General features: G+C 35.9%; 1 protein-coding gene across 2 annotated transcripts; it reads left to right on the top strand.

The window, feature by feature from the left end:
* Positions 1-36,328: 36,328 nt before the first annotated feature.
* CHD1 (chromodomain helicase DNA binding protein 1) lies at positions 36,329-117,320 on the top strand. Of its 2 annotated transcripts, XM_037032406.1 has the most exons (37): positions 36,329-36,862; positions 38,904-39,099; positions 59,268-59,469; positions 60,426-60,551; positions 62,302-62,363; positions 64,177-64,326; positions 64,469-64,737; positions 66,346-66,571; positions 68,998-69,098; positions 69,306-69,484; positions 70,579-70,706; positions 71,454-71,670; positions 72,314-72,403; positions 73,670-73,860; positions 74,468-74,656; positions 76,550-76,712; positions 77,958-78,110; positions 80,704-80,775; positions 81,144-81,293; positions 83,429-83,577; positions 83,943-84,039; positions 84,170-84,265; positions 86,195-86,371; positions 89,866-90,026; positions 91,338-91,379; positions 92,485-92,615; positions 95,522-95,660; positions 95,874-96,024; positions 96,931-97,053; positions 98,086-98,211; positions 98,679-98,951; positions 99,310-99,450; positions 105,972-106,150; positions 111,101-111,197; positions 112,080-112,131; positions 112,678-112,888; positions 114,754-117,320. In XM_037032406.1, exons 2-37 carry the CDS (start codon positions 39,047-39,049, stop codon positions 115,097-115,099), a joined length of 5,412 nt encoding a protein of 1,803 aa, XP_036888301.1. In that variant the 5' UTR covers positions 36,329-36,862; positions 38,904-39,046; the 3' UTR covers positions 115,100-117,320. The 2 variants fall into 2 exon arrangements, with proteins under 2 accessions (XP_036888301.1, XP_036888300.1); XM_037032405.1 differs by lacking the exon at positions 98,679-98,951 and having other exon boundaries at positions 36,330-36,862.
* The last annotated feature ends 26,859 nt before the right edge of the window (positions 117,321-144,179 follow it).

Below are 144,179 nucleotides of genomic sequence, written 5' to 3'. Positions count from 1 at the left end.
TCCACTTGCTGTTTCTGCCTAATTGTCTCAGTTATTGTCAACTGTGGCCAAACAGGGGACTCATAGCCTGGGCAAGCTTCCTAGTCAGTGCTCTCTTGAGGTCCTCCTCATCTAAGCTGTAAGTGCAGGCCAGTTGCTGATACAAGAACCTAAATTCTGCTTTCATATTTTCCAAGACAGATGTGTAAATTATTCTGTTAGGGTAAGTTGGATACTTCAAACATAGGCATGGCCAGAAACTCACACATGATCCCACAATGAAAAACAGGTTATATAAATAAAATTACTAATATATCTGTGCTTAATTAGTAACAGACTTTAAAATGTCACTTTTTAGATTCTATATTCTATATTCTATTCTATATATTCATTCATTCAAAAATATTTGTTGAGCACTAATGTACCAGAAAAAATTTTAAGGTGCAGGGAATGTCTCTTGAATATAGCAGATAGAAATTGTTGCCCTAATCCAATTCATATTCTATCTAGGAAGGTAAGACAGACATTAAACAAACTAAGTAAAGTCAACAGTATGGAAGGAAATGCATAATGTCTGATATTTGCATTAAAATATAATAGAAATAAAAGTAGTGGGAGTGTAGGTTAAATGAGATTGATAAAATATTGATAATTGTTGAAGCTTAGTCATGAAACATGGCAGTTTGTTATACCATTTACACACCCAGACACAATTGCTTATTTATGATAAATGCTATATAGAAAAGTAAAGTAAAATAGAAAAATAAAGATTAGTTAGTGTAAATTATAAACAGAGTAGTCAGGATAGGCCTGCTGAAAGGTGAAATCTAAGCAAAAATCATATGGATAAGGTCACAGATTTACTCACTATACTCTAATTTATATAATGACAATGAGGTCCTTTCATTTTCTGTAACCTATCTCACCTTCCATGTGAGCTCCTATGCTTTTGAGAAGCAGGAAAGAAAAGAATAAATTTAAATCAACCTAGGAAAACCTCTGCTTAATCTACTTGTTGTCTCAAAGGTGTAGGATGGGACATGTTCATGAGGCAATGTGGAGACACAAACATCCATAGTGAACACAATATTTTCAGTTAATTATAATAGACCTAAGGCACTCAGATACATTTTTATGCCTAGTTCAAGTTTATCATTTTTATGTTCTCATCTTTCATGTACAACTTCCCTCTCCCACACCCCTACAATTGCTTCCTGGCTTTTCCTCAAAGTAATACTAACTGACCCCAGATGGCTCTAGCACTCTTTAACAATTCCTTCATTTTCTTACCTTTTTTCTTATTAAAATATAATTGCCAATAGAAGGAATTCCAGTGCCCAGACCATCAGGAGGGGGGCCTCTACAGTGTATCCCCATAACCACCCTTCTTTTGGTTAAACTCCAATTGTGGTTTTAGCTCATCCTATGCTTATCATTATAAGAAAATAAACATGCGAGGACTTCCGGCCAAGATGGAGGCAGAGGTGGAAACACGGTGCCTCCTTGCACAAACAAAATTAAGGACAACAAAGATTTAAAACCAGAAATACAACCAGAACAGACAGAAAATTGAACTGTATGAAATTCTGACAACCATTCAACCAGACTGGTAAAAGGGGCAGAGTCAGCAGCTGGCAGAGAGGGGTCCTGGCAGGAAAATGTGGTGGCTGCCACAGCCAGGAGTGCAGGCAGTGCAGGGCAGACCAAGGTCACACATTCGCACTCAGATAAACTAGGCAAAAACAGGCAGCAAGACAGACCATGCAATCCAGGGCTCCTGTGCCAGGAAATAAAGCCTAAAAGCACTGATTGAAAAGGTGCCAGAAGAGACTCCTAGCTTCACAGGAGAATTCATTGAAGAGACCCACAGGGTCCTAAAATGTACACAAGCCCACCCCCCACCCCGGAACCAGCATCAGAAGGGCCCAATTTGCTTGTGGGAAGTGGCAGAGTGGACTGAAATCCGAGAGAGAGTGGAACAAACACCATTGTTCCCTCTCTGACCCCGCCCCCACATATAGTGTCACAACCCAGGGACTGGGTTGCCCCGCCCTGGTGAACACCTAAGGCTCAGCCCCTTACTATGTAATAGGCATGACCTGACCAAAAAATCATGGCTCAAACAGAAGAACAAATCAAAGCCCCAGAGCCAATACTTTTAAGCCACCAAGAGATAGCCAACCTATCAGATGCACAGGTCAAATCACTGGTGATCAGGATGCTCACAGAACTGGTTGATTTTGGTCGCAAATTAGATGAAAAAATGAAGGCTACACTAAGTGAAATGAAGGGAAATGCACAGGGAACCAGTAGTGATGGAAAGGAAATCTGGGACTCAAATCAATGGAGTGGACCAGAAGGAAGAAAGAAACAACCAAACAGAAAAGAAGGAAGAAACAAGAATTCAAACAAACAAGGAGAGCCTTATGAACCTCCAGGACATCTTTAAATGTTCCAACCTCCGAATTATAGGGGTACCAGAAGGGGAAGAGGAATAGCAACAAATGGAAAACTTATTTGACCAAATAATAAAGGAGAATTTCCCCAATCTGTTGAAGGCAATAGACTTCCAGGAAGTTCAGGAAGCTCAGAGGGTCCCAAAGAAGGTGGACCCAAAGAGGAACACACCAAGGCACATCATAATTACATTACCAAGATTAAAATGAAGGAGAGAATTCTGGAAGCAGCAAGAGATAAGGCATTAGTCACCTACCAAGGAGTTCCTATCAAACTTCCAGCTGATTTCTCAAAAGAAATATTACAGGCAAGAAGGGGCTGGAAACAAGTATTCAAAGTCATGAAAAGCAAGGACCTGCATCCAAGATTAGTCTATCTAGCAAAGCTTTCACTTATTTTTTAAATATATTTTATTGATTATACCATTACAGTTGTTGTTCTATTCCCCCCTTCATTCTCCTCCACTCTGCACACCCCCTCCCCCCCATTCCCCCCTTTAGTTTATGACCACGTGTCTCAAGTTCATTAGATTCTATATTTCTCCCACTATTCTTGCCCTCCCCCCTATCTATTTTCTATCTACTGTGTATGCTATTTTCTGTACCTTCTTCCCCCTTCTCCTCCTCCCACTCCCCTGTTGCTAACCCTCCATGTGTTCTTCATTTCTATGGTTCTGCTCCTGATCTAGCTGTCCTCTTGGTTTGCTTTTGTTTTAAGTGTGGTTGCTAATAACTGTGAGTTTACTGTCCTTTCACTGTTCATATTTTTCATCTTCTTTTTCTTATATAAGTCCCTTTACCATTTCATATAATAAGGGCTTGGTGATGATGAACTCCTTGAATTTGATCTTATCTGAGAAGCACTTTATCTGTTCTTCCATTCTAAATGAAAGCTTTGCTAGATAAAGCAATCTTGGATGTAGGTTATTGGATTTCATGACTTGGAATACTTCTTTCCAGCCCCTTCTTGCCTGGAAGGTCTCTTTTGAGAAATCTGCTGACAGTCTGATGGGAACTCCTTTGTAGGTGACTGTCCCTTTATCTCTTGCTGCTTCTAGGAATCTCTCCTTCATTTTATTCTTGGCTAATGTAATTATGATGTGCCTTGGTGTGTTCCTTCTTGTGTCCAACTTCTTTGGGACTCTCTGAGCTCCCTGGATTTCCTGGAAGTATATTTCCTTTGTCAGATTGGGGAAGTTCTTCTTTATTATTTGTTCAAATATGTTTTCCACTTGTGGCTGTTTCTTTTCCCCTTCTTGTACCCTTATAATTCAGATGTTGGAACATTTAAAGATGTCCTAGAGGTTCCTAAGCCTCTCCTCATTTTTTTGAATTCTTGTTTCTTTATTCTTTTCTGGTTGGATGTTTTGTTCTTCCTTCTGGTCCACTCCATTGATTTGAGTGCCAGTTTCCTTTCCATCACTATTGGTTTCCTGTGCATTTCCCTTCATTTCAATTAGTTTAGCCTTCATATGTTCCTCTAATTTGTGACTATAATCAACCAGTTCTGTGAGCATCCTGATCACCAGTATTTTGAACTGTGCATCTGAGAGGTTCGCTATTTCCTGGTCGCTTAGAGTTATCAGCTCTGGGGCTTTGAGTTCTTCTTGAGCCATAATGTTTTGGTCTGTATGTGCCTGTTACGTATGAGGAGTGGAGCCTTAGGTGTTCACTGGGGCAGGGTAACCTAGGTCACTGGGTTGTGACACTGTATGTGGGGGAGGGGTCAAAGGAAATCAATGGCGGTTCCCTCTGTCTCCTCCTGCTGCTGCGGCCAGCGAGGTCCATCTCACTGCTCACTCCTTTGCTGGTTTATCTGCTCGCGAGAATGTGCAGCCTTGGTCAGCCTGCCCCGCACCCTCACTGGGTCCAAGATGCTACCCCGGCTGCCTGCATGCCTGGGTTGCCTGGGTCGCCTGGGTCGGGGGATCCTTCCTGCCAGACCCTGCTCCAGTGCTGGCTCCACCCCTCTTACCGGTCCCAGTTGAAGGGTTCCTTATTGTTCGACTTCCGTATAGTTCAATTTTCTGTTCTTTGGCTGCGTCTTTGTTCTCCAAACCTTTGTTGTATTCAAACTTGGTTGCAGGAGAAGGCACAGTGTTTCCACCTACGCCTCCATCTTGGCAGAAGTCCACAAAGCTTTCATTTAGAATGGAAGGGCAGATAAAGTGCTTCTCAGATAAGGTCAAGTTCAAGAAGTTCATCATCACCAAGCCCCTATATATGAAATGTTAAAGGGACTTATCTAAGAAAAAGAAGATAAAAAAGATGAACAGTGAAAGGAGAGCAAACTCACAATTATTAACAACCACACCTAAAATAAAAGCAAACTAAGTAGACAGCTAAAACAGGGGCAGAGCCACAGAAATGGAGATCATGTGGAGGGTTAGCAACAGGGGAGTTGGAGGAGGAGAGAGGGGGGAAGGTACAGAGAATAAATAGCATAGACGGTGGGGAGAAAATAGACAGGGGGAGGGCAAGAATAGTATGGGAAATGTAGAAGCTAAAGAACTTATGACACATGGACATGAACTAAAGGGGGGGATGTGGATGGGAGGGGGTGTGCAGGGTGGATGGGAATGAAGGGAGGGAAAGAGGACAACTGTAATGGCATAATCTATAAAATACATTATAAAAAAATAAAATAAACATTCTGTACTTGCCTCAACCATATCTATTTTCACCATGTCTTGGTGACCTTAATTCAGTGACTTGATACATTCTGCTTTTTGTAACTTGCATTAATATAATTTCATCCTCCAAAACAGATATTTTCCCCCTCATCAGTTCTACTCAACATCAAGAATTTTAACACTGATCCTTCAGATTCTCTCCCTAAGCGTTGCCTTCAACTCCTTATTCCCTCCAGAAGCTGAGTTAACCTCCTCTTCTTTTTCTGTTTCATTGAATCCTCTCTTTTGAAAAACCCTAAGCTAGTTTTTCTTAGCTTTGATCACAGTTCACTGTTGTGAATAGTGCATTAAAAATAAATAAAATTGTAGTGGATAGAGTATATCAAAATTCATTGCAAGTAATGAGTAAGGTTTTTATGTGAAACTTTTGTTTCAGCTTTAACATATATACTGAATATTACACACACATGTGAACTGGGTCATAACACATTTCCTATTATGGTAACTGGTGCTTTGAAAGGCTAGTTATCTGGCTTAGCTTTTGATATGTTAAATGCAAGTAAAAAGAGTTTGAGAAACCTTTCACTCTCTAGGTTTTGCAAGACAATTATCTTCTTAGAGAGGTCAGGAAAGTCAGCTTTTGAGTCTAAAGCTCATCTGGTGTAGCTTCTTTTGTTCAATAGCCTCTGGCTCCTTTTGTGCAATAAGCCTCAAATCCAGGGGGAGGAAAACTGCAAAGAAGCACTAGGTTGCATCAATATAATACTGTAAACTATTACCCTATTAAACATGCCAATTATGAGTCTTGGGTTCCATATAGATTTTCAGTTGCTTAAACAATAAAGGCAGTTTTTCCTATTGACCCCAGAACATTTGAGGAGATGATGCAGTGATGGTTTGGAAATCCCTGAGACAGCTTTTTAAGGAAATGATGGTACTTGCAGGACAGTTTATTTTCAACAAACTCATTCAGCCAGGTGTTTATGTCTAAGTATAGTGGTCATTATTCCACTTCCTTATTTCTGGGCTTCAACAGATGCACTTTTTCCCACTAGAGTGTAAGAATTTTTGTTGACTGCTATATAATTAGTAGCCAGAACAGCATCTAGCATACAGCATGTACTCAAAAATATTTGTTGAAAAAATTGCTGATTTAAAGTGTATTTTTGCATGTATCTTTATGAAAAGTATATTTCTATGTTACTCTCAGTATTTAACTAGATATTGGTAAAGAAAAGAGAGCAAAGGGAACTAGATAGACATTGAGCTCAATAAAATAGGAACAAGCCTGTTTGCTTCCCCAGGAAGCTACAGTTTACCACTGCAGAGGACCAGAGCATTGTGCACTGCCAAGAGGATTAACACTCCTCCCTTCCCCCCTCCAGTACCAGATTATCAGGGGCAGCAGGGGAAGGCATGCACATACACAATAGAAGTGAAAATGGTGCAGAGGGAGGTGCTGGACCAATGAGGCCTGTCAGTGTGGCATGGGACAAGAAGAGATTGGTTAGGAGGTGAGCCCCTCCAAAGCCCACAGAAGCCCGGGAAGTTGATTGGTTCTTTTGAAAGAGCACCTGGTTCATCCCAAATTCAAACTAATGTAATACCAGGGGAACAAAGAAGCACTCTCTCTCTTTCTCTCTCTTTTGCTCGTGACATGCACTTGCACAATAATCTTGTTCTCCATGCCTATGTGGCCCTAAGAGCCACATGGCCTTTGGATGTGCAACTCTACATGCTGGGTCCAGGACGGGGCTTGAAATAGACTGCAGCTGAAAACATGATAAACTAGCTGGATACTGGACTGGACTATAATCTGGAGAATAAAGTCTGGGCAGGGTCTTCATCCTGGCCCTACTGAAGACAAGACTGGACTTTTTCCATGGTGAAATGGACGAAGATGGAACATTGAGAAGTCAGGAGGGGAGTCTCCTTAATTATACACCATCAATAAGCCATACCACAGAGTCACATCCTCCTGTGTGAGTCGCAAGAAATTCTTTGCTTTAAACACCAAAAAAGCCCCACTTGCACTGTGTGTCTGATGTAGGTCAGTAACACCTATGTTGGTGGCAAAATGACATCAGGTATTATGGGCAATTGAGCTTCAGTTCAGCAACCTCAGTACTAGAGTTCTGGACAGAAAAGAATTCAGAACCAAGACTCAAATATAAGAAAAACTATTTAGGAAATCACATGGATAGAAGAAGTGAGTTGTAGAAGAAACAGGCTGAGTAAACAAGTTACAGAGGCAAGAGGACCCTTGGAGCTTAGGGGAATGTGAGAGACAAGGAAAACAAGCCTGGGGAAAGGGGATGGTGTAGGGTAGACACTGGTGAGCTCCATACAGAGAGCCACACTGGGTCCTCCAGCTTGAGCTTATTTATCTGGAAGTCTCAGGGGAGGATCCCAATAGAATATTCATCAACTTTCCAGGTGTCTTTTCAGAGTCATGGTCTCTACTGATTGGTCAGCATCAGAACAGGGGTTCATTAGTCAATGCAGCTGGTACTGATGTCAGCCATGGTATCACTTGTCTGGTTTTGCTACTTTTCTGGACCTGGAGCTGAAATACAACTGAGGCCTAGATGTATTTGGTGTGGGTCAGAACCTCATTGTCCTGGGGGCTTAATGCTTAAGGGCTATTCTCTGGCTTCCTTGTTCTTCCCCCATCCTAAGGGTATCTAACCCAAATGACTAGCAACATGTCAGGGGATGAAAGGTCAGGGGAGGGTCTGAACCCCACAATCAGTAATATGAAAGGTCACTGGGGTAGGGGGTGTATAACTGCTTGACCAGAGATATGAAAGGTCAGGGGGTCTAAACTGCATGACCAGCAATATGCTGGGGGGGGAAGGTCACCCTGGGGGTAACTCCTTGTTTTCCCAGTTTTGCCCATTACTAGGCACCCAGGGCTTTCCACCCTGTTGACCTCCTCCTGTACCTGGCATGTCCTTGCTCTGCTCATCTCTGTCTAATTGCCTACCACACCTAGAATCAACAGTTAGCAACAAAATGTTCATTACTCCCACATAGTCATTGGTTTTTAAGGTGCTCGTGCTGTAGACTATTGGGCATGACAATGGTGATGGTGCCTACATTACCTACAGAGGTCCAGAATATAGAAATACAAGTCGAAATACCAAGAAGATTCAAGACTTAAAAGCCAGAACTTAAATATAAATGCAAAGTTTAGGAAGTAGAGGAGATGGAATGAGAACTCAGGATATGTGTAATAAATAGGCCCATAATTGTTTCTGAAGATTCAATTGAGTAGTTTCTTAGACATATTTCTGTTAAGAATTTTCAAGACTTGGTGGCTGTTAATTTGGTATGGAGGAAGAATAACAATGATGAAGGTCATTCATTTGGGGGAACTGGGAATATAGTGATTGTATTAAAAAGAGACAGAGACTAGGTGGGGGGACAGTTTTGTTACCACTTGGACTCATTATCTTCATGAATTAGTTTGAATACAATGAATTTGAAGTCTGTGTGGAAAATTCAAGTTGAGAGGTCAAAAAGGTCTCTGGAAATTCTCATCTAGATCTCAGAAAGGAGGTAAGAATAGACTTAAGATTTAGGAATCCATTTGTGCATAAGTGCTAATTAATTTCAAGGACTAATTTGAATGCAATGGAATAATACAAAGAAAAGAGAGTGAAGGATGGAAAGAAGAGGTAGTCTAAAATTTAGGGGTAAATGGCAGAAGATAATCCAGTAAAAGGAATGTATATAAAATAAGACCAGTGATATTTAAGAAAATGAATTTGATATCCAGGCCTTGTTTTCTTGTCCTTGACACATGTGATAGCCAAAATGAATCAGCTTATTCAAATTTCTTTCGTTCTCTTTATTTTCACATATACATATGTTTACTGTTGTAGGTTTAAATCCTGGGAAACAAAATCTGAGATTCTGAGATCTACATGTTGGAGGCAGGCTGGAGGTAGTAGTTACTCCTGGGAACAAGATCTGTGAGAGATAGGAGTAGGGTTAGATACAGATGGAATTGTAACAGAGGCTTCTCTTTGCCTACCATAGCACTGAAGCTTTTTGAAGTTCTGAATTACCACAACGAGGCCAAGTTGTTGTATTTCTACATTGACAGACCAGTAACTTGATGCAGTAACTTTTTTAGGTCAAAATAATTTTTGCCAAAATAAATGTAGCTATGAGCAGCAGTTAGCAGCCAACACTGTAGGCAGATGTAACATGAATGCTCCAGTCTTCAAAGGGTCACAGATTCACATTTATATCTTTTTTATTTTTTTCATTGCTGTTCAAGTACAGTTGTCTCCATTTACCACCCCCCGCCACCCATCCCCACCTTCCACTTTTGATCCTACCCCTCTTTGGCTTTGTCCATATGTCCTTTGTACATGTTCCTTAATGATCCCTCCCCTTCTCCCCATTATCCTCCTCCCTTCACCTCTCTGATTACTGTCAGTTTGTTCTTTCTTTCAACATCTTGGGTTATATTTTACTTGCTTGTTTTGTTGATTAGGTTCCACTTATAGGTGAGATCATATAGTATTTTTCTTTCAATGCCTGGCTTATTTCACTTAGTATAATGCTCTCCAGTCCCATCCATGCTGTTGCAAAGGGTAGAAGTTACTTCTTTCTTTCTGCTCTGTAGTATTCCATTGTGTAAATGTACCACAGTTGTTTGATCCACTCATATACTGATGGGCACTTGGGTTGCTTCCAGAACTTGGCTATTGTAAAAAGTGTTGCTATGAACATTGGGTGCACAGGTTCTTTTGAACTGGTGTTTCAGAATTCTTAGGGTATAATCCCAGCAGTGGAATTGCTGGGTCAAAAGGCAATTCCATTTTCAGTTTTTTGAGGAAATTCCAGACTGATTTCCACAATGGCTCACTAGTTTGCATCCCCACCAATGTGCTAGGGTTCCCTTTTCTCCACAGCCTGGCCAGCACTTGTTTTATGATTTGTTTATGATGGCCATTCTGACCAGTGTGAAGCAGTTATCTCACTGCAGTTTTTTTCTCTTTGTATGTATTTTTTATTTGATTATTGTTCAAGTACAGTTTTCTGTCTTTTACTCCCATTCCAGCCCACCCCCCAGTGCTCCCCACCTCCCTCCCATTTCCACCCCCCTTAGTTGTTGTCCATGTGTCCTTTATACTAGTTCCTGTAAATCCTTCCCCTTTTTCCCCTGAAATTCTCTCTTCTCTCCCCTCTGGTCACTGTCCCCCTGTTCTCTATTTCAGTGTCTTTGGTTATAGTTTGCTTGCTTGTTTGTTTTGTTGTTTAGCTTCCTGTTAAAGGTGAGATAATATGGTATTTGTCTTTCAGTGCCTGGCTTATTTCACTCAGCATAATGCTTTCCTGTTCCATCCATGCTGTTGCAAAGGGTAGGAGCTCCTTCCTTCTTTCTGCTGCATAGAATTCCATTGTGTATATGTACTATGATTTTTTGATCCATTCGTTTACTGATGGGCACCTAGGTTGCTTCCAGCTCTTGGATGTTGTAAATTGTGCTGCTGTGAACATTGGGGTGCACAGGTTCTTTTGGATTGGTGTTTTTCATTGTGGTTTTAAGTTGCATCTCTCTGATGGCTAGTGATGCTGAGCATCCTTTCATATGTCTCTGGGCCCTCCATATGGCCTCCTTGGAGATGTGTCTGTTCAGGTCCTTTGCCCATTTTTTAATTGGGTTGTTTGTCTTCCTAGAGTGCAGTTATGTGAGTTCTTTATATATTTTGGAGATCAAATCCTTGTCTGGGGTATTATCAGCAAATATATTTTCCCATACATTTGATTCCCTTTTCATTCTGCTGACATTTTCTTTAGCCATACAAAAGCTCTTTATTTTGATGAAGTTCCATTTGTTTATTCTTTCCTTTATGTCTCTTGCTTCAGGGGACATGTCAGTGAAAATATTGCCACATGGAATATCTGAGATGTTCATGCCTATGTTCTCCTCCAGGACTTTTGTGGTGTCACATCTTAGATTTAAGTCTTTTAACCATCTTGAGTTTATTTTTGTGCATGGTGTGAGTTGGTGGTCAACTTTCCTTTTTTGCATGTAGCTGTCCAGATCTCCCAAAACCATCTGTTGTGGAGGCGATTTTTACTCCATTTTATGCTTCTGCTGCTTTGTCAAATATTAATTGACCACAGAGACTTGGGTTTATTTCTGAGCTTTCTATTCTGATCCATTGATCTATGTGTCTGTTCTTATGCCAGTACCAGACTGTTTTAATTACCATAGCTTTGTCACATAGTTTTATTTCAGGTCTGGTGATCCCAACTAATTTGTTCTTCATTATCAAAGTTGCTGCAGCTATTCAGGGTCATTTATGCTTCCATATAAATTTTTAAAATATTTGTTTGACATCTGTGAAATATGCCATTGCTATTTTAATAGGAATTACATTGAATCTACATTTTTTTGTAGTATGGACATTTTGATGATGTTAATTCTTCTAATCCATAAACATGATATATGTTTCCATTCTTTGTGTCTTCCTTTATTTCTTTCTTCAGTGTTGTATAGTTTTCTCAATACAGGTCTTTTACCTCCTTGGCTAGGTTCATTCCTAGGTACTTTTTTGTTGTTGCTATAACAAAAAGGACTTTTTTCCTGACTTCGGTTCCTGATATTTCATTGCTGATATACAAAAAAGCCTTTTATTTCTGAATATTGACTTTGTATCTCACTGTTTTGCCAAATTCGCTCGTTAGGTCGAGTAATTTTTGGTGAAGTATACAGGGTTTTCTTTGTATACTATCATGTAATCTGCAAACAATGACAGTTTTGCTTCCTCCCTTCCAATTTGGATGTCTTTTATTTTGTTTTCTTGTCTGATCACTGTGGCTAGGACTTCCAATATTATGTTAATAGAAGTGGTGAAAGTGGACATCCTTGTCTTGTTCCTGGTCTTAGTGGAAAGTTTTTAGTTTTTGCTCATTATGATGTTGGCTGTAGGTTTCTCATATATGGCCTTTATTACATTGAGCTTTGCTCCCTCTACTCCCACTTTGCTGAATGTTATCATAAATGGGTGCTGTACCTTATCAAATGCTTCTTCTGCATCTATTGATATGATCCTGTGGTTTTTATCTTTCCTTTTGTTTATGTGATGTATTACATTTATTGATTTGCAAATATTGTACTATCATTGCATCCCTGGGATGAATCCCACTTCTCCATGGTGTGTGATGTTTTTAATGTATTGCTGGATGCAGTTTGCTAATATTTTGTTGATGATTTCTTTAAAGATTTTATTTATTTATCTTTAGAGGGGAAGGGAAGGAGAGAAGGAGAGAAGTATGAATGTATGGTTGCCTCTCGTGAGTCCCCTGCTAGGAACTGGCCTGCAACCCAGGCATGTGCCCTGACTGGGAATTGAACTGCAATCGTGTCATTCACAGTTGATGATTTTGATGTCTATATTCATTAGCGATATTGGCCTGTAGTTTTCTTTCTTTTTTGTATCTTTATTGGGTTTTGGGATTAGGATCATTTTGGCTTCATAAAATGAGTTTGGGAGTCTTCCTTCTTCTTGGATTTATTTGGAAAAATCTGAGAAGGATAAGGGTTAGCTCTTTTTAAAATGTTTTGTAAAATTCTCCTGTGAAACTGTCCAGTCCAGGACTTTTGTGTGCCAGAAGTTTGTTGATTACTGCTTCAATTTCACCACCTGTTATCAGTCTTTTCAGGTTTTTTGCTTCTTCATTCAGTTTTGGAAGATGATATTTTTCTAGAAATTTGCCCATTTCACCCAGGTTTTCAAATTTCTTGGCATATAGTTCTTCATAGTAACTTCTTAAAATCACTTGTATTGCTGTTGTATTAGTTATAATCTCTGCTCTTTCATTTCTGATTTCATTTACTTGGGTCCTCTCTTTTTTTTCTTGGTGAGTCTGCTTAAAGGCTTGTCAATTTTGTTTATCTTTTCAAAGAACCAGCTCTTGGGTTTACTGATACTTTGGATTATTCTTTTAATCTCTATGTCATTTAATTCTGCTCTGGTGTTGAATATTTCTTCTTTCTACTCTCTCTGGGCCTTGTTGTTGTTCCTCCAGTTCTTGTGGATGTAGGGTTAGGTTGTTTATTTGAAATGTTTCTATCTTTTTTAGGTAGGCCTGTATCACTGACCTTCCTTTTCAGGACTGCTTTTGTTGTGTTCCATAAGTTCTGGACTGTTGTGGATTCATTTCCACTTTTTTCCAAAAACTCTGTTTCTTCTTTGATATCATTCTTGAGCCACTCATTGTTTAACAGCATGTTATTCAATCTCCATGAGTTTGAGTGTTTTTGAGTATTTTCCTTGATGTTGGTTTCTAGTATCAGGCCCTTGTGGTCTAAGAAAAGGCTTGCTATGATTTAAATTTTCCTGAATTTGTTGAGGCTTGTTTTGTGTTCTATCATGTGGTCTATCTTTGAAAATGTTCCATGTGCATTTGAAAAGAATATGTATTTTTGCTTCTTTGGGGTGAAAGTTTCTACATGTATCAGTTAAGTTCATTTGATCTAGGGCATTATTCAATGCTGCCATATCGTTGTTGATATTTTGTTTAGAAGATCTATCCATTTTTGCCAGTGGGGTATCAAAACCCCTAGTATAAGTGTGTTACTGTCTATATCTTTCTTGAAGTTCTTTAACATTTTCCTCATATATTTCGGTGCTCCTATGTTGGGCACATATACATTTATAATGTTTATGTATTCTTGATGAATTCTTACCTTGAGTATTGTGAAGTATCTTTCTGTGTTTCTTTTTATGAGCTTTGTTTTGAAGTTTATTTTTTCTAATATAAGTATTGCTACACCAGCTTCTTTTTTTCCTGTCCATTTGCTTGAAATATTTTTTTTCCAACTTTTTACTTTCAGTCCATGTAGGTCTTTTATTCTGAGGTGTGTCTCTTTTAGGCAGCATATGTGTGGGTCATGTTTTCTTATCCATTCAGCTACCCTATGTCTTTTTATCAAAACATTTAACCCATTACATTTCAGGTTATTATTAATAGGTACTTATTCATTTTCCCCTTTATACCTGTGTTCCTCTCTTACTCTTTTTCTTCCTCTTCTTAAAGCAGGCCCTTTAGCATATCTTGCAGTGCTAATTTAGTGTAGGTGTATTCTTTCAGCCTTCTTTTGTTTGGGAAACTTCTTATTTTGCCTTCCATTTTAAATGAGAGCCTTGCTGTGTACCGTGGTCTTGGTTGTAGGCCTTTGTCTTTCATTGCTTGAAATGTTTCTCACCATTCCCTTCTGGCTTGTAGTGTTTGTTGAGAAATCCAGCTGCTAGCATTATGGGAGCTCTCTTGTATGTTATTTCCTGTGTCTCTCTTGCTGCCTTTAAGATTCTGTCTTTAAAATTTGGCATTTTAATTATGATGTGTCTTAGAGTAGGTCTCTTTGCATTCATCTTGATTGGGACCCTCTGCACTTCCTTGAACTTGCATGGCTTTTCCCCTCTCCAGGTTAGGGAAATTTTCTGTCATTATTTTTTCAAACAGGGTTTCTATCCCTTGCTCCTTTGCCTCTCCTTCTGGCATTCCTATGATTCAAATGTTTTCATGTTTCATGTTGTCTTGTAGTTCCCTTAATCTATCTTCATATTTTTTGAGTCTCACATTTATATCTTCACAGCAGTATGTGTATGGTTTAGTGATTCTTTGGTTTGTCAGTATGTTTGTTACAAAAAGTGATTAGTGATGAGAGAAATATTCTGGTGATATAACAATTATGTTGGTAAACTGCACCTGCTGCTCTTGCTGAATCTACTAGTAAGACAATTTTCCAACTCATATGCCAGAGGCAGAGATAGCATAGGCCTGGATGGGAAAACCAAGTTGAGGAAGCTCTTCTCTTCCCTAAAAGGAAGTCAGTAAAAATGTCTCTCCTATGCTTTTGACCTTTACAGTTTACCCAAGGAAATAATAAGCACCATATTAGTCATCATCATTTGATGTCATTAAATGTAATTGTGATACTTACAAAGCACAAAAACATTTTTAAATGTCATAAAGGAGCAGAGGTCTCTAGACACTATTTGCTTTTGAAAAAGCAGCAATTTCTGTTAATATATATGCTTGCCAAATCTCAGAGTTCAAGGATGTATCCCAAATATCTTTGTCTCCTGACAACCAATGGTGTTATTAGGTATTTGATTTAAATTTCCATTGTTTTTATTATCAGTTTTTGGTTGTTGTTTTGTTCTGAGCATCATAAATCAGCATTTTTAAATTGTAACATGGATTCCCTTACTTCTATGTTCAAAAATAACTATTTCATTTATTCTTCTTATAAAATTGAGATACAACTTACATACCATGAAATTCACCATTTAAAAGTATAAATGGTGAATCAAAAGTATAAAACCACAAGTAACTGGTTTTTAGCATAGTCACAAAGGACAACAACTCTTTAATAAATGCCTACTATGTGCCAGGTTTCTGTTTCATTTGATATTCATGTACTGGAAGTCAGAGCATTCAAGTTACAACATGAATATTCCTTATCTATGCCAGATAAACTGGGCAATGTTGGAACAATTCTTGACTAGAGATTAACTTGGCTAATGTGGGAAATGGCATATGCTTCCAGACTTAGAGAGAATGCAGAGTACAGAGTAAAGAATCATTTCCCTTTTAGCATAGTCTGGCTTGCTCATGAGCTTAGATTAAATCTCTGGTATTCTTTGGATAGATGTGGAATGGTTTGTCATGAGGTAGAATGGGAGGTCACAGAATTTTAGAGCTCAGAGATGCCTTAGAGATTATTTATATCTTATATCTCCACTGTACAGATCAGGGAACCAAAGACCAGAGAGAGTTAACGACCAGCTTAAGGCCACAAACTGGAAGCAAAGTCTTGCCCAGTACTTGTTCCTCTAGAACAATTTCCTACCTGTATTTCTTCAGGAACCCAGAATTCTTGGAGGAGCCTACAAAACTTCTGGGATGACGGAAGAGTGACTAAGTGGAAGACCCTCTGCATCCCTCCCTCACTTCAACTCTGGTATCTCTACTTTTACTTCCTTCACTTCATAAGATTCTATTGTTTAAAATACATTAATTATGATATTACAGTTTTCCCATTTTTTTTCTCCCCTTTATGCCCCTCTGCCCTGTACCTGTCCTTCCACCATCATTCCTGCATCTTAGTTCATGTGCATGGGTCATACATTTAAGTTCTTTGGCTTCTCCATTTCCCATATTATTCTTAACCTCCCCCTGTCCATTTTGTACCTACCAGTTATGCTTCTTATTCCCTGTACCTTTTCCCCCATTCTCCCCCCCCATCCCCTCCCCACTGATAACCCTCCATGTGATCTCCATTTCTGTGAATCTGTTTCTGTTCTAGTTGTTTGCTTAGTTTGTTTTTGTTTTCTAGGTTCAGTTATTCATAGTTGTGTGAGTTTGTTGTCATTTTATTCTTCATAGTTTTGATCTTCTTCTTTTTCTTAGATAAGTCCCTTTAACATTTCATATAATAGGGGCTTGGTGGTGATGAAGTTGTTTAACTTGACCTTATCTGGGAAGCACTTGATCTGCCCTTCCATTCTAAATGATAGCTTTGCTGGATAGACTAATCTTGGATGTAGGCCCTTGCTTTTCATGACTTTGAATACTTCTTTCCAGCCCCTTCTTGCCTGTAATTTTTTTTAAAAAAATCAATTGACAGTCTTATGGGAACTCCTTTGTAGGTAACTCCCTCCTTTCCTCTTGCTGCTTTTAAGATTCTGTCTTTATCTTTAGTCTTGGGTAACTTAATGATGCTGTGTCTTGGTGTGTTCCTCTTTGGGTCTAACTTCTTCTGGACTCTCTGGGCTTTGTAGACTTCCTGGAAGTCTATTTCCTTTGCCAGGAAGGCTCACAGCAAGGAGACCTTGGGAAAGTTCTCCTTAAGTATTTTTTCAAATAAGTTTTCAATTTCTTGCTCTTCCTCTTCTCCTTCTGGCACTGATTCAGATATTGGACTGAATCATAGAACACATCAAAAACCTATGATTCAGTTTAAAGTTGTCCCAGAGGTTCCTAAGCCTCTCCTCATTTTTTCAATGATTGATTCTTCATTCTGTTCTGGTTGAATGTTTATTTTTTTCTTCTAGTACAAACCGTTGATTGGAGTACAAGTTTCCTTCCTTTCACTGTAGGTCCCCTGCACATTTTCCTTTATTTCCCTATTCATAGACTTCCCCCTTTCCTCTATTTTTTGACCATACTCAACCAAGCTGTTTTGCTTTTTTTTTAAAGATTTTATTTATTTATTTTTAGAGGGGAAGGGAAAGAAAGAGAGAAATATCAATGTATGGTTGCCTCTTATGCACCCCCTGCTTGGAACTGGCCTGCAACCCAGGCATGTGCCCTGACTGGGAATCAAACTGCGATCATCTGCTTCGAAGACCCGAGCTCAATCCGAGCTACACCAGCCGGGGCTGTTTTGCTCTTTCTTTAGAAAGAGCAGAACAAATATATATATATTTGTCTTGGAGCACCTGTTATGTAGTGAGCAGCAGAGCCTTAGGTATTTGCCAGGGTGGGGCAACCCATGTTGCTGCATTGTGATACTGTCTGTGGGGCCTAAGAAGGAACAGTGCCTCTTGCTCAGCTCTTGGCTAGCTTTCAGTCACTTCCTCTGCTACCCAAAAGCAAATCGGTCCCTTCTGGTGCTGATTCCCAGGCGGGTGGTTTTCTGTACATTCTAGGAACCTGTGGGTCTCTCTAAAGAACTCTCCTATAAGGCTGGGAGTTTCTCCTGCCACCTCAACCCCCACAGGCTTTTTCAGTCAGAGCTTTTGAGGCTTTATTTCCCTGCACTGGAACCCTGGGTTGTGGGGTATGTCACTCCCGTTATTCCTTCCAGTTTATCTGCACACAAATGTGGGACCACCTGCTTCTCCAGCCACCTCCTCGCCTGCCCCAGTCCCCCAGCTGCCACCTTGCCATGAGTCCTCTCCACCTTGGCTGCCCCTCTCCACCCCTCCTACTGGTTCTGATGAATGTTTCTTCTCTAACTCCTTGGTTGTCAGACTTCCATATAGTCAATTTTGTCAGTTCTGGTTATGTTTTGCTTTTAAATTTGTTGTTGTTCTTCTTCTGATTGTGTGAGGCGGCAAACTGTATCTACCTATGCTTCCATTTTGGCTGGAAGTCCCCCACTTCATAAGATTCTAAATGAGGTTTTATTTAAAGATAGCATCACTGCTAAAAAGTAAATACATTAAAAAATTGGGAATTGCTAAACAGCTTTATAATGTCCACAGAAGGTACGTACCTATTACTATACATAGTTTATTCTGTCTAGAAAACTGCTCAAATCCACCTACATACTTAACATGTCTCTTAATAAATGGTATATGTCTTCGGAATTGCTTATTTTTCATACTAGCAGAATTTTAAAATATATGTTGTACATATCTGAAAAAAACAAAAAATAAAATTTTTTTTACAGTCCTCAAATACAGGTACCAAAATTACAGAAAAAACATGTGGGTAGGTGATTGTATTTATTAACTGAATGCAAGTCTACCTATATTTGAAAAACACATTTCTGACCAGTTTCTGTAATATTAATCTAAACTGCAAAATAGCATTATCTTCCCTAAAGTACTTCAATTTAAAAAATAAAGTAGTTATAAAGGGTTTAAAGTCAAATTATGCCTAAAGGAGTAATAAAGATGCTTTGCTGATAGTCTGCTCAAATACATATTTTAGTACTAGTATACTACCATCAGTAGTATAGTTAAGTATTTATGTTTCCTTGGGGGACAGGTCATTAAGGCATACTCGGTACCTGGAATAACCAACAGGCATATTATATGTCATGAAAATGCAGGTAGGCAAAAAGAATCACTAGATCAAAGTTCTTTAAAAGTCTTTTTATTTTTTTAAAGATTTTATTTATTTCTTTTTTAGAGAGAGGATGGGAGGGAGAAAGAGATGGAAACACCAATGTGTGGTTGCCTCTAGTGTGCCCTCAGCTAGGGACTTGGTCCTCAACCCAGGCATATGCCCTAGACTGGGAATCAAACTGGTGACCCTTTGATTCAGAGGCTGGCACTCAATCCATTGAGCCACCCAAGGCAAGGATGAAAGTCTTTTTAATAAATTTACTTCTGTAGAACTTTGATACTTTCTCGGGTCACTTATTGTATTAGTTTTCTAGAGCTGCCATAACAATGTACCACAGACAGGGTGGCTTAGACAGTAAGAAATTTAGTTTTTCAGAGTTCTGTGATGCTTGAAGCCCAAGATCAAGGTGTTAGCATGGTTTTCTTCTGAAGTTTCTCTCCTTCCTTGGGTTGTCAATGGCTGTCTTCCCCCAAGTCTTCACATGGTCTTCCCTCTATACCCTACTATTCCCAATTTCTTCTTATAATGTCACCAGTCAATTCCATTAGGGTTCACTCTAATGACTGCATTTTAACTTCTTTATATCTTTGAAGGCTGTATTTCCAAATGCAGGCCCATTCTTAGGTGCTGGGGGTTAAGACATCAATGTATGAATTTTGGGTAGACATTAATTCTGGTTGTAACACTTACCATGTAGTAGTAAATGCTGCTGGTAAATCTTTAACAAGCAGCAGCTCTAAAAAATAAAAGCCCCAAATTATAATATTTGCTGGTTTCTGTGGTAAAAATTCTCCCATCATAGCCAATTTCAAGTTACCAATGTGATTCTTCTGAGTGCCAAGTTGGAAAGAGATATGCAACAGAACACCATTTCATGGTAGTTGTAGCATAGAAATACAAAGATGTAAATTACCTCAAGAGCATAGATTAGGAGTCAGCAAACTTCTGTATAAGGGCAGGTAGTAAAACACTGGTTGCTCAACTCCGTGTTGGAGCAAGAAAGCAACCACAGATACGTCAACAGATGGGCATGGCTATATTCCAATAAAACTCCAGTTGCAGTTGGCCTTTGCCTAGTGATAAGGAGCTGTGGCGATCTCATGTTCTAATTGCTTCTTCAGCAGCTTCCAACCAGGCCCTCATATTTCAGCCTTCCTCCCCACCTGCCTGATCAGGTTTTCCTGTTACTAGATACTGGCAAGCCCTGAGCCTTCTCAGGCTGGATCAGTAAGAAAGTACACTACTTAAGACATCCCATTAAGGTAGAACTTGCCCATTAGGCTGTGATGAGTGTTATTAAGCTGCCTCCTTCTGTAGTATTTTTCAAGCTCTGCCATAGCATTCCAGTTGAGGTGACCTCTTCCCTGGTATTCCTCTTCCAATGACTGAGAGTGTGGGGATGGAGGGGCCTAGCCATTTCTGCACAATGTAGCATTTCCCTGACATACCTGCTCTAGTGTTCCACATTGTGTTGGCTGAGCTATTATCAGATCTGCACATCTGAAGCTTTTCCTTCTCTATCTTGCTTTCTCCTTTTTCTTTCTTCCAGAAGATTTCTTGTACTCCTAATATCATGTTATCTTCTATTTCTCAGAACAGTGACACGATTGGTAATAGTAGTAGTCTGAGAAAGCAGGTGGTAAGATGGGGTTGGGGACTAGATCAGAACAGTCTCACTTAACCAGAACTGTCAATGAACCTCTCACTGCATGTGGTATTCGGTGCATGGACAGTCCCTGATACACTGCAGTGACCTGGTTACTAAAACTTTCACCATTTGTGATTTGGGAGAGTATTCTGATGCAGAGTTATTTCCTGGCTGGGGAAAAATGCAGACATTTCAAAAGCTGTCTATGCGTATAAACATTAGATACAAGCTATTAAGTTGCATTGCAGCCTACAGGTTAATGAAAACCAGTAAGCAGTTAAATATGAAAACTCACTGTGTATTACAGATGGCTTCTTTAGTAGCTTCCAAAGAAACCTTTATCTTATGCTCTGTGTGTGTGTGTGTGAAGGGGGTGCAGAATAAAAATTTGAACACCAAACTCAGAACATAATCAAGAAGCTTCAAAATAATTGAAGCCCATGCCCTGGCTGGTATGGAGCATCATCCCATAACTGAAAGGTTGTAGGTTCAATTCCAGGTCAAGGGAACATACCTACATTGCAGGTGTGATCCTCAGTTGGGGTATAGGCCTGTGTGACCCCCGGGTCCAGATGCCTATGATCCCTGGCCTGGGCACTGGTCTTGGTCTGGGCATGTAGAAGAAGCAACCAATCAATGCCTCTCTCTCAAACTGATGTTTCTCTCTCTCCCTTCTGCTCACTCTAAAAACTATGAAAAATGCTCTTTCATGAGAATAAAAATAGAAACAACAAAAAACCCCAAACAATCAAAATCCTGGGTAACTTGTTGGAAAATTCGGGACCCTGATACAGGGAATGGGGACAGCTGAGTGCAAATCCCCAAAGATTCTGGCTCCTGAGACTCCTCTGAACACTCAAAGCCTGCAGAGGTTGCACCTTTCTTATTAAAAGCTGGCACAGCAGAAAGCCACTTCATTGCATTAACAAAGTTGATTAACCTGGCTTATTCACAAATGGGTCATGGATCCATTCCTTCCCAGTTTGGGTGTCTTTTGTGGTTAAGCAGTAACCACATGCTCAAACCTTTTTAAAAGGTGAGCTAGGCAATCATACACCAGTTGGAAGAAAGAAGGCCCTGCCTCAGTCCCTTTCAAAATCTATGCTAATATTTGAAATGTCAAAAATCCCAATGTTCACTCATCACCCCCATAATTCCAGTTTGGCTTTGAATACAGCCACTTTATCTGCCAACCTGAACACAGTTGTCATTCCCCCTGCAGTATCCTAATTGCAGATTGAGTTTGTTGAACAGGTTGAATTTGTCACACAAGTAAGCAAGTTTTGCAACTGATTCTGTGTCACTGAAATGTGCTGCCAATGGTGACTTTTTCTAAAAGATATCTCTGGAGTGGCTCTCATAACTCAAAACCTTTGGCCAGTGATCTACCTCTAGAAAGCCATCTCACTTCTGTGTACTAGATAAGATGTGTGCTCTGTGTCTATCTCCTCACACAGCTGTGTGAAAGGTGAGTTAAGGCCATGTACTTTAATGTGGTTGATCATTTTAATCGCATCCTGCGAAACATTGTTAAATTCAGGTGACATTTTTCAGATAGCCAGCATTAGACTCACATTCAGAAGTAACCTCTTTGACCCAAGTAGTGAAACCAGGAAGCCGTCCAGTCATGGCAGCTGCTCTGTCTGTGCATATACTGACACAAAATGCCCAGTTCAGTTTTCCTCATACGTAATCATTCAAAGACTTGAATAGTTCTGCAGCTGTAGTGTTGGTTGGCAACAAAAATCCCTATGACATATCCTCATGCATATATATATCCTGAAAAATATATCTCACAAACACAAGTATTGGTGCCTCGTTGTCAATACTGGTAGACTTGTCAACCTGGATTGCGTACCATGGCGATTCAATAATCCTAACAATTGTGCCTCAACATCCTCTGCCATTTCAACAATTCATCTAGTTATGGTGCCAGCTGAGAGGAACACGTGCCACCTTTTGAACTACAGCCTCTCCTAAAAGTTCACGACAAATGTCCTTAGCAACAGGCAGGATCATATTTTCACCAATAGTAAAGGGCTTCTTAGCTCTAACAATGTGGTTAGACACTACGAATGTACTCAGTGTAGACACATTTGATGAAGTGGTGGCCTTCAGTAACTGTTTCTGTTCTTCATGTTCATGTTTTTTGTGTTTTGAAAAACTCCAAAGGCTTGTCTTTTAATACAGGGTGCTTGGTTTCTGTGTGGTAAAAGAGTTTTGAAGTTTTTCATGGCTTCATTGGGTAGCCAGTCACTACATATTATACAAAGCAGGCTCAGAGAATGTGAATCACCTTTTGGAATGAACCCATAATTTAAGTAGGACTTAAGTAGGTATTTTCTTTCAAATGAAGCTATCTTTCTGTTGGCAGTCTTAGAGTCTTCTGCTGTTAGAACCATTGGCAGTCTTGGAGTCATTGGTTCTTTCCCCCTTTTCAAAGAAGCTCTCCAGCGACATTTAATTTTTACTCATTTTGGCCAGGATTAGCATGTGGGCTTACCAAAACTGTGCCTGAGACAAGTGTGCAGTGCGGGAAAGAGGCATGGACAGAAGTGGTAAATAAAATAACAGGTGGGCCACATGCAGACTAAAATAAGTGTCAGATTCTGACTTAAAGCCTGCCACCAGATGCAGCTGTACAATTGAAGTACATCAACTCACTTGCCACCATGAAGTCTACCACTAAATGCAGTTTAATCGTCACTTGACACTGATAGGGTACTAATGAGTCTCAAGCATTTGACTTATTATGGTCTCTGTGCAGTAAAACCTCTCTGCTAGTGATAATCTGTATTTGCAGCCGCTCCCCAGCACCAGCATCACTGCCTCAGACCATGAGGCATTAGATTCTCAGAAGGAGCTCACAACCTAGATCCCTCCCCTATGCAGTTCACAGTAGCATTCACACTCCTATGAAAATCTAATGCAGCTGCTGAACTGACAGGAAGTGGAGTTCAGGTGGTAATTCAAGCTATGGGCAGCAACTGTAAATACAGATGAAGCTTTGCCACTGCTCACCTCCTGCTGTGAGGCCCAGTTCCTAACAGGGTGTTGGGGACCCCTGGCCTAGAGAATAACAAAAACTTGGCTTAGACCTGCCCATCCATAAATTTATTAGAGTGTCAAAGGGATTGGTTTACACTAATCAATTAAAATTAATCAGGCTGACCTCTAAAGCTGGACTACGTGGCCACTACGGAAGAAAGGTGGAATGGATGTTGGATCAATAATGCCAACTTCCACTACGGGCACTTAGCACTCACATACCATTTGCACCCTTACTACTTCGTGGAAGTATATCACTATATTTATTCATATCAGTAACAGCGTTAACTTCATGACGACGGTGGAAAAGATGGCAATAGGATACTCTGAGTTTATTTTCTTTCTGTAGAATTTTTATGCTTTACTTGTAATTTACAGTGTTATTTTTAAAAATCCCACAAAATTTACTTTTAACATATGCTTAAATTTCCCAGATCTTTTATCATATCAGCTTATGAGGGAGCTTATTTTCCAGCAGGGGAAAAGGTAGTAGACAAGTAACATATGTGAAATGAGGCAACTATAAATCATGACCATTATTGTGAAGAAAATATACAATGTAACTAGAAAAAGTAACTGAGGAAGGCCTCTCTGAGGGAGTGACATCTGGTCTGAGACCTGAAGGATGACAAATTGGCTACATAAGAAAGCTGAGAGATGCATTCCAGGCCCAGAAACCACCAGGGCAAAAGCTTACAAGTGGAAAGGAAATTGGCTGGCTGAGGACAGAAAGAAGGCCAAGTGAAACACAATGAGTAGAGGGCAAAATGGCGGGTAAGACTTTAGAGAGCTAGACTGAAGTGGGATTATACAAGCCCTTGGAAGACTATAGAAAATAAAATGGATTTCCCACAAAAGAGTGTGAAACAGTGGAGCAATACCATTTATTATATGTTTTAAAGACACCTCTGGTTTCTATGTGAGAGTGGACTAGGGGGAGGGGGTAATAAGAGAGAAAGTATGAAAGTATGAAAAATAGGCAGGATACTCTTGCCTCTTTCTTCCATAGTACTGGTAATTATACTAGACGACTTTCTTACACAGTTTTTAAAAAATAAGTTTGTTTAGCCCTGGTTGGCAAGATTCAGTGGACTGAATGCTGGCCTGCAAACTAAGACTCCCAGTTCAATTCCCAGTCAGGGCACATGCTTGGGTTGTGGGCCAGGTTCCCATCTGAGGGCAAATGAGAGGAAACTGATCCATGTTTCTCTCCCCCTCTTTCTCCCTCTTTTCTCCTCTTTCTAAAAAAAGAATTAATAAAGTCTTTCAAAACATAAAAGTTTGTTTAAACAGTTTTGAAAATGTCCAATTAGTTTTATTTATTACTGTATCATCATTTAAAATTAGATATTAATTTAATGATGAAGACCCTTAAAACATCAAACTTTGACAAAGCACTTGAACTTATTTTCCCTTTCCTTCAAACATGTCTGTTATTTGTCTTGGCTAATTATTTCAGACGAATCAAGTAGGCTCACCCACTATGTCTTCTGTAAGTGTTCTTAGTGACATTTATGAAATAGTTTCATGTAACTTTTACTTATATTTCTCTACTTAAAATTTTACTAACTAGCCAGAGGAGGAAAAATAGGTGATCCACAATAACACATAATATTAAGAAATCATAAAATCAAAATCATTTAAAAATAAAGCATTTATGCCTTCATATAACACATGTACCAAGTCTCCAAGTACATCAAGTTTCAGGTTTAAAAATTAAGATCTATGGAGAATTTAAAATATAAAATGAGGTAGAGAAGTTTCTAGCTAAAATATTCTTACTTCAATACAAAAATTAGTATGAAATAAATATTAGCTAGTGCTCATTCAACTGAAGTTCATTAGTTCTCCTGCTGTTCCAGAAATATAAGCACACTCTGGCCTTAAGCCTTTTGTCCTTGTTCTTCTTTCTACACAAACGCCCTGGCCCCTGCCAAATATTTGCAAGTCTCTCTTCTTCACTTTATCCAGTTGTAGGCTCCCATGTCTGTTACCTTATTAGAGAAGCTCCCTATGACCCTGTTTAAAATACCGATCCCATCACACTCCATTCCTCTCCCTCTCCATATATATATGTAATTTTTTTCCTTCATAGCACTCACCCCTATCAGATATAATAGGTTTATTTTATGGTTCCCCTCACAGGAATATAAATTCTAAAAATGCAGGGACTATTTTGTTGTTGATTGCAGTATCTCAAACACCTAAAACAAATTGCATAATACATTGATGTTCATACCAGTTGTTAAATAAAATGTGTCCTAATCATATTAAGACCCATATTCCTTGCATTAACTGAGTCTAGGTGGTCTTCAACTGATAATAGTTTAACTATACTTTTTTCAAGTGGAGACTTTGTTTGCTTTTATATTATGAATCTTTGGGCCAGGATCTGGCCCCCTACATCCTCTTTGTCTTCAAGAGCATAAGTGCCTTTGAAGCTAATGTCATCAGTTTGACCACTGGTCAGTCCTCTACAGCCATATATTTCTAGCCATTTCTAGTCATTTCTAGAATAGAGCTCTTAGTATATTAATCATGGCTGTTTTAAATTCCAGCCTGGTAATTCCAATATTCTGGCCATGTTCAGTTATGATGTTTGCTTTATCTCTTCAAACTATTTTGGGGGGTATGCCTAGTAATTTTTTTCTTGATAGCTGGATATGTTGCACTGGGTAAAAGGAACTGCTGTAAATATGCCTTTAGTGATGTGGCAGTGAGGTGTAGAAGGAAGAAAGCATTCTAGTCCTATGATTAGGTTTCAGTCATATAGTGAGCTTGTGTCTCTGGGTGTCACAAGTGCTTCTCAGTTTTTTTCTGCCCCCTTAGGTGTGACAGGTTGACTACAGCCAACTGGACTTGGTTATTTCCTTTCCCTTAGGTAGGTTAGGGTCTGATAATATCCCAGCAGGTTAGGCTTTGGTTAATTAATTAGGTTTCCCTGAAGGCAGGCCTTGTTTGGAAGGACAGAGTGCTCTGACATATTTCAACAGTTCCATTTCCCCTCCTCCTTATAGAAACACAGGAGGTTTTTTTTTTTTTTTTTTTTTTTTGTCAGATATTTACTGTGGGAACCTAGCTGAACTCCTGGAGGTAAATCTAATACTGTACCCCTCCTTCTTTGAGGTTCTCTGACTTTTTAACCCTCAGTCGGTACTGAGCCTCCAGCAATTCATCGTTTCCCGTTCAGATTTTCTTACTCTGGACTGGCTCCCACAGTGGTTTCTGCTTGTTCCACTCAGGTAAACTGTGATTCCCTGTATATGCCTTTCTCTCCAATCTTGAGGGCAGAGGTTTGTTCCGCATCCTCCCCTGTCTTCTGGATCCTTTTCATTCTGTTACTACTGAGTGTGACTTCCAAGCTTTTTATACATGGAACTGGATAAAACTTAATTCTTTAACTTTATCACCTCCAAAGATTCAACCTCCTTTCACATCCTGGACTAACCCCGAACTATTTCAGCACTAATAATGCTACTACCTGTGAAATACCAATTTTGAATATCCGATTCAGTCTATTACCTCCTATTCATCCAGCTCATTTTACCTTGGCAATCAGTCTCCAGCCTCTCAGAGACCTTCAGTCAGGCTATTGAGCACCCCACACATTACTTTTTAATTACAACAAAATCCCAAACCTGCTTGAACACAATTATTTGGTTCTTTGGGCAAAGACCCAAGCAATGTTAACAATGTAATAAGGCCACTGATTTCTCTTAAAATTCACAACCATTCATGACAAATGAGCGGTCAAGCCAACCTGGCTCTTTTACCATGGCTCCATAGGTAGTTCAGACTCATGTTCTCTGAGGTAAAAATGTCATTTTTCCCTGTTACCTTAAACTCCTTCACTCTATCCATTTTCAGTAGATGATACCACTCCGTAAGTCACTGCAAATACAGAAACCATCAGAGAGAATTTACTTCATTTTTAGTCCAATATTCAAACCTCTCTGCATCTGTACTTACATTCTCAGCCTTCTTTACTGTAAAATTGAAAGTGCCATTTCTTCCTGTTGTGGGCACTTCTAACTCTTGACACCTATGTTTTCTCTTTTTAATATTTTTGTTGTTCAATTATACCATTTGTCTACTATATATCATCAAATTTTCATTCTCTGCTTATTAGTATTTTCTACTTAAAAAAAAAACCTTGACTTCCTCCACCTACCACCACACATCTCTCTAACCTTTTCACAGCAAAGCTTACACACATGCACATACAATTTTTATTTAAAAAATGATCTACAGTATTCCTCTCTCCACTCCCAATATTTCTAACTTTTTTATCTCCACATTTCCAAATATGCTTGTTATTTATTAACATATTTAGGTACTGTGTGGTATATGAGAACCTCAACACAAATGTTACTTTTACACCCCAAATTTATGTTGATTTCATCTTCTCTACATCTCCAAAACCACTTCTATAAACCTAACAGCCATTATATATTAGAATACCTTTCTGAGTGGAGAGTCCCTTTCACCTTCCTACTACTAGCCTTTTCCTACATAGCAGATAGAACAATCTTGGATAAAGTAAATCAGAATATGCTACTCTTTGGGGTAAAAACTTTCAATGGCATCCTTTTGTATTTGGAGTTAAACCCCAAATGCTTTCCATAGCCCACACAGCTCTGGATCAAAGGAGTTAACTGTCTCTTCAATCTGACATCAACTCAATTTCTCACTCACTGTGCTTGGGTGCTATACTTGCTCCAGCTCACCACACGTAACAAACTCTCTCCTACCTTAGGGTTTTTGCACTTGTTCTCCCCTTTCTGTTCTCCCCATTGTTCCCGCTACAATAGGCTCAGCCTCATTTTCTCAGTTGCAGTTCAAAGAAGCTTTCTCTGACCACCCTAGTGCTCTTTTCATTTATTGCTCTTTACACTCTCTGGCATTATCCTCTTTCCTTTACAGAACCTATCCCAATTTGTAACATTACTTCCTTATTCATCTTTCTTCTCTCCCTCCCCCAAACTAGAATGTCAACTTCAAATGAGAAAAGTCCTTGCTTATCTTTAACACTGTTTTCCATGTACCTACCCTGCTAGGTACACAAACTAAAAATATATCTAAAACACAAATATCTAAAAAAATAAACATACCTATCTAAAAATATTTGAATTAATACTGCAATCTGGACTAAATTTAACTAGCTCAACTAAAGTATACATTGTATCCAACAGGAGTGGGATAATAAATAATAAGCCTGGAAATCTTTTAAGGTATGAGTTAATTGACCCACTTCTGCCCGTACCAAGTTTTAATTCTTTTACAGTCCTCTAGGGCCCTCCTGACAAGGGACACTCAGGTTTTATTCGGGGCAAGGGTACCCTCTTCTGGCTGGTGCAGATTCTTTTGTACTCAGGAACAGGAAGTGCTTGAGGGGTTGAGACAGTCTGTGGCCTGAGTCTACTTTGGGGTTTTATGGTATGCAACTGGTCTACATGGATGATTGCCTACCAATTTTCTTTTAGGGAGATTTCTTTTGTATTTAGCTAATGCTAAAAGACCTTATTGGGTCAGGTTTCTCCTTAAGTTGTCAATTCTTCTGGACTTCTGTTTCTTAGCAACAGCTGGGACTCTATCCATCCTCATTGTTCTCTGCTTTAGCCTCAAAGAAAACAAGAGAAAAAGTGGGCATGGCAGGCTGCAGTTTGCCATTTAGTAACATCCCTAGACAGTGCATTCCAATCCCTGAGGCTATTGATAGACAGTGTGAAGGTTCATCACACTTTTGTGAGGAATAGAAGGGGATGGATGGGTAGTGGAAAATACTTTGGAGATTGTTGAGGAATAGAAGTCCCTTTATACTATTTACTCCTGCCTGAGATTCCAATTCCTAAAATTTCACTTTCTAGAATTCAATGTATAAAGTCATTCAAAACAAGGTGGCAAACTTTTTTTTTTAATTGTTGTAATTCAGTCAGCCCCTTGAGTAATTTCTTGCTCTGGTTATGTAGTCTCAGACCAAAAGCAAACTGTTTTTCCTAAAATGTTAAATTTGTCAAATTTGGCACAAGTTGCCAAATCTGTCCCAATCTACTTTTCATCTGAGACATCTGAGAACTTTGTTAAGATTCCTTTTTTTTTGTAATGTATTTTTCAAAACTCCACATGTAGTAAACCAATGCACTTCATATTTTTTTTATACTTAGCTAATAAGTTCTCTAAAGCCCTACCTCAGTGTGTAGCAGTTATTCTTTTTCATTGTTGGGTGGTATTCCACCGTATGAATATACTTTATTTTGTTCCAGTTTGAAGCCATAATGAATCAAACTGCCATTAACATTCACATAGAACAAGATTTAGCAGATACTTGCATTCATTTCTCTTAGATATACACTCAGAGGAGAGAAACTGCTGAATTATTGGATAGGCCTAAGTTCAGCAATAACAGATACTGCCTATCAATTTTCCAAAGTTGCTGTAACCAATTTACACACCTACCAGTGATAATTTTAGTTGCACTACAATTTTCTTTAAAAGAAGAAAAATAACAGACTACTCATAATAGTCATATTTCTTTTCTTTTTTTTTTAGATTTTATTTATTTATCTTTAGAGGGGAAGGGAAGGAGAGAGGGAGAGAAACATCAATGTATGGTTGCCTCTCGTGCGTCCCCTCTCGGAAACCGGGAACTGGCCTGCAACCTAGGCACGTGCCCTGACTGGGAATCAAACCGCGATCGTGTGGTTCGCAGGCCTGCACTCAATCCACTGAGCTACACCAGCCAGGGCCGAATAGTCATATTTCTTAGTTCTGCAAATACATTGGTTATTTTGTTGCTGTTTTTAAGCAAGGCTGAGTTTAGGCTAAGTAGTTAGGTAGAGTAGATCGTCATTCATTAGCAACCTTATCAAACTACAACCTGAAATCATTAGGATTTCACCAAAAAACACTACCTAACTTGCCATTCTTGATAATATAATTTCTCAACAATGGCACTATTGTAATTTGGGGCCAGATAATCCTTTCTTGTAGGGGATTGCCCAGTACTCTGTACGATCTTTAGCAGAATCTCTGGCCTCTACCCACTATATATCAACACTCACACCCTCTTCATGGTGACAACCAAAATTGATCCAGATTTTGTCAAGTATTCCCTGTGGGACAAAATCTTGCACCTACCCCATTAATAATCACTATTTTCCAAATAAGTGTCCTTGCCTCTCCACACTTCGTTTAAACTAAATGTCAATGCAGTGCTAATACGATGATGTCCATAGTTTTTCAATACTAACAGCACATTAGAATCATCTTTTAAAAAGGGAAACTTTTAAGGAATGAATATGCCAAGGTCTCACCTCAGAACCAACAATGGAATAGAATCTCTTGAGGAACATTTTAATTGTAAAACTCCTTAGGTAATTCTAAATTTTGACACAACTGAGACTACTTTAACACATTAGCTTTCTCAGGAATATATGCTTTATAATAGATTTTCATCAATGTCTGTGAGCCTTCTAATCCCCAAATAATATATAATGCCTCTAGAGTATGAGGCATTGTATATTATTTGAGGATTAGAAGGCTCACAGACATGCTCAATCACACCAATTAGTTGATCACCTTACCTAACTATAAACAGTGGTTATCTGCTGTTCAGTTATCTACCCATAACTATAAATAGTGGTTATCTGCTGTTCAGTTCCTGATTGAAATTTTTTTCCAGAATCAGCCTTTGAAAATATTAATGTATTTTGTTTTTTGATGATTAATAAATGTGTTAATCCTTTCAGCCAACTTTTATAGCTAACTCCTCTCTTCCAACATATTCAACCTCTCTCAAAAGGCCATTTCCCATTTTTTTAAAATACTTTGTCTTTCACTGCCCCCTCCCCACAAAAACCAGATTCATATTCTTTCTCAAGTCAAAGTCAAACCACATGAAAGAGAAATTTATACTCACTAATTTCATTTCTTTCACTCATTCCACTTCAATCTGGCTTCTGGATCTATTATTCCAACAGAATAGTTTTTGTTAAGGTAACCAAAGACCATCTTGGAACTAAATCCAGTGGATAATTACTCAGGCCTTATTTCATGTAACTTCTCAACAGCATAGGTCACTACTCAACTCCTTCCCTGAAGCATTTATGCCTTTGTCCTCCATTGCACACCCTTCTGAGATCTCAACTCTTTCTCCAGCTCATCTTCCTCTACCTGGCCAAATATTAGTTCAAAGTTTTTTTTTTAAGATTTTATTTATTTATCTTTAGAGGGGAAGGGAAGGAGAAAGGAAGAGAAATATCAATGTATGGTTGCTTCTCGTGAGTTCCCTGCTGGGAACTGGCCTGAAACCCAGGCAAGTGCCCTGACTGGGAATCAAACCAGGATCGTGTGGTTCACAGGCCCGCACTCAATCCACTGAGCTACACCAGCCAGGGCTAATTCAAAGTTCTTTACTGCACACTTCTAGGCTGTCTTCCAAGTCTACTTCATGTACTCATATGTATACTCAAGACTTTTAACTTCTCCCTACACACTTAAGCATTTTTTTTTCAGTCTAGTTTCCCTTCTCAGCTCCAGAGTTCAATCCAAAAACTCAGTAAATCCTAAATTAAATTTATTTCTCCACACCTATCCATCTCCAAACTTACTATATATAACTCAAATGGGTGTCATCGTTGAGCTCCGTATGAGTCCATTATATGTACAGCTTCCCTTGTCCTAACCCTGAATCCAACAAATCCTGTGGATTATTTCCTTCCTTAGCTATACTTTCCATTTCCATAATTTTAACACAATCTTAGTTATTTCTAATCTTTAAGCCTCTTAATTCATTTAAGAATATTTCATCTACTTTGATGTGCCTCTAAACCTTTCTTGGAATTTATAGGTAAATTCTTCAATTTGCAAATTCCATCTTCATCACCCAAATTCCAAGTCCTTCAAAGGTTTCCCCTTGTTCCAAGGAAAAAATCTATGTCTTTCTCCTGGCTTTTGGGCCTGAATGGCCTGGCCCCTATGCAGCTTCATCTCCTTCAGTGCTCTCTTCCACTAGTACCATAGATATGGTGATACAGTAATTTATCTTTTAAACAAGGGCATCTCTTAAAGTAAAAAAGGTTGACTCAAGACAAAGTAGGATGTAAGGTGACATCATTTCTCTGGCTCCAGAATTTTTGTCAAATCTCTTCACTTCCCTTTTACCTAATTCTTACCAGTTCTTCACTTCTCAAATCATGTCACTTCCTTTGGAAAGACTTTTCTGACTAGGGTTCTACATTATGAATTCTCACAGCACTACATGCTCCTTCGTACCTTTTTTTTGGTTAGGATTTTGTAGTGTGATCGTTTCCTGAACTAGCCTTCAGCCATTGAAAATGCCTGTTTTGCTCTATTATAATCCCTGCCCCAGCAGAATGTCTGGTATACAATTAATTAAATGAATGTCAATATAGTGCACTGGGGACACACAGAGTCTGTGTTCAGGGAGCTCATGATGTGTAAAAACAAATGTTCTATTACAATGACATGCTACATTTACAGAATACGCAATTTGATGTGCTAAAAGGGAGCTGAGAAAGCTGCCTAACATGTTTCATAGGGTGTCAGTACAATTACGTCATGGCACTCAACAGTTCTTGAGGATTTAAACAAACCTGCAAGAGACTGATTCATAAGATCGATGGACTCTATCCATTTACAATGAGATACCTTTCTAACGACCTGAAGAAAATGTGGTTGGAGTGTAGAGTGTGCTGAGAATGATGGAGGGAGATGCTGGAGTCAAACTGTGAAAAGACTAAGTAATTAAGTAGAGGATCGATTTCAGAAGATTTCAAGTCCAAAAGAAGCCTACAGGATGAACTGGAAAGAGAGATGTAGAAAAAAATAAGGTCTATTTAAACAAAATAGTGGGGATTAAGAATAAAAACTGAAGACAACAATAGATGAGGTAAAATGGACAATAAAGGAGATAATTATCATTCCTGAAGAAGGAATGATAGTAGCATTAATGTACTAATTTGATATTTTGAGGCTAGCTTTTCTCTTACTCTGCCTGCACACTTTTTGTATCTACTTAAATGCCTACTACATTTTATACCGTGTCTCTTATTTAATTCATGGTGATTCATGCATACATTAGTACAAATGCACAAATACCGTGACTATAAACAATAAAAATGAGCTGTTGGTAATTATCAGAACAACCTAAGAAATTTTTCCCAACAATACCTAGGACCTAGAAATTTTGCATATCAGAAGAGGGCAGGAATGGAAGTGTCAGGCATATGTAGTTAGGAAAAACTTTCCTAGATGACTGTCTCTTGTCCCCTTCCCAACACTGAGAACCAGACCTCCTCAGTTTATTCTCCAAATTTTGTGATTAAGAAAATAATGTACAGTAAATTTTCACTATAAGGTGACTTAGAACTTTGTGAGTTCTATTTGTACAGAACTTTGTAAACTTAGGTATCATATTTGGAAGCCCTTCTGTTTGGCAAAGACCTGGGGGATGATGTAGAATGAGATTCTAGGGTATTTTAATAGTGATTGATTTAGCTGTTTCTATATGCAAGATCCTCTATGCCACGAGAACATAATTATGGAATTAACATCCTATCTTGGCATCCAAACAATAACAGAAAAGCACACTAACCATTGTCTTTGTTACAAATCCCCATCTAAGGGTATCTACCTATTGTTAAGTACTCCTAGTAGAGCATACCAGAATTAAAGACTCACACACCACTGTCCTAAGTTTTATAAAAGTAATATTCCTTTTAAATATAAAATTTCTCAAGTGGAAAATCAGATAGTAATAAAGACCTCCTGATTGGTGTTAATTTTCAGGGACTTTCACAAGTCATGGGTGGATTAGCAGTCATTCTAAAATTCCATGCAGTGTCACCCCAATAAACTTAGTAAAAATAAAAATAAATAAAATTCTGTGGAGTCAAGTTATATTAGATTTTACCAGATATATAATCCTCCAAGCATAACACATATGTATATATGCAACATATCATATTTAAATGGTAAATCAGTAGTTTAGAAAGGTCTGACATATGCTTTCAGAAAACATACAGATTATGTCCATACAGTAATGATAAAAATGGAGCATCGTTTTATTTGAAGACTTTATCTGAATAATACTTCTGATTATCGGTAGAAGTATAAAAATAAAATTCTTTATCTGCCATGGTTACCGCTTTTCTGGGGATTTTATTTTTCACTTACCACTTTAGTAACCTGAGAAAGAAATCAACAGGAGGTACAGAAGGTTCCTATAATTAGGCACCTTTATCATATTTTAAAAACATAACACTAATCAGCACTTTGTTCCTACTTTTAGGGACTTCAGGGATGGAATTATTCCTCACAACCCAGCAGTATAGCTATCTGATTACTAGAGGAAAAGGAAAGGAAAAAAAGGATGAGTAGATCATTTTGCAAAGTATAGTAGTGCTTCATTTTGTTGCATTATTTGTTGATCACAGACATACATTTTTTTTGAGTAGACCATGTGTACCTGTTTGCTTTTCCCTATGTCCTAAGGTGAAGATACCCTTGCATGTAACTAACACATATTTGGAATTATGTTTTGAGACCTTTCTTGAAAGCTTTGAACCAAATTTTTATAAAATTTGATTATTTCTCCCATGCTGAAAAGGATTACTTTGGAATGCAGTTACCACATTCAAACTCATCTGACTTGGAAGGTGGGCCTTTACATCAAATCAAATAACTGAAAAATGGGACTAGAAAATTTCAAAAATTTAGAGTGATTCAAGATTATATGGATCAGAAAAATAATGAAGTGTAAGAGATTTTTAATTAAAAATGATATCAAAAGGAGTGAAGCAGGACATCATTATGGATTGAAAAGACAGTATTTCCCTTGACACCTCTAAAGGACTTTGAGGCCTCAGTTATGAAAGAAACTGTCAACTAAATTGCAGTCCCTTAAACTGAGACAGTTACTAATGTCCTTCGAATTGCTGTTTTGTTGCGATTCTGCACCGCATGCTCCACCCCGCTCTCCAGGCAAGGAACCTAGAAAGGTTGTAAAAGTTTCTTTTTCTGTTTTGTTTTGTTTTGTTTTTCCTGAACCAGGCCTGCGCTGCCCACAATTGAATCAAAAAGCGGCACAGGATGTCAACAAGTAGGTCTCTATTTTTCTCCTCTCAGGTGCTGCCCCGCCCACACGGAGCATTAAACCCCCAAGGGAGCCTCTGTTATTTGTCACATATGCGTAAGAGGCGGGAGATGACCACAGTTGCCCAACAGTTAGGTTCCCAGGCTGCCTGGTGTGACGCAGCAGGCCCCTCCCCACCCCCTCATGACGGCACTCAGACCCGGGCGAGGTCTGGGCCACAGGACCTCACTCGGCCCCTCCAACTAATACAGTGTGCCCCTTCCGCGGCTACCCGTACCCCATCATATTCTTCAGCATCTCCCCACCTCCCTGCGTCCCCGTTCCTTCTCAGTCTCTCAGCCTCGTGATCCTTGCGCAACCGTCCAGATTAACGTTCATACCCGCACGGAGCGAGCCTGCAGCTCCCACTTCCCGGAACTCAACTCAGAGCCGCTAAGGGAGGGTGCTCAACCAAGGATCAGCGGCCCGTAGCCTTGGTCAGAGTCCGGCAGCCTTCGCGTAGTGGGCGTGCGCGCTCCCATCAGCGCGCGTGCGCGCACTCGCACGCCGCCCGTTTTCTGTACCAATCGTTTTCTTCATACGCCCAACAACTCCACAAATCTACCCCTCCCACCGCCCGCGTTCTAGGTGGAGGGGTTCGGCGTGCTCGCTCCCGCTCGCCCGCCAGACAGCCTCGCGCAGAGTGGGGAAGGGGAGTGAGCCGAGGAGCTTACGTCGCGCGGGAGGCGGAGGCGACGGCGACCTCGGTGGCTGTAGCGGTGGAGGCGGCTACGACCGAGACGGTTGCGCTCGTTCTCTCGGCGTCATGGCGGCTGCTGGGAGCCGATAAGCGGCGGGAGCGCGCGCGTGGCCGCTGGGGCGACGACGACGGCTGATCACTTCTCGATCTTGCTGCCCTCTCCGTTGGTGCTTCAGTAATGAATTGATTGTTGGATCAGTTCCGTAGGGGATCGCGCTTGGTGCCGCCGGCCGGGGCTTCCCCTTTTCCTCAGCGTCCTTCCCCTTCCCCCTCCCCTTCACGGATTCCTGCTAACCCCCAGGCACCCGGAGCGTGAGGAGTCACTCGGCTGAAGAGACCGCGGGCCGGGCGCAGGGGAGGCCGCCGATCCGAGTCGTCTCCCTCCGCCCCGCGAATCTTGCACGCTAGCCGGTAAGAAAGGGGGCGGCGGGCGGGTCAGGATGTGGTGGGGAAGACGGGAACCGGCCGGGCGGTGGGTGGAGGTGGCGCGGTGGCCGGGCGGCGGCCGAGCGGCTCGACTCCGGGCGAAGGCCAGGGCGGCTCAGCGGCGGCCGGCGGACGGGCTCGGCGCGCAGGGGGCGTGTTTGTGGCGAGCGCAGGCCGGCGCCGCGAAGCGCATCCTCGGGCCGGACGGACAGGCAGCTTGGCGGTGGCTCTCGGGCCTCCCCGGTACGGGCTTGGCGGGGCCACGAGGGGAAAGCTGCGAGGTTCAAGCTTTGAGCTTTTGGCTGGTACGTGGGTCTCACAGCTACCCGGGCTCCCTGCACGTGGGGAGCTGCGGGGAGGGGGAGGGGGCGGTGGCCCAGGCGAGCCTGGGAGGGCGCGGGGCGGGTCTGCGAGAAGTTTGAGGCGGGAAGAGGGACTCTGGGACCAGGATTGAGGCTTTCGGAGGCCCGCGGGCGGGGGCGGGGTGGGGTGGTTCGCTTAGGGTGGGAGGCTGATAGCGGCAGAGTTGCAGTGGAGAGAGGAGGGAGGGTTTTCGCTCTCCTTTCGAGTACTAGCTCGAAAACTTAGCGGAAGCAGAGCAACTGTTAAAACACGGGACACCGAAGAGGATTGAAGAGGTTTCACGACTTAGGGAAGAGTCATTGTTAAGACGTTTGCAAGGCTGGAGAGATGTGCATGTGCTTGCATCCTCAGAACTTGTGGTTATGAAAGGGTCTCAGAAAGAGGACTTACTCGGGGAAGGAAGATGAGGGGGAAAAAGGAAGTTACAATGTTCAGAGAAAGCCATTTTGAGGGGCGAAAGGAAGGTAAAAAGGAAGAAACGAAAAGAGGAGTGAACTTTCTCTACGTAGAGGGCCTTCTCGGGAAAGAGGCAGTTTGTTAGAGTGCCTAGATTTTTAACACTTTAATGGTAAAGCTCTTTGACTAGTTAGGATGAATAGTTAACATCAGAAATCAATGTTGCAAGGAATAGTTACTTTTTAGATAACCAGTTCTTCCAAAGTGTATCGGACTGTAGTCTCTGGAGAATGAAAATCTTGATCTAGATGCAGAGTTTGGTTGATCTAGATTGAGTTGGCAACGGTTTATCCCCCCCCCCCCTTGGTGTGTGTGTGTATGTGTGTGTAGTGGAAATCATCGTAGGAGTGAATTGTCTTTGCTGAGGTCGAAGGACAGCTCCGCTCTCAGTCGGCTGTCTCGGTACTTTCTGGCTGGGGAAGGATCTGACGTCTCCTTCCCCCGCTTCTTCCTCTCCCTCCCCTGCCAGAGATCTCCTTTGTTTATTCGTGGATGGCTTGTAGGTGACTCTCCAGTGTTGTGCTGGTATCTTGAAAGGTAGAAATGCTGTGTCTTGAGCCATGATTCTTTTGCCCCGAATCATAGTATATATTTTGTTACCTTTTTTTAAAAAAATAGAATCTCTGCAAGTCCAAAATGAATAAATATTTTTCAGTCCACTGTCGGTTTACTTGGGAAAGAACCTACTTATTTTTTGACCCATACCTTTTCAGATTATATGATACTCTTTTATTCTGGTTTTATGTGAGCATTTTCAGAATTTTCCCTCAAGTATATGAAGTTCCTGATGATAGGTATTAGTGCTCTATTAAGGGTAACCGTTCCCCCCTTTATTTGTTTGACCAGGTATTTAATAAGACTCCCTTTTTCTATTCCTGGGGTATATGTATATGTCACATACCACGTCTTTGCTTTAGTTATCTATTACATATGTTTATATCTACACAGTTGCAATTAGACTAAAAGGTTTATCACTCCACAAATATTTTAATTTCTTCTGTCAAAAATAAGCAGTGGTCTGCTAAATGATAGTAAGTAGTCAGGAATGTAGTTAATAGAAGCATAGGTGTTTTGAGCGAAGACCCCTACCCCTTCCTTATGCCCTCTGATCTTGTGGTTTAGATAGATTAGTTTAATTGCTTTGTAACTTTCTATTTTTTTCTCGTCAGGAAATTTTCTTACTTTTCTTTATATATATGTGTTTTAGGTGAATCAAAAAAGGCTCCCAGGAAACCTGTTAATGTTGAAGAAAATTTGTCTGAATTTTTGATACTCAAGGAATCAGTATTTATATTCATCTTTTAAACTGAGAAGATTTATATTTCATTTCAAAACTTGTTGATATTTACAATGAATGGACATAGTGATGAAGAAAGTGTTAGAAACAGTAGTGGAGAATCAAGGTAAGCACTTACTATCAAGTATTTATGAAGAGAATTGAAAATTTTGTAATTCTTTTAGTTTTCCTGGTAGGTGACAGAATTTTCAGGTTCAGATTCTCTTAGCTATCCAGAAAGTAAAAAGTTTTTAATATATGAAGCTTTGTTGATCATATAGATTTTAATTATTTTTTTCCTTTGAGATACACAAAGCAGAATTTATAGAAAATTGTCTTAAATCTCTTTGGCTGTTTATATTGTTTGGGGTAATAGAGGTAGAACAAGTAAAAAAGGAGGCATTAGAATTGTCTCTCCAAGTGAAAGCAGTAAGAATGTCTATACTCACGTTTTTTCTGGGATTTTTGTCTTCTCTACCTGTACTGTCCAGTATATAACAGCCACTAGCCATGTGTGGCTATTTAAATTTGACTTAATTAAAATTACAAGATATTCAAAATGTAGTTACTCATTCACACTAGACACATTTCCAGTGCTAAATAGTCACTTGTGGCTAGTGGCTACCACAATGGACAGTATAGACAGAAAACATTTCTATCACTGCAGAAAGTTACTATAGACATTGCTGATCTGGGCATTTGTTAGAAGTATTACAGAAGAAACCGTCCCCCACCCCCCCATTTTCTTTCACATGCGAGTTTTAATTATATATACACAAGTTAAAGGTTCTTACTTGGGCAATGTCTTTGCAAAGAAGATACAGTTTATGTAAGCTATTTTAATATGTAAAAAATCTTTTGAAATACAAAGTCCTTAAATTCTTTTGTAGACTTCAGAGTTTGAGTTATCTGCACATTACTAATAAAATCCATGTAGTTATTATACAGCTGTCATATGTGCAGATTGGGAATATGGACATTGGAATCAGAATGCTTGATTACTTATCCCAGTTCTACTTACTAGCTGTGTGAATAAGGGCAAATTATTTAACTTCTGAGACTTTTATTTTTGCACTTATAAAGTGGGGATTACAGTATTATTTACATTATTTAAAGTTAAGGATTGAGGTGCTATACATAAAGGGCTTAAAGTAGTTCATAATGTGTGCTCAATATTTGCTTATTATAATTGGCATATTTTATGTAACAGGATACTACACAACTGAAACATTAATTACAGTGATAGACAAGAAACAGGAACATTTTGACTTTTTGGAGAGTTTCAGAAAAAACGTTGCATAGACAATGAGGCAGTTTGTGTTTGTAGCCATGCTGGCTATTCTTCAGTTTATCAGCTTTTACAGGCAGACTGGATAATAAAAACATCATAGTGAAAAAGGAGCAGTTCTGGAAAGCAGCATGGTTTAGTTGAACAAGTACAGGTTCAGGAGTTACAAAACCTTAGTCGACCCCATCTTTGTACTAACTAGTTCTCTGAATAATTTCATTACTGTGAATGACCTTGAAGTTCATCTTACCACTTATTTACAAAGTAAAATAATGTTTTAGACAACAGTTAGTCTAGAATCATCAGAGTTGAGAGGCTAACTAACAAGACCTGAATCTCAGCTTTGATTCAGTCTCTGCAGGTATATTGACTATAGTAAGTGAGTAGGAAAATTACATTGTCCACATTGTCTTACTTATTATTAGTGAGCAGTGAGATAGTTAATAGGTAAAAATATCTAGAGGAAGCATAGGAACCATGCAAAGGGATTCTTGAGAGCGAGAGATCATCTTCTATTATATTCTGATCTGTTCAAGTAATTTTTATATATTCTGCCTTATCTAAAACAAAAGGAAGCACAATAGTAAGTGAAATTTGATAGTATAGGTAAAAAAAAAACAAAATTAATTTAGTTAATCTTTTATAATGCATACTTACTTTAAATAATTGCAAACCATATTCCCCAGTTATTCTGAGTCATTATTTCACCCATACAACAAGTTTTATGTCCTGAGAAATGTGATCTAGTTCTTAAAACTGCCTTGGTGTTTATCAGAAGGAAGACCTGCTTCTACCTTACTTTCATTTTCTTCCTCACTGCTGTTTTGCTGTCCTTTTCCTTTGCTCTGCTGTCATTGTTATGAACTCTCAGGTTCCTATGCCCCCGCCCCACCCCCGCAGCCTCCACCATTGCCCAGGCTTTCATAACAAGGCAGTACAGAGAAGGGAGATTGTATCTAGTTTTTTTAAAAATAGGAATAGGAATTTTCTTGCAAAAAAACAGAAGTTATCCTAACTGAATATTAATATAGAGTGATAAGTGAAGAAATATATTCTGTTTGGAAAAAGCATATACATTATACATTTGCTTTTTGTTGGCTAGAATTTTTAAATGTATTTTTGCTTCATTTTTTTTTTTGTGGAAGTGTATGAAATGAAATAGAATTAAGAAAGGCCATTTGGCATTTAAGGTTGGTATCAGTTTTCCACTAAAAAATATTGTGATTCTTTCCATGTAGAAAGTTCTCTAACAATTGACAGAAAGGAAAAATACATGCAGGAAATTGTCTCTGGCCATGCTATAACTGTCAATTTAGAAAGTTATTTACTAAGAAATGTGGGTCAGGATGCACCTGTACACCAGTGTCAGCTCAGCATAAAGTTTATTATATCATTGAACTCAAGTTTTCTAAAGATACTATTGGAAGATTTGAAAGCATCAGTTCCAACCTGTGTGGATATATGTTGTTATTTGCAACCAAATTTTTCTAATCCTAGTTAGACAGTTTTTAATTTTTATGTTAACTTAAATAATGATGTAATTCAGAAATAGATTTATGGGTAAAGACCAGAAATATGTAGTCACGTTTTGCTGAGTTTTTTTTTTGTTGTTGTTTTTTGTTTTAAAGATTTTATTTATTTATTTATCTTTAGAGGGGAAGGAGAGAGGGAGAGAAACATCAATGTATGGTTGCCTTTTGTGCATTCCCTGCTGGTAGTTAGCCTGCAAGGAACCAGCCTGCAACCCAGGCATGTGCCCTGACTGGGAATTGAACCGTGATCGTCTGGTTCACAGGCCCGCGCTCAATCCACTGAGCTACGCCAGCCAGGGCCACGTTTTGCTGAGTTTTGAATGACTGATATACATGCTTAATACTCAGAAGAAACTCTGTTTGCCTGTAGATTAAATTTTCAATAATATAAGTTTGTCCATGTAAATTTGAGAATTTATTTGAATAACTGTAATTACTTTATATATTTCACTCTTGAAAGTTCTCATAGAGTGAGAGAATTTGTTGGTGATGTGTGATAATGTTCTTAGTCATTTAGAATTAATGTATAGCTGGTAATTGAGATTTGTTGACCTGACTCTTAGAATTCTTTTTTTTTTAAGATTTTATTTATTTATCTTTAGAGAGGAAGGGAAGGAGAGAGGGAGTGAAACATCAATGTATGGTTGCCTCTCATGAGTCCCCTGCTGGGAGCTGGCCTGCAACCCAGGCATGTGCCCTGACTGGGAATCAAACCGCGATCATGTGGTCTGCAGGCCCGCGCTCAATCCACTGAGTTACACCAGCCAAGGCCTGATTCTTAGAATTCTTTTTATTTTATTTCATTACAACCTTTTATGGTATTAACAATGCTTGATTTAGTATATTTATATATATATATGTTTTAAGTATGTGTGTGTAAACTTTATATTTACTTAGAGGAATACTAATATTGTGCTTACATCTCCTTGGTTATATAAAATATATAAGCTTATATATATATAGAATATATATATAAGCTTATATAGAATACTTTAATTATTGTTTTAGACTTCAAGAATCTTTAGATCTCGACTTTTAAAGTAATTTAGGTTAGGCAGTTAGTAGGAAATAGGATCAATGGAGATGTTCTAAATGATAATCTCCTTTATGGAAATTCAACCTTTAAGATTTTGTAATGGCTTTGAGAAGCCCAACAGTCTAAATGACATGTTAAGTTTAAGGAACACCAAGTCAAAGTTAAATTGAACAAAGGATACATTTTTCACCATCTAACTGTTTCAAACTTGGATATATTACATTTGCTCTGTGATACAGTTTTATATTGAATGTTACTATGGTGCACCAATTTTGGAAATGCTGCATTTGTGTATACACATACTAGAAAGATTTCTTGCCCTCAGAATCAGTTTCTTTCACTAAATGAATTTGAACAATTTTTAAAGGTGCAGTGCCAGTTAACATGTTTCCTGAGCTTGCTTTGCAGTTACCTCAGAGTATTTAAAAAAAATGTTCATTCTTTAATTTCAAAAACTTGTGCCAAGAAACAGTTTGAGAAAGATAGGAAAATGTGAAATTTCAAAGGTAGAATGGCTAGAAATCATTGAAATAAGAAAACTAATTTTTAAAATTTCCTGTGATGTTATTTGCAGGAAAGTGTGACTCTTTTTCATCTGATGTTTTGTTAATTTCTGCTTGTCAGTTGAGTGTGTGCTTTCTGCATCTCTCCATGTTAATTTTTTATTTCTTCAAATATCTTTATATGCTCCTGAATCTAAGATCATCTTCTAACATCATTTCTTAGGCTTTTAAAACTCAAACTGTTAAGCAGGAGCTTAAGTAATAGGTTACTCTCTCTCAAAATAGAACTTACTAAATTAAAAATTTCACAGGGTTTCCTAGGATTGTGGTTAATCTGGGTCTGTAGAGTATTCAGACTTTCAATTGGTATGGATAAGAAAAGTGTATATGACTTGACTCTCAAAGACATTACTTTTATCTCCATAGGCATGAGATAATGTGGACAAACATTAATGTGTAGTTGCCTCATTTTAATGTTGCCTAAGTGGTTGCAGTTCTGTGTTTAAAAATAAGGGTATTTCCTTGTTGTCAAAAGATAAAGAATTGATGGAGAAAACATTTTGTTTTACATTTGTTATGAAAAATTTAAAAACATACAGAAATACAATAATTGCAGCTCCAGTTGTTCTTGGACCAGCAGCATTGGCATCACTTAGGAGCTTATTTGAAATATACAGCCTTGGGCCCTACTTCAGACCAACCAGATCAGAATCTTTTTCAATGGATTCCCAAGTGATTTCTTTTCATATTAAATTTATATGCATATATATGAAGCTTTTTGCCTGAAGTCATTAAGCACCTTGCCACATTTTCTTTTATTGTTGTTATTGATGCTTTTATTGTACATGCTTTTTATTTTCTGGGAACCCCATAAAAAAACAGTATCATAGGCCATGCCAGCAAGAGGCTGGGTATGTATCCTTTCTCAAGAAACAATAATAACGGCAACCGGTAATTACTGAGGTCTTACTTTGAGCCAGGCATAATACATACAGTATACTGTGCATTACATGAATTTCTCACATTTCACCTTCACAAAACTCCTGTTATGTTGCAGTATTGATGATTCTCATTTGCCAGAGGGGAAACCAAATTTGTAGCCATATTTAAAAATCTGTTTGAAAAAACCGTTAACTAAATTCTAGGCTTAACTTGGGATTCATTGGTTTTTTCATTGATTTGCTCTTTTCTTTTCCAGGATTTAATCAGAGTACCATGTTGTATTTAATTGTCAACTCTCTCCAGTGTCCTCTGATCTGGGAGAGTTTCTAAGTATTCTCTGACTTCCTTGTCAGTCTTGAGAAGTACTGGCCAGGTATCCTGTAGTATGTCCCCTAATTTGGATATTTGTCTAATGTTCTTATTAGGATAAGCTAGGGTTCTCAGTTTTTAGAGAGAGTATCAGAGAAAAAAGTGCTCTTCTAGTCATGTTGTATGGGCAGTATAATATCTACATGGCATTATTGATGATGTTAACTTTTCATTACTTAGCCAAAGTAGTAGTTGCCAGATTTTTTCCACTGTAGTTATTGTTTTCCCCTTTCCATACTGTATTCCCTTTTTGAAGCATGTCACTCTGTTTAGCCTACTCTCAAGTGGGTGGGGGTAGAAGTGAGAATTGTTATCATCATCTGTTATGAGGGGATATCTACATATATTAAGTGGAACTCTTCTGTACAGATGTCATTTCTTCCCCATTTATTCAGTCATTTATTTATATAAGCATGAACTTGTGTATATGTATTTTATACTTTGGGTTGTAATCCAATAATTGTTTATTTTGTTGTTCACATTGTTCTAGGCTTGCCCATTGGGAGCTCTTTCTCAAGTTGGCTTCTGATATCTTTTTACTACTGTCCTTTTGCCCTAGAATTACTCCTTTTCCCAGAAAACACTGATGAAATGATTTAAAAAATTAATCATTTCTCCAACAAAACACTCCTTTTGTTGGAGAAAAGGGTATTAGAAACCAAAAGTTGGGTGCTGGTTATGTTTGTTGCTATACAGGTGTCACTGCTTCTGGGCCCTTTGAGCAGATAAACCAGACAGCTAGGTGATAGGAGGTATCTATACTGAACTATCTATATCTACAGATCTATAGTTGATTCTGTATCTGTCCATCTATCTGTATAAGGTAAACATGAGTTGGTATAGATGTCTCCAATTCTAATCCTGTTCTAAAAGGTTAGGATTTATCCTAACCTTTTTCTTGCTCTTTTATAACTTCCATCTCCAACGGAAGGAAAGCTCTCTCTCACCATCCATGCATTTCAACCTCAGTATATAAGTTAAGCAGTTTCAGAATTTTTAGGCAATAGTGTGAGAATTTACCAACTAGAATATAATGTTTATGTACAGTGCACAGTTGCTGTTATACTTAGACTTACAGTTTCTAGTCAAAAAACTTTTTTCCCAAGTTACCCAGGTTAGCTTACATTCTTCCCTGTTTTCCCCTTTCATTATGGTTGTATCATAAATATGTAAGGAAGTTAGATTTATTTGTTAATCACTTACAGTCTTCCATCCTGGGATCCTCAGTCACACTGCTGGATTTTTTTTTAGCTTGCATGTAGTATGTTGCATTTATTTTATGCAATTAGTTTTATGGGTTTTGACAAATATATAGAATCATTTATCCGTCACCCCAGTACTGTATAGAAAGATTCCTTTACCCTAAAAGTTCTCCTGTGTGTACCAGGTCTGCTGAGACACAGTTTTCATTTTAACAAGATTCCCATGAGATTTGTATGCATATTAAATTCTTGTGCATGTGTATAAAGCTATCACCTGGAATCATTTAGTATCTTGCCTTGTTTTAAAATTATAAATTAACTTGAAGAAAGATTATTATGATCTAGAGGTGATAATGGAATAGCTGGTTTACATATACAATCAAGAAAGTATATTCAAATTTATGGGGTCATATAGTATGCAGGTGAGGTGAAAGAAAATCAGATTGGGCTCCAGTAATTACATTCCTGGAGTAATGTAATGAGCTATGTATGGGAAGCTATATATGAGCTCTTTAACTTTTGTAATCTTAAAAATGATGAGAAATGATACAGTTTGTAAAGAAAGGAAGAACAAGTGGTATGTATTTAGAAGATTGATGAAGAGGAAGGTTTTTAAAGAGGTCATAGTCCCCCAATAAAGAAGTAGAAGTTCCCTAATAAAGAGAATGTGTTGGACGTCCTACCTTTGCAGTTCCTTTCCCTGAGGTTTATTCAGTGTTATGCTGAAGTTGTTGTATGGTTTACTCCCAGGTGGGGAAAGAAGAAAAAGAAAGCATACCTGAATAAATGCTACATGTATTGAGAGATACCCACAGGAGTGTATTACCTGTGTGAATGGACTGCTCAGAAGCACTGGTTTTAGGGAAAGACTTTAGGGATCTATTGTTCCATAATCAAGTTCTACTGAATAACTGAGAACATTGCTGTTTGTATTTAAGAGTATATTATGCCACTATAATGTGAAGTTACTGCTTACTCAAAAAGTCAACTTTAAATAAATGTTAAACTGCATTCAGAAGTTTCTTTAGTGTGCATAGATTAAGTGAGATTTAATTATTATTGAGATTAAAATACAGAAGCTGCTCAAAGTTTGGCTAAACAGTACTGGTTTCTGGGACCTGGGATTCACTATCAACAGTGCCTCTCAGAGTTGAGGCATAAGGCACACAAATAGTGGGGAGTTCTTTTCTTAATGCAAACCATTCACATTAGCTAGTTTACATCTCTCCTGTTGCTGCTTTCATAAACAAAATTCTGTGTCCTCAGACAGTTATTTAATTTAGATAGGAATTCTCAACCTTTTTTATCTCATGGTACACATAAACTAATTACTAGAAATCTGTGGCACATGAAAAAATACATGTTTTGCTGATCTGACCAAAAAATAGGGTATTTTTTTACTCATTCATCTCAGCTATTGTGTTGACTGTTGTCATTTTCTAATTTGACAACCTAAGGGAAAAGAGGTCAGTTTCTCTGACTAAAATAGTCAGGTGTTGCAGGTTTTAAAAAATCTTGGGGCACACTGGTTGAAAATTGCTGATTTAGATGATTGAACAATTATAGTATGTGGTAGATTATCCTTGAAATGATAAAATTTAAGATTCCTGTTACTAATTTATAGTCAAGAAAGATACCTAAGCCTTAAATATTTGTAACATCAGGTGGATATGGTACAGAGAGATACAGTCTGCAGCAGTTCAAGTGTAGAAGACGGAGAAGCTTGATCATAAGACAAATGGTTGATTTCTACAGCAAGCCCAGTATCAGGATGAAGTTTAAAAAAAATTTTAATTTAAAACCCTGGCAATCTTAAATATTGTGTGTATTAAAAGTCCTGGCAATGTAGCTTTTATAAGGTGAGGTATTTTGACAGGCTTAGGCAAAAAGTATTTTTATACCCAGGCAAAATGATGTTAGAAGGCAATAAATACCATACTTAAGAGTTTTTACATAAAGGAATGATGCCATTGCTGAAGTGGGATTACAGTGTAAATTCCCTCAAGAAGACTATTCTTGTTATTGTCCTTGAGGTAGATTATGATATGATTATTGCCATGTGATACAACTACTGCAGTATTCCCAGTTATGTGACTGAATTTTGTATTATATTAATAAAAGTTTGATGAGAAAGGAAATTTTATAAGAAGAATTACAACTAACTGTACATGAATACCAAAAACACATGCAATCTCTTTATTTCAGTTTTAGCATCTATTTTATGCAGAAGGATTGGCCTAGAGTACAGTAGCTTATCCCAGTCATACTTACTACATTGATTAACTTATTTTGCTATGTGACTCACAGTAGTGGGAGTTTTTTTGAAATCACCCTATGGGTATGTTTATTGATTTTAGAGAGGGGGAGAGAGGTGGGAGGGAGGGAGTGAGGATGTGGGAGGGAGAGAGACTGAGAAAGAGAGAAGGAAAGGGAAACATGAATGTTAATGAGTGACATTGATTGGTTACCTCCCATATGTGCCCTGACCTGGGATCAAACCCTCAACCTAGTTATGTGCCTTGACCAGAGATTGAACCTGCAAACCTTTTGGTGTACGGGGTGATGTTCCACCAACCGGGCCATTTGGCAAGGCATGGAGGGGGTTTTTGTTTTGTTTTGTTTTGTTTTTAGATTTTGCTTATTTAATTTTAGAGAGAGGGAAAAGGAGGGAGAAAGAGGAAGAAAAACATCAATGTGAGAGAGAAACATTGATTGGTTGCCTCTTATACGGTGCCCCAGCTAGGACCAAACCTGCTACCCTGGCATGTGCCCTGACCAGATATCAAACTGGTGACTGATGACACCTCACCAAGCCACACTAATCAGGGCATGGAGGTTGTTCTTATGTGCAGCACACTCCCAAGGATATGTGCAGACTGTGATAATTTTGTTAGAAAGTAAAGTACATAGTACTGGGAGTCTTGTGGGGGTGGGGGGTTTGTATGTGTGTGACAGTATTCATTAATTTTTAAAGCATATAAATATTTTTAAAGCAAATTAATCAGTCTTTTTAAAATTCAACTTGTAAATGTAGACATTTATTTTATTTGTGCCAAGTTAAGACTGTAGATAATTTAAGTCATGTGCAAAAAGTAGTAACAACAGTAAAATGAACCCTCATATACATAATCATCTACCTTTAACATAGCATATTTCAGCTTATGGCCAATCTAGTTTACTTTCTAAATTCTACCTACTATTAACCCCTCCTACTCAATTCTTTTAAAAATTATTTTGAAATATCATATAATTTATACATGTGTTAGGCTTTCATGTGGTAGGTAATATCAATGAAGAAAAAAAGTAACATCAAGTTTAACCTATGTGTTGTAATTATAAATTATATAATTTGAGAATTATGTTACTGATAGTAGAACAAATTTAATGTATTTTGTGGAATTATTATTAGTGACTTTCAAGTATATATGCATATAGCCCATATTTCACATCTTATTTTGAGTGCTTACTACAGCAAGTGCTTATTTTGAGTGCTTACTACATACTTGAATTTACTGCCTTGGAAGTAACATGACTAAATCTTAAACAGTCACACTAAATGTTACCTACCCTTCCTAGTGTATATTTGTAGCAGTTTTATTTTCATTTATTTAATTAGAGACTTTTAAGATGATAGAATTATGCTGTACTTTAAGAAAGTTTACTTTGTAATAGAATTTTTATCTCGGATTGGTAATTTATAATACTAAAAGAAACTTATATTTGTTTATCAGTCCCTAAAAAGCAGTGATACTCACTGGTTTTCAGAACCATTCAGGTAGATAGATGTTTTCTGGGTTTTTCTCAGATCTTTAGTAGTCACTTTACAGTTTGCAGTTAAAGACAAAATGGATAACAAATTTTAATATAATTTTATAGAATTTCAAGGTGATCTGATCTAGGCATCATCTAGCAAACTGAACCCTTCTCATTTTCTAAATGATTTGTTCTAGGCTAATATATTTTAAACAGTGAGTTGTAATACATTATAGGATCATGATCAGATATTTTTTAATTGAAACAAATAATGTAAACTAGAATAGAAAATGTACCTCTTGCTCTGGCTGGTGTGGCTCAGTTGGCTAGAGTATCATCCCATAAGCAAAGGTTTAGTATGAGTTTGATCGATTTCCTATCAGGGTGCACATACCTAGGTTGCAGGTTGGATCCCGGGTCTGGGCATCAGCGATCCAAGGTCCAGGCGCATGTGATTGTTGTCCAAGCGCATATGGGAGGCAACTAGTGGATGTTTCTCTCTCACACCTATGTTTCTCTCTCTCTCTTCCTCTCTCTATAAAAGCAATTTTTTAAAAAAGTGTCTTTGGGTGAGAACTAAAAAAAAGGAAAAGAAAATACACTATTCTTATGGAGTATTATTTCATTCAGCTTTTATTAGGTTTACATATTCACACAACCATGTATACTGCATCATAATCTAAAAATGTACATTATATAAGTCATAGTCCAAAAAATTTGAAAGCGATTGCCTTTGGCCATTAATTACTTTTTAAGTTGTAATTATTTACTCAATGCTTATTAATTTCCATATTGTTTTTCTGGTTTTGTTAAAGTAGATTATGTTCTATAAAAATAACTAAAATAAAGGCCCTGACTTAATGAATTCCAGGGTGTAGTAAGAGGAGAGATACCAGTATAAAAATAATTGTAATATGGTGAGGGAATTGTTAATAGAATCAACAAAATATTATGAGCACATGGGATGGAACAGTGATCTGGGCATGGAGAAATTGGAGAAGGTTACACAAAGGGTATGGTGTTTTTTAGTAGAGAGTAGGAAGCTTTATCAGTTGCTTCTGAGAAGAATGTTCTCTGGAGGGAAAACTATGGGCTACACCAAAAATCACTCCTTCCATAAAGCTTTGCTCTTGTTTTATATCCAACCCCAGTTCATCCATCTATTGATCAGTAATTGATCCATCTTTATGTATTGTTGATTCTCAAAATTTTACTTTTGCTGCAGCACTTTGTTCCTACTAGAAATTCTTGCATAGTACTTGTTCAATTGAAGAGATGAGCAAATGATTTCAAATAATATATGTACAAAACTTGTTCTTTCAAAAATTTTTATTACAGGGACGTAGTGTATTAGAGAATCACTTAAGGTGCTATATATAGGGTGGGGCAAAAGTAGGTTTACAGTTGTAAGAATGCAAAACAGTTTATTCTTGTATTATTCCTCATTGATTGCTGTAATATTTTCCATACAAACAACTGTAAATCTACTTTTTCCCCACCCTGTATATTAGAGATCTCAAAATCACTTGGGCTCAAATACAGTTAGTTTTCAGTTTCAGGGAAGTGAGCTCTAATACATGAGGTTATCCAGGTACTGTGGCTAGTGGGACAGCTATATTATCTTTAACATATGGCTTCTATTTGCTCTAGTAGTTGTTATTCCAGTAGGAAGAATATGGGAATGTGGAGGATTTAAGGCAAGCCACTTCCTTTTCAAGGCTATCAACGTTGAAATTCCACATCACTTCTAGCCATCTTTCATTGGCCAGATTCCATTAACATGACCATACCTAGCTAAAAGAGATTCTGGGAAATCTATAGCTGGATGGATGGATGCCACTGAAAACCTAAGGGACAGTTATGTATTAATAGAAAGCAAATGATGGATACTGGATGAGTGGGGAGGGGCAAGTAGACAACATGTGTGTGTGTGCGTGTGTGTGTGTGTGTAGTACAAGCTTAAAGGAATCTTATTTCAAAATAAATTAATCCTGTCATGCTAAAAACTAGGGGCTTTCATTTTTCTGAATTTTCCTTCAGTTCTTCGTATGTGCTAATAATTTGTACACTTATGGTATTGGTATTTGTTTTCTTCACTAAGCCTTCTGTGGACCTCTGTTTGTTTATTTATTGTATAAAAATGAAAGAATTAAGGAAAACCCAATGTCTGGCACAGAGCACCAGGTAGTAATTACCTTGTCTTTATTTTTTCATTAAAATTTGTTTTGAAACTTCAGTATATTTATAGGGTTTTTGTTTTTAATCCTTACCCAAGGATATGCTTTTATTGATTTTAGAGAGGAAGGGGAAGAGAGAGAAACATTGATTAGTTGCCTCCCATATGTGCCCTGACTGGGGATTGAACCTGCAACTTAGGTATATTCTCTGGCAGGAAATCAAACCTGCATCCTTATAGTGTATGGGGTGATGCTTCAGCCAGGTCACCTGACCAGGGTTGTGTAGGGTTTATTCGTAAACATTTTATGTATTTATACTTAAGGCAGTCCAAAAAACACTTAAGCTAAACTTTGATGTAATGATTCTGATCTCAAACTCATGAAAAAAAATGTTCAAAAAAATTTCTAATAGGTATCAATGTTTAAGGCCTGCATTTCAGACAGTATACTTTACATCTTTTAATCTTCACAGTGATCCTTAATTATGTTTATTATTTCCGTGTGGCATAAACCTGAGACTCATGGTTGTATGGGTATAAATACAATTACACTGAGAAGAAAGGGCTAAGAATGCTAGTCAGGGTTGAACTTCAGAACACCATCAGATGAGCTCTGAATTTTCTACACAAGTGTTTTATTAAAAAATATTCCCAGGGGAGGGAGTGCGTGTCGGGGGAACTGGAAGAAATTAGCCAAGGAACATATGTGCAAAGCCCATGGATACAGACAATAAAGTGGTGAATACAGGAGGGGGGCGGTGCTTGGAAGAGGGAAAAGGAGGGCTGGGGGCATGGGGGATATCTGTAATAGTGTCAGCAGTAAAGTTTTTTTAAAATCTTTCAAAAACTCCCCCAGGAAGTTCTTTTTGATGGCATTGACACTTCAGTAGTTAAGGGGGAAGGGAACAAGGCATTAAATGAGAATTTAATGCAGCATGCTTGTTCTTTAGTAAATACAATTCTTTGATTGTGTATGTATTAGTGAGTATATTTTTCAGGCACACAGCACTAATTTTCTATTATATTTCTGTGGAAAATCAGTTTACCTTCTACTAATATATGCTATAGCATCCCTCCCTCTTCTTCCCAGTCTTAATCCATCCACTTGTTTAAAAAAATAAAAAAGTATTCTGGAAATGGCATGAACTAGAAAGAAAATCTTTCTAGGGACAAAAGAAGTAAGTAAACGAACACATTATTTATAAGAATTAAAATGAGAAATCATTGATCTGACAAGTAGACTAATTTACATAGGTTTAAATATGCAGTATTTTTTTCTTTAGTGCTACTGTTTTGAGGTGTTCTTTTCATTTCTTTTCAGTACTTTTATACCAACCCTAATATCATTTTCTTGACTACTTTTTATCTATTCCAAGGTTAGTCAGGGCCAGTTTTTTTCCTGTTGGTGATCCGCTGGTAAGGAAAGCACCTGCCCATTGCTACCATTTTCTTAGAAGGTCATTCATTATTTTATTCATTCTTCCTTTATGTTCTGTTGCAGACTAGTTTCCAATTCCTGTGATAATAGAGCAAAGAATACTTGTAATATAAAAGTATCTTTCTATATTGAGAGTACATCATTCTCTCAATATATCCAGTACAGGTCTTAGTGGGGTTTTTTGTTTTTTGTTTTTTGGGTGTTTTTTTTAGCTCAAAGGTGAGTTGGGTACAGAAAACAGAGGTTGCTATTCTGCCATATGTTGGGCTGAACTAATATAGACTCCTTTCTACATATAAACATATGAAAATGCCAAGTAAAATAGAGCAAAGGGGAAAAAAGGATAGGTGCATGGCTGAACTTGAGGGACAGCTTTCTTTACACATGCCAGGAACAAAAGATATCCCAAAGTCAGAGCAATAAGCTCTGAGCAAACATGATAACACAGGGGATATTTGGAGGAATATAGGCCCCATGACGGGTTGGGATTGGGATTGGAATTAAGTATTTTTTTTAAAGATTTTATTTATTCCTTTTTTTAGAGGGGAAAGGAAGGAGAGAAGGAGAGAAGTATCAATGTATAGTTTCCTCTCGCGAGTCCTCGGCTGGAAACTGCCCTGCAACCCAGGCATGTGCCCTGACTGGGAATTGAACCACGATCGTGTGGTTCGCAGGCCCGCGCTCAATCCACTGAGCTACACCAGCCAGGGCAGAATTAAGTATTTGACTGCAGAATTGTGTGTCCTTAAAGCTGGAACCCTGGAAGGGTTGCTTTTCTCTACAAAGGGTCTAGAAAAACTCCCAGTATATGCCTACAAAGCATTTTTGTTGCTGTGAGGATAAAACGGAATAGACTATGAAACTATTTTGAAGCCTGTGAAGAGCTATTTTAAATTTTGTCTTAACTGGTGTATAAATGAGAGAAAGGGCCATAAGAGCCAAGCAGGTAACATAATTGAGTGGAGCTGTCCGGGTATAAGACCTTGGGGGTAGGGGAGGTGGGGGACAACAGGTGAATTGGAGATCATGCACATTATTTAAAGGAATCAGTGCTACTTACTAATAGACAGTCCTGACCATGTGGTAAGTGGACCCAGTGTTTTCAGCTTTCTGATTCTTTAAAAGAAGCTTCTTACTGTTGCTCCCCTCGCTCCAAGATTTAAAATTAGATGACTTTGAGGGGAAAAAACAAAAGAAGAAAAGTATAGAGGCAGAGAAACCAGGAGGAAAGAACAAGAACATTTGTGTGAAGGACTTAGGCTTATGATGTTTATAAATAAACAAAAAAGCAGAGAGTAAGTAGTACGAACCATTTATTAATTCACAAATAATGTATACTTGTATTTTCCGAGTCTGTCGTGTAAAGTGCTAGAAAGTAGGGATACAGTTGTTAAATAAAACACTCTTGCATTCATACTAGCTTATGTGAAGTAGATACTAAGTGCCAGACATCCTGGTAGGTGTCTTTAATAGTCTGGGAGTGGAAGTCTAGGAAAAGCTCCATTCAAGAAGTGAAGGATGAATAGAATAGGAGTATGAGGGGAAGAGGTGGGGTGGCGGTTAACAAGCTTTCCAGATCCAGAGAACTGTTTTGTACCAAGGCTGTGAAGTTAGAACACACGGCAAATTCAAGAGCTAGAGGAAGTCAGGCTGGGGTGCAGATACAGACAGAGGAGTGGCTTCAAGGTGAAATTAGAGAGGTAGGCAGAGATCAGATTTTAGTCATTTTATCCTAAGAACAAAAGTAAGCCATTAAAACCCTCAAGATCAGCCATAGGGCTGCTGGCTTCACAGGTATAGAGAATGGAGCCCAGGTGTATTCAATTTAAAAAATGAAGAAGGATGGTGATTTTGATGTTGGTTAGAGTTTGAGAAGCATTTCTGTAATCTAATCCATAGATAAAGAATTGTAACAGTTTAGTTATATGGAACTTATGACAATAACTGCATTATAAAGTACCTAAAATTTTAACTTAAATTTTTTTAAATGGATTACATGTTCTACTGAACAGAAAGTTAATTTTTTTTCTGGTCACTTAAATCTTTAAGAACAATGGCATGTAATAACCATGGGAACATTGGAGGGAAAGTATTGCCTCTATAAGAACCTGTGCAGATGTAAATTTTGAGCACTTTTTTCAGCTTTTTTTTTTTTTTTTCAGTCAGTTGCAAACTTTGAAGGCAAATCAGAATAGCAAAAAGGAGTACCTTCTAGCTTAACCCCCATTGAACACTCTGGGAAGTACAACTTATTCTGCTTGTATCTTATTTGTCAGAACTTAAGCTAATAGCCACACTTAGTTGCAGGGAGTTTGTGCTATAGACTTTTATACTGAGTGACCATAATATTGGGATTTATGTTATTAAAAAAGGAAGATGGCATGCTGAGTTGGCAACTAGCAGTTAGGCACCTCTTTTTCTGTACACACACACACACACACACACACACAAAGTATCCAGGCATGTAATATTAAAAATAGAAACGTTCGTTGAAGAAGATACATGATACAAGAAACAGTGTACATAGGACAGTGATGCCTCCAATCCCCTTCAAGTAGGCACCTTGGGATCTCACACAATTCTCCCAGTATCTCTTCCACTATTCAAAACACTGCAAAATTCAATGTTGGAGTCACTGTCAGCTGCCTTGTTGTATTTCCTTGAGTCTCTTCAACAGTCTGAAACCTTTTCCCATTCAAAGATGATTTTAGTTTGGGAAAAGCCAGAGTTATGGGGTGCCACATCACCCAGGTGACTCAGCTCTACTACAGCCCAGATTTGGCGCCCTGTGACTTCTGGCTTTTCCCAAAACTAAAATCGCCTTTGAAAGGGAAGAGATTTCAGACCATCAGTTAAACTCCGGAAAATACAATAGGGCAGCTGATGGTGATTGGGAGAACTGGGAGAGGTCCCAACGTGCCTACTTTGAAGGGGACTGAGGTGTCATTGTCCTATGTACAATGTTTCTTGTATGTTGTATCTTTAGTATATGTCTCTACTTTTCATATTATGTGGCTGTATACCTTTTGGACAGAATTCCTGTATCTTTTATTTGTTTTTATATATATCCACACACCCATCAAACATATATGGAGTTCTTTAGTGCTCAGTATACAGAGGGCAACAAGTGAAATTCCAATGCTTTAGAAACATGGTAGAATATCAAAGGTATAGAATACCAATAAAACAAAAGAAAACAAAATTACAGTGATTACTACATGGTGTTCTCACCATGTAGTATGTGTAGATAGCAGTATGGATAGGATGATTCAGGAGTGCTAAAGGATACCTGATTTAATGTTGGATTGAGAATGGAGTCAGGAGATATATATTGTAGAAGTACCTGTGAAGTGAGACTCAGGTAGGAATTATATAGTTGGGTGGGGAGAGAAATAATTTTGCAAAAGCAGGAAGTGGAAAGAGAAACTTGCTCTCAGAATTATAAGTAGTTTGCCCCTGCTAGAACTAAGGCTTTAAGTAGGAAACTGTCCGAGAGGAATTCTTGAATACCTTCATAGGTGTTTGAACTTTGTTACAGAAACACTTCAGATATATAAAAGAAAGCTACACCATGATCAGATTTTTATTCTAGAGAGAGCATTTGCATGATGGGCTGAAATATAATTACTTTATTAGGAAAAGACTTTTCACCTATTTTAGTGCAGTTTTGTTTGAATATAGATCTTTGCTCCCCCAACCTGTATATATTTTTCTTTCAATTTTTAAGAATTTAAAAAAATGAATTAATGTAAAACAATGACATGATTCAAAAGCTCATGACTTATTTCAATCCATGTTCTTTCTACTTCATTCCCTCCCTCCTTCTGTACATAGTCATTTTTATCTTAATTGTTGGTTTATGCTACCATTCTTGTGTTGTTGTTTTTTTTAAGTATAAGCAAATATGTACAAATGTTTTTTACCTTATACAAAGGAAACTAACTATAAACACTGTTTTGTGGTGGGGGGGGTTCTAACTGTATCCTGGAAATCATTCTGCGACTACATATTTGATATTCCTATTCTCATTCCTACTAAGAACTAAATAAAATATATACTTTATATTTACCATATCTAAAGTAAAGACATTCTAATAATAAACCTATACCATTACAGTAGCCTAGGTTCAGGTTGCTTGCCTTTATCTCCAGCCAGAACTATGCCCACTAACTAGGAATTTTGACTTAGTTGTCCATATTGAATGGCTAATCAGGGTGTAATTAAGAAGATAGATCCATGATTGCCCCCCATGTTCACTTATTCACTTTTCAAACATTTGTTGAGTAGCCACCTGTAGAAGTTACTGTGGTAGAGACTCTGGAAAAAAATAAACAGGACCTACAAGGAGCTTAAAAGCAAATAAAGTGATACATCTCTGCTTAGTTACTCTTTCCTAAAGAATTAGTTCAACTCTGCCTTCTTCTAAATGTTTCACTCTTACTGTACCAAACTGGATTGTATCTTCAGTGCTCCCCATACACCTGGATCCATTATCTTCAGTATAGCACATAAGGGCATTTACAGCACAGAAAGGTGTTTATTGGTTGACATGACCATCTCTCCATACCAGGCTAGAAGTTCTTTTAATTTTAAGGACTATCTTATCTCAGTCTTCCCAGTGCCTAACATGGTAGTTCTTAGTTAAGTTTATTGAGTAAGTAGATGTCTCTTTATCTGTCAGGTTAAAGGAGAAAGGAAATTGTATGTAAGGAAAAATACCTTCTCTAGTATTCTTGTTGAAATTTCTCTCAAGGGATCCAAGTAAAATATGGAAAATTTTTTGTTGTTTGTTTATTTAATTAAAGGGCACTATGCTGTTTTTGAACATCAGAACCATTATGACCAGTCGGTAGAAATTGTGGCAAAAATAATTTTTATATCATAGTCCTTAGGAAGCAAATTTTTGTTTACTGTTTCTATGAAGAAAAATGTTCCACTCGATTTTTAAAAATTTATTTGTTTGCATTTAAGCATATATGTTTGTATTTTAATTTATATCTCACTTTTGGAATCAAAAGTCTTGCAAACTTTTATGCCTGTGTTTCCACGTAGAAACTATTAATTCCTTGCTGTTAAACAGGAGAAATGACTTTTAGAAAGGAATTGATTTTAATATTGAAGTTGGTTTTCATAGAGTAATACCTCCATCTGGTGGTTTTTCTGAAAACTACAGCAGAAAACATGAGTTTCTCTGTAGCTAAACTGCATTACCTGTTGTTTCTCATAAAGCCAGATGAAATCACATAAAAAGCTGCCTACCATGTGTATCAGAAATTTTAGTCCCTGGTTTTCAACAATTCAGCTGTCAACACCATGCGAACGAATAGCCTTGGGGATAATAATTTACACAATCATTTGTTTAGTTCAGAACATATCTAGGCTTCCCCTGACTGAAAATTAGTAATTGGGAAAATGATAGTTTCTCAATTTACTGTTAGTTGCTTTCTCGTGTGTGTATAGCTGTTAGGCAAGTTGTGAGAATTTGCTAATATTTCAGATGTATTACTGTGGAATCATGACAGCGTCAGTGATTTTCTCAGAGAAGCAATTACTTTTATTTTTTAGTATATTGTATTTTATCATATCCTAATTATAATAAGTCACACTTCCCTGGAATGATAAACTGTAGTTACAAACTTGAAAATAAGTAGAAACTACAACTTTCTTTTCTACCTGTTGCTATGAGAATTTTCAACACATTTTTTAACTTTTTTTTCACATGTCTATATTTACTACAGCTAACTAGCCTTTTAAGGCTATCCTTGGCTTAAACTTTCCAAATTTTTAGCCCAGGATTCTGTACTTAATAGAATATGCTCATTATCTTGTAAGACAAATTATGATCTGATTGCTTATATTTTGACCCAAACTACAAAATCTATTAACCCTGTCAGTTACTACTATAGATTACCATTAATTCCTTTTTCTATTTGTTTGGCTATAGAAACTTGAAATATGAGATAAAGTTTAATGATTTGGGGCTGTCAGCTGACTTTTTAAGAAAGATTAAATTCCTAATGAAATTTGTTTGAAATATGTTTTCTTTTAAATTGCAGCCAGTCGGATGATGATTCTGGGTCAGCTTCAGGCTCTGGATCTGGTTCAAGTTCTGGAAGCACTAGTGATGGGAGCAGTAGCCAGTCAGGTAGCAGTGACTCTGACTCTGGATCTGAATCGGGCAGTCAGTCAGAGTCTGAGTCAGACACATCCCGAGAAAACAAAGTTCAAGCAAAACCACCAAAAGTTGATGGAGCTGAGGTAATAAATAAAGTATCTAGTGCAAGGTAGATTTATAACACTGACTTACACCACTCTTAATAGAGCTTTTAGAAAACATTAATTTTAAACATTAAAATTTACTTTCAGTGATTTGCAATTGTGGTTAAATATCTGTAGAATAATTGGCTCGGAAGAGGATTTGTAACTATGAAACAGCAAATACAAAATCATACACAAAATCTTTTCAACCTCTTTCTGAGGTGGAAATTGAGTTTCATAAGTACTCACTGTCAAGACTTTGTGAGATATTTTTGTTAATCCTGCAAGTGTCTGATCTCTACTTTCAAGATCTTCAAGGAGACATTTTATTGCTAGTAGCAAGAAACTCTGCTTCATTGAAGACACTTGGTAGAATAGGCTAAGGGACATTTGGTTTGTCAAAGCTACTACAAGATTTAATAAAACTTTTCTATACTTCATAATAGCATAAAGTAGTGTTGCTTAGAGTACCAATCTTAAGATGCTTGGATCGGAGTACCAGTCGTAGGATGCTTGCACCAGAATATAAGACAATGCATAACTTTCTTCATTGAGAAAATATTGCTACCAAAAAAGGTACTTAGTAATATAGTTGATTTGCATTCTGATTAAGTTCTTCATGGTCACTTCACACCAGGTAAAAAGAATAGGAAATCACTTTGAGTAACACTGGTGTCTCATTAATTACCACTTTGTTTTTGAAAGTTACAACACCAAAGGACATGTTGGTTAATATTGTCTATGAATCTTGCATAATTTTTTTGTATATAAGTAAAGCTCAACATATTAATTATATTGCACTAATATTACATATAATGTAAGTAAGGAAGATGGTCTTAATTTATTAGTTGGAGGCAGTGAAAACGTTGATGCTGCTTTTCAATAAAAAAAACTCTTAAATTCCTCTTCAGTTTTTGCAAAATTTGAACCTTCACTCATTCTTATTTCTATTTTAGTTTTGGAAATCTAGCCCTAGTATTTTGGCTGTTCAGAGATCTGCAATGCTCAAGAAGCAGCAGCAGCAGCAGCAGCAGCAGCAGCAGCAGCAGCATCAAGCTTCATCTAATAGTGGATCAGAAGAGGTGAGTTTTCATTATGAAAGCTACTATTTTAAAAGTAGGTATGATGCCCAGATATTGAAGTAAGTAGATACTTATGAAATTATTAGAAACATGTGTTTTGAAAGTATAGGAGATAAATTTGATTATGTATAACTGAATCTTGAAACAGATATATTTTATCTAATAATTGTACTTTTAGGGATTAATCTAAAGCAGTGGAAATTTATGTGCATTTGCTCATCAAAGAAAAACTGGAAATAATATATGAAGAAATAATATACTCTTTAAGTCTTATTTGTACAGAACATTAACAGAATTTTCAACATGTTTTTAAAAGAATAGGCAGCAGCTGTGAACAGTACAGTTCCTGTGTAGATGTGAGCATGTGTACATGTGTGTTTTAAGAACTGTTAACCTGCCTAATAGGGAAGGAAAATAGTAAAATTTTGAGTGTATGATTTCTTTTTGAGGCCATACTAGGCAGTAACAATGGTTTTCAGAGTTTATAATAGATTTTTTCCAAATTACAGTTGATTCTCAATATTATAGTAGTATCAGGTGTACAACATAATGGTTAGACATTTATATAACTTACAAAGTGGTCCCCCTGATAAGTTTAGTACCCACCTGGTACCATACATAGTTATTATAATATTATATTCCCTTTGCTGTATTTTTCAAACTCATGACTATTTTGTAATTGTTAGTTGGTACTTCTTAATTTCTTCACCTTTTTCTCCCAGCCCTCTAACCTTGTTCCCATCTGACAGCTGTCAGTTTGTTCTTTGTATCTATGAGTTTATTTCTGTTTTTATTATTTATTTTGGTATTTTTTAGGTTCCACATAATAAGTGGAATTATATGGTATTTGTCTTTCTCTGTCTGATTTATTTAGCACAATACCCTCTAGGTCCATCCATGTTGTTGCAAATGGTAAGATTTCATTCTTTTTTATGGTTAATATTCTGTTTTTCATATGTCCCTCATCTTCTTTATCCAGTTGTTTATTGATGAATACTTAGGTTGTTTCCATACCTTGGCTATTGTAAATGAAATGTTCTTTTTGTCTCTTTTTATAGCCTTTATTTTTAAAGTCTACTTTGTTTGATATAAGTACTGCTAACCCAGCTTTTTTTTTTCATTTCCATTTGCATGGACTACCATTTTCCATCTGTTTACATTCAGTCATTGTGAGCGTCTTTCTACCTGAAGTGGGTCTCTTATAGGCAGCATACGTAAGGGTCTTATTTTTGTCTCCATATAGCTGCCCTATGTCTTTTGACTGGAACATTCAGTCCATTTCCATTTAAAGCAGTTATTGATAGATATATAGTGATTGCCATTTTATTTAAAATTTTTATCTTTTTTTTCTTAAAGAAGTTCCTGTAACATTTCTTGTAATACACGTTTAGTGGTGATGAATTTCTTCAGTTTTCTCTCTTTTAGATTTAAAGATTCTGTTGAGAAATCAGCCTAGTTTTATGGGAGCTCCTTTGTATGTAACAGATGATAGGTTTTAAAGTTTTGTACAAAATCCTGACATTGTGATATATATCTAATTTCACTGACTATGTTATAAATTCAAATTAAAATGTTACTAATCATTCTGTGTGCTACCAGTATAAATAACAACATAGGAAGAAAGAGGTTTTACAGTTACTGTTATTAGCAAGGTGAACTTTAAATAGTATGACTAGCAAAAATGTGTATAATGATTAAATTGCAATCATTAGTAACATTAACTTTGTTTATTTATTTATTTTTTCTGCAGGATTCTTCTAGCAGTGAAGATTCTGATGATACAAGTGAGGTCAAAAGGAAAAAGCATAAAGAGTATGTCATTTTGTTCAACTGATTACTTACTGTCATATTAGGGAACTCCTAATGATTCTGTAATTCATATCTTTCTGTGATGACCTAAGGTTTTTGTGTCACTTGTTTATCTATGATAACCTCTCTCCCTTATGTATTTTTAAATTTCAAAGATGTGCTTATTCATAATGTCAGAAAAAGCTTAACTTGGGTATAAAGGTGTAAGGGATCAGCTAATGCTGGATTTTGGGTGATTTTGTTAATTTATGGTAATAGTTATCCTTACTGTTCATCTGCACATGAAATTTATTTACTCTATAGGACTCATTTAAGAACTCAACAGTAATATCCTAAAGAACTTGACCTAGAAAATGTTAAGAGTACCTTAGATTCTCAATTGAGATATCTAGATTGTCTGAGTTTTTTTCTCTCTCATTTTTTCCAAAACGTTTTTCTATTGTCTCTTACTTTTCAGTTTTCTTTGATATTTCATGCTTTCACTTTGGCGCATCTGGCTTTGAATTTGTTATTCCACTTTATGCACTTGATCTTATGCATCTTTAATATGAAGAAGGCTTGTATCTTTATTTAGTTTCTGAAAATTTAGTCATTATATCAACATTTTCTGTAAGTCTGATACTATTAATAGATATAAATATTATATTTGTCTTGGATCATATATGCTGTACATATCTATTGGATCATCTGTTCCGTCCTCCAGGAATCCTACCGTATCATCTTTTCTATCCCTTTATTGCTATGCTATAATCTCATTTTCTCAGATTTGTCTTCTAGTTTACTAAGTGCATTTTCAACTACTTTGTCTCATCAGTTAATGCAACTCTTCCCCTGAATTAGTAATTTCTAATCTCAGCATGGGTGCAGGCAAAGAATATTTTAAGAAGCAAGTAATTGGGGATGATGGATAGACTTTCTTGGATATAAAAATCATAATTGGTATTATAAAAATATTAAATGGAGAATTTTTTATATATTCTGTCTCTTGTTAATCTTCATGTGTAAACTCTGAAAAGATTTCAAGGTAAAAAAGAACTTGTTTATTGTGTTTTTGATATAAGCCAGATTTTCTCATGTATACTTGTTTATGTAATTGTTAACATAGTCGTTGATGCAAGAGATGCAGAGCAATGGAGTAGAATCAGTGACCCTGAGACAGAATATAGTGTATATGTATGAGAACTTAGTGTGTGTCTTTCATTTGGAGTCTATTTATGGCAGAATGTTATGTGCATCCCATATTTTGTCTGTACATGTTGATTGGAATTAAATAGACTAAAAATAGTAATAAAGGTAATTGAATGTTTAGATGGATTGATTTTCTTTAAGATTTTTTAAATCTGTTTTAATTTCTTCATGAACATGTACTATTTTTAAAAATCAGTTTTGAAATGTATATATTTAAAATTACTATCTCCAGAAAATTGAAAGAGATTTGAATCTTTTTTATATTTTGAGAGGGCAAGTATAATTATTATACAGGTATGTTCTTTAAATGATTATACTATATTTTCTCCATAATGATAGTCAAAATAACATTTACATATTTGCCATTCATTCCGGTATAAACTAAATGATTAACAAAGCTCTGGAGTTAGAGGGAAGAAGTTTCTTCTTCTGGAGGAATCTATATCAAATATTTTTTAGCATTTTCTTTTTTTTTTACAGACATTTAAATGTTTTTAGCATGCATGAAAGCAACAATTTTTTATTGTTAAGTAGAAGGCAGTTTTTTATTTTCTTCTATTTTATTAGAGATAAAGGTTACTGTACGATGTAAGTATAAATAATCACAAATTGTATATTTTATGTACAGTGAAGATTGGCAAATGTCTGGATCAGGATCTCCATCTCAGAGTGGTTCAGATTCTGAATCTGAAGAAGAAAGAGATAAAAGCAGTTGTGATGAAACAGAATCTGATTATGAGCCAAAAAACAAAGTTAAAAGCAGAAAACCTCAAAATAGGTAAGTATAGTATGTCCTAGGTTTACCCTGAAAACTGTTGACTATAGGCAGTATTCATTCTTTTTGTATGTATTTTCTCATTTATGGTTTTATGCCAGTGTTTATGTAAAAAAACACCTCTCTCCCCCCTCGTCTACCCTAGATCTAAGTCAAAAAATGGAAAGAAGATTCTTGGACAAAAAAAGAGACAGATTGATTCATCTGAGGAGGATTATGATGAAGACTATGATAATGATAAAAGAAGTTCTCGTCGTCAAGCAACTGTCAATGTGAGCTATAAGGAAGACGAAGAAATGAAAACAGATTCTGATGACCTACTTGAAGTCTGTGGAGAGGATGTTCCTCAACCCGAGGAAGAGGAATTTGAAACAATTGAACGGTTTATGGATTGTCGGATTGGCAGAAAAGGAGGTATTTTTTTTAATTTATTGTATGCTCTGGTTTCTCTTCAGATCATATAAATCTTTTGCCTTTAAAAACCCATTTATTGTTTGGTGATTTCAATAATAATATACAAGATTAGTTGTGGCTGGTGTTGCTCAATGAGTTGACCACCAGCCTGTGAACATAAAGGTCACTGGTTCAATTCCCAGTCAGGGCCACATGCCTGGGTGGCGGGCCAGGTTCCTGGTTGGTGGTGTGCGAGAGGCAACTGACTGATGCTTCTCTTCCTTTCTTTCTCCCTCCCTTCCCCTCTCTCTAAAAAATAATTAAAACCTTTAATAACAACAATAATAATAATAGATTAAATAAAGAACTTCTTGAAGATTTTTCAATTTTGAAAGCCAAGAGGATAGATTTTCTTCTGTTTTACTTATTTGCTGCAAAATATACTTCACTTAGCTTGAGTAAGTTTTTTTCAACAAATATCCATTTGACCTTGGTTCATATATTACAGATAATTAGAAAGTTTTTAACCTGTTTGCTTAGTTTTCCTGTTACCATGCCTAAATAATTATTTAGGTTCATACTTTCAATTTCACATGTTTTGGTTTTTTAAAAAATGTGTTTTTGTTTTAACACAAATGTTAATTATTTTTCGCTGCCTTGACATGTACTTTTTCCCTTTCTGTATTATTGAGATGTAGTTGACATACAGCATTGTATAAGTTTAGAGGGACATGTATTGCAAAATGATTGCCACAAGAAGTTTAGGTAGTATCAGTTATCTTATAGATACAATAAAAAGAGAGAAAAAAATTCTCTTGTCATGAGGGCTTTTATAATCTACTCTTTAGTAACTTTCAAATATACCATTCAGCAGTGTTAACAGTAGTCATCATGTTGTACATTACATCCCTAGTACTTACTTATTGATTCTGAACCTTTTCACCACATTCATTGTATTCCTCCTGCCTCTGGTAATTATAAATCTGATTTTTTTCCGTGAGTTTAAGATTTCATATATAAGATCATACAGTTTTTTCTCTTTTGTATGACCTATTTCACTCAGCATAAGGCCCTCAAATTCCATCCACATTGTAACAGTACTAGGGATATTTCTTTCTTTTTTTATGGCTGAATAATATTTGTGTGTGTGTGTGTGTGTGTGTGTATGTATCAGACTTCTTTATTTGTTGATCTGTTAATGGATACTTAAGTTGTTTCCATGTCTTGGCTATTGAGAATAATGTAGTGAACATGGGGTACAGATATTTCTTTGACATAGTAATTTGAGACATGCAGATTTTAAAAATGATTTTAAGTTACATTAGTTTCTAATTATCAGTCTCTCAGTCAATAGTTATTATAAATTGCTGTATCCTCTTAAGTGTGCTACTGTGTTTGAACATGATTATTCTAATTTTAAAACAGGATTAAACTAGATAATTTTTCTGTTCTAAAATTTTGAATTTTTATTATATATGTGTATTTTAACTTCACATAAATTTCTGTGCCCTGATACTTTTCATATTTAAGAGAGCATATATTTTTCTATTCATATTCTTCAATTTGTTAGTTGAATGGTAGTATTCCTATGACAGAATTACAGGGAGTGTATTGTGCTTTCTTTTTCAGCTACTGGTGCTACTACAACGATCTATGCAGTTGAAGCAGATGGTGACCCAAATGCAGGGTTTGAAAAAAACAAAGAACCAGGAGAAATTCAGTATTTAATTAAATGGAAAGGATGGTCCCATATTCATAATACTTGGGAGACAGAAGAAACCCTTAAGCAGCAGAATGTTAGAGGAATGAAAAAATTGGATAATTATAAGAAAAAAGATCAGGAAACAAAAAGATGGTAAATATGTTTTATATTATACTTAATATTTTATATATCAAACATTATTACCAAGGTTTTTATTAATAAAGAATACATTGTCAAGAATCAAATGGTAACCTAAAATAATTTATTTATGGACTTACTTGTATTACATTTCAAGCTAAAAGTTCTAGGAATACCCATACCTAAATCCTTGATAACAGTCACATAGAATGTCTCATATATTATAAATTTTTTAAAGTGTGTTTTATTGATTATGCTATTACAGTTGTCCCATTTTTTCTCCCCTTTATCCCCCTCCTCCTTATACCCTACCTCTCACCAGCATTCCTGCCCCACTTAGTTCATATGTGTGAGACATGTGAGTCTCACCCAACTCATGGGTTGTACTTAAGAGTTGTTTGTCTTCTCTGTTTCCTGTACTCCTCTTTACCTCCCCCTTTATTTCATACCCACCAGGGAATGCTTCTTATTCCCTGTACCTTTTCACCTGTTCATCCCCTTCCCCTTCCCCGTTGATAACCTTCTGTGTCATCTCCCATTTTCTGTGATTCTGTTTCTGTTCTAGTTGTTTGCTTAGTTTTTGTTTTTGTTTTTTAGGTTCAGTTGTTGATAGTTGGGAGTTCGTTGTCATTTAACTGTTCGTACTTTTTATCTTCTTCTATTTCTTAGATAAGTCCCTTTAGCATTTGATATAATAAGGGCTTGGTGATGATGAACTCCTATAACTTGACCTTATCTGGGAACCACTGTATCTGCCCTTCCATTCTAAGTGATAGCTTTGCTGAATAGAGTAATCTTGGATGTGTAGGTCCTTGGCCTTTCATGACTTTGAATACTTTTTCCTAGCCCATTCTTGCCTGCAAGCTGTCTTTTGATAAATCAGCTGATAGTCTTATGTATACTCCTTTGTAGGTAACTGTCTCCTTATCTCTTGCTGCTTTTCAGATTCTCTCCTTATCTTTAATCTTGGGTAATGTAATTATGATGTGTCTTGGTGTGTTCCTCCTTCGGTCCAGTTTCTTGGGACTCTCTGAGAAGGAATTCTGTTACCTTCACCAGATTGGGGAAGTTTTCCTTCATTATTTATGTAAATAAGTTTTCAGTTTCTTGCTCTTTCTCTTCTGGCACCCCTATGAGTTGGATATTGGAACGTTGAAACTTGTCCCAGAGGTTCCTTGGCCTCTCCTCGTTATTTTGAATTCTTCTTTCATTCTGTTGTGATTGGATATTTACTTCTTCCTTCAGCTCCAAGTCATTGATTTGAGTCCCAGTTTCCTTCTCCATTGGTTCCCTCTATATTTTTCTTTATTTCACTTTGCATAGCCTTCACCACTTTTTCTAATTTGTGTCTGTACTCAGCCATTTCTGTGAGCATCCTGATTACTAGTGTTTTGAACCCTCTATATTTTTCTTTATTTCACTTTGCATAGCCTTCACCACTTTTTCTAATTTGTATCTATACTCAACCATTTCTGTGAGCATCCTGATTACTAGTGTTTTGAACCCTGTGCCTGGTAGGTTGTTTGTCTTCTCATTTCTTAGTTCTTTTTCTGGAATTTTGATCTGTTCTTTCATTTGGGCTATATTTCTTTGCCTTGGAGCACCTGTTACGTTGTAAGGGGCAGAGTCTTAGATATTCATAAGGGTGGGGTAACCTGTTTCACTTCCTTGTGGTGCTCTATGCAGGAGAGGGATCAGAGAGGGAACAGTATCTCTTGCTCAGCTCTTGGCTAGCTTTCAGTCACTTCCTCTTCTACCCACAAGCAAATTGGGCCCTTCTGGTGCTGATTCCCAAGTGGGTGGGTTTGTGTACATTCTAGGATCCCATGGGTCTCTCCAATGAACTCTCCTCTGATGCTGGGAGTTTCTCCCCCTGTCTCAACCCCCACAGGTTTTTTCAGTCAGGTTTTCAGGCTTTAGTTTTCCAGACCAGAACCCTGGGTTGCTCGGTCTGTCACACTCCCCAGTTTTTCCTTCCGGTTTATCTGCATGCTGATGTGAGACCATCCATTGACCCAGAGTCTGCCAGCGGCAGCCTTGCCATGGTTCCTCTCCACTCCGGCTGCCTGTCTCCACCCTTCCACCATCTGAATGAACGTTTCTTCTCTAACTCTGTGGTTGTCAAACTTCTATACAGTTTGATTTTCTGTCAGTTCTGGGGGGGTTTTTTTTGTTTTTAAATTTTTTCTCATCCTTCTCTTGCTTGTGTGAGGAAGCAGAGCATATCTAACTGCTACCTGCACCTCCTTAGCTGGAGGTACTAAATTTTTTTAATTAAAAATTAATCATACTTTATTTCTCTTTCAGTTTCTTTATTGTTTAACCTGGCTCATGAGATAAGTGGCAAAATGGGAGATTTCATGCTTCTGATAGTTTTTGGAAGGACGGGGGTTATTTAGGAGAAATTCTAAAGTCTGTTCCTGGATTTAATAATCTTTCAGGTTGAAAAATGCTTCTCCGGAAGATGTGGAGTATTATAATTGCCAGCAAGAACTTACAGATGACCTGCATAAACAGTATCAAATAGTGGAGCGAATAATTGGTTAGTAATAAATGATTCTAGTCACTTCTAATAAGTGATTCTAAAAAAACAAATCTTAAATGTACTGCCTACACATTGGACACAGTAGGTTGCTTTTACTATATATTAGAGTATTATAAAGCAGATAGCTAATTTTTACTTGTAGTTTTTACCAAGAATTATTTGTTGGATAAGATTTAATGTAAATATCTCTGATTTATCTCACAGCTCATTCCAATCAAAAGTCAGCAGCTGGTTATCCTGATTATTATTGTAAATGGCAGGGCCTTCCATACTCAGAGTGCAGCTGGGAGGATGGTGCTCTCATCTCCAAAAAGTTTCAAGCATGTATAGATGAGTATTTTAGCAGGAATCAATCAAAAACCACTCCTTTTAAAGATTGCAAAGTGAGTATTGTTTGACATTTTTAATTACTGTTGACATAATGTATTTATGCATCATAAATATTTCAAGCTCAGAATAGCTGGATCCTGATTTCAGATAGGCTAAGGAAGAGAACTGTTTGGTTGGTAGATCTTACAGGAAATGATGTTCCTATAATTCCTGTGTGATGTTAGATGTGGCACTGTATTTTAGCTTTGGTAAGCAAACCAGTTTCAGAAAGGTGAAAGGTCGTGCTAGTTGTGGTGGGGAGGCCAACCAGAGACAATCCTTTTGAAAGTGGATGTACATGATTGGTTTAGAAGGAAGCAAATACATTCTTTGAAGGTAGGAAAGGAAAAGAAGCATGTACCTGTAAGAAGGTATCCTAATGAAAGAGCTTTTGTGTTTCAAGTTATTTTTAATGATAGTTTTGGGGTCTAGTGCCACTAGAATTTGTTTTCTTTTTTTTTAAGCACCTTTTTTTCTTTTATTGATTCTAGAGAGAGGAGAAGGGAGGGAAGAAGAGAGGGAGAGAAACATCGATGTGAGAGAGAAACATCAATCGGTTCCCTCTAACATATGCCCCAACTGGGGACCAAACCCGCAACCCGGGCACGTGCTATAACTGGGAATTGAACCTGCGACCTTTCAGTTTGTAGGATGACTCCCAGTCAACTGATCCAGACTGGCCAGGGCTAGAATTTGTTTTCTTATTACATGGTTGAATTAAATTTATAATAATAATTTAGAAATCAGAAATCTAATGGGAGGGTAGCCCAGTTTTGTGGTTTATTTCTAGGTCAGGGCTAGAGCAATGGTTAAAGTGAATAAGTGACATAGCTTTTGTTTATGAAATAAACGAGACTCAAATATTTCAGCAAGAACTTAATTATCTCTTTAATTTTTTTATTCAAAAGGATGACAAAATATATCACTTTATATTATTGTTATAGTAAGAGAAAACAGTCTTCTTTCTTTTGACTGAATCCTGAGGTATATTTTGAAACATGGAATTTCGGAGCTTGATGATTTGAGATGTTATTTCAAAATTTAAGATTTTTCATCCTTTGATGTAATTTCTTACATTTAATTATATGAACGTTTATTTCTACTAAAGGTATTAAAACAAAGGCCAAGATTTGTAGCCCTAAAAAAGCAGCCATCCTATATTGGAGGACATGAGGGTTTAGAATTAAGAGATTATCAACTGAATGGTTTAAATTGGCTTGCTCACTCTTGGTGCAAGTAAGTATATTTTGAATCATTATTTAATTTGAGAGGGTAAACATTTTATAGTTGCAGGAGTTGGAAAAGATTTCCGCCAACATAAGAGATAAGACCTTTTAGTATTTAAATGCAGGTCTTTGAATTTTCTTGTTTATAAGCAATACTAACTACATACTAAGAAGAAAAAACAGTGCAGTTTTGAGTTTAAGCTATTCGATTGTCAGAGTACTTAAATAAGTTTTTATGAAAATTAAACCAAGAATATATACACATTCCTATCCCACACTAGTCCTGGACTATTTCTTTTCATCCCAGTTATTTCTGATACTCATTTAGCCTTCCGTTTTTCCCCTTCTCTCCTATGTCTTACTTGATTATTGACAACATAAGGTGACTCTGGAGTGCAGTTTTTTCAAAACTTGACCACAGCTATAGTTTTTTCTGCTATATTGTCTTTCTGTTTACTTAGCGTATTTGAACTCCAGCATTTGCTAATGGATTGAGTACTTGGCTATATAAGTAATTAATTGAAAAATGCTGTCAGTTTTTTAAATTTCTCTGACCTAAATGGTAAATTCCCTGTACTTCTCTTAAACCATTATGTCCTTACATTTATTATATAGCTAATAGAGGTAGTATATTGTATGTAACAAGTATCAGATTAGTTTTATTTGTTTGTATAAACATGTAATGGGTTATGTAAAAACATTTCTCTCTAAATTTGAATCTTTGTTGCATACATGATTTTTGTTTTTAACTTTGTAGAGGAAATAGTTGCATACTTGCTGATGAAATGGGCCTTGGAAAAACAATACAGACGATCTCATTTCTGAACTATTTGTTTCATGAACATCAATTATATGGGCCTTTTCTGTTAGTAGTACCACTCTCCACTCTAACTTCCTGGCAAAGGGAAATTCAGACATGGGCTTCTCAAATGAATGCTGTGGTTTATTTAGGTGACATTAACAGCAGAAACATGGTAAGTGTTTTCTCCACAAATTTAGAAATCTAGGCATACTTTTCTTTGAAGACAAGTATTTCACTCACTCGCCTTTGTGGTTTTAATTTCTAATATACTTGCCAAAAAGTAAGTGCTCAATGCATTTTTAATTGGCTGTAATTAAAAATTAATTTTTGCTTTAGTATTACTTTATAGATTGTTTTCTTCCTTATGGAAAGTTCCAAATGTACATGAAAGCAGACAGAAGAGTATAGTAAACCCTCATGTGCCTGTCTACAGCTTCACAATTTTAACTCAGTTTTGTTTCATCTGTATCTCAAGGTTGTATTTTCCTCCTCTAATTATTGTGATGCAAACCTCAGATATCATATTTCATCCATAAATGTTATTACATGAGTTAATCAGTAGTATTGTGTTAACTTTTTTCAGTAAGAAGTATATAGTATTAAAGACATGTCTGCTTTATTTTATAGATTTTGATAACAGTGTGGTATTGACATGGTCAGTATAGCTTGTTGGACTGTATAAAGAATAATTTATTTTATTATGTAAAGTACATAATTTTTATGTATGTTTTGAGTGGATTTTATTTTAGATATTCCATTAAAAGTATGCTTTTAAAAATGTGTATCTTAAAATTATCATTAAAATTTCTTGATAGATAAGAACTCATGAATGGATGCATCCCCAGACCAAACGGTTAAAATTTAATATACTGTTAACAACTTATGAAATTTTATTGAAGGATAAGGTATGTATTACCTGTGTTTCTGTTTGATATTAGTGTTTCCTTTACAATGTGTTATGGATAACTTAAGGGTCAGCAAACCTATAGCCTGTGGGTCAAGTTTGGCTTTTTTTTTTATGACCCTTGAACTGACAATATTTCCATTTTAAAAGGTTGTCAAAACAAACCAAAGAATATACAACAGAGACCATACATTTGTTCACAAAGCCTAAAATATTTACCATCTGGCTTTTTACCTAAAAGTTTGCCAACTCCTGACTTTCATGAAACTGGTTTAGTGTAGTGTCTCTTTAAAAGGAGAAAGGTATCTAGTTAACAGGATTGAACTATCATTGTGTAGCACTGTGCTAAATGCTTTATAGCTATTATCTTATTCTTTTATAGTTAATATCTTAAGTAATTCCTATTTACTTCACAAGATATTGCTATCTCTACTTTGTTAGAAAGGAAAATCAACTTTCAAAAAAGTTAATGGACTTACGTAAGGTCATATGACTATTCAGCAGCAGAATCAGGCCTGTCTCTGTTTTAACCCAAAGACTTGTGTTTATGTATGAGAAATCCGTAATTCATAGAAACCATACAGTGAACTATATTTACACTTGGAGTGAGACACTCTTCCAAATTTATATTCTGTTTTCTCTAAATTGACATTAATAGAAACTTTTACTGGACTTCAGTTAAAAATCTCTTGTAAAATTTTTATTTTTATTTATTATTTTTTAAAATAGAATTCTATGTTGTTGTTGTTGTTTATCCTCACCTGAGCATATGTGGATATGTCTTACTGATTTTAGAGAGAGAGCAAGAGAGAGAGACATCCATCAGTTGTCTCCCATATGTGCCCCTACTGGGGATTATACCTGCAAACTTTTGGTGTGTGGGGTGATGCTCCAACAAGCTGAGTCACCTGGCCAGGTCTCTTCTACAGTTTTTAAGTGATATTATTGTTTTTTATCCTTTATTTTTCATCTCTAAGCTAATGAAAAATTTTTCAATATTATGCTTTGTTTTCTCATAGCTAAATCTGTCATGGAAGGAACTTTATTTTGTATGTTGACATAAGTATTTGAGGATTCCAAATACTCAAATCAAGTATTTGAGGATTCCAGTTAATCTTGAAATGATATAATTTTCATTTGAAAATTGAGATAGTTTATTTTTAACTTGCTTCATTTTAATAATTTGAATTCAGTCCAAATGGGAAGCATGAATTTGAATTCAGTTTTTCTTTTAAAATATTAATTATGTTCTTCTGTTCCTTTTAAGGCATTCCTTGGAGGTCTAAATTGGGCATTTATAGGTGTAGATGAAGCACATCGATTAAAGAATGATGACTCTCTTCTGTACAAAACTTTAATAGACTTTAAGTCCAATCACCGTCTCCTTATCACTGGAACTCCTCTACAAAACTCCCTCAAAGAGCTCTGGTCTTTGCTTCATTTCATTATGCCCGAGAAGTAAGATAAATTGTAATATAAAATTTTAATGTTTTCATGCTAAGTTTAGTAGGAAATAATTCGTGTATGTAATAAGGTCAGAAAGAGGTTTTATTGCCCTAAAACATTGGACCACAGATTATTAGTTTATATTTGTAGTGCTGTTTTAATCTTTTTATTTTGCTAATAAATAAACTTGAGCCCATTTATAATAAAAATGGTTTTGCCCATGTTCAAAGTATACCTTCTTAAAAAACTCAAAACTGATTACTTGCTGGTAATCCCATTTTCTAAATGAGGAAAATTAGACCATATATATAACTTGTTCTACATCCTGTGCACACTCTTTTTATAGTTTCAGAACTTTAAGATTGTATCATTTGAGAAGTACTTTAGTGATAATTACTCCCATATTTGAAAGTACTTCATCTTTAGTTAACTCAGGGAGAATCATAATTTTTATAAAATAACTCCACATGTTTTATCTTTATATAGTTATTAAAAGTGACTAGGTTTAGCTATTTTTTTTCTAAAAATCTATTTTTTGTTTACATGTGTATACCCTGAAAAATCTCATACTGCAATTTGACTTTTTTTAGTGATTCTTCCATTTTCTTAAATTTGTAAGGTTTTCTTCCTGGGAAGATTTTGAAGAAGAACACGGCAAAGGTAGAGAATATGGTTATGCAAGCCTCCACAAGGAACTTGAGCCGTTTCTGTTACGCAGAGTTAAAAAAGATGTGGAAAAATCGCTTCCTGCCAAGGTTGAGCAGATTTTAAGAATGGAAATGAGTGCTTTACAGAAACAGTATTACAAGTAAGATGTAAACTAAGCACATGATCTGAACATTTAATTCTGAAGAACCTCCCTGTACTTGTCACACTGAGGTGTCCCCATCCACCCAATAGGGTAACAATTCTTGAATTTTAGAATAGGTTTATTCTGTGGCATATTGCGGCAGAGAGAGATTTAATGGCATGTCTAATGGCATCACCTGTCATGACAGGTGATATAAGATTATATATCATGGGTGATATAAGATTAAACAATTCACCTTCTAATACATCATCAGTTGCTTTTCTCTATTTCATACTGTCATTTTATAGAGGGTTCTTTTGCAGTGTGAGGATTTCCATGGTACTAAGGCATTATTGTGTAATTATAATAATTATGTAATTGAGAAGTAGAGGCTGGAAGAGAAACTTAGAAAATAATTCTAGGCCTATTATTTGATACTAATATTAATCATTTTGTATAAATTATGCATGTCAGATTTATATAGTAATGGATCAAAAAAAATTTTTTATACTAACAGCTATTTAAACATTTAATTGTATAAAGTGCATTGCTACATGCATTTGAATTCTCAGAAACATATAGTAAAATCTGTAAGCGCTATATGTTTAAAAAATAAATTTATCACATGAATTTTTGCTTTTATTATGGAAAATTTCAAACATAAACAAAAAGGTCATATAATAAAGTCTCATCACTCAGTTTTTTCCAGCTCAGAGCCAGTGTTTTTTAATCTGTAGCTACCTCCACGTCTTCCACCTGCTATCATTTTGAAGCAAATCAGAGATACGAGGAAGGTCCCCCCAAAATCTCCAGAATTTATTTATAAAAAACTGTATGTTAATTCTTACATGTTTAAACATCAGTCATCTTTATAGTACTTTCCATTTGATGGAATGCACCTAGCAAGATTTTTTTTCACTGCTCAAAACAGTTTTTTTGAACTCATCGATTTTGAGGCCCTTTTAGTGCTTCTGCCTTTTTTTTTTTTTGGCCTTTTCGACCTGCAAAGCATTTCCCTTTGAGCACTTTTTTCATCTGGGGAAACAAAAACAAGTTGCTCAGGGCGACACTGGGTGAATAAGGAATATAGGGCATGGGGGTCATGCCATTTTTGGTCAAAAACTGCTGAACACTCAGCATAATGTGGGGAGGTGTGCTCCCCTCCTGAAATGGGCAAGCACATTGAGTCTTCAGAAAAAATTCACTGAAGCCAAAGGCAGCCTCTCACACCACCACCAGCTGGTATACCAATACAGATGGGTTTCTAGAGAGGAAAGCCTGTACTATAGGCCCTTCACAAGATAATTTAGGTTTTGGGGGGTCCTGCCTAACAAGTATTTTAAGTTATGTTGTAGACTAACACTGTAAAAAGGAAAAAAGTAAAAGATGGTAGAAAACAAAGTGGATCATGACAAGAAGAAATGTTGTATTGTATAATTTAGATAACCACCCATAATTTTTCTCTGACTTGTGTATGTGTTGTGTAATTGTAATTTAAGAGAAGTCAGTGTGGCTAAACCAGGTATCTTCATGAGGATTCTTTTAGGTCTGTGCATTAGCTGCCTGATAGAGTAAAACTTATAAGAAGGTTAAGACAGATAAATACAGTTGACCATTTTTAAAGTAAATTTTTTGGGAAAAGGATTAATATGCTCTACTCACTGTGTTACATTAGACCTTTACCATTAATTATGTTCTGATAACAGTTACTGTTAGTCTTATGAACTAGGTTAATTAGTCTTGTAAACAATATTTGGTCTATAATACAACATTGTAAACTTCATAGTGGTACAGTTTTGCTTTGGTGCTTGAGTGTGTGTGTGTGTGTGTGTGTGTGCGTGTGTGTGATTTTAGAATTCATTCTGGTAATTGTTCTCTGCTAAGCACTATTTTCATAATTTTTTTAAACAGATGGATACTAACCAGGAATTATAAAGCCCTCAGCAAAGGTTCCAAGGGCAGTACCTCAGGCTTTTTGAACATTATGATGGAGCTAAAGAAATGTTGTAATCACTGCTACCTCATTAAACCACCAGACAATAATGAATTCTATAATAAACAGGAGGCCTTACAAGTAAGAATTTTAAATTTGGGTAAAACAAAATTTTAGAAATGTTCATTTTAGTTATAACTGAAAATGACTTTAATATATTGGTTAGAAGTTCTCTTTGATTAATGGTATATTTGAGTAATGGTAATTTTTACCATTTAGCCCTTTATATAAAAATCCTTTAAAATTAAAACTTATTCAATTATTTTGATTATTTTTCTAAAAATGAATCTTTCTAAATATGGCCAGTTGTAATTTATCCAGCAAGTCTTGTATTTTTTATTGTAAAAATATTCACTAATAGCTATTAATGCTGAATTTGTAAAATGGCAAATAGTGGTAAGCCCTCTTAAGAGGGCTTTTTTTTTAAGATTTAAAAATTTTATGTTAATGGGAAAAAGGTCAAATGACAATTTTAATAGATTTTAAAACAATGTAGAGGTACTGATTTTGTACTTTGTAAGTTGTAGGAAGATACCCGGTCGTTAAACAGTCTACAAAACTTATGCTAGTAGATTATATAAAAGACTGTACAATTTTCACTTTTTATATTGTACACAGTCTTAAGGCTATCTTGACTTCAGATCTTACCCTTCTCACTGCTGGAAGACAGATGAGAAGTGTGAGCAAAGTGCAGTTGCCATCCAGCTACAGTAGTGCTTTGAAGTGCTAGGATCATAAAGTTCCATATGTATAAATTTGAATACATTTTTTTACTCTTTTAAAACCTTTGACTGCTTAGTTCCTACTTCTTCCAGTGTATTGTTTTCCAGTGTATTGTTTTTCAGCTGAGATTTTTTGTTTATCCTTCCCCAAGAATATGGTTTTTTACTGATTTGAGAGAGAGAAGGAAACATCGATGAAAGAGAGAAACATTTATTGGTTGCCTCCTGTACATGAAACCTACACAGGATCGAACAGCAACTTTTTGGTGTGCGGGACGATGTTCCAACCAACTGAGCCACCTGGCCAGGACTCAGCTTAGATTTTTGGAGAAATAGTGTAATAAATACTAGAGTAAGATCATGTCTTTTTTTCCTCCTGAAAATACAACAAAAACCTAGGTGCTAAAAGGCAAGGAAAATTTTAGCTTTAAGCATAGAATAAAATGGTAAATGTCCTAGAAGAATTAGTAAACTGAAAAAAACTTTTTACATTATGAAAATTTAAAATCTCTGTTTAACTAAACTGAAGTGTTAAGTGGGGCATTTGTTTCATTTGATTGGTTCTTTTAACAATTATAACACTTGTAATTTATTGTTTCCTTAGCACTTAATCCGTAGTAGTGGAAAATTGATTCTTCTTGACAAGCTGTTAATTCGCCTAAGAGAAAGAGGCAATAGAGTTCTTATTTTTTCTCAAATGGTGCGGATGTTAGATATACTTGCAGAATATTTGAAATACCGTCAATTCCCCTTTCAAGTAAGCATTTCATCTTGTCATTTTTGTGGATTTATATTTCACATAATTCCTCAGTATGTTCTATAAACCTTTGAAAATCTTTTCTAAATGAAGTAGATTTTTGTATAGACTACTTTAAAGAAAATATGTTTAAAAATTCTATTTGTCATTACACCCTTTTTCTTCTTGACCTTACATTTAGCAGCAAAGCAATTTTTAATATTTATTTTCTTTTAATTCTGTGTTTCTCTTCTATGCTTAAATCTGAAGGAGCAGTCTTAAGTTTTAGCCTTTAGTCTGAGCAGTCCTTGTGAATGTTACCATAACTGTTGCAGATTTTGAAGGTTTATGTGTTCAGAGTTATTCTAAAGCATAGCTTGCTGAATAAAACTAGATGACTTTAGAGAGGGTACCAGAGACCAAAATGGGTTTATATTCTGTCTATACACTATTTACTTTGAAATTCATTTAACATAAAGTAAATATGAATGAGTGTTTAATGTTAGAGTCAGGTGTTAGTTTCAGTACTTTTACATCTAATAATTTTTTTAAGATTTTATTTATTTATATTAGAGGGGAAGGGAAGGAGAGAGAGAGAGAGAGAAATATCAATGTATGGTTGCCTCTCGTGTGTCCCCCGCCAGGAACCGGGAATTGGCCTGCAACCCAGGCATGTGCCCTGACTGGGAATCGAACCACAATCATGTGGTTCACAGGCCCACGCTCAATCCACTGAGCTACACCAGCCAGGGCTACATCTAATAATTTTAATCCAGTATATGCAGCTAATGAATTACTATGTAATTGCGATGTATAATGAGTAAAATCCGTATTTACTATGTGTAATGAGTACTTTTTTTACCCAAATTTTTGAGGGAAAAATAAGGATGTGTGTTATACATGGGTAGTGCCTGAAATACCTTGTTTGTATCTTTCCTGGTGTTTTGTAATTATGTGTTGTATAAAATTTCTTGTACCATAATAGGTTCAAAAATAAATGCTAAAATTCATCTATAATACAAAAACCTCCCAAGTATCTAAATATAAATAAATAAATAATTAGATTAAAAATTAACATGAAAGTTTTTTTTCTGTGTAAGTTTGGGCCAAAAACGTTGGTGCATATTTTACATGAAAAAATTCAGTGTGTATATTCAGGTCAGGCAGTAAAATAGAAATAGAGTTACAATGATCAAACTCAGCATACATAATCCCTGCTCTGCTGGAGTTTACAGCAGGGTAATTACAAACCAATATCACATTACTATTCTGGTAAGTGCTATGAAGCATAGGTGGTTGGTGATATGGGTATGATTGAGAAATATGTAGTCATTTAAGGGTAAAAGTAGAAAGAGTGCCTTTGATTTTTTTTGACAGCTTTATTGAGATAGAATTTCTATTTCATACAATTCATTCATTTAAACTGTATAATTCATTGATTTTTAATGTATGCGTATTCACAGATATATGTACCCATCACCAGAGTCAGTTGTAGAACGTTTTTAGCATCTCAAAAAGAGACTGCACCCTTTAGCTATCACCTTCTGTTTCCCCATCCCCACCAAAGCTCTCTTGGTTTGTTTTTAAACAAATCATTATACATACATAGTCAAATAAAAATATAATGCAATAGTGCTTGTAAACAACTGTTCTGTGTTCCTAATACCTTTTCATTTCCAGATCACTTCCTGGAAAGAATCATTTTTAACTGTTTTTATTTAGGTCATATTTCAAAAAATGATATACCACTGTCTTTTAATTTTAATTTTTAATGCATTTTTAATCCTCACCAAGGTATGTTTTCTTGATTTTAGAGACAGAGTAAAGGGGGTGGGAAGAGGGTGAGAAACAGATGTGAGAGAGACACACTGATTATGTACCCACCCCAACTGGGAGTCAAACCCGCGCATCCTGTTGGTGTGTGGATGACGTTTCAACCAGCTGAATGACCTGACCAGGGATGATGTACCACTCTTTTTTAAAGATTTCTTCTATTTGTAATTTTTAGTAAAAAAGAACATTATTTGAAATTTTATTTTATTTTGGATGTATGTTGATTTGCTAGTGTTAGTGAGTATTCAGTATGTCAGGCACTGTGTGCTAAGTATTTTACCACATTCTGTTCATGGAATCTTCTGTATTCTATGAAGTAAGTACTACTATTATGTCCATTTATTGAGGAGGAAACTAAAAAGAAAAAAAATCAAATCACTTGTCCACGGCACCTATGAACATAAATGTGGGCTATTTGTTTAAAACCTCCAAATCAGTGATTCTCAAATTTTAACTGGGGGGTTTTTCTCCCTCAGAGTTTCATCAGTCTGGGATGGAGCTCAATAATTTGTATTTCTAAAATGTATTTCTTACAGTGAGTCTCCAGCAGAATGACAGGTTGTGCCATTTACTATTCCGGAAAGTAGTCCTAGTAGTTAAGAACACCGACTCTAGAGACAGAATACCTACCTGGTTATTGTTTTACTGCCTAAAAAGTACTTTCTACTCTCATAGTCTTAGTAAAAGCAATGCTGCATTTCTATACATACTTAATTTTAAAATTTATTTTAATTCCTTTTTAAATTTTTATATGTGATATTTTAATGTGTTTTTATTCTAGAGATTAGATGGATCAATAAAAGGGGAGTTGAGGAAACAAGCTCTAGATCATTTTAATGCAGAAGGATCAGAGGTATGAATGCTTTTAAAAATGTAAATTGTTTTAGTCATTACTTTAGCCAATACTAATTCAGCATAAGGCAGTTAATTTGCTTCAAAGTAAATTAGCCCACTTTCATTAGAAATTTTTTTGTATTTCATGTTTATTATTATTTTTTATATTCTATGTTTATTATTCCTATGTGTAGAGCTGTATTTTGGAGTCGTCTTGTTTGATTATATAGAGGTACATATATTTTATTAGTATTTTTAAAAACTGCCTTTTGGTTTTATTGGTTAAATATTTTAAAATTCAAAACGTCAATTTTAAAATATCATTTTGATTATTTACAGTTATAATTTTGAGACTTTAAAATTGTGCCTGTTTATAATTCCTTATAGGATTTCTGCTTTTTGCTTTCCACAAGAGCTGGAGGTCTAGGAATTAATTTAGCTTCTGCTGACACTGTTGTTATATTTGATTCTGATTGGAATCCACAAAATGATCTTCAGGCACAGGCTAGAGCTCATCGAATCGGACAAAAGAAACAGGTATTTTTTATTCCCCTTATTTAACTTTTTTAGAATCTTCTAATGATCAGTGAGATCTTGATTTATCCTCTTGGTTAGATCTTTGGAATACGGTCATTGCTATATGAGGAACTCAAATTTACCAGAATCTCCTGAGACAGAACTGAGATACCTATGCCTGAATAGAATCATGCACTCTCTTTTGATAATGTATTCTGTTTACAATTGTAGGGTACAATGTTTTTCATTCAGTATAAAACTTAATGTCTTCATTGTATTTAACTGTTTTATTTTAACTACTTTAACTCAGAAGATTGAAAGAGATTTTGCTTAGTACATTGCTACCTCTTTGTTAGCCCGTATTTTATACCTGTGCCTCAAAGATTTTCTGTGTAAAAAAACCATTCTAATTTTATAGTTTTTGTACAACCGTTTGGCAATTGAGAAATTGCCAAATTGGCAACAGGCCTTGAGAAAAACTGTTGCCATTTTGATACCTTGGTTCTTGTATTTTAATTAATTTACTTATGTTCATCTGTATAGTATTTCACAAATTTCACCAAAGCAGGTGGTATGAACAAATATCACAAAAAGGCTTAGCACATTTTAATGACTTATTAAACATTCATATTTTCTACTGAAAAATATCCTTGATTTAAAGCTAAAAATGTTTGTATTCAGATAATTATCATAAAGCTGCCTTACTAGGAATAGATCATGCTTCTTCCTATAATTTTTTTGTACTCTGGTATATTGCATACCCCTAAATGAAAGCTTGTTTAAAGTAGTAGTTCTCAACTTCATTAGACAAAATACAAACGACCCCTTTTTATGACAGTTGTTTTTCGTACCCTCTTTTGTCTTGAAATGGATACATGTAATTTGAAAAGTCATTCCAATGCCCTAATAGTTATTTAGGTTAAAAAGAGAGAGAGACTTCTTTTCAAATCCCAGGTATTTCAATGTATATGACTATACTAGGATATAAAGAACAAGTTTAGAGTTGAGAAAATAAAAGTGGGATTCATTCTTTTGAAGAACTACAAAAGAAGGAAAAAGCAGAGGTATATTGGTACATAAGAGGATAAATACCAGTATTAGATTAGATAAGAACAGACTTACTCATTATACAAAGGGGAACTTGAAGTGGGAATGACAATATGCCAAGACAAATTGTAGACTTAAAAGAGGAGAAAGTGAGAAAATATGATATTCTCACAGGCGAGCTGAGCCTAATACATATATGGAGTCAGAATATTCCTGTGTTATGGATGAGATGGGGAATAATGATTAAATGCACCAGACAAATACTTTCTATATTGAAATGCTCAACACAGAGGCATACTTACATTCCATTTGTACTAGTTTAAGACCTTGGCCACCACGTTTCCTAGTAGGTGATAGAAAATAGAGCCTATAAGAATGGTACTATAGGAAGTTACATGGTCAACCTCTGAGAAGAGTATCTGAATAAGATCACAACTATGCCACAAAGTCCAGTATAATGCAGAATATGTAGTATCTCTGGGTTCTATACTCTAAATACTGGTAAGTCCACCTAATTATTGTGAATATTAACAATATTCCCGTGAATTTTGAAAATATCTCTGTATGGCAGTAATGCTTGTTACAGAACCATTGACTTTGAGAAATAGGACAAAACTACTACATTTTAATTTTTGTCTATTTTAGAGAGCTTTGTTCTATGGCAAGACCTTATAACTTGGAGATTGGTTTATAGAATTTCAGATGATATGGAATAATGAAATATCAGAATTGAGAAAACTGGTTTAAGGTAGTCATAAGTTTACCATTTTCTCCCTTTTTTCATAGTTAAAAAATAATTTGAAAATTACTAGCATTCTTAGTGTAAAGAAAGCAAACAAAACGTCCTAATCGAAATGTAAGAAGGGAGGACATATACCCTCAGAATAATCTCTGAATTGAAGGAGCTTAGCTTTGAACACAATGAGATATAGATATATATCTGTATGTATGTATGTATGTATCTTTATTTATTTATTTCTCATTTTGCTTTTAACCAGTTGAAAACTTCATGTGGGATGAGCTTTGGTATATATTCCAATATTTGGGCACTTCAGGTTTGCAAAACAAATCCTTTATTTCAGTTTGTTTCATCATGCATATCTTTACAGGTAAATATTTATCGTCTAGTTACAAAGGGATCAGTGGAAGAGGATATTCTTGAAAGGGCCAAAAAGAAGATGGTATTAGATCATCTTGTGATTCAAAGAATGGACACAACTGGGAAGACAGTACTACACACAGGTTCTGCCCCCTCAAGGTAGTTACTTTTTAAAAAAATACCAGTTTAGAATCCTTCACTAATTTTTTGGAAATGTTGCATACTGTAAGCTGAACATTAAACTCTGTTCAATGTTCAATAATTTTTTACTTTTTAAAGCACTGGACTAATTTCTAGTCAAAGACATACATTTAGTACCTAGTTTTACCACCCTAGTTTTATAATCTTGGGGGAAACCCCTTTAACATTTAGGCTTCACATTCTTTTCTTTTTAAAATAAGTATACTACTGATGCTTCACCTACCCGTCATACAACTGTTTTAAGGTGACTGTGACAATAATTAATAAAAGTCTTGTGTAAATGTTAAATTTTTAACTGTGGGTATTGTTTTTCTTGATTATAGTTCTACTCCTTTCAATAAAGAAGAGTTATCTGCCATTTTAAAATTTGGTGCTGAGGAACTTTTTAAGGAACCAGAAGGAGAAGAACAAGAACCCCAGGTGAAAAAACAAAAAAAAAAATCAAAAACCTTGCCTCAAAATGCATCATTTATTTAAACTGTATTTAAGTGTAAAGTATACTTTCTTAAAATATATTAAAGTATATTTAAAGATTTCTTTCTAATTACAGGAAATGGATATAGATGAAATCTTAAAGAGGGCTGAAACTCATGAAAATGAACCAGGCCCTTTAACTGTAGGAGATGAATTACTTTCCCAGTTCAAGGTACATTTTCTTTAAAATTTTTCTTTATAATATAATGTAAATTGAGAGGGGCTGTTTTTCTTAATATTTTTTGTCGTAAAATTTGCTATGATGTATAAAATTATTTTTTCCTTATTCTGACAAACCTGTAGCAAACTGATTTAAAAGGGATCAAATTATTTAGGAATAGTTAACTTTTAATGAAATGGGGAAAGATACTATTTACTTAAGTTATCACCTAGAACAGTACTCAGCAAATAGTGTGCCCTTAAATATTTGGGTAAAAGAACGACTGTGATCCCTTACTTAGATTTCTGTGACTGATGTCTTTTATCTGATTTTTACTAGAGCAGTTTTGACATTAGATTAATTTAAGCATTATCACAACTAAGAAAACTCAAGTAAATCAGTCAAAGTTAGCAGTAAACTCCTATTAGTACTTACAAATACCCCAGATTTGGTGAGGGCTAAAAGGTTGCCAAGAGTCGTAAAGCAATGTTAAGTCAGCTGACCTCACAGAGTTAAGTTGTGTGCAAATCATTTAGTATAGAAAAGCAGGTTTCTGTGGATTCTTAGCTGTTTTCCATGGACCAAGGTTTGTAAGGATCAATTCAGTTTGTTATTTGTTCATTCAGTAATTTATTGATCACTTGTACAGGGACACGGCAGTGAATGAAAACTTTAGTAATTTTAATAGGTTGCTCCACTGCAATGTAGAGGATGTACTGTATTGGAGAAAGAATTAAGAAGGGAGATGAGTTTGAACATTAGTTCAGTAATTGTGGTGAGAGGTGAATGTTTCCGAAACCTGCAGCGACTCTGGCTGTAGTCTAATTAACTTTTTCTTTTTTAAGATTTTATTTATTTATTTTAGAGAGGGGAGAGGGGAGGGAGAAAAAGAGGGAGAGAAACATCGATTGGTTGCCTCATCTGTGTGCCCCTTTTGGGGACCAGGCCTGCAACCCAGGTATGTGCCCCCTTGACTAGAATTGAACCAGTGACACTCTACTTTGAGGGATGATGCTCAACCAACTGAGCCACACTGGCCAGGGCTAATTAACTCTCTTTATATGAAGTTATACTGTCATCTTTTCTAATTGAAAATTTGACAATTGGACTAATTGAAAATATGGAAAAAGCAAGTTATCTAGGATATACATTTATGTAATATTGATTAATTTTATACCAGTAGTTTGATACTCACACACAGCTGGCTTTAAATAACACATATGAGAGAATAAACACTATGTTTTGAGCCCCATTCCTTATGATGGATAAGCATCATTTTCTTGTCTTCATCCAGTAATTTTTAATGTATTGATACTGGCAATTACTTTAAATTAGTGCTTCCTGTGTACCAGATTGCCCAGTTCCTTAAATATATTATCTTATTTAATCCTCAAAAAAGTTAGCGTACTATTATTATCTTTTCTTTTAGAAGTAAAAAACTAGGGCTTATGGAAACTAGATAAATTTAGGGTCTCAGGACTCTTGTAACTTGTCAGTAACTCTTTAGGTACTAGTTTATCATAAAAATAAGAATATTGTATTGTTCTATATCACTTGATAGTTAATGAACCGGTGGGGTAATTCCTGCAGAAGATGATTTAGTATGTTGCTACTATGAATTACTTTATTATCCTGCTAACTTTTTCTAGTTCTTTGGTAATGATTTAATAGTAGGATAAAAGAGAATCACTCCTAAAAGAGAATTCTTAGAAGTCATTTGATTTGACAGACTTTGACCTAATAAAAAAGAGGAAGTGAACTTAGGTATTTTAGCATTCAGCATTCCTACTTGGTTTAATGTGTGGTCATATTCATTATCCTGAGGAACTTCAAGTTTTATTGTTTATTCTGGTATGCCACTTCCTCCCTCCCTAAAAAAAATAATATTTAAGGGTGAGTTTTTTTTAACCCCTATTCTGTTACTATTCTGGAATTCATCAGGTTGCCAACTTTTCCAACATGGATGAGGATGACATTGAGTTGGAACCCGAAAGAAATTCAAAAAACTGGGAAGAAATCATTCCAGAAGATCAAAGGAGACGATTAGAAGAGGAAGAAAGACAAAAAGAACTCGAAGAAATTTATATGCTTCCAAGAATGAGAAACTGTGCTAAACAGGTAACTTTTTAATTTAAAAGATACTTTTATAATGTAAGGTTATATATGTCTGGACTGATGTCTTTTGTTTGGTAGTTTTCTTATAATGTCTTCACCTGGTTTGCTAATGTTTGCCTTATAACTGAGTTGAAGAGTATTCCTTTCTCTTCTTTTTTGGAAAGAATTGTGTAGAATTGGTATTATTTCTTCATTAAATGTTTGCCAGCATTTGCCAGTGAAACCATCTAGGCCTGGAGTTTTCTTTGTTAGAAGAATTTTTAACTATAATTTCAATTTCTTTCATAAATATGAACTATTCAGAGTATCTCGTTTCTTTGCATGAACTTGGTAGTTTATTTCTTTCAAGAGATTGTTCTATTTTATCTAACTTGTTGAATTTATGGACATGAACTTATAATACCCCTCGTTATCCTTTTGGTGTCTATAGCATATTTATTGATTCCCTTCTCTTTTTATTTTTTACTGTAAACTTTTTACTTTTTGGTGTAATATGTTAATAAAGTTATAACTTTTAGGTGTGCGATTCTATAACGCATCATCTGTGTGTTGTGCTGTGTGTTCATCACCCCAAGTTTCATCACCATGTGTCCTACCTACCCCACTTTCCTTCTGGTATTCACCATACTGTTGTCTGTAGGGTTTATTTTGGTTTTTCCGGCTTAATCCCTTCACCTAAATTTTTTCTTGTTCATTCTAGTTAGAGGTTTATTTTATGTATCTCTTCAAAGAACCACCTTTGGTTCTTTGATTTTCTGTTTTAAATTTTATTGATATCTGCTCTTTTTCATCTTTTTTGGCTTTAATTTCCTCTTTTTTGTGTTTTAAGATACAAGCTTAGACCACTGAATCAAGATCTTCCTTCTCTAATATTAGCATTTAATGCTACAAGTTTCTAAGTCCTGCTTTTCTGAATCACCAAATTTTGGTATCTGTTGTGTTTTTATTTTCATTCATTGAAAATACTTTTTTATTTCCCTTGTGGTATCCTTTTTAACCTGTAGCGTTCCCCCCTCCCCCAAGAAGTATGTTGTTTAATTTCCAAATATTTGGGAGATTTCTCCAGATATCTTTGCTGTTAATTTCTAGCTTACTTCTGTCATAGTTAGAGCACATACCTTGTGCGATTCCAATTTTTAAAAGTTTGATGCTTATTTTATGGCCCAAACGAACAAAATACCAGATTTTTAAAATTATAGTAATAGTGTCATGACAAGTTATTTTGGATCCTGCTGCAAAAAAGAGAAAAAAAAATACTGGATTCTGTTTTGCATTAACTTTTGCTTTTTAGAACATAGCATTATAATATTAATTGTCTTGATTACTGAGTTTTTGGTGCCACTATAATTTTTGAGTCTGAGGTAGGAGGGACTTGCCTCACCCTCGTCCTTGTCCTGCTACTCTTCTCCCAAGGGTAGTTTTTTGTTTTCCTATAGCTATATTAGGTCTTCTCCTGTGCCCTCAGTCTAGTAGGTGAGATGGGTCTGGCAAGATTTCCTGCCTGTTTTCTCAAAGGTGTCTGTTCCCTTAGTTCAGGGCTGCACCACAAAGTAAAGTTTTCTGTAATTTCCCTCATTGCTTCCAGTATTTCTCATGAGCACCTGGTTGAGGTTTGTGGAGAAGCACTTCAGATTGGATGCAGGTTCTGCCTTTATCTTTGGTTCCCAGGGATTCTGCTCTCATGGTAGCCCACATGCAGCCTTTAGCAAATTTTACCTAACTAATTTTACTATTGTTTGCTTTTACTATTGCCTACACTGCCTGCTTTTATGGTACTCGTTGTCTGCCATTCATGCTCTTCACAAGTGGCAGTGTTCAAGCCTCATCTCTTCTTACAAGCTGCTGTATTTCCTTATATTTGAGACTCCTAGATTGCCTTGCTATTTTGATGTGTTTAAGGAAGTTATGATTTTTATTTTTTTATTTTTTTTTAAATATTTTATTTATTTATCTTTAGAGGGGAAGGGAAGGAGAGAGGGAGAGAAATATCAATGTATGGTTGCCTCTGCCGAGGACACAATGTATCGTTTGTCCCCTGCGGGGAGCTGGCCTGCAACCCAGGTGTGTGCCCTGACTGGGAATCGAACCGTGATCTTCTGGTTCGCAGGCCCATGCTCAATCCACTGAGCTACACCAGCCAGGGCCAGGAAGTTATGATTTTTAAATTACATTTTGTAGATTATGATTTTGTTGTCTGTGTAGGTGCAACCTACCAACTTTCTATATCCCATGCAGAAATGAAGCGAATAATGTGTTTGGCCTGAAAGTGCCCATGTATGCAGTTTCTTGTTCGTGTTTATATCTCCGAACCCTGTAGTGACTTCCTTTTACAGTAGATGGGAAGCATAGCATTATATTAGATTTTGTGAAAGAATGAAAGAAGGTTAAAACAAATAATTGCTAAATGCCCATTCTTAAACCTTTCAATAAATGTTTAGCAGATTAAAGGTATTCAGACTATGTACTGAGATTTTGGAAAAATTCTAAAGACTTACAGAAAATAGATTTTGGTTTATTTTTTAAACAACTAATGGATGTTTAGTAGTTTTTAGTAGGCTTTTATGTGAGTTCAACTGGCATTTTTTCCTTTTAAATATCTGATCAATCTAATTAGAATACCAGTAAATGGATACCTAGGAGAACAGGGAGAAAAATGACATCATCTGTCCACCCAGGAATAACCACTAGTAATATTTTTACATAATTACAATTTTTTAGTACATATAATTTGCCAGACTTAAATGGAATGTTAATTCAGAAGTTGCTTTCTTTGACAGTATGTAATGAATGTTAATTATTCTACAACACAATTTTTTAATGGCTTCTCAGCTTTCCATTGTATAGATTATTTGTCTAATCTCTTTGATAAACATTTAGATTGTTTTCATTTCTTTATTTTTAATTCTGTGATATAAATGACTTTATTGGATAGTGTAACTTAACAGTTCTGGTGTCAGGGAAAGTACCTGGGCGTGGTGTTACTGGATCAGCACAATGATCATTTTTAAGGCTTTTGATAGAATATTGCTAAATTGCCCTCAGTCCCAGTTTAAATACCTAACGGAAGTGTGTTACTTTTCAGTTTTCTGTACCATTACTCATATTAGCTATGATTGCTTAATTGGTATTGGTCAAATTGATGGATTAATAAAAGAATTGTATTTTGTTGCTAGTTTAATTTTTATTTTTAAAAAATGTACCAGTGGGGCTTATAAAATTTTATGCTTCTATTATTTGATTAATTACCCTTTCTTGTATTTTTACAAAAGGGCAGTGAATGTTTTCCTGCTGATTTATAAGAATGCTTTGCTTATTAAGGTTAATGACTGTTAATGTGCTATATTTTTCTGTTTTATTGGCTCTTTAGTTTTATTTAGAGAGCATTTGGACATATAAAAATATTTGGATTTGTTAATTCTGTCAACTTTTTAATAATTTTCTTTGCTAATAATAGAGACCTTCTTCAAGCTTGGTACATTTTTTATTTCGAATTTCAGGTTAGTTTCAACGGAAGTGAAGGGAGGCGCAGTAGAAGTAGGAGGTACTCTGGATCTGATAGTGATTCAGTCTCAGAAAGGAAAAGGCCAAAGAAACGTGGAAGACCACGGACTATCCCTCGAGAGAATATTAAAGGATTTAGTGATGCAGAAATTCGGCGGTAAGATGATACAACACCATTTTATTTCATCTTGTTTTTATTAGAAGGTGAAACTAAAATAGAAAACTCATAGATTTCAAACATAAAGTATTAGAGAAGACTAATATATGGTAATTATTTAGGGATTGGGTGGGTTCTGCTTTTGGGTGATCATTATAACTATGAGATAAAAATGTTTGGCAACTAATCTTTGCATAGTTATTTATTGTTAGTCTACTTAGAGTGCTAAATTTTTTTGGTTTTATTAAAGTGGTTCAGAATAGTGGCCTTTTTGATAATGAATGTATATTTCAGTACATTAGACTTATTTAATAAAAATTCTCACTGCACTTATATGACTCTCAACATTACTGTTTTTATGTGAGAATAATTTAGTTCCATATTTTTCTAGTTTTTAAATTACAAAGTGATTTGTTTTTCTAAAGTAACCGTATTAAGGGTATTTGATATGTCCAAGTAGGAACTGAGGTAAGATTGACTACATGAAATAAATTGTTGGTTTTTTTTCAAAATATGTTTATTTCTATATACAGATGTATTTATGGAAAATAGAATGACCATTTATTTACTTTTGTTTATGTAATAAGTTTGCTTATGAAATTTGTAAAAAGGTTGTTCATTGTTGTATTTTGAGAGTATGTTGTTTTTTTTAAGCCATTGTAACTCTTTTCTTTTACATCATAGACCTGACCAATAAAGTTCTTCCTCATTCTTTCTACCAGAAAATTAAATATGTTGTTAGATTTTATTAAGGTTATTTTATGACCACCTGATTTGCCGGACTCTCTGTCTTTAGTTGAAGAGGCATTTCAACTTCTACTTTTCCTGGATATTTTCTCTCATCCATCAGCCACTTGGGTAGCTTTGTTCTTAAGTAAACTTTATTTTCCGTTGTTGGTTTAATATTGTATATCTGAATTAAAACTTTTGAGTTGAATTTTATCAACACTTGGAATATTAGGAAGTATAATATGACTGATAATTCTGGAGACACTTCCTGTGGTAGTCTTAAACCTTTTTTTTTTGTCTTGTGAAAATAATAAAGTAATTTCTAAAATAAAATTTAGCTTCTATTGTTTTATTTATATTGGTTTCTAAACATCATCCTGGGTGTTAAAATATGTCTTGTTTTACTTGGTATATGTTAATGTTTCAACACTTTGGTTTCTAGCATAGTTTATTCATTTTTGGTAGTAACAATGCCTTGAACTAATTTGGGTGCTAACAAGTTTTTTTCTTATTTTTATATAGTTGTACATATATAATGGGTAGTGAAACCTGCATTTAAATCAAAAACTTATTTTCTGTTAGGTTTATCAAGAGTTACAAGAAATTTGGTGGCCCTCTGGAAAGGTAAATACATCTGTTATTCTTACTTAATTACGGTGTGTTTTATGTGCTTGTCAGCTTTGTTTATACTCAGTTTAGGTACTTCGTTAAATTTGCTTTTAATAGGCATTTGCAAAGTTCACCTGTATCAACCAAAATTCAAGTATAGTTTTGAAAAATGTTTTTGTAACATCCTTAATTCTTTCTAGTCTCTAAAATTTTATCTGCCAATGAAGCTTTCTATAAAATACTTTGCATTTTTATAAATCTAAGGTATTTTTCAGATGTTTTACTTACTTTTTATCATAAACTTATAAACTACAGATTTATTCTTAGAAAAACTGAGTTGATAGCCTACCTATGTTAAAGACAATTTTATTTTTCCTTACTAGGGAAGTTTCCCTAAATGCAGCTTCTTTTTATACAAACTGTTAAAATTCAAGTTGTCAGGATACGTTTGTTTGTTTGTTTGTTTTTTTAAGTTTTCAGTTAATCTAAATCATTTTTGGTAATTTGGATATTTTTTGTCCTTTTGTGGCAAACCCACTGTCTGGATGTAGAGTAGCAAAGACTCAAATTGGTTTAACTCTATTTTTTCTCTCCAAAACTCCCTCTTAAAATAAAGGTATTTTCTGTTTTATTTTTAGATGATTTGTATACAATACAATGAAAGACTTGCATAATTATTTTTATGTAAAAATAATTTTAAACATTAATAGTTTATATTGTCTATTCAGTTCATAGTAATACAGGACTTTTATAATACCTTTTTTAATTTATAATTCTAACACTTAACCACATTCTTTTGAATTTAAGATCTGATCAGTGACGAAAAGCTCTTTTAGAAGTATTAGGTATTAATCTTCATAATATAGAAGTATTATATATTGATGATTAATCTTCACACTTGGAGTATACCAGTTTGCTCTGTAATGAACTGACTAACTTTATTATTATTCTTGAATGTGTAGATGAATCGTTTTCTCATCAGATCTTCCTGATTTTTATATATCTTATGCCAATTTATGAACTAGAATTGACAGGGAATGTAATAGTGTGATTTGTACCCTTGGGGTGGAGTGAAACTTAGTATGCATATTTACCTGAAAATCCTGTTATTTTATTACAGACTAGATGCAATTGCTCGAGATGCTGAACTAGTCGATAAGTCAGAAACAGACCTCAGACGACTAGGAGAATTGGTACATAATGGTTGCATTAAAGCTTTAAAGGATAATTCTTCAGGAACAGAACGGACAGGTAATGTTAAAATGAGAGTGATTTAAAGACCAGTAAAGGGCAGTTTTAGAATATGCTTATACAGAGTTATGCAGGTACTGTATCTTAAGTTATCTATTCATTAGTCTTAAAAGATGCTTTACACAACTTCTGGCCAAGGTGGAGGTGTAGGTGGAAACACTGTGCCTCTTCGCACAACCAAGTTTAAAGACAGCAAAGTTTTAGTAACAAAAACTCAACCAAAACACAGAAATTTGAACTGTACAGAAGTCCAACAACAACGAACCATTCAGCCAGACTGGTAAGAGCGGCAGAGTCAGCAGCTGGCGGAGAGGGGTCACAGCAGAAAAAAAGTGGCTGGACTGACCCAGGAGCTCAGGCAGCAGTTGGCAAATCCCAGGCATGGGGTGGAAATGGGCAGACCCAGTGAGGGTACAAGGTGGCTGGCTGACCGCGGTCACACATTCACACGCAGATAAACCAGGTGAAAGAGTGAGCAGTGAGACAGACCATGCAAAACCAGGACCCCAGCGCCGGGAAATAAAGCCTAAAAGCACCAATTGGAAAAAACTTTCCGGGTCAAGGTGTCAGGAGAAGCTCCCAGGCCCACAGTTTGTTGGAGAGACCCACAGGGCCCTGGAGGGTACACAGGCCCACACACCCGGGAGCCAGGACCGGGGGCCCGGTTTGCTTGTGGGAAGGAGCAGAGGGGACCAAAATATGAGAGAGAGCTTAGAACAAGCGCCATTGCACCTCTCTGACCCCGCCCCCACATACAGCATCACAACCCAGTGCGACTTGGGTTACCCCACCCTGGTGGACACCTAAGGCTCCGCCCCTCATACATAACAGGCATGAACAGACCAAACATTATGACTCAAGCAGAAGAACAATTCACAGCCCCAGAGCCAATACTTTTAAGCAACCAAGAGATAGCCAACCGATCAGATGCACAGTTCAAAATACTGGTGATCAGGATGCTCACAGAACTGGTTGATTTTAGTCACAAATTAGAGGAACAAATGAAGGCTAAACTAATTTAAATGAAGGGAAATGCACAGGAAACCAGTAGTGATGGAAAGGAAACTGGGACTCAAATCAAGGGAGTGGACCAGAAGGAAGAAAGAAACAACCAAACAGAAAAGAAGGAAGAAACAAGAATTCAAAAAAATGAGAGGCTTAGGAACCTCCAGGACATCTTTAAACATTCCAACATCCGAATTATAGGGGTACCAGAAGAGGAAGAGCAACAAGTGGAAAACTTGAACAAGTAATAAAGGAGAACTTCCCCAATCTGTCAAAGGCAATAGACTTCCAGGAAATCCAGGAAGCTCAGAGAATCCCAAAGAAGTTGGGCCCAAGAAGGAGCACACCAAGGCACATCATCATTACATTAGCCAAGAATAAAATGAAGGAGAGAATCCTAGAAGCAGAAAGAGATAAGGGGACAGTCACCTACAAAGGAGTTCCCATCAGACTATCATCGGATTTCTCAAAAGAGACCTTACAGGCAAGAAGGGGCTGGGAAGAAATATTCCAAGTCATGAAATCCAAAGACCTACATCCAAGATTGCTCTATCCAGCAAAGCTTTCATTTAGAATGGAAGGCCAGATAAAGTGCTTCTCACATACGGTCAAATTCAAGGAGTTCATCACCAAGCCCTTATTTCATGAAATGTTAAAGGGGCATCTAAGGAAAAGAAGATGAAAAATATGAACAGTGAAAGGACAGCAAACACAGTTATTAACAACCACACCTAAAACAAAAGCAAACTAAGAGGACAGCTAGATCAGGGGTGGAATCATAGAAATGGAGATCACATGGAGGGTTAGCAACAGGGGAGTGGTAGTAGGAGGGCAGGGAGAAGGTACAGAGGCTAAGTAGCATGGACGGTAGGTAGAAAATAGACAAGGGGAGGGCATGAATAGTAGGGGAAATGTAGAATCTAAAGAACTTGTGACACATGGACATGAACTAAAGCGGGGTGTTGGGAGGTGTGCAGGGTGAAGGGGAATAAAGAGGGGGAAATGGGACAACTGTAATGGCATAATCAGTAAAACATATTTAAAAAAAAAGATGCTTTACAAAACAAATTAAAGCCATTGCTGGGTATGGGAAATGGGGGACAGAATTATATTATTTAAGTCAACAGAATCTGTCTGCCTGATTTAATTCAAACTGTAAAGTAATATGAAGAATTACTGTTAGTTGTACTATATTTTTAGAATACATGACTGGGAAAAGGTACTGTAAGAATACACATGTAATACTGGTTTGTGGCATAGTTACTTCATCATGTTTATTTTTCAATTCATCCACAAATAAAATATTTATTTAATTTATTTTTATTTTTTTATCCTCACCTGAGGGCATGTTCATTGATTTTAGTAAGAAGAGAAGGAAGGGAGAGAGACAGGGGGAGAGAACCATCCATGGTGAGGAGAGAAAGTATCAGTTGGTTGCCTCCTGCACATACCCTGACTGGGAACCAAACCCACAACCTAGGCATGTACCCTCCGCAACCTTTCAGTTTATTGGTTGCCACTCCAACCAACTTAGCCACACTGGCCAGGGCCACTAAATAAAAATACTTAGATTTAGTAATCAGATGTACTGAAATAAAATCATACTAGAAATCTTATTTAAACATTGGCCATATTAATAGACTGATATATCTTCTGCAATTGATAAAACACTTAAATACCTGAAATACTTTTTATGAATCCACATCTGCTATATTTTAATCACTAATATGTACTAGAAAATTTTGTAGTGAAATAAAAGGTTTGCTGGCAAGTCCCCCAATATAAATTATACTAATAGAGGTAAATAAGTAATACTTATTCATATGACTAATGACATGTTGCTTTTTTATTCTGTAGAATTATATATTTTGTACTTTTTTTTTCCTTTAAAAAAAATTAAGGTGGTAGACTTGGAAAAGTAAAGGGTCCAACATTCCGAATATCAGGAGTGCAGGTGAATGCCAAGCTAGTCATCTCCCATGAAGAAGAATTAATACCATTGCACAAATCCATTCCTTCAGATCCAGAAGAAAGAAAGCAGTAAGTTGATGGTTTCCATTGTTAAAATATTTATTGTTCTTCAGTAATTTGGGTATGATTGCAGTTTAAAAATGTTTCTTATGTCATTGGCTACTTTGACTCAAATGTTTTTAAACATAAAATTAAGTTCTAATGACTTACTATGTTTTTCAGAGTTAATTTCTAATAAGGCAAAATTGTAAACTTGACATTGGTTATTAACTTTAATGCTAGGTACACTGTCCCATGCCATACAAAGGCAGCTCATTTTGATATAGACTGGGGCAAAGAAGATGATTCCAATTTGTTAATTGGTATATATGAATACGGATATGGGAGCTGGGAAATGATTAAAATGGATCCTGACCTCAGTCTGACACACAAGGTACTTAATATTTATTGATTCTGTTGCTCATTAATGCTGAATTTAATTTTGCTTTTAAAATTAACTGTGAGTCAAGAAATCAAGGTTCTAGCTAGTTGTGTGGTCTTGGCTTCTTCAGAACCTGTTTTCTTGAAGGGATTAAATATAAATGATCTCTGAGATTTTGCTTTACCTCTGAAATTATATTTTTGTTACTAAGACATAGATTTATTTTTCTTTAGGTTAAAAGTAAATCATTCCATTATTAACTAGAAGTATTTTATATTTTTTTAATATCAAACTATGTTTAGGATTTTTGGTGATTTGATGTTACCATATTAGTGAAAATCATTGTGTTGCCTGGAATGGAAAACACAGGCTTTGCTTTATTCTTATCATATAAGTTACCATTTTATGTTTTCACTTCACAAACAGATGGGAACCTTCAGATACTAGTTTTTTTGTCATTTGATACTATGAAGCAAAACTTAATAGTTTAGATTCCCACTGTAAAATTTTTCCCACAATGCCTGTTGTAGGTCATCTTCTAGATAGATGATATTTTGTATTCTTGGAAGTTTTCTGTACTTTATAGCAAATATATTTTTATAAGAATACTATAATGTTCATAACACTGGATGCTAGATACACTATAGGTCAATGAAAGAAATTTCTAATTTTACACTGTGTGTTCTTATTGCAAATTGAGGGATTTTTTTTCTTATGTATTTATTTAGGATTCTTTCCAGGGAAACCAAATCTTCTGACATAGATATTTTTAAAAATGTATTTTACATTCTAAGTCATTCAATTTAAAGAATTTATAATTTGTTAGTGAATTGTATATTTTTAAAATGAGTAAACAGTTTTTAACTTTTAAATTTTTCTTGGTATTAATTAAAAACAACCTAAAAAATTGCTTTTTAGATTCTTCCTGATGACCCTGATAAAAAACCACAAGCAAAACAGTTGCAGACACGTGCAGACTACCTCATCAAATTGCTTAGTAAAGATCTTGCAAGAAAGGAAGCTCAGAGACTTTCTGGTGTGGTAAGTTAAAATTCAGATACTTAAGAGCAGTTTACTTTTCAGTAAGATGAGTCTAGTTTACTGATTACCCTAGACCAGCAATTTTCAACTTTTTTCATCTCATGTCACACATAAACTACTAAAATTCTGTGGCACACCAAAAAAATGCATACTTTTTGCTGATCTGACAAAATATAATAGGTATACTATTGATTTCTGTCACATCAGATGGCTATCATTATGTTGGCTGTTGTCCTTTTTTTATTTGACATTTTAAGGGAAAAGAAGTCAGTGCTCCTGACTAAAAGGTCAAGTATTACATGTTTTAAAAATTATTGCTGCACACCGGTTAAAAATCACACTAAATATCTTGGCTAATATGCACTTTTACATATATTTTCCTGTAATTTAGTATTTTTATTTAAATATGGTAGTACTTTTGCCTTAAATTTTCTCAGCATTCATGTTAACACTGATGACTCATGCCTTTCAGAAGTGACATTAGGGTTGTTGGGGGGGGGGTTGCTAGTATTTGGAAAGGAAGTAGGGTGTTTAGAATAGAGTGCTTGTTGAGAGGTCAGGCTTCCATTACTGTGTTATTTGGAGTTGTTGGAAAGCCTAAGGGACAACGTTAAAGATCACCGAACTTATGTATGAGGAGGCTCCAAAAGTAAGAAAAAGACACTAAAACAGAGGTGATCAGAAGAAACTACAGCAATGTTTAAAATTTACCTATGACCACAATGTCACAACTACCTGTATACCATTGAAAATAATTTCTAATGCTGTCTTTGGTACCATTAATTGTAGATGAGGATACTAATTTAGGAGGACAAAAAACCCTCCCATCTCTCTCTCTCTAGTTCTACTTTTCTCTTAATTCCTTTTTCTTAAGTTACATGACTTTCATTGACTCTCTGAGCTGAGTACATGAGGATTGGGTAAAAATATGTGTTCCTTTGGCTTTTTTTTATTCAAAAGTTAAGAAGGAGGAAGTTTTTTTTAATAAATGGAATCTATGGAGTTGATTAGAATAAAAATAATTATTTTTAGGGAGGTTCAAAAAGGAGAAAAGCTAGAGCCAAGAAGAATAAAGCAATGAAGTCTATCAAAGTGAAAGAGGAAATAAAGAGCGATTCTTCTCCCCTGCCCTCAGAAAAGTCTGATGAAGATGATAAGGTAAGAATGTGTTTTAGAAAAGGAACCTATTATATAGAAAGAAACATGGCATGTTTTGGTATATTTTACATTTGAAATTTGAACTAAGGCCTGAAATTTTACTTTTGGTTCTGAGGGGTTTTTTTTTAATAGTTTACTACGTAGTCTCATTTACAGAACAGTATTCTATTCATCTAATGTAATATTATTGTATTATAATATACTACACTAGAGAGAGAGAGCAAAGGTCCTTCCTTTTCAAACATTTGCCATTTGAATGACGTTCTGTCTCCTTTAATTTTATTAAGAATTTTGAATGGGACTGGCTTACATTAGTTGTTTTAAGAAGACATTGCATGTATCATCGTTAATGGGATTCTGGTTATTTCAGAATCCATATACATGCAGGTGATAGTCATGCAAAAAAAAGAAATTAATCTTTGTCAAGATTTGGTTAGTAATACATTGGCCATACTTGCACTTTCCAGGATGAGATCACTTCTGTGAAACATCCAAATAAAAAAATTAAAACAGAAAGAGACAGTGAAGAAAAACCTGAGCCAGATGTTTGTATAAAGAAGGAACCAGAAGAAAAGAGGGAAGCAAAAGAAAAGGAAAATAAAAGAGAACTTAAAAGGGAGATAAAAGAAAAAGAGGATAAGAAAGATATAAAAGAAAAAGATTTTAAAGAAAAAAGAGAAAACAAAATAAAAGAAGCTATAGAAGCTATGCAGAAAGAAAAAGACATAAAGGAAGAAAAGGTATGCAAATCATAATGTAAACTTTAGAAAGTTACACACTCAGCTTGTTTACATTTTAGGAGAATAAACTGCTTATCAGCCCAAATTAGTCTTAGTAACTGAGTTAAAAACGTGGGTATCTCATAGAAGAGAAAAACAGGTTTAGGTTTAAATTCTTTTAAAAATACCTCTAGGGTAACATACCAGAGTAGCTTTATTTTTTGTTTGTCCAAATAAAAATCAGAAAAAATAAAATAGATAAAAGTATTAAATGTGAATAAACAATTATAGACCATAATAGAGAAATTGTTTTCTGGAAGTGTTTATCATTTTGCCTTTGTTATTGATGTGTTTTTGTTTTATTTTCAATTTTTCTCAGTTGAGTGAATCTAAGTCTGATAGCAAGGAAAAATCCAAGAAATCTTCAGTGTCAGATGCGCTAGTTCATATCACTGCAAGTGGCGAACCAGTTCCCATATCTGAAGAATCCGAAGAGCTGGATCAGAAGACATTCAGCATTGTAAGTAGTAGTAGGCTTTCTGGTTATTTGTAATAATTCTGACATTTAAATTGTAATTTAATTTTTTGGAGCTTTTAATTTAGAAATTTATTTGAATTTGCTAGCACTGCAATTCAGGTTGATAAAGGCAACATATTTGAAAGGTATCTTAAGTTTAGAATCAATTTGGAAAAACTTCTTAATAAATTAAAAACTTGAAGGAGAAGCATTTAGGGACTACTTAGAGTGAAATTTTTTCTCCCTCTATAGAATTTGTAGAATTTCAAACTTTCCGTTTCTGGACCTATATAACAGTGCTGCTTATCTACAGTAAAGGAGTAGCTTCTTTTCTAGTATTTTAGAAAGTACGATAAAAACAAAGTGAAAATTTTAAAAAATATACAAAATATAAGCCCTGATATTTTGTTACTAGATTCAGTAGACAAAAATTGCCCTCTCAAATTGATATAAAGGTTTCTAAAATTTGTGTACCTATTCCCTGGCCCAGTATAGGTCAATAGACTACACTTTGAGTAACATTGGTCTGAAGTATACTGGTTTTACATGTTATCATGCTTTTCATCAAAGTAAGGGAGACTGTAGCTTGTCTTTTTCCAATGGGTTTATTTATTTATTTTAAACTTTTATTTTAAAATTGCAGTTTACATTCAATGTTATATTAGTTTCATATTAGGTGTACAGCATATTGATTAGGTATTTATATAACATAGTGATAAATGTACAGCATAATGATTAGATATTTATATAACTTTAAAAAAAGTGATCCTCTCTGTAAGTCCCCCAGCCACACTCCTATCTGGCAACCGTCACTTTGTTCTCCGTCAGTGAATTTGTGTTTATCTTGTTGGTTTATTATGCTTTTTAGGTTCACGTTTCACATGTAAGTGAAATCGTATTGCATTTGTCCTTCTCTGTCTAACCTATTTCACCTAGCCTAACACCCTCTAGGTCCAAATTTCATTCTTTTTTATGGGTTAATAATATTCCATTGCATATATGCAGCACATCTTTATCCATCTTTTGATTGGAGCATTTAATTCATTTACATTTAAAGTAATATTGACAGGTATAGCTACTGCCATTTTATTGTTTTTGTAGTTCTCCGTTCCCTTCTTACTCTCTTGCTCTCTTGTATGTTGATGACTTTCTGTAGTATTGTGGTTAGATTCCTTTCTCTTAATAATTTTTTTAAAGATTTTATTTATTTTTAGACAGGGAAAGGGAGGGAGAGAGTTAGAGAAACACCAATGTGTGGTTGCCTCCTACATGGACCCCACTGGGGATCTGGCCTGCAATCCAGGCATGTGCCCTAACTGCGAATCAAACTGGCGACCTTTGGTTCACAGCCCATGCTCAGTCCACTGAGCTACACCAGCCAGGGCGTATCCCTTTCTCTTTATCTCTTGTATATCTCCTGTAGATTTTTGATTTGTGGTTACTATGTACTTCATATATTAATTATAGTTATTAATGTATATTATGTTAAATATATAGTCATGTATGTATTATAGTTGTCATCATCTAACACATGTCTTATTTATTTATTGGTGCTTTTCTACCTGAGTGCAGGTTTCATAAAGGCAGGGTCTCTTTTATTTACTGCTCTTTAAAAAAACTTTTTTATTGTTTATGCTGTTATAGTTGTCAACGTTTCTCCCCTTTGGCCCCACAACTCAGTGTGTCCCCCACTTCATAATCAGTCCCTTCACCATTGTCCTTGTCCATAGTCCCTCATATGTGTTCTTTGGCTAATCTACCTTTACCTTCAATCATCCCCACCTCCCTCCAACATTCTTATTGCTAGTTGTCAGTCTGTTGCCTGATTCTATGCCTCTAGTTCTCTTTTGCTCCTTAATTTATTTTGTTCATTAGATTCCTCTCATAAGTGAGATTATATGATATTTGTCTTTTACTTCATAGTTTATTTCACTTAGCATATTAGTCTCCAGTTCCATCCATGCTGTTACAAAAAGTAGGAATTATTTCTTTCTGCTGTGTAGTATTCCACTGTGTAGTTAGATGTACCAGTTTTTTTACCAACTCATCTAATGATGGGCAGTTAGGCTATTCCCAAATCTTGGCTATATAAATAGCACTGCTATGAACATGGGGGTGCATAATTTCTTTTGAATTGGTGTTTCAGGATTCTTAGGGTGTATTTCCAGCAGTGGAATCACTGGGTCAAAAGGCAGTACCATTTTTAGTTTTTTGAGGAAATTCTATAACATCTTCCACAGTGCTTGCACCAGTCTGCATTCCCACCAACAGTGTACTTTTCTCTACAACCTCACCAGCACCTATTGTTTGTTGATTTATTAATGATGGCCATTCTAACAGGTGTGAGTTAATACCTCATTGTGGTTTTAATTTGCATCTCCGATGGTCTAGTGATGTTGAGCATTTTTTCATGTATCTGTGGGCTGTCTTTATGTCCTCCTTAAAGAAGTTTCTATTCAGTTCCTTTGCCCATTTTTTTTACTGGGTTGTCTTCCTGGTGTTGATTCATATAAGTTCTTTACATGTTTTGGATAGTAAACCCTTGTCTGGGGGCTGGAAAGAAGTATTCCAAGTCATGAAATCCAAAGACCTACAGCCAAGATTGCTTTATCCAGCAAAGCTTTCATTTAGAATGGAAGGACAGATAAAGTGCTTCTCAGATAAGGTCAAGTTCAAGGAGTTCATCATCACCAAGCCCTTATTATATGAAATGCCGAAGGGACTTATATAAGAAAAAGAAGATGAAAAATATGAACAGTGAAAGGACAGCAAACTCTAAGTTATTAACAACCACACCTAAAACAAAAGCAAACCAAGAGGACAGCTAGATCAGGAACAGAACCATAGAAATGAAGAACACATGGAGGGTTAGCAACAGGGGACTGGGAGGAGGAGAAGAGGGGAGAAGGTACAGAAAATAGCATAGACAGTAGGTAGAAAATAGATGGGAGGGCGGGCAAGAATAGTAGGGGAAATATAGAATCTAAAGAACTTGAAACACGTGGTCATAAACTAAAGGGGGGAATGGTGGGGGAGGGGGTATGCAGGATGGAGGGGAATGAAGAGGGGGGAAATAGAACAACTGTAATGGTATAATCAATAAAGTATATTTTTAAAAAAACCCTTGTCTGATAAATTGTAAACAAATATGTTCTCCCATACAGTCAATTCCCTTTTCATTGTGGTAGTGGTTTCTTTAGCTGTGCAGAAGTTTGTTAATTTGATGTAGTCCCATTTGTTTATTTTTTCCTTTATCTCCCTTGCCCTGGAAGATATTGTGGGTAAAATATTTCTATGTGAGGTACCCATAATTTTACTGCCTCTGTTTTCCGCTATGATTTTTATGATACCGTGAGTTATATTTAAGTCTTTTATCCATTTTGAGTGTATTCTGGTATATGGTGTAAGTTGGTGGTCTAGTTTCATTTTTTTGCACGTGCCAGGCCAGTTCTCCCGACACCATTTATTAAAGAGACTTATCTTTTACTTCATTCAGTGTTCTTGCCTTCTTTATCAAATATTAATTGGTGATAAAGACGGGTTTATTTCTGGGCTCTCTGTTCTGTTCTATTGATCTACGTTTCTGTTATTATGGCCATACCAGGCTGTTTTGATTACAGTGGCCTTGTAGTATAGTTTGATATCAGGTATTGTGATCCCTCCAACTTTGCTCTTCTTTCTCAAGATTGCTGAGGCTATTCTGGGTCATTTTTTTGTTCCAAATAAATTTTTGGAGTATTTGTTCTATATCTGTGAAATAAGCTGTTGGTAACTTAATAGGAATTGCATTTCATCTATAGATTGCTTTGGGCAGCATGGGCATTTTAATGATGTTACCGTGTTTTGCCATGTATACTGCACACTTTTTTGCCTAAATCTTTGAGGGAAAAATAAGGATGCTCATCATACATGGGTATAATAAGAGTTCAGGTCTTTTACCTCCTTAGCTATATTTATTCCTAGGTGCTTTTTTCTTGTTGTTGCAATAGTAAATGGGATTATTTTCTTAGTTTCTCTTTCTGATAGTTCATTTTTGAAGTATAAAAATGCCATTGACTTATGAATATTGACTTTATATTCCGCTACTTTGTCAGTATCATTTATTAGATATAGTAAGTTTTTGGTGGAGCCTATAGGGTTTTCTGTGTATAATAGCATGCCATCTGTGAATAATAATAGCTTTATTTCCCCTTTTCCAGTTTGGATGCCTTTTATGTGTTCTTCTGGTCTGATCACTGTGGCTAGGACTTCCAGTACTATTTTGAATAAGAATAGTGAATAGTGGGCACCCCTGTCTTATTCCTGATCTTAAGGGAAATGCTTTTAGTTTTTGCCTATTGAGTATGATGCTGACAAAGGGTTTCTTGTATATGGCCTTTATTATGTTGAGGTATGTTTCCTCCATTCCCACTTTACTGAATATTTTTATCATAAATGGGTGCTAGATTTTATCAGATGCTTTTGTGCATCTTTTTAGACAATTCTGTGATTTTTGTCTTTCATTTTGTTTATGTGATGTATCACATTTATCGATTTGCAGATATTCTACCATCCTTGCATCCCTGGAATAAATCCCACTTGATCATGGTATAGAGTGATATATGAATCTTTTGATGTATTGCTGAATCTGATTTGCTAATATTTTGTTAGGGATTTTAATTTTAAAATTAAAATCTGTGTTCATCAGAGATATTGGCCTGTAATTTTCTCTTTGTTGTGTCTTAATCTAGGTTTGGAATTAGAATAATAGTAGTGGCCTCATAAAAATAGTTTGGCATATTCTCTCTTCTTGAATTTTTTGGAATAGTTTGAGAAGAATAGGTGTTAGTTCTTCTTTGAATGATTGGTAGAATTAGCCTGTGAAGCCATCTGCTCCAGGGCTTTTGTGTACTGGGATTTTTTTGATTACCGCTTCAACTGCACTGGTTGTTATTGGTCTATTCAAGTTTTCTGCTTCTTCCTGATTCAGTTTTGGAAGGAAGATTGTATGTTTCTAGAAATTTACCCATTTTGCCCAAGTTGCCCCAATTTCTTGGCATATAGTTGTTCATAGTCATTTCTTAACAATCCTTTGTATTTTTTGTTATGCATTGTTACTTCTCCCCTTTCATTTCTGATTTTATTTACTTGGGTCCTCTTTTTTTTCTTAATGAGTCTGGTTAAAGGTTTATCAATTTTGTTTATGTTTTCACAAAAGCAGTTCCTGGATTCATTGATCTTTTGAATTGTTTTTTAGTCTCTCTGTCGTTTATTTCTGCTCTGATCCTGATTATTTCCTCCTTTTACTGTTCTTCTGAGTCTAGAAACAATGCCTAGAACATAGTGTGCACTGAACTTACATATATTGAATAAATAATTTTTAGTAGATTATAAACCACAAACATTGAGCAAGAAACAAGAAATGTATAGAACAGGTATGAATAATACTAAAAATTAGAAAAGATATTAAAGATTTTTCCTTTTTAAAAAATGCATCAGGCCTTGCTGAGTTCTAATTTTAACTAAGAAGTATAAAGTTCCAATGCTGTTTAAATTATTCTTGATAAAAGATGGAAAACTTCCAACATGATTTGAACAAATAGGTCAATAAAACAATAAAGTACTCAGAAACAAATCCACACATATATGCACATTTAATTTTTATAAGAATGGCCTTGAACAGCAGTGATGTGAGGCTTTCTTTTTTTAAATAAATGGTGTTGGATCAGCTAAATATGTTGTCTGTAGTTAATTCATCCTTACATTTATTGAATTAACCCAACTTGTTACTAATGAATATAATTATTGTATAATTATTATATTATTATATTTATATATATGTATAAGTAAAACATCTATAACTTCCTTTTTTAGTAATATTTTTAGTTTGATTTTGGTATAGGTTAGTTTTTATTACAGAAATTAGAGTTCAGCTGAATCATACAGTTTTTGGTATATTGTCCTTTTGTCAGCATGCCAGTGATATGTAGGCCAAGGAAAAGTTTGGTTTCTATCAACCACTCCCAACTCAATGACCATCAAAGTATAATAGTAACAAAATTCATCATCGTTTGGTCCCAAAGGTTTAGGAGACAGACAATTTATACTTGTAGCTATTTTTATTTTATTAGCTTTGCCAGTTTATTTTATAAAGCTCCTTATTTTTTTATATTTTATTTTGTTAATAGTGAATATAGGATATTAAGTTATATTTTAATGTATTTTATTATATTTTAATATTCTGTGTTAAAGACTGCTTACAATGTTGTGTTACAGTGTAAAAAGTACCATTTTTATAGAAGGTAAGTGAAATCCAAAGTGTTTACTGACACAAAGACTAATTTTAAATGTTAATGAAAGGCCTTCCCTCCAAAGAGAATCTGAGAGGGGAAACCCCTGGTATTTAAAGAGCTGTGAGGTGAGATTTAATGTTTATTTTAACATCAAACAATGCTAAATTTACTCATGTAAAGATCATTGAAAGATCTTTGTTGAATTTATATTTTTGATACATGTATTTATGTTCTTATTTTTCTCTTTTACAGTGTAAAGAAAGAATGAGGCCTGTCAAAGCAGCTTTGAAACAACTTGATAGGCCTGAGAAAGGCCTTTCAGAAAGAGAACAACTAGAGCATACTAGACAATGTTTAATAAAAATTGGAGACCATATCACAGAGTGTCTGAAAGAGTATACAAATCCTGAACAAATCAAACAGTGGAGAAAGTAAGTGATGTACTTTTCAGGAACTATTCAATTTCTGGTTATGTAGCCATCTATTTCTCTCTTATATTTCAGTTTATTTTTCTACTTTTGAAACTCAATAACAAATTAAGTTTAAAGAGGTAACTTGAAGATAGATGATTGATTTTATTACTTTTTCTTAAAGCTTTTTTATTCATGAGCAATTGCTTAATTATGCATTATAATCACAGTTGGTATCTCTGCCTTTAAATAAGAGATAATGAAAACTGTTTCATTAAAATTCAGGTTGTTTTATATCTTTCAATCATCACAGTTCACCAAATTATTCTCGGTAATATCTGTAGAGATTAGTGTGCCAAACACTTCATTGTTACATATACTTAGCAATTCATCTTTTGGGTGTGAGTATGAAGCCTTGTGAAAATTAATATCCTCAAGCAATGTAAAATGCACAATTTTATTTTCCCCTTTATTGTAGAAGCAGTAGCTACACTGTTGATATTAAAATTGTAGCTGAACTGCTATAATACTATACAAATACTATACTATACAAATACTATACTTAATGATGACCCGATCCAGATGAGTATTAAACTAAACTATTATACAAGTTTGGAAAAAAAATAAAATGAACACAAACTAGTCCCTGATACCAGTTTATTAGTCTACTGATTTCTTTGTTATATGCATGCAGCTACACATCAAAACAAAAAACTATAATAACATTTCCAGAGAAGTGATTATGATTAATCTAAAGTTTAAAAAGAATTCTGTACATGTTTCTTTTCTCCTTAAATTCAACCAGGACTCCTTTTAGAGAGAGGAGATAGGAAATTGATCGTGGTCACTAGGGTTTTGAAAAAAAGTGCAACTATGCTATCCTGTCTAAAGAAACCAAAACCATGCATGGACAGTAATAACAGCCTGAATTCATGTGCCTGTAATGCCACTGAATATTCACTGGAGTTGGCCTCAGAAGATGTGCTCAGTCCTCATCTTGGCTAATTTTGCGCTTTGTGGTCTTGAACAGTTACCAGTATCTCTGAGCTCCCTGGTATTATCATCTCTGAAATGACAACATCTATATTTGAAGCCCTTTATAAATTTTGAGGCACTAAGTATTTTCTACTTTCTAAATGATAATGATAAGATATATTTTGAGTAATGGGGGAGAATAATCCTAAAGTACTACATTCATATATTCTGGCTTATTTTTTTGTTTTTGGTTAGAATATATATACTGACTAGAGATTTTAATGCTTTTCTTAAATGCCATAAAACAGTTATTTCATCCTTTTCAAGTCCTTTCAAGTCATTTGATGATTCCCAAAGCTTAAAGCCAGAACAAGAATACAGTAAAGACCAGTTATACGAGGTCTGTCCAGAAAGAAAAAGTCCAGCCATTGTTAATATGAGAACGGTTTGTACGACATCTATGTAACCTGGCAGACAAGGAGAGTGGACTATAATGTGCATGTATGAACAGTGATGCCTTCACTCTACCAGTCAGTGGAAGTGGTATGTGCCATTGAGTGAGCATGTGTACTGTGTGGCTGTCACATTCAAAATGACTGAGTGAAGAACAACAGATATACATCAAATTCTATGTTAAGCTTGAACATTTCCTCCATGAAAACTATTTTGATGATTTAGAGGGCTGCAGCTATGGGCAGCTGTGATTGGCAGCTTTATTATGAAAACACAACTGCTCATGCATCACTCTTGTATAATTTTTTGGCAAAACATCAAATCACCCAGGTTACTCAGCCCCTCTGCAGCTCAGATTTGGTGCCCTGTGATTCCTGGCTTTTCCCAAAAGTAAAATCATCTTTGAAAGGGAATAGATTTCAGACCATCAATGAGATTCAGGAAAACGTGACACGGCAGCTGATGGTACTTGGAAGAACTGTGTAAGATTCCAAGGTGCCTACTTTGAAGGAGACTGAGGTGTCATTGTCCTATGTGCAGTGTTTCTTGTATCTTGTGTCTCCTTCAACAGATGCCTTATTTTTCATATTACATGACTGGATAACTTCTGGATAGACCTTGTGTACATTAGGCTTCGATGAGAATCTTTTTACATTCAGAATCCAAAGTGAAATTTTCTGTCAGTGGCTCCCAAACATGTCTTGATTGTCACTTATCTTTGATAAAATTAGGAAAATAAAGGCAATATAGCGAATTATTTTTAAAGCTAAATTTAGTTAAAGGATTATATTAAATGTCTTTCCTGGTTTTAGTTTAAAAGAGTTTGGTTTCTGTCTGGAACTTCACTGGAAATTCATTGTGTACTATCTGCCACTTTTTTAGAATGTAGAGTTTATATTTTTTAAGTTGTAAAAAAAGAAAATCTATTTTACTTCAGTAGAAAGATAAGAAATAAACATCTTGGTGAAATTATATTGTGACTAATACAAATATAATGCTATTTTGGATTTAGTTGATTAGGAGAAGGGGAGTGGGGAGAGAAAACCTCTAAAACAAAAGAGATAAGTACCTGGGAGATTTATTTCTTCATATTTGCCTTTACCTCCAAAGGTTTGATTCTGCTTTTTACCCAGCTGGGCAACTTAACTTTTTGTCCCTGCCCCCTCTTAGTTTTATTTACTCTGACTTCATGGGGTAATGGAGTCTAGGGAGTGCTTCTTAATTTTGGGGGCCATTTATTATCTGTTGTCTGTTAAAACTCTATTGGTAAAGAACTTACTAGACTTTGAAAAAGCAAAACAGAACTTTCTTGATATGTTTTGGGACTGTATAGTATATTAGCAAAACTCAGCAAGTGTAAACTTAAAAATTATGCATTTTATTTTATGTATATTTTATCTTTAAAAGAAAATAAACAGGTATCAACTACTGATACATATGGTGAACTACTTAGAGGGAAAAATACTGTTACCTGAATTTTCTTTGAAATGCAAACAAAAATTAAATTGATTGACAGAGGGATGAATGTATGAGATCATGTCATGAAGCCAGCATATTAAAATGTTAATACTAAAATCTAGGTGGTAGGTACATGGATGACCATTGTAAAATTCTTTTATCTTTGATGTATGTTTGAAAATTTTTATGATGTTGAAAAAATTAAGAAAATAATCTCTTCATATGTATTGTGAAAGTGTTCCATTAGTTTTAAAAAGCCTGATAATATTTGATTCTATGCCTTAATATGCTGTAATTTATATCAATACCCCAATTTCACAGGCTGTGAAGTATCATTATAGAAGCAAATTGTGAGAGTATTATGTATGTGTGTGTCCATTAACTATGAGCATATGGGCTCTTTAATTTTGCAATGCAATTTTAGTCTTGTTTTTGTAAAATCAGAGATGAAAATATTGATAAAGGATAAATATCACTATATGCTGAAGTGAAGTAAACAACCTTCATAAAATAAGTTTATTATACTAACAGTAATGTATATAATTAATGAAACAGAGAAAGCACTGAAAAAGCCACAACTGACATAAGAACACTGACATGAATTCTTCTAGAATAATTATTCACCTTTGTATGCACATGTGCTGATGTAATTTTATGGTAAATACATAGCTCACAGGCTTACACATTCCAAAATTTACTGACACCTAGCAATTTTTTAGTAATTTACTAGCCAGCAGCTATTCCTACATGTTGATGTTCAAAAGCAAAAGGTTGGGAATTATTTATCTTAGTGGAAAGTGAATTAGAAGCCCTGTGTTCTAGCTTTACTTAGCTATATGAATTTAGGGAAGTCATTTAGCCTCATTACTTCATTTGCTTGTTCATTTTAAAAAATGGGTGCCATATGTACTATGCCTACCTAAAGGTTATTTGTGGATTAAATAATAGAAAAGAGCTTTGAAAATATAAAAACTGTATAAAGCACCTATTATCAATAGTATCTCATTCCAGGCTTTATAACTTAATGTGTGCTTTGTAGTCATAAGCAGTAGGTACTTGATATTTGAAATCTGTGCCAGCCATTTAGAAGTCTCCAAAGTAAGTGCTTTTATATAATCTCTTCCATAAACTAGAATGTAAAGTTATTTTCTAGATAAGGGTTTTTGCTTTCTCAGACCTTCTTCCTTCCATCATTGTCATTGGAGGATGGCTTTTTTCTGGGTAGTCCTTATTCATACAAAGAGGTTTTTTCTTTTCTAATTTCTTAAAATTGATTGACTCATTAAAGATGTTTATATTGGGTAATATGTCAAACTCCATCATTGGCTAATTAGTAATTTCTCTGCCCTATTATATAAGCAAGATTCAAAATTATATTTTAAAATACCTACTGAAAAACATTTAAGAAAAAATTGTGAATATGTGAGATCATTACTATTTCAGTGTAGCAGATAGACGGCAACTCAGGTATCACTGATTATGAGTGGCACCTTACTGATGAAGCTGCGTTGAGAAACATTCATAGGCTGCATCTGAATTTATCATGATAGAGTACTATGATCAGTTACTAATTCTTGCCTTGAGGTGGGAAGCGAGGCCTAAAGATACTATGCTGTCCATGGTTCACAGTGTCCGTTCAGGTTATTCTCATGAACATTACATCAAAATTATAAAATGGCAGTTGTTTCTTAATGTATTATTTAGGACCCTTTTTTTACAAGCTTATATTGCTAATGTTATGTTTATTCCGACTACTAATGTAATTTGTTCCTTTTATAACGATAATCTGAATTCTGAGTCCCTTCCTGATTTGTAAATTTACATCTCTGGTTTCAAATTACGATTGATAACTACTTTTCACTTCAAAAGGTATAAAAATGAAGGGACTTGGAAAAGAAGTAAAACCTAATGTTTAATTTCATTTAGAATTATACCTATATATGAAGTTTTAAAAAAATACTAGAAATAATCTTTTTAGATTTTATTCTACAGAGGGTGAAGTATGTGTATATTTTTGTTTCTGTAGAGGGAATTATGAAAAAGCAGTTATTTCCCACCAGATTACTTTGTCTTTTCTTCTTTTAGAAACCTGTGGATTTTCGTATCTAAGTTTACTGAGTTTGATGCGAGAAAATTGCATAAGTTATATAAGCATGCTATTAAAAAACGGCAGGAATCTCAGGTAAATTGACATCTTTTTCTTATTTATGTTACTAAAACTGAGACATTTTTCCCTAAAAAAGAATTGGACAAATAAATGTAGAAGAATTAGTGAACAAGAAACAAGATATTAGCAGTCTAAAAGTTATCTCCTCCGAGGTGTTTATTAATTTCATAGAAAAACAATAACTTTTAGAAAAGGAACCTCCCCTACACCGCTGTGAATAAGCAATCGAGGTTAACATCACCAGTGTAGTGTCGACGTCGTGAGCCACCTGATAGGATGTCCTGAGAAAGGGTACATCAGTTGTGTGGGTTGCATAATCTCAATCTAATCATAAGAAAGTGTCAGACACACAATTGAGAGGTATTCTCGTACCTCTCAGTAACTGTCTAGTACTCTTCAGAAATGTTGAGATAATGGAAGACAAGAAAAAACTGAGGAGCTGTCCCACATTGAAGGAAGTTAGACATGAAAACTGTTAAATGGAGTTCCAGATTGGATCCTGGAGCAGAAAAATAATCTTAGTGGACATATGTGAAATCTGTATGAAATATATTGTTCAGTTAATAGTGTTGTACCAATGTTAACTACTTACTAGTTTTGATCATTACACCATGGTTATATAATGTACTAACATTAGGAGAAATTGGAAGAAAGGCGAATGATAACTCTTTGGTAGTATTTTGCAGCTTTTCTGTTAAATCTAAAATTATCTTAATAAGTCATGAGTCAGATACTTTAGGTTTTAAAAAAGGTATCTGCAAATGCTGCATTTATACATTCTAATATCTCATGTAAGGAGTTCTTTCAGCCTTGAGATTTTTTTAGGTTTTTTTTTTCCTATTTTGTAATGGTTTTGACGCCATTTGCAAGATTCTTACATATGTGCATTTATTTTAGCAAAATAATGACCAGAACAGCAACTTGAATGCTCAAGTGATTAGAAATCCAGGTAAGTCAATCTTACTATTGTTTTGGAATGTAAATTAAAAGATTGTTTTCCTTTGGGGGGTTTGTTTAGGTAATACCCACATAATGAGTCTATTATCTTAAATAATAATGTTTCCTTATTATTAACCCTCCCCAAAATCACCTTTCACTGGTTTCTAAAAATTAAAAAATAATTGTTTAAATGATAAATTGTTAAAATGATGATAAATTTAAAAAATTTAGAATGCAATAATGTGTTTTTTTCTGTATAAGAGTCACAAAAATTAGACAGGAATAGTCTGTCTGAGAAGGAAATAGGCCTTATATATTTCAGTTGTGATTTTTCACATTTCAGAATAAAGTGACCCTTTTATAAGTCTCAGTATTGCTTTTAATAGACTATTTCTAACTACCTACATTTGCTTTAACTGCCTATATTTGGGAAAGGATTTTCTTTAGATGGAGTTAAAACAGGAGTTCTTGTAATCTAGCTGCAAAGTTACTTTTTTTACCATGTATTTTTTGGAAGTCATAAACAAAAGTGTGATTTTTTTTTTTAATCTAACAGAGGTGGAAAGATTAAAAGAGAATACAAATCATGATGATAGCAGCAGGGACAGTTATTCTTCTGACAGACACTTATCTCAGTATCACGATCATCATAAAGACCGACATCAGGGAGACCCTTACAGAAAGAGTGACTCCAGGAAAAGACCCTACTCCACTTTCAGTAACGGCAAAGGTCACCGTGACTGGGGTCACTGCAAGCCAGACAGCAGGTAAATTGGACAGTCGGTTTTTAAATTTTGCTTATTCGTGTCTTCCCTTTTTATTTTGTTTACTATATTTGACCATCTTGGTCTCTTCAAACTTGAAGTAATCAAGGAAGCCTTATGTGAGAATAAGGTGTTTATTTATAAATAAGAAGGATCTGAATTCTAGTACATTTTATTAGTTATTAAGAACTTTTTAAAAGATTTTATTTATTTATCTTTAGAGGGGAAGGGAAGGAGAGAGAGAGAGAGAAACATCAGTGTATGGTTGCCTCTTATGCATCGCATCCCCTGCTGGTAACTGACCTGCAAACCAGGCATATGCCCTACTGGGAATCGAACTGCGATCATCTGGTTTGAAGGCCCGCGCTCAATCCACTGAGCTACGCCAGCCAGGGCTAAGAACTTTTTTAAATTATAAATTTAAAGTCAAAGTACAATAAGAGATGAAAGTGTACGGAGTTTTGTAACTATGTCATGGGATTCATTGTTGGTTTTGGAGAAGATTAGCTCAATAACTCTTCAGAATAAAATAGGATAAAATAAAAGCTTGATGGAATGTGGATGAAATTTGAAGGAGGAAATTCTTTATTCCATTCCATTAAAATAAAAAAGGGGGGGGCGGAAATTTATGAGAAAACATCTTATTGTAGTTAAATTTTTCTTATCCTCCCTCCCCTATTGCAATTAAATTTAATCACAGCATCTAAGATGGTCCTGAAATCAGGATGTTTTGTTTATTTATTGTTTTGGCTTTTGTTGTTTTTTAAGCTTTTAAACAGTAAACAACCTGAATTTAATACAGTATAATACTAAGCCCTGGCTGGTGTAGCTCAGTGGATTGAGCACGGGCCTGCAAACCAGAGGATCGCAGTTCGATTCCCAGTCAGGGCACATGCCTGGGTTGCAGGCCAGTTCCCGGCAGGGGACACACGATACATTGTGTGTCCCTGGCAGAGGCAACCATACACTGATATTTCTCTCCCTCTCTCCTTCCCTTCCCCTCTAAAGATAAATAAATAGAATTTAATAAATAAAAAATACTATTTCTTTATTGTTAAAGGAATATTTTCACTAGTTAATGATCATCACCACAAGCATAATACAAATGAATAAAAGTAAAGATGAGAAATAAAGAAATTGAAATATTTTCTTTGTATTTTAATTGTGCTCACTGCAATTTTTTCTCTATGACACTGTCATATTATAAATACATCAGATGTAGAATGGCTGTTAAAATTAGAGGAGGGCACAGAAGGAAAAGGAAAAACTGTATTTGTAGTAGTAAATATTTCAATGTACTTTATTTGAAAAAGGGAAACATTTTAAAGATGACTTCCTTAAACTGCTGTAATTATGTTTTAGCAAACTGCTGCATTTAGGAGCATTGCGATAATGACTCACTTATAATTAAACCTAAAGAAAGCTTTTGAAAGGTGGTATTAAACCAGTGAAAATTGTCTTTTACAAATTATTTCATAGACTGCCTTTTAGAAAGTTAGTTTGTCCTGCTGGTGACTCATAATAAGGCTCTGATTTCGAGTGTATATTCTAGATAGTTGTATGTTGCATCTTTGCAATAATACAAAAGGTGCATAAAATAAAAAGTAGCAACCAATTTAAAATGAGCGTGTAAAATTAGATGCTGTCTGAGGTGGTCTATTATAGTTCACTGCTGTTTTATGAATCAAAGGCATGCAGAGGTGTTTCTAGTGATTTTTAAGCTTACTTATAAAGTTCTACAGTGAAACACTGAACTTGTATACAATTAAAAGTATGCTTTAAAGTATTTTTGTTTTATTTTTAATAAAATATTTGGAGACATTTGATTTGCATTATTAATTTAAAATTCCTAATTTCTCTTTTGTTAGATACTACAGTGATAGAGAGAAACACAGAAAACTGGATGATCACAGGAGTAGAGATCACAGGTCAAATTTGGAAGGAAGTTTAAAAGATAGATCTCATTCAGATCATCGCTCTCATTCAGATCATCGCTCTCATTCAGATCATCGGTCAAGCTCTGAATATACACATCATAAATCTTCCAGGGATTATAGGTATCACTCAGATTGGCAAATGGACCACAGAGCTTCCAGTAGTGGGCCTAGATCACCACTAGATCAGAGGTCTCCTTATGGCTCCAGATCTCCATTTGAACACTCAATTGAACACAAAAGTACACCTGAGCATACCTGGAGTAATCGGAAAACATAACAAAAACTGATGTGTTGTCTTTCTGGACTTTTCTTTTAGCCATATATCATAAACCAACACAGTAATTGCCTTACATGACTTGAAAGATATAAACAGATCTTCTATCAGTAGCAGTATTGTTACTTCTTTCCAGGATGCAAGGTCTATTATCCCAATAGAAGAGAAAATATTTTTATATTTAAGGATTATGCTGCACTGTACTACAAATATTGTAGTACATTTTTTTTTCTTTTTTAAAGAAATTGAAAATGTTTACTATTACAGGGACCTCAACACTGCCCTTCCATATAGGCTGGATAAAACTGTTTTTAAGTCAGTGGTTTTAGACTGACCTCCATTTAAATTATGTTTGTATATGAACTTTACTCTGACCTGTGATCATGTTTCAGGAAGGAATGAAAGAGAGTTCTTTTCTTAATAAAGAAAAAACACTCAAGGATTTTGTTCACTTTCCAAAGCTACTTGTTTACATTGTACACTGCGACCACCTTGCCGCTTTTCATCACAAGCTTGAATATTTAAATTCTGTACTTATATCTGTAAAATAGCCAGGAACTTCCTGTTTGTGATCTATTATTATGCCTTTTTACATACACAAAAAATTGACTGTAAATTATTGTATATAGATTAAATGAGCTTTCCTTCCTTCCCTTTCTCAGGCTTTTTTTGACTGTTCCTTTCCCTACCAACTCAGGCCTTCTTATTGTTTAAAAAAAATAATCAGTGTAATAACACTTTTTAATGATTTGTCTTGATGGAATCATTGTTTAGAATGTAAAAAATGGGGAAAGGGGCCACCTAATTCCATTAGTCCTCATTTTATATTGACTATTTTATTAAATACATGTTTTTTTTTCCTTTTTCTTTTTTCTTTTTATTTTTGGTCAATATTGTGTTTGTAGTAAGAAAATACTGAGATAATAATGTAAGATCTAAACTGCATGCTCTGGAAACATTATTTTCAGATGCATTTGGTTTAAAAGGGTAGGTGTATGAACACTTTCAGAATCCAAACGGCCAAAAGTTACTGTAAATCCATTTGTTTTCCCGTTTTATGTGGGCAATAATGTCAAATGTGCTATGCAGCCAGGTAACATTTTAGATAAACTTGATTGACTTTTAATATAAACTGTTACAATGCACACTGATTGTATATAAAAACCTTATATATGACAAATTAAATTTAAGAAAAAGGATATGTGGGCTCCTGTAATTTTCTGCTGCATTTTTATTCCCTTAAGCACTTAACTTTTTTTTTAAGTAGTAACATTTAGTTACCAGAAAAAAAAGGATATTTTGATAAGCAGTTGAATATAATTACTGTGTAGCACTACAACTAAATCTATTTTGAAGACTATATGAATCTATAAAGTAAAATTTAGATCATTGAAATTTTTGTTAGACTCTGGTTTTCTGCTGATATTTTAGAATGCCTTATATTTATTCACAGATTTTTATTTTGTTATATTCAGTGGGAATTTTTGATTCATGTAGCATACATTCATTATTGGATGTGTGCTGTGATGTAACAAATTTGAATCTTAACTTTGACAAATATATTGATATATTCCAATAATATTTTTAAATGTGCCCCTATTGATTTAGCTGTGGGAGCAAACTATACAAGTTTGTTCATAGATGTATTTTTTAATATTTTTTTATCCAATTGGGTTTAAAATTTACACTATGGATACAAAACAGAGCTTTCTTTCTTTCTTCCTTTTTTTTTAAAGCAATGATTTCTCTTTTAGATAGTTACCTGAAGAATAATGATCAGTTTTTTCTTGGTATATCAGATAACATGAGGAATAAATTCAATTTTTAAATATTTATAATTAAATTTAAAGTGATAAAACAATTTAGTGCCAGTACACATTTTTTAACCTTTTTATTACATTTACTATAAATGATTTTATTCCATAAGATAGCACTGAATAAAAATAAATGTAATACTTTTTATTAAAACAAGTCAGGGTTGGCATTTTTAATTTATCACTTTGTAGCTAAGACATTTGCATTATATCCTATTGTGCAGATTTCGTAAAAGAACAGTATTAAGTTTTTTTGAGACATTGGAATGGACTCTAATTTTCTTAACAATTCTACAGTTAGTTGAGTATTTCAGTCAACTATTAGTGGAGTTGAATGAAATCTAAGGCTGTATGTAACATTCATTGATGGAAAATATGTTCATTAATTGTAAGCAGTCAGCAATTACATTTTTAAAAAGCCATAAATTTATTAAAACACAATGGAGAGGAACATTAGTACATAGATATAACAGGAAACATTATAAAATATGCCTAAATTTTGTCTTTGACATGCTCATTCTGCTTTGCATTTTTATCCACTTCTGTTTAATTTTTCAAGGATGAGAGATTATGCATAGTACTGTACCTATTAACCCACCACTTTCATAATATACAATAAATGATTCTTACTAAAAGCAGTGGCCTGTTTGCTTATAAAGAAAATACTTTTGCTTAGGGTATGTTAGAAAGTAATATTCAGACTGTAAGCTATTGGAGTGTGAATGTTTTCTTCATTAATTTCAGAGTGAGTGACTTAGTAAAATTAGAAACTTTACAGTTTTGTACAGTACAGTAGGTTACATGTACTTTTTTGGTGATTTTTTTGTAGTTAATAATGAAAATATTGTGTAGATTGTATACTGATTTATACATTTCATTTTCTTAAGGTTTATCAGGAATATGTACTAGGGATAAATGACATAATTCTTCTCTGCACCATGACTGCTTCTGACTAGAAAATGATCTTTGGTCCATAAATATTGTAGCTTTATGTCTGACACTTTTGTGGAGGAGAGGGGAAAGCAACTAATTTTTTGTGGGACTCTTTTAGATTTCATTTAAAACTTAAATGAACTGGCAGTGTGGCTTAATTGTTAAAACTTTGAGTAGTTAACAAATAAATAATGCAAAATATGATTTAAAGTATTTCTAAATTGATATATTTAAGCATAATAATATAGATAGATACCTGTATCAAACAGGTTACTTATATTCAAGACTCAATTAAAAAATACAAACAAACCTGTTGAGGGCTTAAGTGGAGGCTAACTTAGTAATACAACAACAAAAACATCTTGAGAGAAAATGTCATAGGGAAAAGGGGATGGACTCACATGAACAAGTATAAAGGACACATGGACAATAACTAAGGGTGGGGGGACGGAAATAGGAGGGAGGCAGGGAGCACAGGCCGGGGGGCAGGCAGGTTGGGAATATAAGACAGAAAGCTGTACTTGAACAAGAATTAAATTTAAAAAATTATAAAAAAAAGAAATACAAATTGGCAGTTACAGGATAGTCATGGGAATGTAAAGTACAGCATAAGGAATAGAGTAGCCAAAGAACATATGCATATATGCATGACCCATGGATATGGACAACAGTGAGATGATTGCCTGAGAGTGGGCAGATGGTCTGGGTGGAGGGGGAGTGAGGGAGAAAATTTGGGACAACTGTAATAATATAAACAATAAAATAATAATTTAATAATATAATTAATAATATAAACAATAAAATAATATAATAATTTAATAATACAAACAATAAAATATAATTTTTACTTAAAAAAGAATGTTAAAATTCTTAAGGCATCATATTTTAAATACTTAAAACTCAATTGGAATTATATTTTTAGACAATAGTGGCTTTGTAGAGTGCTTTATGCAATTTTTTATTTAGAATATGATTTGCTTGATTTTATTACAGAAAATCTTTGGATTCTTTATAAAGATATGGGAATAGAAATAGTAGCTCTGTTAGAGAGTGAAAGATGTGATCGCTTGGTATAGTAGGATTTAAAAAAAATAACTTTCCAGACTTTTCCAGATGTCTATATAAATTGTCCATTGAGGCTTCATGTACCATACTTTCTATCCTAAAAGACCATCGCCTTGTTCTTTAGTTTAAAAAAGAAACAAACACCCAAACCTTTATTTGAAACAGGGTTGATGGTTCAAACTCCCAGATGAATGAGATTCTATTAATTCCACGTCTCACTGTATATTATTAAAGAGGTGTAAATATCTCAGAAACAAACAAAAAAACCCAGCTCATAATGATTCTATTAAATGAGCAAAGGATATTGGTTGCATTATTGATATACATGTTTTATCTGAGAAATGTGGGTTGCATTGTAATTTCATTGCTGTAGGTTATTGCTATTAGGTTTCACATGTGTAGAATGAGCTGTGGAATTGAACTTTTATTGTACTTGTTTTTTTCCTCTTCACATCTTTGCTTTGTCTGGTGTTCTGTAGTAGCTCTATGTGAGTCTAGTGTGGTTTTACTTTCTTGTTTTTGCCTCTTAACCTATTTTTAATTTCTGAAGTTCTGTGGTATTGCTATCATGCCGCTTTTAATTTCTTCTGTCTCAATGATTTTAGTACTTTTTTTTTCTCTTTCCATGCCTGTGGTGTATTTTCAGCTTCAACCAGTCCCCTGAATTCATCTTCATTTAGATATAGGTATCTAATCCTAAAACATGTAAAACCAGACTCAACCCTTCCCCACCAATGACCTTTAAAATTTTTTTCAGTGTTCCATAATCTTTGCTAAATGAATGTGTTCACATTCATCTGTGGCACTTTCCTCCTAGCAATTTCTGTTCTTTCATGCTACTTCTATTTCTCTCTTAGAATACACCAAAGACTGCTTCTGGATCTTCATATTTTGTTCCTTCTATAAGAATGCTTTCCGCTCGTACCTCCTCAGGTCTCCAAATTAGTACCTTGTCCCTTTTTTAAAATTTATTTATTTGAGCAAAAGTCTATTTGAATTAGGCAACACACTGGAGCCACCTCAGTCTAATGGTCTACTTATCTAACAGATCTAGGTTAAAAGGTCTCTACCAGGCCACTGTAATTAAAGATTATCTTTGATAGAATGAACCTGCTTGTTTAACTTTAAAACAGATTTTTGTTTCACCTGGGGCCTCACATAAGACCCAGTTCAGCTTAAGTCGGACCCAGTCTGACTCGAGCCAGTTTCCAGATCTGGTGGGGAAAAAAGAAATGCTCAGATGAAGGCTGAAAGCTCATAATGCAAAAGTGCAAAGCTAGAGTCTTGAATTCGAGAGGGACTTACCTGCCAACACTTCGAAAGACAGCGAGCTCAAGGTGAACCAGCAGGTACATTTGCTTGGTTGCTAATTGCTCCTGGGGCGCTGCAGGGAGGTCACCTTTGGTTTCCTCTTCTGACCCCAGAACTGGTAAAAGATAAGCTGAGGCATATTAACTTTAAGAGTTTATTTGAGTAAAAATTGATTGAAATAGGGCGGTACCAAACCAGAAGTGGTTAGAAATATTCACACCCTTGTCATTTTATATTCCTTACTTTGTTTTTTTCTTCTAGCAGACTTATCAGTACATCTTTATTATTATCTTTCCATTTGTCACTGAGTGCATTCTCACTAGAATGTAAATTCCATTAGGGCAGGAACTTTCATTTTGTTCACTGCCGTATCCCTAGCACCAAAAACTTTAGGGCCTCATACCAGCTGTATTTTTTCATTATTTTGGTATCTTTCCCAGAAATGCTATGTCTAATTACTGGATTTTTTTCTTGCCATTGATATCTGACTTGTTAGTATTACTGGAAATTTTTGTATGCCTTATCTGTATCTGTTGCTAGAATTTGTTTACCATCTTCCAGTTTTTAAACTTGATTAATAAGAATCACCTGAGGTACTTGAGCAATGCTGAAACACGTAAGACTCATTTCTAGGAATTAAAATTGGCAGAGAAAGGCCCCAAATAATATGCTTTGAGAGATGTTAATATTTATTTGAAACTTGAGTAACAGATTAATTCCACTGTTATAGATAATACATTATACTTAATATAAATGAAAAGTTGATTTCTGTAATTTATGGTTACTTAGGAATTATGTCTGAAAATTCAGAGATATGTAATAGGAAATATAGAACATTTTTGTTCTTTTATATTTTTATCCTTTGAAAGAGTATATAATATATTTTTAAGTAGCACGATACACGGTCTTTTCCTAGTTGCAAGTAAAGAACCCAACTTGTAAAGACATTATAATGCAAGAGAAGTTTGTTGCATTTCCAATGTTTTTAAATGAAATAGCAAAAAATCCCCTTTCATTGGTGCTTGGTAATTTTTTCTCATTTAAGAAATTTATGTTGGGTTTACATAAGATGAATTCATCTTTTTTAGATACATAGCATGATGAATTTTGACACTCTGTAGTGCAAATACTAACCTACGTAAGATGTAAATCATTTCCAGCCTAGCCCTGGGCAACTACTGGTCTGACCCCGCTGTTTTACTTTTTTCACAATGTCATATGGATGGAATCATGTAGAATTTAGGATTTTGAGCCTGCTTTTCACTTAGCATAATGTTTTTAAAATCCATCCGTGTTTTTGCATTTATCAGTAGTTCACTTCTTTTTATTTCTAAGTAGTAGTCTTTGTATTAAATATACTACAATTTGTTTTTCCAACAACTAAATTTTTTGTCTTTGGACTGTTATGAATAAGGATGCTATAAACATTTATGTGCAGGTCTCTGGGTAGATATTGAAAGTTTTCTTTGGTAAATAATTTGGAGTAGGATTGCTGGTTCCATGATAAAGTGTATGTTTTACTTTATAAAGACTACCAAACTATTTTTCCATTTTACACTCCCAGCCACTACAGATGAAAGTTATTATTATTCTGTATCCATGTGAGCATTTTGTGTTGAAGATTTTTTTATTTAACCATTCCGATAGGTGTGTATTGGTAACTTGATTTGCATTTTCCTACTGACTAATGATATTCAACATTTTTAATATGTTTATTTGCCATCCTTATCTCTTTGGTAAAGTATCTGTTCAAATTTTTTCCAATTTTATAAAATAGAATTGTTGATACATGTCATCTATCAGATAAATTCTCCAATCAACTGAGCCACACTGGCCAGGGCTAAATTTTTTTTTTTTCCAAAATTGTTTGGGTCTTCTAAATTCCTTTGCTTTTCCACATAGATTTTAGGATCAACATGTCAATTTCTCCTAAAAACCCTGCTGGGATTTTTATTGAAATTATATTGAATCTATAACCTTTTTGGAGAATACTGACAATTTAACAATATTAAGACTTCTGCCTTATGGACACAGTATGTATCTCCATTATTTAGGCCTTTACTTTCTCTCATCAGTGTGTTGTGTTTTTTCAATGTAGAAATCTTGCACATTTACTGTCAAATTTACCCCTTAGTAGTTCGTATTTTCTGATGTTATAAATGACTTTAATTTTCATTTTAAAGTGTTCACTGATATTTAGATTTAATTTTTTAAGATTTTTTAATTATTTTTTATTTATCTTTAGAGTGGAAGGGAAAGAGAGAGGGAGAGAAATATCAATGTATGGTTGCCTCCCATGCATCCCCTGATGGGAACTGGCCTGCAACCCAGGCATGTGCCCTTGACTGGGAATCGAACCACCATCATCTGGTTCGCAGGCCTGAGCGCAATCCACTGAGTTACACCAGCCAGGGCTTAATTTAGATTTAATTTTTATTCTTTTGACTTTGCCATACTTAGAGTACTAATAGCTTGTTCCAGATTCTTTGAGGTTTTTTTTACATAGATTATCATATCTTCTAAGAAAAAAGTTTTATTTATATCTTCACAATCTTTATGCCTTGTCTTCTTGCCTTAATGTACCTTCTGTGACCTCTAGTGTGTTGATAAGAGTGGGCGTCTTGACTGTTCCCATCTGGGGTCAGGGGAGGTAAGAATTCAGTCTTTCACCACTGGGTTGGTTGTTAGCTGTAGGTTTTCTTATAGATGACCTTTTTTATCTTATCAATGGAGTTCCCTTTTGTATTAGTTTTCTAGGAACTAAAAGAAAAATCGTATTTGCTTTTTATTCTTTAAATAAGCATAAGTACTTATTTATGGGATACATGCACCTGTTGTACAACTTCTTAAATCATAGAATCTGATTGGAGACTGCTATCCTCATTACCTGTTCCACATTGATTTTCTCTCTCTCAAAGAAACCATCAAAAAACAGTTTGGAATGGGATGGGGTCTAATGATGAAACTGAACTATCTCAGGCTGGTAGTTAAGTTGTGTTGGACTGATGGACATTATTAAATGTTTTCCTTGAAAGTTTAAAATTTCCTGTAGCACCCTGGTGTTCTCACTGCATTTGCAAATTACAGCACCAGCCCAGACTCAGCTTTAGTAATTCATTAAAATTTAACTGATTTATTCTTACCTGCTTTATGCACTTTCTCTTCCTGTCATACTGTGTCATATATGAAGTTCAGTTCATGTATATTAGCTTTTTTTGGAGAGAGTTGTCATTCATCGGAATTCAGCTCACTTGGTTGCCTCATGACCTCTGCTCTCTAAATGGGTTCAAAAAAATTAGGATTATTTGGATTAACCATCTTTTTTCTTGTTAGGGTAAGAGGAATATTCTCTTACAGTTAATTAGATCTTCAGAGGGACAGTTTCAAATGGGTGGGGTTTTTTAATTGGACTTTAGAAAGGTGTAACATATAATAAATTGCACTGTTGGTGTACAGTTCGGTGAGATTTGAGAAGTGCATACACTAACATAATTATAGTATAGAATGTTTCCAACATCCCAGAAGTTTTCATTGTGCCCCTTTCCAGGAAGCCATTTACTGATCTGCTTTAAATTACTACAGATTAAACTCATTTAATTAGAGTTTAATAAGTAAATTAAGGAAGCCATACCATACTCACATTTTTTGTCTGACTTACTTTGCTCAAGATAGTGTTTTGAGGTTAGTTCATGTCATTCATTTCCTTTTTTGTTGCTGTGTGCAATTTCACTGTATGGATATACTGCTCATTGGGTTTCCAGTTTTTAGTTAATATGAATAAAACCTCTGTGAACATTCCTTTATAAGTTCTTTTTGCATATGTTTTTATTTCTTGGGTAAATACCTTGGAAAATCATTGCAGTCACATGGTAAGTACCTACTGAACTTTTACAGAAATTGCCAAACTCTTGTACAAAATAGCCATACCATTTAAAAACATTCGAAGGTTCCAGTTGTTTTGCATCCTTACCAGTGTAATTTTGTTATATTGTTGTGTAATGCAGTCACATTATGGTTTTATTTGCATTTCATTAATCTATTATTTGGAGATCAATTCTGGATTTACTTTATTAACTTATTAATATAAACTTGGCCATTTATATGTATTATCTGAAGTAGCTGTCAGATCTTTTGCCCATTTTGTAACTGGATTGTCTTCTTGTTATGGATTTGGAAGTGTTATTTTTCTGTTGTATTTCTTAATGGATTTTATTTTTTAGAGCAGTTTGAGTTGTACAACAAAATGGTTCAAAAGCCACAGAGATTGCCATATACCATCTGCCACACACTCATAGCTGCCTCCATTATCGTTATCCTCCATAAATATTTGTAATATGTTCTGAATGCCAGTCATCTGTCAAATATGTATAAATATATTATCCAAATCTGTGGCTTACATCTTCAACAGTAACTTTCAAAGAGAAGTTAAATTTTTTATGCAGTCCATTTTCTAATTTCTCCCCTTATAGTTCATACATTTTGTGTTCCATCTGAGAAAACTTTCTTCCATATGGTCACAAAGATTTTCCTATTTTATTTTTAGTATAAATAAAATATTTTTATTTTTTATTTTATGTTTAATTTTTTTATTGTTCAAGTACAGTTGTCTCCATTTTTAACCCACCACAGGCCCCTGCCCCACCCACCCCCACCTCCCACCCTTGCACCTAACCCCCTCTGGCTTTGTCCGAGTGTCATTTGTGATCTCACCTGTAAGTGTAACCTAATCAACAAAACAAACAAGCAAGCAAAATATAACCAGAAACATTGAAATAAAGAACAAACTGACAGTCACCAGAGTGGAAGGGGAGGGGGTTAATGGGAGATTTTCCTTTTTTTTTTTTCCTAGGATTTCAGTTTTAGGGAAAGCTGTTTAGCTCCTTGTGTCATTTTAAGTTATTTTTTCTTATAGTATAAGGTAAGAGTTGGGGTTTATTTTTTTCCTCTATGGTTATCCAGTGTCTCCAGCATATTTTATTGAGAAGAGTGACGATATCCTCATTGAATTATTTGATCTCTCTATGAAATATCCATTGATTGGGTCTGTGTCTATTTCTGATAGACGTCATCTTATACATCTATCTTTATGCCAAAATAAAAAGGTCTTGATTACTATAGCTTTATAGTAATTTTTCAAGTCAGATAGTAAAAGTGCTCCAACTTGGTATATATTCCAAATTGTTTTGCCTATTCAGGGTCCTTTGTATTCCTTTGCATATTTAGAGTCCACTTATAAATTTCTACCCTGAAAAATTTTTTTAGGATTTAAATTGAAATTGTCTTGCATCTGTAGAAAAATTTGGAGAGATATTGGCCTCTTAAAAATATTGAGTCTTCTCACCATGAATATGGTTTATCTTTCCAATTATTTATGTTTTTAATTTTTCCAAATGTTTTTAGTTTTTTAGTGAGTTGGACTTACATTTATTTTGTTAAAATTATCTCTACATATTTAATATCTTAGATGCTATTATAAAAAGTGTATTTCCATTAATGTATTTTAATCTAGCGTATAGTTATACTATCGAGTTTTGTGAGTAGACCTTGCACCCTGCAAACATACTGAGCTCAATTATTCTATAGATTTGGGGAGTTAATTTCTCTTAAGTTTTTCTATATACATGATCATGTTTGCAAATAAAAATACTTTTGATTCCTTCTTTCTAATCTGTATACTTTTTTGTATTTGCATCTAAATTTGTGCAATTTGGTTTCAGTTGTCCACTTGTCTTGCCCCTTTATTATATCACAAGGGTCTTGCTGTGCAGTGGGGCAAATCTACCCTCTTTGCTGTTCTCAAAGCTGATATGAACATTTATGTATTTAGATGAATATTTTTTTCTTTGTACACTGTCTATTTGGGTCTTAAGATTTCTAATTTTTACAAATTAAAAATGTATAAGGAAAAATCTGATATATTTGATGCAGAATTTCTCTGGCTGGATTTGTTTTTGGTCTATGCCAATCAGTGTAAAATAGTTAATGTCTCTGTTGTAATGATATGTTCACAGTGTGTTTATGCCATTGTCAAAGCAATTAGCAGAAGTATTTTTAAATTTTAAACTGGTTTATTATATATTCCTTAAGTATTTTGGAGCTAAATACATGTATACATTTAGGGGTTTTTATTATATAGAATCAGAGTCAGAAATTAATCTTAGAATTTGCTTTCTTTATTTCACTTAGTAAATAAGAAAATAGAGACATAAATAATTAAATTGACCTGCCCAAGTGGATAGAGGTTAATTTTTTGTGAAGTCAGTAGTAAGCACATCTTCTTTAATTTTGGCTTTATTGTATCAATAGCTTTGAATGTATCTATGATTTTTTCCCCTGCTGAGTCTTTGATTCAATTATAACATAGGAAGACATTCGGCAAAATGGGTTTTTCAGGTGTTAAAGAATTCTTTCCACATTACTTTGGTCCTCCATGCCTCTCAATTATGAGCGTAAAATTGTTTGGGTGGGAACAATAATCCTCAGTAAATTTGGGCAAAATTGAGACTAGAGGATGACCTGTTGGTAGAAATCTCTTATCATCGTAACAAGAAGTATAAGCCTGTAAAAGCAACTGCTTTCAGAATGTGCATTTTTCACTGTCTACAGCTTCATCAATATAAGGATACAGTGCAGTGCAGTGTACTTTTATAACATAAGTTCTCATATTTATAACTTCTAATTGAAATGGTAGGATGGCTGAGCAGCTGCATGTATTTTACAAAACATGTTATTAAAAGGCTTTGGTAAGGATGCATGTATTTATTTAAATGTTCTCTCTAAAGGCCATCTTATTAGATTACGAAAAAATAATGTAGATAATAGAGACTTCATTTCTTTCGTAAGAGACATGAAGGCTGTGGCGATTTTATAATGTGTCAACTTGACTAGGCTGTATTACATTCCTCAGAATTCCCTTTCCAGTATGTTGCCAGTTAGGGTGAGCCCCAGGGGAGACTTCTGTGGGGGATTTGGAGGGCAGGAGTGAAAAAGGACTTTCACATTTGGACTGTCAAAAAGGAGGAAGCTTGTCTTTTCATGTGTTTTCACCAGCAGCAAAGATACCTTTCCCAGAAGCCTCCACAGCAGATTTCCCCCCATAATTCATTGGGTAGAATTGTCTATTTGTATATATGCATGTGTATGTGCCTGTGGCCAAACCAGTCTATGGCACGGTGATTGGTGTAGGTCAATGAGGGTTTGCTCTGGAGCTGCAGTAGCTCACCCTTTCCTGAGTGAAGTGATGCACAGCGAACTAAACTGGGACTTAGAAAACAGGAGTGAAAGAGGAAAGGCAAACACTACTGTCTGCCACACAGTGGATGTTTCACCTGCCTTATATCAGACCTCTTTCTCTGAAATCCTTAAAAGATGCATCAAGCTCTTTTTCTTTTCACACAGACTCCCTTTGTAATCCCATTGACTTTCACAGCTTTAGGCTTTATGTTTCCATTGTCAACATAAAGGGGGTGGTTCCACTGTTAAGACCTGGCAATTCCATTGCTAGGATTATATCCTAAGAGCCCTGAAACACCACAGTGTTCACAGCAGCACAATTTACAATAGCCAAGTGCTGGAAGCAACCTAAGTGTCCATCAGTAAATGAATGGATCAAACAACTGTGGTACATTTACACAATGGAATACTATGTAGCAGACAGAAGGAAAGAGCTCTACCCTTTGGATGGAACTGGAGAGCATTATGCTAAGTGAAATAAGCCAAGCAGTGAGAGACAAATGCCATATGATCTCACCCTTAAGTGGAAACTAATCAACAAAACAAGCAAGCAAAATATAACCAGAGACATTGAAATTAACAATCTGACAGTAACCAGAGGGGAGGTGAGAGGGTATAATGTGGGGAAGGGGGAAGGGTTTTCAGGAACAACTATAAAGGACACATGGACAAAACCAAGGTGGGGGTGGAAGTGGGGGATGGCTGGGGTAGGGGGGAAGTTGTGGGGTGTAAGTGCAGACAACTGTACTTGAACAATAAAGATTTAAAAAATAAAGATTCTCAAAACTCCAAAGTGCTGTTTTTAGAGGCTCATTGGACATACTCATCTGGTTGTCACCTCAAACTTTAATTTTTAGCAACCTGTTATAGTGCAGTGAATGATTGAATGCGTGTCAAAGTGGTTTGCAGACTTTCAAGCTGGAGACTTCTCGCTGGATGATACTCCACAGTCAGCTGGACCAGTTGAAGTTGATGGCGATCAAATGAAGACATTAATTGAGAACAATCGATGTAATACAATGCAGGAGATTGCCAGCATACTCAAAATATCCATATAATAAAGTTATTGGTGAAAATGAAAAATGTATCTTATTTTATAGATTTACTGGCCAACACAATTCTCCTATTCTAATTCATAAGGCTATATAAAATGTCAATATTTTAATAGAAAAAAATAAGAGATTGGAATTTTAATTTAATGTAACTAATTATATTAATTGTATTTATTTGAATTGATGACATAATAAATAGTAATAAATAGAAGCAAATGTTTTAATCTTGTTGGCAAATCTCCACTCCAACATACACAGCTGGCTATATATAGTAAGTTTGAGGGTCTCTGCAAAGAGTAAAACTAGACTGCTGTCTGACACCATATACAAGATTTAACACAAAAAGGCTTAAAGACTTGAATATAAGACCTGAAACAATAAAATACATACATGAAACCATAGGCCCTGAACTTACAGGCCTTGATCTCAGAGAGTTTTTTTTTTTTTTTTTTGTAAACTTGCTCCCCGAAGGAAAACAATTGAATGGGACTACATCAAACTAAAAAGCTTCTCTACAGCAAAAGAAAACCATCAACAAAATTAAAAAGGCAACCAACTGAATGAGGAAGATATTTACAAGTGATTCCTCCAATAAGGGGCTAATATCCAAAATAAATGAACTCAAAAACAACAAAAATCTGACCAAAAAAGTGGAAGAGGACCTGAAGAAACAGTTTTTCAAGGAATACATACAGATGGTGAACAGCTTCATGAAAGGGGGCTCTCTGGGAATCATCTGCATAATAGATCTGGGCCACGCTCTTACCTTCTCCATTAAAACCTGCTCTCACCACAGGGTAGACTTCTATGGCCAAGCTTGTTCTTTGTGATTGAATTAGGGTTTTCCAGAGAAACATGGTACATAGAGAATATATTATATATAACATATATGTGTGTAGAGAGAATGTGTGTGTATGTATGTGTATACGTTATGCATATATATATATATATATGCACACAGATTTTAAGTCTGGCTTACATGATTTTGGGAGAAGAGAGGGTAAATTTGAAAAAGATGAAAAAGGGAAATATTTCAGAAAATGGGAAAGAAAACATTTTGGAAGATGCACATGATGGCATTGCTGTGATTAAATAAGAATGAGCAAGATACTCCAATAAGTCATTCCCTGTGACTATCTTCTGTTTCCTCCAAGTGAACAAACAAGCTTAGCTTTCAACTCTATAAAATAGCAACTATGGGTGATGGCTATTACTGACCACCTTACCTATGTGTTTGTACAGTGTTACATGGCACCTGTGAGGCCATTGTTTTCACTATTTTTACTGTTGTCAAAACTAAACACGAGAAGTTAATTCTCCCAGGATCACAGCTAGTGATGGGTAGGGATAAGATTCAGATATAGTTCTTTCAAATTTCATTATCCTTTGCTCTTTCCACTATTTTATACTTTCTTCATAATAATCATTTTAATAACTGATACCATCAGGGCATGGCCTCGCTGGGGGTAGAGATAGGCAAGGAGAGAGGACACTGTGAGGAGACATACAAAAGGACACCTTCACCACTACACTGACAACACATACAGGCCCACTTGGCATTCCACTGATAAAGTGGCCATGTTATTTCTCTCGACTCTTTAGTACTTACTGTCCAGATGTCTCTGAAGACCAAAAGCTTTTTGCTTGGTCAATAACAAGTAATAATTATTAAAAGTTGATCGAGCTGATTTTTTGGACCATTGTAAACTCCTAATTTCCAAAATTATTTCATAAAACTCGTGAAAATATGCACGATGTAGTCATCTCTATAACATGTTGCTGTTTATTCGATGTGACAAAAAGAAATGGGAATTCCTGTTTCCAAGATGCCACATGTCAAAATCTGTATGTGGTATGTTTCAACCATTGCAACCACCAGAGGGCAGTATAAATCCACCCATTAAATAAAATACAGAAAAGCCATTACATTTTGACAAATTCTGCAAATTTTTAAAAAATATATTTTATTATGTTATTACAGTTGTCCTACTCCCCCCCCCTTTTCCCCTCCACCCTGCACCTATTCTCCCACCCACATCCCCCTCAGCTTAGTTCATGTACATGGGTCATACATTTAAATTCTTTGGCTTCTCCATTTCCCATACTATTCGTAACCTCCCCCTGTCTATTTTGTACTTACCATTTATGCTTCTTGCTCCCTGTACCTTTTCCCCCATTCACCTCCCTCCTCCTCCCCACTGACAACCCTATGTGATCTCCATTTCTGTGATTCTGTTCCTGTTCTACTTTTCTACTTGTTTGCTTAGTTCATTGTTTTTTTGTTGTTGTTGTTTGGTTTGGTTGTTGATAGTTGTGAGCTTGTTGTCATTCTACTGTCCATAGTTTTGATAATCATCTTCTTCTTAGAGAAGTCCCTTTAACACTTCATATATAATAAAGGTTTGGTGATGATGCACTCCTTTAACTTGACCTTATCTGGGAAGCACTTTATGTGCCCTAAGTGATTGCTTGGCTGGACAGAGTAATGTAGGTTGTAGGTCCTTGCTTTTCATGACTGAATACTTCTAGTCATCCCTTCCTTCCCAGTAATGTTTCTTTTTCTTTTGAGAAATCAACTGATAGTCTTATGGGAACTTCTTTGTAGGTAACTGTCTCCTTTTGCTGCTTTTAAAATTCTCTCCTTATCTTTGATCTTGGCTAAGGTAATTATGATGTGCCTTGGCATGTGCTTCCCTGGGTCCACCTTCTTTGGGACTCTCTGAGCTTCCTGGATTTCCTGGAAGTCTATTTCCTTTGCCAGACTGGAGAAGTTCTCCATTATGTTTTCAAATGAATTTTTCATTCATTGTTCTTCCTCTTCTTCCAGCACCCCTATGATTCAGATGTTGGAATGGTGAAAGTTGACCCAAAGGTTCCTAAGCCTCTCCTCATTTTTCTGAATTCTTTTTCCCTCATTCTGTTCTGGCTGAATGTTTATATCTTCCTTCTGGTCCAAACTGTTGATTTGAGTCCCGATTTCCTTCCTTTTTGGTTCCCTCTACATTTTCCTTTATGCCACTTTTCATAGCCTTCACTTTTCCATCTATTTTGTGAACATACTCAACCATTTCTGTGAGCATCCTGATTACCGGTGTTTTGAACTCTGCATCTGATAAGCTGGCTATGTCTTCATCATTTAGTTCTATTTTTTGAACTTTGATCTGTTCTTTCATTAGGTCCATATTTTATGTCTCCACACAGCTGTTATGTTGTAAGGAGGAGAGCCTAGGTGTTCACCAGTGCAGGGCAACCCACATCATTGAGTTGTGGCACTCTGTTGGGGAGGGGTCAGAGAGGGAACAATGTCACTTGCTCATCTCACAGCCAGCTTTTAGTCACTTTCCCCATTACCCACAAGCAAAGTGGGCCCTTTTGGTTCTGAATATCAGGTGTGTGCACTTGTATACCTTCCAGGACCCTGTGGGTCTCTCTAACGAACCCTCCTGTGAGGCTGGGAGTTTCTCCTGGCCCCACAACCCCACAGGTTTTTACCTCCAGAGGTTTTTGAGGCTTTATTTCCTGCCATGGAACCCTGCGTTGCACATTCTGTCTCTCACCAATTATTACTCCTGGGTATCTGCACACAAATGTGGGACCGCCAGGTCCCCCAGCCACCACTTTTCCATGCACCCTCTCCAGGTTACCATTTAGCATAATGCTCTCCAGAGCCATCCATGCTGCCACAAAGGATAGGATCTCCTTCTTTCTTTCTGCTGCATAGTATTACATTGTGTACATGTACCACAGTTTTTGGATCCACTCATTTACTGATGGGCGCTTAGGTTGCTTCCAGCACTTGGCTATTGTAAAATGTGCTGCTGTGAACATTGGGGTGCATAGGTTCTTTTGGATTGGTGTTTCAGGGTTCTTAGGATATACTCCTAATAGTGGAATTGCCAGGTCAAAAGGCCGTTTCATTTTTAGTTTTCTGAGGAAATTCCATACTGCTTTCCACAGTGGCTGCACCAGTGTGCATTCCCACCAACAGTGCACTAGGGTTTCCTTTTCTCTACAATCTCTTTAACACTTGTTTGTTCATTTGTTTATGATGGCCATTCTCACCGGTATAAAGTGGTATATCACTGTGGTTTTAAGTTGCATCTCTCTGATGGCTAGTGATGCTGAGCATCTTTTCATGTGTCTGTGGGCCCTTTGTTTGTCCTCCTTGGGGAAGTGTCTGTTCAGATCTTTGGCCCATTTTACAGTTTGGTTGTTTGTCTTCCTGGAGTGGAGTCATGTGAGTTCTTTATATAGTTTGGAGATCAAATCCTTGTCCAAGATACCATTAGCAAATATATTTTCCCATAGGGTTTGTTCCCTTTTCATTTTCCTGAATTCTTTAGCCATGCAGAAGCTTTTTATTTTGATGAAGTTCCACTTGTTTATTTTTTCCTTTATGTCCCCTGCTTTAGGGGGCATATTGGTGAAAATATTGCTACATGGAATATCTGAGATTTCCCTACCTATGTTCTCCAGGAATTTTATGAAATCACAACTTATATTTAAGTCTTTCATTCATCTTGAATTTATTTTTGTATATGGTGTAAGTTGGTGGTTGAGTTTCATTTTTTTGCATATAGCTGTCCAGATCTCCCTACACTATCTGTTGAAGAGGCTATTTTTACATTTTATGCTTCTGCCCCCTTTGTCACATATTAATTGATCATAGAGTCTTGGGTTTATTTCTGGGCTCTCTATTCTGTTCCATTGATCTAGGTGTCTGTTCTTATGCTAGTACCAGACTGTTTTGATTACCGCGGCTTCATAATATAGTTTGATGTGCGGTGTGGTGATCCCTCCTACTTTGTTCTTCTTTCTCAAAATTGCTGCAGCAATTCAGGGTTGTTTATGGTTCCATATAAATTTTTTAAATGTTTGTTCTATATCTATGAAATATGTCATTGTTATTTTATTTATTTATATATGTTTAGAATTTATATTTTTATTTAATTATTGTTCAAGTAAAGTTTCCTGTCTTTTACTCCCATCCCAGCCCACCCCACCCAGTGCTCCCCACCTCCCCCAGCTCCCTTCCATTTCCACCCCACTTAGTTTTTATCCATGTGTCCTTTATACTAGTTCCTGTAAATCCTTCCTCTTTTCCCCCGAAATTCCCTCCCTTCTCCCCTCTGGTCCCAGTCAGCCTGTTCTCTATTTTAGTATCATTGGTTATATGTTGCTTGCTTGTTTTGTTGTTTAGGTTCCTGTTAAAGGTGAGATCATATGGTGTTTGTCTTTCACCACCTGGATTATTTCACTCAGCATGTTTTCCAGTTCCTCCCATGCTGTTGCAAAGAGTAGGAGCTCCTTCTCTTTTTTTCTCCTGTATAGAATTCCATTGTTATTTTAGTAGGGATTGCATTGAATCAATAAATTGCTTTGGGTAGTATGGACATTTTGATGATGTTCATTTTTCCAATCCGTGAACATGGTATGTGCTTCCATTTATTTGTGTCTTCCTTAATTTCTTTCTTCAGTGTTGTGTAGTTTTCTGAGTATAGGTCTTTTACCTCCTTGGTTAGGTTTATTTCTAAGTACTTTGTTTTTCTTGTTGCTGTAGTAAATGGGATGTTTTCCTGATTTCTCTTTCTGATATTTCATTGTTGGTGTACAAAAATGCCTTTGATTTCTGAATATTGACTTTGTATCCCACTGCTTTGCCAAATTCTCCTATTAGGTTGAGTAGTTTTTTGGTGGAGTCCATAAGGTTTTCTATGTACACTGTCATGTTATCTGCAAACAATAACAGCTTTGCTTCCTCCTTCCCAATTTGGATGCCTTCCTCTCCCATATATTGTTTGTCATTGACCTTTTTTGTTTTCAAGATTTCTCATCTATAAAGAGTAGCAAGTATATAAATATGAATAAATATCAGTCTGTAGTTATTTATCTGCTTGCAGGAAAAAATAGGCAAATAGCATTATTTTGCATAGTTTTATAAAACCGATTGATTTTTATAAGAACAGTCACTGTATATAAAGTCTTGTGAGATTCGATGCTGCCATGAGTTTTTGAACAGATGATACTCTGGGACTGGTGGAAGGGAATCAATTTTCCAATAAAGTTCATTCATCTTATTTCCATTATTGTATTTAATCACACTTGTCTTTATTGGCTGTATGTGCTAAATCATTGCAGGTTTAGATTTCCTTGTTCCAGCTTTTGCAGATTCACATTCCATGTTCACATTGGAGTCTTGCTCCTTATTTATATTTCCTCTTTTATTCTAAGTCACACTATTTTCATTATTATATTCATCACTCCTTTTAATCTTTAATGAACTTTTAAGCTATGAATTTTTTATTAGAATGATAATGAAAAATGAAAATTTAACAAATTTAAATGGCAATATTAGCTAATGAAAACACTATGAGCAAAGAGGTAATGCTTGAGGTGAGTTGGATGTTAAGCAAGAGTTTCTGATCAATACAGTCCAAAAACTTCTAAAAGCTTAGAAATATCTAGAACATATTGAGATTTTTTAAAAATCATATTTTATTTGTTATGCTTTTACAGTTGTCTTGATTTTCCCCCTTGGCCTCCCTCCACTCAGCACCCCCCATTCCCTCAGGCAATCCTCCCACCATTGTTCATGTCCATAGGTCATACATAAAAGTTCTTTGGCTCCTCCATTTTCTATACTGTATTATTCTGTAACTAACTATTTATACATCTTAATCACCTCACCCCTTCACCCATTCCCCAAAACCCCTTCTTTTCTGGAAACCATAAAAATGTTCTGTGTATCCATGATTCTGGTTTTCTTGTTTGCTTAGTTTCTTTTTTAGACTCAATTTTCAACAGATACATATTTTTTGCCATTTTATTGTTCATAGTTTTGATCTTTTTCTTAAATAAGTCCCTTTAACACTTCATATAATAATGGTTTCGTGTTGATAAACTCCTCTAGTTTGTTCTTGTCTGGGGAGCTCCTTATTTGCCCTTTGATCTAAATGATAGCTTTGCTGGGTAGAGCAATCTTGGCTGTAGGTCCCTGCTTGTCATGACTTTGAATATTTCTTGCCAATGCCTTCTAGCCTGCAAAGTTTCTTTTGAGAAATCATCTGACAGTCTTATGGGAATTCTCTTGTAGGTAACTAACTTCTTTTCTCTTGCTGTTTTTGATATTCACTCTTTATTTTAACCTTTGGTATTTTAATCATGATATGTCTCGGACTGAGCCTCTTTGTATCCATCTTGTTTGGAACTCTCTTTGCTTCCTGGAATTGCATATCCTTCACCAAATAAAGGAAGTTTTCTTTCATTATATTTTCAAATAGATTCCCTATTTCTTGCTCTTTCTCTTCTCCTCTGGCAGCCCTATGATGCTACTGTTGGACATCTTTAGTAGTCCCAGAGTCTGTTTATACTATCCTCATTTTGGGGGGGATTATTTTTTCTTGTTGTTCTGATTGGTTGTTTTTTGCTTCCTTATGTTCCAAATCATTGATTGGATTCTCAGCTTCATCCACTCTACTATTGTTTCTTTGTAAATTGTTCTTTATTTCAAATAGCATATCCTTCATTTCTGAATGAATTGTTTTTATAATATTGAGGTCCTAACTAAGTTCTTTGAGCATTCTTATAAATGGTGTTTTGAACTTTGCATCTGATAGATTGTTTATCTCCATTTCATTTAGCTCTTTTTCTTGAGTTTTAATCTGTTCTTTCATTTGGGCCATGTTTTGTTTTCTATCATTTTAGCCATCTCTCTGTTTGTTTCTATGTATCAGATAGAGCTGCTTTGACCCCGTGCCTTGGTAGTGTGCCCTAATGCAGTAGGTGTCCTATAGGGTCCAGTGGCATAGCCTCCCCTGTCACCCAGGCTGGGTACTTGAGGTTCACCCTTAGTATGGACTGAGTACACCCTCCTCTTGTAGTTCAGACTTGGTGGCTGTTGGCAGATCAATGGGAGGGGTTTACCCAGGCCAATCAGCTGCAAGGATTGGCTATGAGCACTTACCACTAACCTCTGCTTTCTGTGGAGAATCAGCTGTGCAAGAGCAGGGTGGTGGTGCTCTGACACAGTCTATAGCTGTCCACTGGGTGAGCTGGCCCTGGGGTTTCCCAGGTGAGGCAGGCCAAGCTCAGCCCTCATCTGTGTTTTACCTGAGGCCACACTGTCTGAGGTATAAAGCAATCTGAGATGGCTGCCACTTGTGCTGGGATTGGAGATTCCCAGGCAAAGGCAAGCTGTTACTCTAGGCTCACTGTTGCTAGTGCGAGCACTAGCACTGTTGCTTGCTGTTGCTAGCCTGTGGCTTACCGAGGCCAGATATTTCTTATTTGAGAGGATTTAGGAAGCTGTGAAGCATGAGCCAAGACCAGCCACTAGTATGGAAAAGCAGCTTGGGTGGGTCCATAAGTTCAGTGGGGCAGAGTCTCTGGGGATCTCCAAAGCATGTCAAATAGTGTTAGACAGGTTGATGGAGTCTCAGATATGGCACCATCTTACCAGCTCTGTGGGGGAGGGTTTAGAAAACGGACAATGGCTTCTGCTCTCCTTAATGGCACACACTTCAGTCCCTCCCTTTATGCCACTTGTACCTTTCAAGCTGCTACCCCAGTGCTGGAGCTCAGAGGGAGGGAGTCTGAGTACGTGAGTCTATATGTGGGTTCTTTAAGAAGAACTGTTTGGAGCTCTAGAAGTTTTTTCCACTGACTCAATCCCTACATTTTTACAGCCAGAACTTGTGGGGACTTGTCTTTTTGGCACTGGGATCTTGGGCTGGGGGCCCTGGTGTGGGGCTGAGACTCCTTACTCCTGAGATACCCCTCTCAAATTTTTATCCTCCTCGCATGGGTGAGAGACCATCCCATTTTGCATATACACCCCTCCTACCAGTCTGGATGGATGTGGATTCTTTAATTTTGTAGTTGTCAGACTTTCACTCAACTCGATTTCTGACAGTTCTGAGTGATGGTTGTTCTATATTTGAGTTGCAATTTTGATGTGGTTGTACAAAAAGGTGAGCCATGTCTGCCAATGCCACCATCTTGACCAGAAGTCTCCATAATGAGATTTTAGCAAAAATTGTCATTACTCTTACATTTCAAATTTATTAACTATATGCAAATAGTAGTAAACTTTAAGAATGTTACAATTGCCAACCAGAATCAGGAGCAACCCAGGGTTTGAGGAAAACACTTTGAAAAGTGTTGTCCTGAAGCATTTACTTCAGCATTTAAAAGTCTTGTGCTGTGTTTCAGAGAAGTAGACCTTGAACAACCTGAAGACATGGAAGTTGGCAGAAGAGTTTTACTAATGTACTTGTAGCCAAATCTAGATTCTGACCTGTGTTATTTTAAATTTTACTGTCACCCCAGAAATCCCCTATGCTGTTTTATCAGACTATTTGAAACTGGAAATTTCAGTATTTATGCTCCCTGTCACTACCAGTACCAATAAGTAGAGACAAGGAATGAGTCTTTGTTGGTGCTTTACTCAGATGGCTGATGATCTGAGAAGATGATGGGTTATGCACCCTAAAAACCATCTTAACATCTCATCTCAAGGTAACCTTTTTATAAGGAGGAGAAGGGGTAGGGAGAGGGTTTGGAATTCAGAGGAACAGGTTAGTCAGATAAAAGTTGCAGTCTGGAGATTTTCCAAGCATCCCTTTGTCTGCTGACTAGCTATTCTTTACGTGCATCCAGATGTTTTCTCACAGACTACAATAGCTCAGATACTATCTCAATTTCTTGCAGTCCTCCTGGAGTCAGGGCAGGTCGGGTCATGCATTCCAGTTCCTAGAACAGCAGCTTTCTACATGCATTAGCCACTACGCCTATTGACTATAACCGAAGCTCGAAATTTTTAACTCTTGAGTTCCCCCACAATATCTCTATGCTATAAGTGGCCAACAGCCATTTTAGTCATTTTTGAGAGCTGGGAGGTTTGAATCATGTTTTTAATTTTTAACAGTAACCTTGCTCCTGGTTTAAAATTTTTTTAATTACCAAAAGGTTTAGGGGAAAAAAGCCCACACACAATTCCCCTGACCCTCTCACACCAAAATCCCACTCCCTGAAAGCACCCACTTTAAACATTTAGCTTTAGTTCCTGTGTTATTTTCTTCCACACATCTATATGTTTATTGCTTTCTCTTAATTCACCAATTGTACATTTGGTGAATGTACAATTACATTTTTCTATTACATTTTTATGATGGCAGGTAATCTGTGCTCTCTTACATTCTTCCTCCGCCTTTTTTTCCCAGTATGGCATGATCACAAGATTTAGTTAAGTTCATATCATGTTTCCATTGGTATATTCAAACATTTCACTTCATTGGACCAAGTAGAGCCCACTGACTTTTCCTGCACGACCTTCCTACCCCACCTCCACAAGGAATTCATTGTCTCTTTTTTTCATTTGTTTGGCATTCTTCAAATCTCTTTTTTCCAAATTGGGGTTTTATTTTTTCAGTTCAAGTTTTCTGGACCTCCTACGGATCAATATTTACCTACAGGATGGGTGCTCAAAACAAATCAAAACTTTTCTTTTTCACTCTCCACCACATTGTTTTTCTGCTGTACCTTCTTGGACATTTCCTAGACTTATTTTCCAATTTTCCAAGTGATGTCTTTAATCCTGCTTTTTTTTTAAATTGCCCAGAGTTCCTCATTTGTTCTTACAATTAAAAAAATGGAATCTAATTCCTTGACTGTGGATGAACATCTGAGGGTATCCTTCCTGCATTGTCCCCATTTGCTATCTTTCCCTCTCTGCCGCTCTCTGCTTCTCCTTCTCTCCCTCTCTGTGTGTGCATAGTGGGTCTTACTGACTGAGTAGTCAGCTTCACTGTAGAGTAGTAGAGTGTTCAGTTGTCTTTTGTTTTTTTATTGGTCTCACCCAGTGTTAGTGTCTTTCAGTTTTTTCTTTGGTCTGGTTGTTGAGTGGAGATGTGAGGTCTTATTGCTTAACATGTAATTTCCTGTGTTCATTTGCCAGAACTTTCCAGACCTTTCTTGGCACCAGATTCCCCCATCCCTGAGCCTTTCAAAAGTACTGCGGGGCAGACGGACTTGCTTTCCACCATATCTCCCTTCGCAATTCCCTGCATTGCCTGTTTCTTCACTCTGATGATCATGCCCCTACTCATGTCGGATTCACATGGGAATACAGATTTATTTTGGAATCGTCAAAATCTGACTTTTCATTTCATTTCTGTTCTCATTTTAGGCTTATTTAAAAATGAATAAGGGGTTAAAAGGTATTTCCTTTGCCATTTTGTACCTGGTAGTGGGATTAGTCTGGTCTGAGCTGATAATGCCTCCTCCAGCTTCTTAACTGTTTCAAGCCAAACTCAGGGGTGCGATATCAGCCCAGGAGGAGAGGAGCACCATGCTTTGCCAGTATAGGACTCATTTAAGTTTACTCAGCCACTTAAGCCAGAGATCCCATGAGTTTCAATAATTCAAGAAACTATTCACAGCATGCTTCATGGAAACAGTTGTGGAAAAGCCATTCCTGAGTTCTCAGGATTTTTGGAGCCTTGGGTTATGTGTTCTCAGGCAGCTGACTGTACTACTAACCAAATAAAATGGACCACTAAGACCATTCACCGAACGGTAGTTAATTCTTACTAGGCGACACAGGGTGAAGGCTGCATGGTCACTGCTGCCCCAGCATGCGTAGGCACCTCAGACTGTTCCATCGGGATGTGGGACCCACCCTCAGAGGCAGGAGGAAGGAAGTCACCTGGCAGTCGGAAGCCACTGCGGTGATTTCCCAGCCTTGCATCTTGGCTTAGATCACAGAGTGACTTAAGGTCTTCAAGAATCCAATAACCCCTCTAAAAATCACTAGAATTTTAGTTCACACCTCTATATTTCACCTGTACCTATCTTTATATATCTCTATCTATAGTTATATTTGTGTCTATGTCTGGTATATTTGACCCTACAAGGAACTAAGGATATACGTAGAAGTGAATTTTCTAGTTAATTTTATTAATTATTTGTGGGTTGCTATATATTTTCCTGTTTTCCAAAAACACTTTATGTAGATTAAAAGATACACACGAAGAACACCACTCTTGAGAGAGGAAGGCCCCCTACACCGGCTCACTCTCAACATCTGTGAGATCATGTGATGGAGTGGGTGCGGCGCGAGTTCATGTGATGGGAGAGGAAAACACATGATAACTAATCTCTCAGCATCTTAGTTTTTAATGATCTATTTATGCCCTAGCTTATGAGAGGTGAATCACACAATCTTTTTTTTTAAATATTTTATTTATTTATCTTTAGATGGGAAGGGAAGAAGGGAAATATCAATGTATGGTTGTCTGTCATGAGTTCCCTGCTGGGAACTGGCCTGCAACCCAGGCATGTGCCCTGACTGGGAATCAAACCGCAATCCTCTGGTTTGCAGGCCCATGCTCAATCCACTGAGCTACGCCAGCCAGGGCGAATCACACAATCTTAGCTTTGAACTTTCTGGTACCAAGGCAGGATAGGAATGGCAATCAGCTGTATGATTCACAGGGCCCTGAACTTAAACAAGAGATGATATTATTCCTTGTATTAAGAACAGAGAGAAATACATCCCCAGGTTCTACTGTCTATTATTGCCACCATGTTTCTCCTAGTCAATGAGGCAACAGGTTTTATGGGGTGGTGTCTCATCATTCCCTTCAGTCACATCATAAATACCTCAGGAGAGTAATCTGGGGCTGCAACAAGCCTACAGAGGACAGGACACTGGTCACTCACACACTATCTTCATGGCCAGGCTTCATCTAGGAATAACTCTGAGGCTGTCATTAGGAATGAGTAAATAGCTTACCTTCCAGGCCTCAGTTACTTGAAATTAAAAGCAAAAGGCAAAGGATAGAATGGAGTTTGGCATATGATAAGCACTCCATGTCTATTTAATAAAAAAATGAATGAAATTCTTTATTTCAGCTATTTTTACTGGAAAACTAATATAATGGACAATACACATTCTGAGGTTTTGTGTGGTAGATTCAAAATATAATTTTGCCTAGTTCTTGATGACTCGGTTCTGCTGTAATGGACACCAGTGGTGGTCTCACTGGAGGCCTAGATGCCTCAACCCGCTTGCTCCCGGACTCCAAAGTAGAATGTTGCATCTGTTCTTCAATATATGTTTCGGAGTTCTCGCTCCTGTATCCACAGCAGTTTCCAGGTTTATTTTTGATTATTGGCAGCAGGTATGCTTCTCCCAGCCGTTTTTCCCCCTCTGTATAGCTGTTGGTTGAATTAAAAAAAAGAAGTTGTTTGATTAGCAGGTAAGAATTGACCAAAAAATAGGAGTAAATAAGCCTTGAGTTATGGCCACAGAGATTCCCATATTAGTAAAACACACAAGTTTTTGTGCACATATTCTTCTGTAAGTTTCCTTTCATGGCTCGGATGACTTTTTATCTTGCTATTTACTCTTGGCTGTGGTTTTAGATGGTTGAATTTACCAGGTAAATAATCCTGGGACAAATGCAATATTAATCTACACAGGATATAGTGCCATGTAGAGTAAGGTGTCAGCAGGAGAATTTCTTACAAATTATTTCATCAGAAAGAGATGGCAGAAGTGTCGTTGGGGAAGTCACCTTGTTATGTGCATTACAGACAAGGTGAGCAAGAGCTCCGGGTGATTGCGGACCAGATAAACCAGACTGTCACACCCTTGAGTCATGCAAGTGTATTGCCAAGAGGCATTGAAGGCCCAGGGTTTGGAGATTGAATGTCCTAGATACCCTTCTGCACCCACCTGAAACATCTGCCTGCCTGCACTTAGAGAAAGAGTTGGATGGTTAGTCAATGCCACTCTATCATTTTCACATTCCATGGGTGGAGTGAAAAGAACACTCCTTTCTCTCTGTAATTCAGCCATGTTGCATCCAATTGTCACTCAGCGATTTCACTGTTTACCCTGAACATTTTTAGCTACCTAGAGACATTTGGAAATGGCACAACAAAATGCAGAGACAGTATAACACCATATGACCTTAAGGAGTTCATGTTTAGCAGCATGAACAAGGTTATTTGGTTTTAAGTTGATCATTGCAGTTCAGTAAACTTCAGAGATAAAGTGTTTCAAGAGAATAAGAAATGTATGATCTGTAAGACGTTTTCTCACGAGAAAATAGTGTAACCCAGCATGACATAGTAAAGAATGCATTGAGAATATTTTTAAATTTTATAAAATTTAGCCCACACTCTCTACCTACTTGGGCATAGTGTTCCCATTTTAATCAGATAATCAGCTGCTGGCAACTGAGCTCGTTGATGCTGTTACCAACTTGACTAATGAAACAAGGTGTTTGGAACACGAATCCATTTATTCCTTTAAAAGCAAATCACTTATCTATGTTTCTGAAATTTATTCCCACACACCCACCACCTTGATCTTTATCAAATTATTTTTAAAATACATCTCTTTTATTTCTAAATACATCTCTCTTCTGTAAAAAATGTGCTTCATAGTTGGTGATTATTGCATTGTCAATTAGCTTGTACAACTTACGGTAAGGTTATGTTAAAACTACATTATTCCAACTTTAAATAAATCACTCAACTGAGGGCAGAGGTAGCCCAGAGAAAGTAACCTTCTTCACTGAGCCACCTGAGCCCACTTGCAGAATTAATCGACCTACACACACAACCCCTGTTCACAATCGATCCAGAGTGCCCTCCAGCGAGCCTGCCTCCTGCACCTTCCTTTTTAATCTCATCACTGAGAAAGCTTGGGAGCCATGAGGACTACCCGTCCTGATGAATTTAGCCGGGCTAACACTGAGGGTGCGAGCTGGGAAAGAGGATTGAGCCTTTGCTCATGCACAACGTGAGCTGAAGAGAGCCCTGCTCTCCGTTGTTCCAAAAGGTGAGGCAGGAAGAAGTTCTTGTCAGGAAAAAAATGCAACCTTCTTATATACTTTTCTCTCTTCCTGACATGCCAGAACTTATATATTTACCACCTGGAATTTTCTAAACCCCACTTAAGTAAATCGTCTTTTTAAGAAGACTAAAATATACAGAGAACTAGAAAGTTTTAAGCATCGAGTGAATACTTTGATGTTTTCCAAGCCTACCTAATAATGCTCTTTTTTGTGGAGCACTAGGGAAAAATGATGAAACGTTTACAGTGATCTTCTCTATGGAAGAGCAACAAGAGATGCATGAACCTATTTCTGAGTTAGAGCAGATTAAGCACTGGCCCACTTGTGGGTTCAATCTCCAGTTAGGGCACATACAAGAAGCAACCAATGAAAGCATGAATAATGGAACAACAAATTGATGTTTTTCTCTTTCTTTCCTATCTTCTCTCTCTCTAAAATCAATCAATAAAAAAAGAATTAATGCAAATTAAAATACAGCCTACTCAAAGTTAATTCTTATTTTGAGTAATTTATTTTGGTCACTATTTGGGGAAAAAAAGCCAAAAAACCAACCCACTCAATAACCGGGGGCACATCGTCAGATACTACTGAAGCTAATCCTGAAGAAGAGACAATATTTTCTGCCCTTAGACATCAGTTGCAAATTTTAGGAAGACATTTCTGAACTATGAGCTTTTATACACTTAATAATATCAAATAGATGATTTCAATAAATTAATTTCTGTTGAATTGATGGCGAGCTGAAAGGATAATGTACTTTAAGATAAGCATTTAGATTTATTATCACTGGAGACTGTGTTTGAATTTA

The sequence above is a fragment of the Sturnira hondurensis genome, unplaced genomic scaffold (genome assembly GCF_014824575.4).
Source record: "Sturnira hondurensis isolate 20B ecotype Veracruz unplaced genomic scaffold, ASM1482457v3 Scaffold0021354, whole genome shotgun sequence".
Lineage (NCBI taxonomy): Eukaryota > Metazoa > Chordata > Mammalia > Chiroptera > Phyllostomidae > Sturnira > Sturnira hondurensis.
This window is presented reverse-complemented; position numbering and strand designations above follow the sequence as displayed.

Bases quoted from the DNA above. Each gene is read 5' to 3' on its own strand.
- CHD1 (XM_037032406.1), top strand. From the start codon at position 39,047: ATGAATGGACATAGTGATGAAGAAAGTGTTAGAAACAGTAGTGGAGAA. The intron at 84,040-84,169 runs GTGAAAAAACAA...TTCTAATTACAG, and splicing joins GAGAAGAACAAGAACCCCAG to GAAATGGATATAGATGAAAT. The intron at 97,054-98,085 runs GTAAGTTAAAAT...AATTATTTTTAG, and splicing joins CTCAGAGACTTTCTGGTGTG to GGAGGTTCAAAAAGGAGAAA.